Source organism: Cyprinodon tularosa, unplaced genomic scaffold (assembly GCF_016077235.1).
Source record: "Cyprinodon tularosa strain WSP-4 unplaced genomic scaffold, ASM1607723v1 ctg891, whole genome shotgun sequence".
Lineage (NCBI taxonomy): Eukaryota > Metazoa > Chordata > Actinopteri > Cyprinodontiformes > Cyprinodontidae > Cyprinodon > Cyprinodon tularosa.
In genome coordinates this window covers 8154-112150 of record NW_024039664.1, presented here as the reverse complement: position 1 = coordinate 112150, position 103997 = coordinate 8154, and the positions used below count along the sequence as shown (strand labels likewise).

The 103997-nt window shown below is 43.3% G+C and overlaps 2 protein-coding genes across 3 annotated transcripts; one reads left to right on the top strand and one right to left on the bottom strand.

Annotated features, from left to right (window-relative positions):
* Window positions 1-908: 908 nt before the first annotated feature.
* On the bottom strand, window positions 909-16451 carry LOC119775761. The gene is made up of 6 exons (XM_038273831.1): window positions 16351-16451; window positions 2429-2473; window positions 2100-2354; window positions 1661-1897; window positions 1371-1583; window positions 909-1298 (listed from the first exon to the last, which is right to left on the bottom strand). Exons 1-6 carry the CDS (start codon window positions 16379-16381, stop codon window positions 1222-1224), a joined length of 858 nt encoding a protein of 285 aa, XP_038129759.1. The 5' UTR covers window positions 16382-16451; the 3' UTR covers window positions 909-1221.
* Window positions 16452-24551: 8100 nt separating this feature from the next.
* LOC119775757 (muscle M-line assembly protein unc-89-like) lies at window positions 24552-98271 on the top strand. 2 transcript variants are annotated; one of them, XM_038273826.1, is made up of 9 exons: window positions 24552-24679; window positions 34062-34403; window positions 34490-34603; window positions 34959-35294; window positions 42404-42742; window positions 42815-43153; window positions 43236-43574; window positions 93529-93604; window positions 96519-98271. In XM_038273826.1, exons 1-9 carry the CDS (start codon window positions 24649-24651, stop codon window positions 96553-96555), a joined length of 1953 nt encoding a protein of 650 aa, XP_038129754.1. In that variant the 5' UTR covers window positions 24552-24648; the 3' UTR covers window positions 96556-98271. The 2 variants fall into 2 exon arrangements, with proteins under 2 accessions (XP_038129754.1, XP_038129753.1); XM_038273825.1 differs by lacking the exons at window positions 93529-93604; window positions 96519-98271 and adding exons at window positions 43695-43770; window positions 45257-47032.
* The last annotated feature ends 5726 nt before the right edge of the window (window positions 98272-103997 follow it).

Sequence of the window (103997 nt, the reverse complement as noted above, 5' to 3'; positions counted from 1 at the left end):
TCAGCGGGAGACGGGTCCAGGTCTTTACATGGACCCTCTGGTCTCAGAAGGAGACGGGTCCAGGTCTTTACATGGACCCTCTGGTCTCAGAAGGAGATGGGTCCAGGTCTTTACATGGACCCTCTGGTCTCAGCGGGAGTTGGGTCCAGGTCTTTACATGGACCCTCTGGTCTCAGCGGGAGACGGGTCCAGGTCTTTACATGGACCCTCTGGTCTCAGAAGGAGATGGGTCCAGGTCTTTACATGGACCCTCTGGTCTCAGCGAGAGACGGGTCCAGGTCTTCACATGGACCCTCTGGTCTCAGCGAGAGACGGGTCCAGGTCTTCACATGGACCCTCTGGTCTCAGAAGGAGATGGGTCCAGGTCTTCACATGGACCCTCTGGTCTCAGAAGGAGATGGGTCCAGGTCTTCACATGGACCCTCTGGTCTCAGCGGGTCCAGGTCTTCAGACAGAACGTTGGTCTATTTAATCTACTGGGAGGCTTTGCTTTCAGTGCAGCTGGTCTCGTTTCAGAACCATCTGACCCGGTTCTGCTGCAGCTGGATCCACCAAACCAGCATGAAACCCGATCAGTTTTTTACGGCGGTGGACGAGCTTCCATCAGGGAACCGGTTCAGACCGGATCAGAACTTTAAATCTGGAAACGGACCTCACAGAGATAGAAGGTTTGGGTCAGACTCAACTTTAGACCAAAGTTTGAACCTGAACTTTCCCTTAAATACAGGATTTAAAACATTTTGATGAGAAAAGCTTTATTCAGAGGTTTATAATAAAAATAGTAATACAATAAAAATAAAAATGATTTTATTTTTATTTAACTTTACATCAGTTTACCAAATTTAAATTACCTGTAGGAAAAAAACACAAAATAGAATGACATTAAAAACTCAGACGGTGGAATTATTGAAAAATCGTTTATTACAAAAAGAAATCTGCAGTATTAGAACTTTATCTGCTTTATAGCTCAGGTTAATTCCTGCCTTAATATCAAAGTTAATATTTAATTTTCAATAAATAATTCAGGGATTATCAAAGGAAATGTTCAGAGTGTGAAAGTGGATGAGTCCCATCAACATGATGATGGACCTCGCTGTAAAGGAGGGACCTTCAGAACCAATCTATCTTCATACATCTAACCCTGATGTGACCTTCTAAGCTTGACTGACTGGATCAGAACCATCCTGATCCAGAACCTCTGACTCTGGTTCTGGTCCTGCATCAGAGTTCCTGCTCCGTGGTGACGTCCTCCAGCTCTGCGGGCTGCCCGGTCTCCATGGAGACAGCAGGTTGGTGTCCTGTGGGCGGAGCCAGCAGAGGTCAGGGTTCAGTCTGTCAGTGAGTCATGAGAAGGTGGACTGGAGATCTACCTGAGTTCCTGCTGCAGCACATCATCAGCAGCAGGACGCTGCAGACGCAGTACGGACAGATGACCAGCAGGTGGCAGAGGAGATGCAGGACTGAAGCACAGGAGAGAGGAGGAGGAGGAGCAGAAGAAGAGGAAGGAGGAGGAGGAGAACCTGCTGGACCCGGTTTAACTGAGACCAGAGGAGGCGCTGTGATGATGCGAGGAAGAGGAGGATCTGAGGAGATGAAGGAGGCTGCGTCACTCTCCCAGCACTTTATCATAGTAAACAGGAAGTGATGTCACTGCGCTCACCTCTGACCCTCAGGAAGCTGTGAGGAGATCTTCCAAACCTGTCAGTAGAACACCAGTAGGAGCCTTCATCCGCCTGCTGGACCTCCCTGAGGACGTGTTCTGCTCCAGATCCCAGGCGACGGCTGTCAATGAAGAAGAATGCTGAGGTGATGTCACCGCTTCGCCGTCTGCAGCGCAGAGTGACATCACTTCCTGCTTTGACAGGAAGAGCAGGGATCTCCAGGATGAGACCTTTATCTGGGAGAAGAAGAGAATCAGAAATCAGTTTTCTGAGGGTAAAGTTTTAGCAGGTCTACAGTTCTGCAGAACCGGGTCCTTATGAAGCAGTTCCTCTGAAGGATCCCATCGTGGACCACAGAGAACTTCTCTGAGGTCTCCACGGCTCTGACAGAGAGCAGAGACACTGAGACATGCTGTCCCTCTGAGGACAGGTCCTCACCTAACACAATGATGCTGACATTATGGCTCCTGGTTCCAGAAGATGTTTCACACCAGAAAGATCCACCAGGATCCACAGAAAGGTCCAGAACACAGGAGGGACCAGAACCAGCATCTCCACAGACCTCAGTGGATCCTTCTGTGGTCCTCTTCACCGTCCATCCTTCAGCTGTCCGTCCATCTTCAGAACATCTCAGAGACACTGAAGAATCTCCAGAGAAGAACTGCTGAAGGTTTGGACTGATGTCCAGAGACACTGAGGACAGATGGACAGAGTTCATGTTTGGACTGGATCTCAGGGCTCTAGTGGTAGAACGTCCATGAACTCACCTGAAGAATCAGCAGACAGTCCAGACATCAGCAGCACAGAGACACCTGGAGACATCATGGAGACAGAGAAGAAGGAGCTGCTGAGACACACCGTCTGATAAATCCTAAAACGTCCCTCATGTCGGATGTTTTCCCTCGAGCTTTAAAAATCTTTTATGTTTGGATAAATGAATCCTGCTGAACTACAGGCCCATCTCTAATCTCCCCTTCATCAGTAAGATTATTGGAAAAGTTGTGATTTAACAGTTAAATGCCTTATTAAGCTACTATGGAGTTAGTTTGTTTATTGTTAATTATGATTTACAGATTGTATGTATTTCTTTATTTTAGTATCTAACATGAATAAAGAGGGTTTCATTTTATTATATAAACTTCTATAAACGTGAAATTTTCCAAATAACATAAAAGATGAATTAGTTTAACCAGTTTTACCAGAGAGATAAGTGCTGCTCTGTTGCTTTTCATAAAGGATGTGGTTACAGGACATGTGAGGAATAGCTGAGGGGTTATTTCAGGTTCAATATTGCAGAAGGAACGATTTGGATTTATTTCAAGATATTTAGCTATTTTATCATTTCTAGGATGGATGTTATAAATAATTTTGAAATTAATTTGAGGGATTTTATTGATATGGGGCAGTGATGAGGTAGTGACCATGATTCGCTCCAGTCTGTTCTAGTATAGTCCTCACTAGGGGGTGTCAGTAGCTTCTAATGGTTTAGTCATATTAGCTGTAGCTTCAACTTTCAATTGCAGTTGCATGAACCGACTATTTGGTGAACAAATCTTTTGAATATATGATCTAATTCTATTAAAGTAAATGTACTTTATTTGTGTTATTCTCATCATGTCATCTCAGGTCATTTTCCAGACAGTTTCATCAGATTTTCCAGTCATATACTTTACAGGATTCTCTCCTCCTGGATGAGTAAGTAGAGACAGTAGATATGGACTCTTCAGCAATCCCTCACACCAAGCATGCCTGAGCCTTAGTGTTTCTGAATACCTGATCCTGACCTGTTCTGCATCTCCACCACTGAGCTTGCCTTTTCCCGTCTGATCTGTTTGTCTGACCTGTCTTTGGACTCCTGCTGGATTCTTATGGATTATCACAAATCAAGTCATTAACTAGCAGACTTTTAGAGGAAAGAGATCTTATGTTAAATAAACCACATTTAATCTTTTTTTTTTTTTGTCCAGTTGGAGTTATTTTGATTTTAATTAGATTATCATGATTTACTCCTTTGGGAATCTTTGCTAATTTATTAGATTTTGGTCGTGGGAAAGTCACTGTCTGGATGGAGTAAAGAGTGGGTAACAGTAGAGAAGCTGCAGAGAGGTCTGTTAAAGTAGGACTCTGCTTCCTGGTCTGCACCCTGGGGGGTCAGGGTTTTGGAGGACTAATAAATGTGGCCAGATTCCTAGAAAGAAGAGCTGCACCATCCAAAGTGGGATGGATGCCGTCTCTCCCAATCAGACGAGGCCCCCCCCCCCTTCCTAAATAAACAGCCTAGTGTTTGAAGTCCCATCTAATCTGTAGTGTAACTGGGTCCCTCTGGGCTAAAAGGACGATGATGGACTCTGCTTGAATTGTTTATTCAGTCATTAGCAACATGCTACCATGGATCCAAACCCAGAACCGTACAACCAGAGCAGCAGAAACACAGCAGCGTCTCATCAGAGCTCAATGTTCACAGAGTAAACTAATCAATCTGGATCTACCTGGAAACAGTTTGGTTAAAGGAAGAGAAGATTTTAAAGTAAATAAACTTCAGCAGTCAGAATGGTTCTGGTTTCATTTCCTCTCTGAGGCTTTTCTTTCTCCCTCGGTGAGACGGAAAACCCCACATTTCCCCTCAGCGCCTGTTGACATTTGGTCCAGGTTCTGCTTTATGGACTCAGCGTGTTTCACTATTAGAACACAGAGGATCAGTTTGGGACTTTGGGTCTGCTGCTGGGCTAAACCGGGTCAGACTGACAGCAAGGATTCTGCAGGATTTAGAAACAGCTTGATGTTCTGCAGAACATCTGGTCCCCCTGTTGGTCAGAGTGGATCAGGTTGGTGCATCTATAAAGATCACTACAGCTTTTCACGTGTTCACAACCAGCTGAAACAGATTGTTTACCATGAATCCAACAGCTGGATACGAACAGAATCCAACCAGAATCCAACCAGAATCCAACAGCTGGATCCAACCAGAATCCAACAGCTGAATCCAACCAAAATCCAACCAGAATTCAACCAGAATCCAACCGCTGGATCCGACCAGAATCCAACCAGAATCCAACCAGAATCCAACAGCTGAATCCAACCAAAATCCAACCAGAATTCAACCAGAATCCAACCGCTGGATCCGACCAGAATCCAAACAGAATCCAACCAGAATCCAACCAGAACCTAACCAGAATCCAACAGCTGGATACGACCAGAATCCAAACAGAATCCAACCAGAATCCAACAGATGGATCCGACCAGAATCCAACCAGAATCCAACCAGAACCCAACCAGAATCCAACAGCTGGATTCAACCAGAATCCAAACAGAATCCAACCAGAATCCAACAGATGGATCCGACCAGAATCCAACCAGAATCCAACCAGAATCCAACCAGGATCCAACCAGAATCCAACCAGAACCCAACCAGAATCCAAACAGAATCCAACCAGAACCCAACCAGAATCCAAACAGAATCCAACCAGAATCCAACAGATGGATCCGACCAGAATCCAACCAGAATCCAACCAGAATCCAACCAGGATCCAACCAGAATCCAACAGCTGGATCCAACCAGAATCCAAACAGAATCCAACCAGAATCCAACCAGAACCCAACCAGAATCCAACAGCTGGATTCAACCAGAATCCAAACAGAATCCAACCAGAATCCAACAGATGGATCCGACCAGAATCCAACCAGAATCCAACCAGAATCCAACCAGGATCCAACCAGGATCCAACCAGAATCCAACCAGAATCCAACCAGAATCCAACAGCTGGATCCAACCAGAATCCAACCAGAATCCAACCAGAATCCAACAGCTGGATCCAACCAGAATCCAACCAGAATCCAACAGCTGGATCCAACCAGAATCCAACCAGAATCCAACCAGAATCCAACCAGGATCCAACCAGGATCCAACCAGAATCCAACCAGAATCCAACCAGAAACCAACAGCTGGATCCAACCTGAATCCAAACAGAATCCAACCAGAATCCAACCAGAATCCAACAGCTGGATCCAACCAGAATCCAACCAGAATCCAATAGATGGATCCGACCAGAATCCAACCAGAATCCAACCAGAATCCAACCAGGATCCAACCAGGATCCAACCAGAATCCAACCAGAATCCAACCAGAATCCAACAGCTGGATCCAACCAGAATCCAACCAGAATCCAACCAGAATCCAACCAGAATCCAACAGCTGGATCCAACCAGAATCCAACCAGAATCCAACAGCTGGATCCAACCAGAATCCAACCAGAATCCAACCAGGATCCAACCAGAATCCAACCAGAATCCAACAGCTGGATCCAACCTGAATCCAACCAGAATCCAACCAGAATCCAACAGCTGGATCCAACCAGAATCCAACCAGAATCCAACCAGAATCCAACCAGAATCCAACAGATGGATCCAACCAGAATCCAACCAGAATCCAACCAGAATCCAACACATGGATCCAACCAGAATCCAACCAGAATCCAACCAGAATCCAACAGATGGATCCAACCAGAATCCAACCAGAATCCAACAGATGGATCCAACCAGAATCCAACCAGAATCCAACCAGAATCCAACAGCTGGATCCAACCTGAATCCAACCAGAATCCAACCAGAATCCAACCTGAATTCAACCAGAATCCAACCAGAATCCAACCAGAATCCAACCAGAATCCAACCAGAATCCAACAGCTGGATCCAACCAGAATCCAACCAGGATCCAACAGATGGATCTAACCAGAATCCAACCAGGATCCAACAGCTGGATCCAACCAGAATCCAACCAGAATCCAACCAGGATCCAACCAGGATCCAACCAGAATCCAACCAGGATCCAACCAGAATCCAACCAGAATCCAACCAGGATCCAACCAGAATCCAACAGCTGGATCCAACCAGAATCCAAACAGAATCCAACCAGAATCCAACCAGAACCCAACCAGAATCCAACAGCTGGATTCAACCAGAATCCAAACAGAATCCAACCAGAATCCAACAGATGGATCCGACCAGAATCCAACCAGAATCCAACCAGAATCCAACCAGGATCCAACCAGGATCCAACCAGAATCCAACCAGAATCCAACCAGAATCCAACAGCTGGATCCAACCAGAATCCAACCAGAATCCAACCAGAATCCAACAGCTGGATCCAACCAGAATCCAACCAGAATCCAACAGCTGGATCCAACCAGAATCCAACCAGAATCCAACCAGAATCCAACCAGGATCCAACCAGGATCCAACCAGAATCCAACCAGAATCCAACCAGAAACCAACAGCTGGATCCAACCTGAATCCAAACAGAATCCAACCAGAATCCAACAGCTGGATCCAACCAGAATCCAACCAGAATCCAACAGATGGATCCGACCAGAATCCAACCAGAATCCAACCAGAATCCAACCAGGATCCAACCAGGATCCAACCAGAATCCAACCAGAATCCAACCAGAATCCAACAGCTGGATCCAACCAGAATCCAACCAGAATCCAACCAGAATCCAACGGCTGGATCCAACCAGAATCCAACCAGAATCCAACAGCTGGATCCAACCAGAATCCAACCAGAATCCAACCAGGATCCAACCAGAATCCAACCAGAATCCAACAGCTGGATCCAACCTGAATCCAACCAGAATCCAACCAGAATCCAACAGCTGGATCCAACCAGAATCCAACCAGAATCCAACCAGAATCCAACCAGAATCCAACAGATGGATCCAACCAGAATCCAACCAGAATCCAACCAGAATCCAACACATGGATCCAACCAGAATCCAACCAGAATCCAACCAGAATCCAACCAGAATCCAACAGATGGATCCAACCAGAATCCAACCAGAATCCAACAGATGGATCCAACCAGAATCCAACCAGAATCCAACCAGAATCCAACAGCTGGATCCAACCTGAATCCAACCAGAATCCAACCAGAATCCAACCTGAATTCAACCAGAATCCAACCAGAATCCAACCAGAATCCAACCAGAATCCAACCAGAATCCAACAGCTGGATCCAACCAGAATCCAACCAGGATCCAACAGATGGATCTAACCAGAATCCAACCAGGATCCAACAGCTGGATCCAACCAGAATCCAACCAGAATCCAACCAGGATCCAACCAGGATCCAACCAGAATCCAACCAGGATCCAACCAGAATCCAACCAGAATCCAACCAGAATCCAACCAGAATCCAGCAGATGGATCCAACCAGAATCCAACCAGGATCCAACAGATGGATCCGACCAGAATCCAACCAGAATCCAACAGATGGATCCAACCAGAATCCAACCAGAATCCAACCAGAATCCAGCAGATGGATCCAACCTGAATTAAACCAGAATCCAACCAGAATCCAACCAGAATCCAACAGCTGGATCCAACCAGAATCCAACCAGAATCCAACCAGGATCCAACAGCTGGATCCAACCAGAATCCAACCAGAATCCAACCAGGATCCAACCAGGATCCAACCAGAATCCAACCAGGATCCAACCAGAATCCAACCAGAATCCAACCAGAATCCAACCAGAATCCAGCAGATGGATCCAACCAGAATCCAACCAGGATCCAACAGATGGATCCGACCAGAATCCAACCAGAATCCAACAGATGGATCCAACCAGAATCCGACCAGAATCCAACCAGAATCCAACAGATGGATCCAACCAGAATCCAACCAGAATCCAACCAGAATCCAGCAGATGGATCCAACCAGAATCCAACCAGGATCCAACAGATGGATCCGACCAGAATCCAACCAGAATCCAACAGATGGATCCAACCAGAATCCGACCAGAATCCAACCAGAATCCAACAGATGGATCCAACCAGAATCCAACCAGAATCCAACCAGAATCCAACAGCTGGATCCAACCAGAATCCAACCAGAATCCAACCAGGATCCAACCAGAATCCAACCAGAATCCAACCAGGATCCAACCAGAATCCAACCAGGATCCAACCAGAATCTAACCAGGATCCAACCAGAATCCAACCAGAATCCAACCAGAATCCAACAGATAGATCCAACCAGAATCCAACCAGAATCCAAACTCTGGATCCAACCAGAATCCAACCAGAATCCAACCAGAATCCAACCAGAACCCAACCAGAATCCAACTGCTGGATTCAACCAGAATCCAAACAGAATCCAACCAGAATCCAACAGATGGATCCGACCAGAATCCAACCAGAATCCAACCAGAATCCAACCAGGATCCAACCAGAATCCAACCAGAATCCAACCAGAATCCAACCAGAATCCAACAGCTGGATCCAACCAGAATCCAACCAGAATCCAACCAGAATCCAACAGCTGGATCCAACCAGAATCCAACCAGAATCCAACAGCTGGATCCAACCAGAATCCAACCAGAATCCAACCAGGATCCAACCAGAATCCAACCAGAATCCAACAGCTGGATCCAACCTGAATCCAACCAGAATCCAACCAGAATCCAACAAGAATCCAACAGCTGGATCCAACCAGAATCCAACCAGAATTCAACAGCTGGATCCAACCAGAATCCAACCAGAATCCAACCAGGATCCAACCAGAATCCAACCAGAATCCAACAGCTGGATCCAACCAGAATCCAACCAGAATCCAACCAGAATCCAACCAGAATCCAACCAGAATCCAACAGATGGATCCAACCAGAATCCAACCAGAATCCAACCAGAATCCAACAGCTGGATCCAACCTGAATCCAACCAGAATCCAACCAGAATCCAACCTGAATTCAACCAGAATCCAACCAAAATCCAACCAGAATCCAACAGCTGGATCCAACCAGAATCCAACCAGAATCCAAACAGGATCCAACAGATGGATCTAACCAGAATCCAACCAGGATCCAACAGCTGGATCCAACCAGAATCCAACCAGAATCCAACCAGGATCCAACCAGGATCCAACCAGAATCCAACCAGGATCCAACCAGAATCCAACCAGAATCCAACCAGAATCCAACCAGAATCCAGCAGATGGATCCAACCAGGATCCAACAGATGGATCCAACCAGAATCCAACCAGAATCCAACAGATGGATCCAACCAGAATCCAACCAGAATCCAACCAGAATCCAACAGATGGATCCAACCTGAATTAAACCAGAATCCAACCAGAATCCAACAGCTGGATCCAACCAGAATCCAACCAGAATCCAACCAGAATCCAACAGCTGGATCCAACCAGAATCCAACCAGAATCCAACAGCTGGATCCAACCAGAATCCAACCAGAATCCAACCAGAATCCAACCAGGATCCAACCAGAATCCAACCAGAATCCAACCAGAAACCAACAGCTGGATCCAACCTGAATCCAAACAGAATCCAACCAGAATCCAACCAGAATCCAACAGCTGGATCCAACCAGAATCCAACCAGAATCCAACAGATGGATCCGACCAGAATCCAACCAGAATCCAACCAGAATCCAACCAGGATCCAACCAGGATCCAACCAGAATCCAACCAGAATCCAACCAGAATCCAACAGCTGGATCCAACCAGAATCCAACCAGAATCCAACCAGAATCCAACAGCTGGATCCAACCAGAATCCAACCAGAATCCAACAGCTGGATCCAACCAGAATCCAACCAGAATCCAACCAGGATCCAACCAGAATCCAACCAGAATCCAACAGCTGGATCCAACCTGAATCCAACCAGAATCCAACCAGAATCCAACAGCTGGATCCAACCAGAATCCAACCAGAATCCAACCAGAATCCAACCAGAATCCAACCAGAATCCAACAGATGGATCCAACCAGAATCCAACCAGAATCCAACCAGAATCCAACACATGGATCCAACCAGAATCCAACCAGAATCCAACCAGAATCCAACCAGAATCCAACAGATGGATCCAACCAGAATCCAACCAGAATCCAACAGATGGATCCAACCAGAATCCAACCAGAATCCAACCAGAATCCAACAGCTGGATCCAACCTGAATCCAACCAGAATCCAACCAGAATCCAACCTGAATTCAACCAGAATCCAACCAGAATCCAACCAGAATCCAACCAGAATCCAACCAGAATCCAACAGCTGGATCCAACCAGAATCCAACCAGGATCCAACAGATGGATCTAACCAGAATCCAACCAGGATCCAACAGCTGGATCCAACCAGAATCCAACCAGAATCCAACCAGGATCCAACCAGGATCCAACCAGAATCCAACCAGGATCCAACCAGAATCCAACCAGAATCCAACCAGAATCCAACCAGAATCCAGCAGATGGATCCAACCAGAATCCAACCAGGATCCAACAGATGGATCCGACCAGAATCCAACCAGAATCCAACAGATGGATCCAACCAGAATCCAACCAGAATCCAACCAGAATCCAGCAGATGGATCCAACCTGAATTAAACCAGAATCCAACCAGAATCCAACCAGAATCCAACAGCTGGATCCAACCAGAATCCAACAGCTGGATCCAACCAGAATCCAACCAGGATCCAACCAGGATCCAACCAGAATCCAACCAGGATCCAACCAGAATCCAACCAGAATCCAACCAGGATCCAACCAGGATCCAACCAGAATCCAACCAGGATCCAACCAGAATCCAACCAGAATCCAACCAGAATCCAACCAGAATCCAGCAGATGGATCCAACCAGAATCCAACCAGGATCCAACAGATGGATCCGACCAGAATCCAACCAGAATCCAACAGATGGATCCAACCAGAATCCGACCAGAATCCAACCAGAATCCAACAGATGGATCCAAACAGAATCCAACCAGAATCCAACCAGAATCCAGCAGATGGATCCAACCAGAATCCAACCAGGATCCAACAGATGGATCCGACCAGAATCCAACCAGAATCCAACAGATGGATCCAACCAGAATCCGACCAGAATCCAACCAGAATCCAACAGATGGATCCAACCAGAATCCAACCAGAATCCAACCAGAATCCAACAGCTGGATCCAACCAGAATCCAACCAGAATCCAACCAGGATCCAACCAGAATCCAACCAGAATCCAACCAGGATCCAACCAGAATCCAACCAGGATCCAACCAGAATCTAACCAGGATCCAACCAGAATCCAACCAGAATCCAACCAGAATCCAACAGATAGATCCAACCAGAATCCAACCAGAATCCAAACTCTGGATCCAACCAGAATCCAACCAGAATCCAACAGATGGATCCGACCAGAATCCAACCAGAATCCAACCAGAATCCAACCAGGATCCAACCAGAATCCAACCAGAATCCAACCAGAATCCAACCAGAATCCAACAGCTGGATCCAACCAGAATCCAACCAGAATCCAACCAGAATCCAACAGCTGGATCCAACCAGAATCCAACCAGAATCCAACAGCTGGATCCAACCAGAATCCAACCAGAATCCAACCAGGATCCAACCAGAATCCAACCAGAATCCAACAGCTGGATCCAACCTGAATCCAACCAGAATCCAACCAGAATCCAACCAGAATCCAACAAGAATCCAACAGCTGGATCCAACCAGAATCCAACCAGAATCCAACAGCTGGATCCAACCAGAATCCAACAAGAATCCAACCAGAATCCAACCAGAATCCAACAGATGGATCCAACCAGAATCCAACCAGGATCCAACCAGAATCCAACCAGGATCCAACCAGAATCCAACCAGAATCCAACAGCTGGATCCAACCAGAATCCAACCAGAATCCAACAGATGGATCCAACCAGAATCCAACCAGAATCCAACCAGAATCCAACAGCTGGATCCAACCAGAATCCAACCAGAATCCAACAGATGGATCCAACCAGAATCCAACAAGAATCCAACCAGAATCCAACCAGAATCCAACAGATGGATCCAACCAGAATCCAACCAGAATCCAACCAGAATCCAACAGCTGGATCCAACCTGAATCCAACCAGAATCCAACCAGAATCCAACCTGAATTCAACCAGAATCCAACCAGAATCCAACCAGAATCCAACAGCTGGATCCAACCAGAATCCAACCAGAATCCAACCAGGATCCAACAGATGGATCTAACCAGAATCCAACCAGGATCCAACAGCTGGATCCAACCAGAATCCAACCAGAATCCAACCAGGATCCAACCAGGATCCAACCAGAATCCAACCAGGATCCAACCAGAATCCAACCAGAATCCAACCAGAATCCAACCAGAATCCAGCAGATGGATCCAACCAGGATCCAACAGATGGATCCGACCAGAATCCAACCAGAATCCAACAGATGGATCCAACCAGAATCCAACCAGAATCCAACCAGAATCCAACAGATGGATCCAACCTGAATTAAACCAGAATCCAACCAGAATCCAACAGCTGGATCCAACCAGAATCCAACCAGAATCCAACCAGAATCCAACCAGAATCCAACCAGGATCCAACAGATGGATCTAACCAGAATCCAACAGCTGGATCCAACCTGAATCCAACCAGAATCCAACCAGAATCCAACAGCTGGATCCAACCTGAATCCAACCAGAATCCAACCAGAATCCAACCTGAATTCAACCAGAATCCAACCAGAATCCAACCAGAATCCAACCAGAATCCAACCAGAATCCAACAGCTGGATCCAACCAGAATCCAACCAGGATCCAACAGATGGATCTAACCAGAATCCAACCAGGATCCAACAGCTGGATCCAACCAGAATCCAACCAGAATCCAACCAGGATCCAACCAGGATCCAACCAGAATCCAACCAGGATCCAACCAGAATCCAACCAGAATCCAACAAGAATCCAACCAGAATCCAGCAGATGGATCCAACCAGAATCCAACCAGGATCCAACAGATGGATCCGACCAGAATCCAACCAGAATCCAACAGATGGATCCAACCAGAATCCAACCAGAATCCAACCAGAATCCAGCAGATGGATCCAACCTGAATTAAACCAGAATCCAACCAGAATCCAACCAGAATCCAACAGCTGGATCCAACCAGAATCCAACAGCTGGATCCAACCAGAATCCAACCAGGATCCAACCAGGATCCAACCAGAATCCAACCAGGATCCAACCAGAATCCAACCAGAATCCAACCAGGATCCAACCAGGATCCAACCAGAATCCAACCAGGATCCAACCAGAATCCAACCAGAATCCAACCAGAATCCAACCAGAATCCAGCAGATGGATCCAACCAGAATCCAACCAGGATCCAACAGATGGATCCGACCAGAATCCAACCAGAATCCAACAGATGGATCCAACCAGAATCCGACCAGAATCCAACCAGAATCCAACAGATGGATCCAAACAGAATCCAACCAGAATCCAACCAGAATCCAGCAGATGGATCCAACCAGAATCCAACCAGGATCCAACAGATGGATCCGACCAGAATCCAACCAGAATCCAACAGATGGATCCAACCAGAATCCGACCAGAATCCAACCAGAATCCAACAGATGGATCCAACCAGAATCCAACCAGAATCCAACAGCTGGATCCAACCAGAATCCAACCAGAATCCAACCAGGATCCAACCAGAATCCAACCAGAATCCAACCAGGATCCAACCAGAATCCAACCAGGATCCAACCAGAATCTAACCAGGATCCAACCAGAATCCAACCAGAATCCAACCAGAATCCAACAGATAGATCCAACCAGAATCCAACCAGAATCCAAACTCTGGATCCAACCAGAATCCAACCAGAATCCAACCAGAATCCAACCAGAACCCAACCAGAATCCAACAGCTGGATTCAACCAGAATCCAAACAGAATCCAACCAGAATCCAACAGATGGATCCGACCAGAATCCAACCAGAATCCAACCAGAATCCAACCAGGATCCAACCAGAATCCAACCAGAATCCAACCAGAATCCAACCAGAATCCAACAGCTGGATCCAACCAGAATCCAACCAGAATCCAACCAGAATCCAACAGCTGGATCCAACCAGAATCCAACCAGAATCCAACAGCTGGATCCAACCAGAATCCAACCAGAATCCAACCAGGATCCAACCAGAATCCAAACAGAATCCAACAGCTGGATCCAACCTGAATCCAACCAGAATCCAACCAGAATCCAACCAGAATCCAACAAGAATCCAACAGCTGGATCCAACCAGAATCCAACCAGAATCCAACAGCTGGATCCAACCAGAATCCAACCAGAATCCAACCAGGATCCAACCAGAATCCAACCAGAATCCAACAGCTGGATCCAACCAGAATCCAACCAGAATCCAACCAGAATCCAACCAGAATCCAACCAGAATCCAACAGATGGATCCAACCAGAATCCAACCAGAATCCAACCAGAATCCAACAGCTGGATCCAACCTGAATCCAACCAGAATCCAACCAGAATCCAACCTGAATTCAACCAGAATCCAACCAGAATCCAACCAGAATCCAACAGCTGGATCCAACCAGAATCCAACCAGAATCCAACCAGGATCCAACAGATGGATCTAACCAGAATCCAACCAGGATCCAACAGCTGGATCCAACCAGAATCCAACCAGAATCCAACCAGGATCCAACCAGGATCCAACCAGAATCCAACCAGGATCCAACCAGAATCCAACCAGAATCCAACCAGAATCCAACCAGAATCCAGCAGATGGATCCAACCAGGATCCAACAGATGGATCCGACCAGAATCCAACCAGAATCCAACAGATGGATCCAACCAGAATCCAACCAGAATCCAACCAGAATCCAACAGATGGATCCAACCTGAATTAAACCAGAATCCAACCAGAATCCAACAGCTGGATCCAACCAGAATCCAACCAGAATCCAACCAGAATCCAACCAGAATCCAACCAGGATCCAACAGATGGATCTAACCAGAATCCAACCAGGATCCAACAGCTGAATCCAACCAGAATCCAACCAGAATCCAACCAGGATCCAACCAGGATCCAACCAGAATCCAACCAGGATCCAACCAGAATCCAACCAGAATCCAACCAGAATCCAACCAGAATCCAACCAGGATCCAACCAGAATCTAACCAGGATCCAACCAGAATCCAACCAGAATCCAACCAGAATCCAACCAGAATCCAACCAGAATCCAACCAGGATCCAACCAGAATTCCTGCAGTTGGAAATTCTGCAGGAACCAGTGTGAAGTTCTGGTCCAGCCTGTTCGCTGCCGGGTCAGATTAAAGTTTCTGTGAGTTCTTAGTTTTTTGGGTAACAGAACTAATCTGAGGTTAAAGGTTCTGAGCGGTACCACTGCAGGCTGCCTCACCCAAACATCTGAAGTCTGGCTGCACCACTCTGACCTGACCCAGAACCAGAACCACCTGATGCTGCTCAGACTGTCCGGTTCTCCTGAACCAGGGTTCACCTCTGATTACCTCTGATAATCTGGGATTATTGCTTTGATCCAGAACCAGTAGAACCTCTCAGCTAAAGTTACCAGAATCTGATGAGTCAATCTCAGTGGCTCACTGGACCCAAACCAGCAGAGTCCAACTGGAAATGAAGGAGCTGTCCTCAGAGACAGAACCGTCCTCAGAGACAGACCTGTCTTCAGAGACAGACCTGTCCTCAGAGAAAGACCCGTCCTTAGAGACAGATCCGTTCTCAGAGACAGACCTGTCCTCCCATGTGTCTCTAACAGGACGTGTTCCTCAGGACGGGTCCTGTCAGGATGACCCAGCTGGAAGCAGACATGGATGGAGGAAGAAAGTTCTGGACTCACCGAGCAGCAGACCAGGAGCAGAAGACTTCATGTTGTCAGGACGAAGACAAAGTGTCCATCAGTGAGCGGAGAGTCTCACCACTTCCTGTCAGAAAGCCTGAACACACCTTAGAGCTGTGAAGATTCACTTCCTGTTGACTCTTTGCTCTTTACTTCAACCGTGGTGGTTTCTACCTTCATCAGCAGAAACACCTTCTGCTTTTTAAGCTCAGAGCTTTTAGTGTTATTAGAATGACTGTCTATGATTTAAACAGCTCTAATTAATTAGATCTAGATCATTACAGGTTATATAATCTAGTGGATTAACCTTCTCAGAGGGATCACTTCCTGTTTCTCCAAAATAACTGTTATATGAACAAGATAAATAAAATTTGGATGTTCGGTTTTGCTTTGCTCCTTGTTTTCTAGTTTTTTAATGGTTTAATTCTTATTTTGTTGTGTTCTTTGTTTTTTTTTCTCAGTTTACTGTCTCAGTCTTGGTTCTGTTATGTTTTCTTTTGCGTTTTCAGTTTTTCTTTACTCCTTGTTTTTATAGTCTTAGTGGTTTAATTCTTATTTTGTTGTGTTCTTTGTTTTTTTCTCAGTTTATTGTCTCAGTCTTGGTTCTGTTATGTTTTTCTTTTGGATGTCCAGTTTTGCTTTACTCCTTGTTTTTTAGTTTTAGTGGTTTAATTCTTAGTTACTATGTTCTTTGGTTTTTATTATCTTAATTATTGTCTCAGTCTTGGTTCTGTTATGTTTTCTTTTGAGTTTTCAGTTTTGCTTTACTCCTTGTTTTTATAGTCTTCGTGGTTTAATTCTTATTTTGTTGTGTTTTCTGGTCAAAATAAATACTCTCTGTTCTGTTCTTCTTTGCTCTCTGAGCCTTCCTCCCTGTGATTGTTTCTCCCTGATGTCTCCATGGTTTCTGGTTCATTTGACTTGTTTTCTTGTTTTGATTTTTGGATTTTTGGATTCCTGGTTTCCTGTTAGTTTGGACTTTGTTTTTCATATTAGGACTTTGGATTTCCTGCCTCTGAATTCAGTTTACCTTTTCATTAAATCACCTCTGCCTCCCTGTTTCTGCTTTTGGGGCTTTTCATGGCTGTCAGGCAACTGTAGAGCATCCATGAACACTAATGCAGTAAATTCCTTTTTATTTACAATTTCCACTTGTTTTAATGAAAATTATTCTAATTCTAAATTACAACTTAATTTAATGCAGCTTCATTATGTTTTACTGTAACTTTTATTCAACATGATGCCTTTATTGAAATAAGATGTTCCTTAAAATCTAGGAGAACACATCATTTTCTCCTGAGGTGTTTTTGGGGAACCTGCCTGTGGTGAAACAGTCATGAGCTTTATCCTCGTCACAAGGAGACCTGAAACCTTTGCTCTGTGGGCCGCCCTGTGGTTAAAAACCTCAGAAATAGATTGTCACAGAAGTTCCTGTTTGCATCACAGAGACCAGATACCTTTCAGCCACTTCAGCCCCTGAGGTTTTCATCATCTGTAGTTTCTGATAAATGCAGCTGCAGCCGAGAGGTGAAGCTGTCCTGCTCTGATCAAACAGGATGTGAGCATCATCACATCATAGAAGTATGTCAGTATCAGACTTTATGTGAACATAAAAAACCAATGCACTTTGGCCTGGTCGGCTTTAAACAACCGTTCAGACTGCTGGGCTTAAAACAGACGGCAGACTCAACATTAAGCTGAGTTATTCTAGAAATCTATAAAAAGCTTTAATCTGGGGGTCAGAAATGAGGAGAGTTAAAGGTCACACGGCTCAGGTGGGACTACAGTCTAACATCTAATAATCTACAGTCTAAAATCTATTAATCTACAGTCTAAAATCTAATAATCTACAGTCTAAAATCCAATAATCTACAGTCTAAAATAAAAAAATCTACAGTCTAAAATCTACAGTCTAAAATCTAATAATCTACAGTCTAAAATCTAAAAATCTACAGTCTAAAATCTAATAATCTACAGTCTAAAATCCAATAATCTACAGTCTAAAATCTATTAATCTACAGTCTAAAATCTATTAATCTACAGTCTAAAATCTAAAAATCTACAGTCTAAAATAAAAAAATCTACAGTCTAAAATCTACAGTCTAAAATCTAATAATCTACAGTCTAACATCCAATAATCTACAGTCTAATATCTACAGTCTAAAATCTATTAATCTACAGTCGAAAATCTATTAATCTACAGTCTAAAATCCAATAATCTACAGTCTAAAATCCAATAATCTACAGTCTAAAATCCAATAATCTACAATCTAAAATCCAATAATCTACAGTCTAAAATCCAATAATCTACAGTCTAATATCTACAGTCTAAAATCTATTAATCTACAGTCTAAAATCTATTAATCTACAGTCTAAAATCTAAAAATCTACAGTCTAAAATCCAATAATCTACAGTCTAATATCTACAGTCTAAAATCTATTAATCTACAGTCTAAAATCTATTAATCTACAGTCTAAAATCTATTAATCTACAGTCTAAAATCTAAAAATCTACAGTCTAAAATCCAATAATCTACAGTCTAATATCTACAGTCTAAAATCTATTAATCTACAGTCTAAAATCCAATAATCTACAGTCTAATATCTACAGTCTAAAATCTATTAATCTACAGTCTAAAATCTATTAATCTACAGTCTAAAATCTATTAATCTACAGTCTAAAATCTAAAAATCTACAGTCTAAAATAAAAAAATCTACAGTCTAAAATCTACAGTCTAAAATCTAATAATCTACAGTCTAACATCCAATAATCTACAGTCTAATATCTACAGTCTAAAATCTATTAATCTACAGTCGAAAATCTATTAATCTACAGTCTAAAATCCAATAATCTACAGTCTAAAATCCAATAATCTACAGTCTAAAATCCAATAATCTACAATCTAAAATCCAATAATCTACAGTCTAAAATCCAATAATCTACAATCTAAAATCCAATAATCTACAGTCTAAAATCCAATAATCTACAATCTAAAATTCAATAATCTACAGTCTAAAATCTAATAATCTACAGTCTAAAATCTAAAAATCTACAGTCTAACATCCAATAATCTACAGTCTAAAATCCAATAATCTACAATCTAAAATCCAATAATCTACAGTCTAACATCCAATAATCTACAGTCTAAAATCTAAAAATCTACAGTCTAAAATCTAATAATCTACAGTCTAAAATCTATTAATCTACAGTCTAAAATCTACAGCTAAGGATTCTCCTATGTTTACACATTGGAGACAGATGTGGAAGAAAATCCCAGTGGAAAAGGTTTAGGGTTAGGGTTAGGGTTAGGTGGAGGCAGGTAATGAGGTAGGTGTGGGTGTGGCCTGTGGAGGGAAGGCAGCTGCACCTGTTATGGGCAGTTTTCCTTAATAACTTAGAGCAGAGTCTCCATGTGTGAAACAGAGGGTCTCTGAGGAGCTGCAGAAATTCATGTGACCTCCATGAAGTGACAGAAGGTGATATTAGTCACACTGACTAACGAGCAGCAGGTCAGAAAATCAGAAACAGGCACACATTAGCTGAAACTATGCATTTAGAACATTTGAGATCTGCAGTTTCTATACTGAATCAATTCTATTTAGTATATTTCTATAGCTCCAATTAACATCATGTCATCTCAGGTCACTTTATAGAGACAATTCAACCAGATCATCCAGTCAGATTGATTCAAAGTTTTCTATCTAAGGAAAACCAGCTGATTGCATCGACTCATAATGAAAATATATTCTCCTCCTAGATGAGCTTGGAAAGACGATATCGGCTTGGATATTATGGTTGACTCTTCATCAATAACCTCAGATGTAATGAATCACCATAGAATATAATATGTAGATCCAGACTTAAACCCTCATTTGACTTAACCAGCAACACAGTTACATCTAAATTCATTACTGTTACATTTATATTTATTACTGTTACATTTATATTGTAAATATAAATATTATCTGACTGAGGCTGGAGTTAATGTGTCAACCTCTGGTGCAACAACAAAAGATATTTCTGGAGAGAAATATCAGCTGTGCTGCTGCCATCAACACCTTTGTTTCTAGATGTTGGAGCTTGGCCTGTTTTCCAGTGTAGTCCTGTTTCTCTGACTGTGACTAACTGGATGTGCTCTCTTCATCCTCTGACATGGGAGCTGGCTCGGAGCTCGTCTGCCTGGCTGTGTGTTTCCTGGACGGGGCCGCCTGTGGAGCTGGTTGACAGTTGCCTTTTGTATCTATGCTTCTTTTTCTATGTCTGCTTCTGTCTCCTTGAACCCCAGTGGGCCTCAGCAGATGGCCGCTCACACTGAGCCTGGTTCTGCTGGAGGTTTCTTCCTGTTCAAAGGGAGTTTTTCCTCTCCACTGTCGCTACAAGCATGCTTAGTGTGAGGGATTGCTGAAGAGTCAATGAGTCGATGCAATCAGCTGGTTTTCCTTAGATAGAAAACTTTGAATCAATCTGACTGGATGATCTGGTTGGTATGGATCTATAAAGTGACCTGAGATGACATGATGTGAATTGGAGCTATAGAAATAAACTGAATAGAACTGAATATCATTGCTGTTACAGCTGTTATTTATTGATTTTATATATAATTTCAGAACTATTTCAAATATTACTGTTTTCTAACCTTCCAATATTTAACATGAATTATAAGAACATACTTGGTAACCAGTGCAGAATGTGTTTATTAATCACTCACTAAAACTTTTTCTATTTATGAGGAAACATCCCATGTAGGAAAAGCAGCACATTTAGTGGCAGAGATGCTCAGTTGTTCCTGACTTATACTGGTTGAAATGGTTCAAACTCCAAACTGGGCTTTTGTCAGAGTGCAGGATAGATGGTGCTATAAACACACTGAGAGTGATTGACACGTTTACCTCCTGCCTCAGTCAGATAATAACCGGTTAACAGACTGGTTAACCTGAAGAAAGTCAACATGTGGAACATCTGGAAATAAAATTAAAACACCAACTTCAGTCCTCCTGGATGTAGATCTGCAGATGTCTGACCTTCCAGCTGCTTTCTGGTTCCAGATGTTTATTTAAAGGAACCGTTCCAGTAGAAGGTCTGAGATGTTTCTGCAGCAGCAGCAGCTGGTTCTGCTCAGTAAGGGACCTGCTCAGTCACTCAGTCCAGAATGAACCTACTGAAGCTCTGCTTACAGCATAACTGACCTCTGCTGCAACAACAGCTCTGATCAATAGAAATATGGAGAACTTAAAATAAAGGAAAGGTTAGAGAAATAGATCTTAAACCACATTAACTATGTGCAAAACTCTCTTTATGAAATAAATAATCTTTATCCATATCTGACTTCCTGTCTCTGTTCTTCTTCATTCCTCCACTCACTCCTTCAAACCTGCTCCTCCAGCTTTGGTTTTTCTAAAGCGGCGATGACATCACTGATAGAGATCTGACCGCTGACTTGATGACATGTTGTTGTTGTTGCTGATGGCTGCCAGCAGACTCCATTGTTCTTCTGCCAGGAAGGTCTCAGGTAGTCCTTCACTGACCTAAGCTCTGCAGTCACAGAGACAGCAGAGCTTCCTCAGAGCGACCAAAGGTCTGAAAGTAGAAAGTTAGTCATTTAATCAGGTCATCTGGGCTTTACTATGCTATCCGTAATGCCTGGGCAGATGGCACAATTATTCACCACTAACGAGTTCACGATAGGTTGGGCTATCCTGAACTCTTTTAATGTATCAAATAATAACTTGTCCTAAATTGCTCATATTTTTGCTTTTATTGAAACTAAAGATTTCCTTGAATTTCTGCGACTTTAATTTGGAGCTATTAAGATTTCTCTTTGGCTAAATGTGTTTTTTCTCCCATTATTTTATATAAAACACAATAAAAACTATAAGTAGAAATCATTTGGAGCTGAAATTAAATACATAATAACAAATAATCCCACTTTAATGATTAATTTGCTGACTAAAAAACTTATATCTACTTAACCAGATGTTGCAGGTGAATTAACAATGTTTTGTTTTTCCCAGATCTAAAGACATAAAACACAGTTTATAAACTGAACTATAGTCTATACACATATTTCTATAGAGACAACATATTCATTGTCCTCCTTATTGTCGACTGTTGCAGGTTTTAGTTCAGCTGGTTTTTGCTGAAAACATGCAGGAACACAGGATGCTTCCTGCCCCCTTCAGCTGCAGAGAAACATTTCTAGAACCGCCTCTGAATATGGCAGGACGTTTTGACATTTATTAGCTTGACTGAATGTGTATTTCAGATGTCTCTAATGGATTTCTTCTTTGTCAAAAAATCAAAATTAGAGATATTTATAAATCTTTACTTATTTCAAGTGGCCGTTTTAACATATATTTGTTTGTATTTCTGATATCTTTAAATATATTCCTTCTATCTGAAGTGAACTTTTCAGATATCTGAAATGACGTCACTTTTCCCCATTTGTGCCTATTGGGCATGAATACTTTCAGATATCTGCAGTGAAATTACTCCTATCTGAAATAAACATTCTGGATGTCTGAAAATAAATTTCAGATCTCCATAATCCGATTGTTACTAATCATAATTTTTACTTCAGATATCAAGAATGAAGAAAACATTGCAGTTATCTAAAATATAATTTCTGACATCTAAACTGTATTTATACTAGTAGAAATGTCTTTACAGATGTTGGCAGCTACATTTGTACCAGGAACCATTTAGTTGTGGATATCTATAGTTCCCGTTCTTCATATCTATATTAGAAATGACTGCTTTAACGTCACTGATTATTGATGCAACGTATCAGTGCACACCGCACCCAGGAAGTCATTATTCCTGCTTCATAACAACCTGGGAATATTTTCCCTCTGGAGTAAAACATGAGCAGAACTTTCTGGTGAAGTTTCTCCTGCAGACACTCTCTGTCTCCACTAGTCCCCACCTGAGGACGAGATCCTTTCATTTTCCATTCATCAGTTAGATTATTACTGCTGCCATTACTGCTTTCAGATCCACACAGAGAAGCTAGACTCATAAATGTTTTGAATTTAGGTCCGAAAACCTTAAACTACGTCAGATCTGCTGTTTTTAGTGACTGATTCTTGATATGTGAAATAAAAATTCTGACCAGTAGCAATCAGTTTATGGAGATCTGAAATTTATTTTTAGACATCCAGAATGTTTATTTTAGATAGGAGGAATACTATTAAAGATATCTGAAATACAAGCAAATATATGTTAAAACAGCCACTTAAAATAAGTAAAGATTTGTAAATATCTGAAATGTAGATCTTACTAGTCAAAATTTGATTCCAGAGAACTTAAAATCTAATTTCTACAGATAGAAATGTAATTAGCGATATCTAAAGTTTAATTCTGAGTCAGCCTGCTTATTTTATTTTAAAAAGGAGCCTAAATTTTTTTTTATATTAGTCAAAATATGTTTTTAAGGTTCTAACACTACATTTTGGATAGGCATTATTAAAATGTAGATATCTGAACTTCCAATGTAACTATTTATATATCAATAGTTGATATCTGTAATTATATTTCTACCAGTACAAACATATGTTTGATGTCAAGAATTTAATTTCTAGATATTTAGAATGTTATATTCATTTTTTATATCTGTTATAGTAATCATGACTAGCAGTAACTACTATTACTATTAATATAACTATTATAGAGATATGAAATTAGAGTTGATCCTTGTCAGAATTCATTTTAAATAGGAAGTATGGTATAGTCGATATGTGGAAATAAAAGCCCAACACACATGAATGGGAAAATGACGTCATTAGTAGTAGGAATTACATTTCAGATATTTGAAATGTTTCTTTTGACCAGGAATAAATGATCGGAGACATCTGGATTACATATTCAGTCAAGCAAATAAAGGTCTAAAGGCCACTTTGGAAAGATTTCTAGGTATTTGACATTTTATTCTTACTAGTACAATTCTATTTTAGGCATCCTAAAATTTTATTTTTGATGACAAAAATGTATTTTAGGATATCTATATGTACAGTTCTGAGTAGTAGGAATGTATTTTAGACCAGGAAGAATCTTATTTTAGAGATCAACAAATGGAACAATAGAGAGGACAGCGCTACATTAAATTTCATAACAGCCTGCCATACAGCTGGGATCTACAGATCGGTCAGTTTATGGCAGACCCATCCTGCTTCTCCAGGCTCCGCCTCCGGGGGGCAGGCAGGTGACGTCCCGTCAGAAACCGAAAGTTTGGAAAGGTCCGGGTTCTGGTCCTGGTCTGCTGGATTCTGCCTCCTAATGTGGATCTAAAGGAAGCTCTGAGATGGGTCTGGTTCTGGTTCTGGTTCTGGTCGGTAAGTGAAGCCGGGCTACAGTCACAGCAGCGCGGTTCGTTAGAAATTCAGGAGTCTTTAATCTGCCAATCCAGATTTAATCTACACAGACCTTTCAAAATAAAAGCACTGCGTCTTTTCTCAAACATCTGGTAGAAACTGAAAGCAGGAGAATATGACGTCATAAACGCTGAATTAATGCGGATATGATCATAATGTCCCTGATTATCCCAGTAAGTTTTTATTATAGTAATATATTTGAGGTTCTTAATTGAAGAGAAATGTAACCAGAAAGGCTATTAAACATATTTATTAACAGCAGAGGCGTCATCATCAGTGGGTTAAACTTTCTGCTGGGTGTCAGAATAAAATGACCGAATAGGTTCAGATATAAAATTAACATTCATGATTAAATGTTTATTTTCCCTGCAGCTCAAACTGGAGAAAATGACACCATGTGACTAATCTTTAACTCCTATTACAGTTTTAATCTATCATGATTTCTGGAATCGATGGAATTATAGAAACACTATAAAGAAATCCCATTTTTGGTGTTATTTTTATTTTGAGGATTTAAAAACATGTAATGTGAGTAATAGGACTGCTGAAACTTCAAAGCTCCACGTGGAAATAAAAAGCAGTCGTCTTCAAAGCACAGTGAGAATGAATCCCATCCTGCAGCAGCAGCTCAGGTAAGCAGGCCATGGAAACAGAATCATCTAATGACAGTGAACCAACAGCTGCCTGAAACGGATCCCAGGCTGACACAGAAATGTTTACATTTATTGTTGAAATTTATTTAGCAAACAGATGCTTACAGTTATCAAAAACAAAAAGTTTGTTCTCGACATGATATTAAAAGAAAGAAAGAAACAAACAGAAATCCATCTTTTTCCAGTTTGTTTGCTTTGAAAAAGCTCCAGTGAGCCGCAGGGGGCGCTAAAGAGCTGCAGGTTGCAGAACCCTGGTTTAGACCAATGATTAGGTTTAAGCATGGCGTACACTGTGCCATTTATTCAATCATTGCACGCATATATATATATATATATATATATATATATATATATATATATATATATATATATATATACATATATATGTATATATACATATATATGTATATATATATATATATATATATATACCGTATTTTCACGACCATAAGGCGCACCGTACTAAAAGGCGCACTCTCAGTTATGTGCCCCATTTCTGTATTTAACACACACATAAGGCGCACCGGACTATAGGGCGCGTTTTTTATATACAGGTACAAGTCCTCTACTACCTTTAAATAGCTCTACTGCGTATTTAAAAATACAGCGGGGGCAAAACTGAGTATGACTGTGCTTTATTCATGTATTTATTACAAAGTATTAATCAAACCTGGCAGCTGGCCGTGAGACAGACACATCGCAGATGACACAGCGCTGTGATCACTCCTAAATTAACTTAAAATCCTGAAACCTGCTGACGGAATATGTTCGCTTTTATTGCCGGTATCCTGGTGCCTGCAGCTAAAATTATTTAGATGAAAAACACCTGCCAGCTGCCACGGTGAACCCCAGGCTGCCCAGCCTACAGGCTGCTGATGAAGAGATTTCTGCTGTCAGCGCACCGCTGGTATGTGGGGGTCTGAGCGCCTCCGACAGAAATAGATAATCTGGATGAACTGACTGCAATTATTAAGTTTTCAGGTGGCCTTTCTCACTTAAAAACATATTTATACTTATTTATTCCCACTGATCACAGCAAATATAGCTGCAAGATTTAGATTATTTAGATGAAAAAACACCTGCCAGCCACCGCGGTGAAGAGGAGGAGACGCGCTCAGAGGCTGCCATTGAATTAAGCTTTCAGGGAGAAAAATAGAGCGGGAGCAAACCTGAGTATGATTGTGCTTTATTCATGTATTTATTACAAAGTATTAATCAAACCCATCAAAGTCATCATCCTCTGTTATCCTCAGCATTCCTCTGAATAAAACAGCTGCGCTAAATCAGACATGCCAGTTTCCCCTTCTTCGCTGTCAGTCACTTTCCGTGCAGCGCAGCTCCTCAGAAATAATGCCGGCTTTTGCGAAAGCTTGAACAACAGAGCCAGCAGACACGTAGTAGTCCAAGCATCTACAATCCATCCTCAAACGGTGGCGTAACTTGCCCGGCGCTGCCTTCCACTTATCCTGAAACTTTGGTCTCAGTCTGTCATCCATCGCTCCCACGCCGCTCGCAGCCTTACTGTGAACGGCCGCTTCAAACCGATGTCGAGCGGTTGAAGTTCCTTTGTCAGACCCCCGGGATAACGGCGAGCACAGCGTTCACCCAGCCTTTTCATTTGCGTTAATATCATATGTCATCAGAGCGCTGTCTGTCTCGCTGCCAGCTCCCAGATCAGCTTCTCTGATTGGTTGATGCGGCGCGTCCAGCAGCAAAACTTCAATTTTTCCATCTGAGCAGCAGCAGCGCGTTGGCGGTGCGATGCTTAAACGCTCCCGACGTGCTGCACCAAAACGCGCTGCGGGACCTTTTGCTGCGCCTATATGCGCGTCAACCATTGACTTTGCATGTAAACTCGCTGCTTCTGCTGCACCTGCTGGGTCCGGTTCACACCAATGTCGAGCGGTTGAACAGCGAGCACAGCGTTAATTTGTTTCCCCATGTTTTTCACATCAGCTGTGAGATGGGCACGCATGGAGTTACAGATTAATGGTGATGAGTGGAAAAAAAACACCTGGTCTCCTTACATTCAGCCACTCTTTCATCATCTCCTCAATGAGGTGGTCTCAAAAGTCGCAGTTACAACACACATAGGGCGCACCGCACCATAGGGCGCACCGCACATTTTGAGGGAAAAAAAAGACGTTTAAGTGCGCCTTATAGTCGTGAAAATACGGTATATATATATATATATATATATATATATATACGTATATATATATATACGTACAGTGGGGCAAAAAAGTATTTAGTCAGCCACCAATAGTGCAAGTTCTCCCACTTAAAAAGATGAGAGAGGCCGGTAATTTTCATCATAGATATTCCTCAACTATGAGAGACAAAATGAGAAAAAAAAATCCAGAAAATCACATTGTCTGATTTTTAAAGAATTTATTTGCAAAATATGGTGGAAAATAAGTATCTGGTCAATAACAAAAGTTCATCTCAATACTTTGTTATATACCCTTTGTTGGCAATGACAGAGATCAAACGTTTTCTGTAAGTCTTCACAAGGTTTTCACACACTGTTGCTGGTATTTTGGCCCATTCCTCCATGCAGGTCTCCTCTAGAGCAGTGATGTTCTGGGGCTGTCGCTGGGCAACACGGACTTTCAACTCCCTCCAAAGATTTTCTATGGGGTTGAGATCTGGAGACTGGCTAGGCCACTCCAGGACCTTGAAATGCTTCTTACGAAGCCACTCCTTCGTTACCCGGGCGGTGTGTTTGGGATCATTGTCATGCTGAAAGACCCAGCCACGTTTCATCTTCGATGCCCTTGCTGATGGAAGGAGGTTTTCACTCAAAATGTGACGATACATGGCCCCATTCATTCTTTCCTTCACACGGATCAGTTGTCCTGGTCCCTCAGCAGAAAAACAGCCCCAAAGCATGATGTTTCCACCCCCATGCTTCACTGTAGGTATGGTGTTCTTTGGATGCAACTCAGCATTCTCTCTCCTCCAAACACGACGAGTAGAGTTTTTACCAAAAAGTTCTATTTTGGTTTCATCTGACCATATGATATTCTCCCAGTCATGGTCTGGATCATCCAAATGCTCTCTAGCAAACTTGAGACGGGCCTTGACATGTCCTGGCTTAAGCAGGGGGACACGTCTGGCACTGCAGGATTTGAGTCCCTGGCGGCGTAGTGTGTTACTGATGGTAGCCTTTGTTACTTTGGTCCCAGCTCTCTGCAGGTCATTCACTAGGTCCCCCCGTGTGGTTCTGGGATTGTTACTCACCGTTCTTGTGATCATTTTGACCCCACGGGGTGAGATCTTGCGTGGAGCCCCAGATGGAGGAAGATTATCAGTGGTCTTGTATGTTTTCCATTTTCTAATAATTGATCCCACAGTTGATTTCTTCACACCAAGCTGTTTACCTATTGCAGATTCAGACTTCCCAGCCTGGTGCAGGTCTATCATTTTGTTTCGGGTGTCCTTTGACAGCTCTCTAGTTTTGGCCATGGTGGAGTTTAGAGTGTGACTGTTTGAGGTTGTGGACAGGTGTCTTTTATACTGATAACGGGTTCAAACAGGTGTTATTAATGAAGGTAACGAGTGGAGGACAGAGGAGCCTCTTACAGAAGAAGTTACAGGTCTGTGAGAGCCAGAAATCTTGCTTGTTTGTAACTGACCAAATACTTATTTTCCACCATATTTTGCAAATAAATTCTTTAAAAATCAGACAATGTGATTTTCTGGATTTTTTTTTCTCATTTTGTCTCTCATAGTTGAGGTATATCTATGATGAAAATTACCGGCCTCTCTCATCTTTTTGAGTGGGAGAACTTGCACTATTGGTGGCTGACTAAATACTTTTTTGCCCCACTGTATATATATATATATATATATATATATATATATATATATATATATATATATATATATATATATATATATATATATATATATATATATCAGTCACCTCCTCTACATGGATGACATCAAGCTGTATGCCAGGCGCGAGCGAGACATCGACTCACTGATCCACACTACCAGGATCTACAGCAACAACATTGGGATGTCATTCGGGCTGGACAAGTGCGGTCGCATGGTCTCAAAGATAGCAAGAAAGACTGCCACAGCTAAATACCTATAAAGAGTAAGGCAGGTCCTGAAAAGTCAGCTGAATGGGAAAAACAAGATCCAAGCCATCAACACATATGCCCTACCAGTCATCAGATACCCGGCTGGTACAATAAACTGGCCAAAGGAGGAGATAGAGGCTACTGACATCAAGACAAGAAAGCTCCTCACAATGCATGGAGGGTTCCACCCCAATCCAGCACCCTGAGACTGTACACCAAGCGTAGCGAGGGAGGCCGAGGGCTAGTGAGTGTCAAGACCACTGTCCAGGATGAAACAACTAAGATCCAGGAGTACATCAGAAAGATGGCCCCCAAAGACAAATGGCTTGGTGAGTACCTCAGGCAGGAGAAAACTGAAAGTGAGGACAAGAAAGAGGAAGAAGAACCATCATGGAGGGACAAGCCGCTGCACGGCATATACCACAGACAAATAGAAGAAGTGGCTGATATCAAAAAATCCTACCAGTGGCTGGAAAAGGCTGGACTGAAGGACAGCACAGAGGCACTAATCATGGCAGCACAAGAACAGGCACTCAGTACAAGATCAATAGAGGCCAGGGTCTAACACACCAGGCAGGACCCCCGATGCAGACTGTGCAAAGATGCCTCTGAAACAATACAGCACATAACAGCGGGGTGTAAAATGCAGGCAGGAAGTGCATCCATGGAACGCCACAACCAGGTAGCTGTCATAGTGTACAGGAACATCTGCCATGAGTATGGGCTGGAAGTCCCAAGGTCAAAATGGAAGACACCTCCTAAGGTAGTTGAGAATGACCGAGCTAAGATCCTATGGGACTTCAAGATCCAGACCGACAAACAGGTGATGGCTAACCAACCAGACATCGTGTTGATGGACAAACAGCAGAAGAAGGCAGTAGTGATAGATGTGGCAATCCCAAGCGACAGCAACATCAAGAAGAAAGAACACGAGAAGCTTGAGAAATACCAAGGACTGAAGGAGGAGCTAGAAAAGATGTGGAAAGTAAGAGCAGCAGTGGTGCCAGTGGTAATTGGAGCACTGGGGGCTGTGACCCCCAAACTGGGAGAGTGGCTACAGCAGATTCCAGGTAAAACATCAGAGGTCTCTGTCCAGAAGAGCGCAGTCCTAGGAACAGCTAAGATACTGCGCAGAACCCTCAAACTCCCAGGCCTCTGGTAGAGGACCCCAGCTTGAGGATGACACATACCACCCCACCAGGGGGGAGAAAACAGTTAGTATATATATATATATATATATATATTCAGTTCTGGGCAGTTTCCCACGTAGTTCTAATAACTGAGAGAAAAATGCTGAGGGGCCAGCAACTTCAAAGTAATAACTCAGGTTAAAGCAGGAAACTAAGCTGAACCATAACGAGGTGCCAGCAGCACCTCTAGAAGAATGGGGGTTAGAAAAAATACCCCATAGAAATGCTATGCTAAAGGGTGAGTTGGTTTGGGTTTTTGTTCTTGTTGAGTTTGTTCTCGTTTACATGGTAGCCTAGTCCTACAATCTTTTAATTACCACAAGCTGGTGGTGTACTATTCCCACCCAAATAGGGTTTTCTATTTATTTATTTGTTATATTTATTTTGGTCAATTTTCTGGTCACTTTAGTTTATTCTATGTCAGTATTTAATAACATAACTCAGGTCTCTAAGTTATTTTTCTTTAAAACAATTCTGTTATGGTTCAAAAAGTTGGTTAAATAAAGATTTAGTTGGAAGTCTGTGTTTGTGTTCTTTATTAAAATTAAATCATTTAGCAATATCATAAAATGTCCAGGCAGAGCTGCACATAAAATATGGTTTCAAATCTTTTCAATAATTATCTATATCGATCAATATGCATTTTTTTTTATCGATAAGCTTTCTTTCTATATCGTCCAGCCCTACTTCGAAGTCAGTGAAAATAAGGAGACCGGAAGAGTTTCTTGTTGAATAATTATAACTATAATCTGCGTACTCACCAGGATTCTTGGCCTCTCATATCCCAGGTGGGTTTCTGGACCGGCTGCTTAAAATCCAGTTATTTTCACCAATTTAGTAAATTAGGCTATGGCTATAAATTCAGTTCTTTTTTTTTTTTTTTATATACTCTAATAATCCCAGAGGGAAATTACTTCTCTGCATTTAACCCATCCCCTTGGGGAGCAGTGGGCTGCCATCGTGAGGCGCCCGGGGAGCAGTCTGTGGGAGTGGGGGGATCGAACTCACAACCTCAGGATTCAAAGCCCAATGCCCTAACCACTAGGCCGCCACTCCCCCCAATAGGCCGCCACTCCCCTATTCAGTTTATTTCTATAGCCACATTTCTATACACACCTCATCTCAGGTCACTTTAGAGTTCACCAGATCAGATTGATTCAAAGTTTTCTATCTAAGGTAAACCAGCTGATTGCATCGACTCATTGACTCTTCAGCAATCCCTCACACTAAGCATGCTGGTAGCGACAGTGGAGAGGAAAAACTCCCTTTGAACAGGAAGAAACCTCCAGCAGAACCAGGCTCAGTGTGAGCGGCCATCTGCTGAGGCCCACTGGGGTTCAAGGAGACAGAAGCAGACATAGAAAAAGAAGCATAGATACAAAAGGCAACTGTCAACCAGCTCCACAGGCGGCCCCGTCCAGGAAACACACAGCCAGGCAGACGAGCTCCGAGCCAGCTCCCATGTAAGAGGATGAAGAGAGCACATCCAGTTAGTCACAGTCAGAGAAACAGGACTACACTGGAAAACAGGCCAAGCTCCAACATCTAGAAACAAAGGTGTTGATGGCAGCAGCACAGCTGATATTTCTCTCCAGGATGGAGTCACAGCCAAACAGGAACAGACCAGATGAAGCTACTATGAGAAAAAGCAGAGAGAGCAGAACGTTAGAGATTGAACTAACAGATTCTGCAGAGTGGGAGAATAGAGATAGAATGAAGCAGAATGATGAAAAAGGGGTCCCTATGTCCTACAGCAGAAAGATTGTTGCTACTCCTCCTCCTCGCCCAGAACTTCTGGGGATGTGAAAATTTAAATAGCTTGAAGGAGTTGCCTAATTTATGCTCACATAATCCTCTTGCTGCAGCCAGGTTTCTGTAAGGCAACACAAGTCAATGTGATCATCACAAATCAAGTCATTAACTAGTAGACTTTTAGAGGAAAGCCATCTTATGTTAAACAGACCGCATTTAATTGTTTTAACTTCTTCCCCAATTGGAGTTATTTTGATTTTAATTAGATTATCATGATTTACTCCTTTGGGAATCTTTGCTAATTTATTAGATGTTGGTCGTGGGCAAGACACTGTCTGGATGGAGTAAAGAGTGGGTAACAGTAGAGAAGCTGCAGAGAGGTCTGTTAAACTACAACTCTGCTTCCTGGTCTGCACCCTGGGTGGTCAGGGTTTTGGAGGACTAATAAATGTGGCCAGATTCCTAGAAAGAAGAGCTGCACCATCCAGAGTGGGATGGATGCCGTCTCTCCGAATCAGACCAGGCTTTCCCCAAAAGGATTGCCAATTATTAATGTAGCCCACGTTGTTTTCAGGACACCACCTAGACAACCAGCGGTTGAATGATGACATGCGGCTAAACATGTCATCACTGGTCAGATCAGGGAGGGGACTAGAGAAAATTACAGAGTCCTTCATTGTTTTGAAGCATCACTAATTTTAGTGACCTCCGATCGGCGTAACCGGGTGTCATTACCACCAGCGTGAATAACAATCTTACTGTATTTAACCTTATCCTTAGCCAGTAGTTTCAGGTAGGATTTGATGTCGCCCGTTCTGGCCCCCGGCAAACATTTGACTATGGTCCCTGGTGTCTCTAATGCCACGTTTCTGACTATGGAGCTGCCAAACACCAGAGTGGGCTTCTCAGTGGGTGTGTCACTGAGTGGGGAAAACCGGTTAGAAACGTGAACGGGTTGGTGGTGACCAGTGGGCAGAGATCCACGACTACGCTTTCTGCGTACAGTTACCCAATCGCCTGGCTGCTCAGGCACTTTTGGAGGACAGCTACATGGGGGGCCTACTTTAACTCCTGGATGTTCAACAGCCTGAAGCCTGGATTCTAACTCTGACACCCTCGCCTCCAAAGCTACAAAAATACTACACTTATTACACATCCCATTATCACTAAAGGAGGCAGAGGAATAACTGAACATCATTCAAGTCAAAGGTGGACCCTAATCAGACCCTGGGGTCCGAGGTCCCGAGATGCACCCCCCTCGCAAGTTGGGGACCCCACAATGCCAGCAGACCCAGGCCCGGGTTAGACCCAAGTAGACAGAAAAAAACATAATTCAAACATTCATCCAGTCACATTTACACAATCCTACCCTTAGACACATATGGACATAAACAAGCACTCAACAGAGACGTATAAAAGCAGACACTGAACTCTGATCAGAACCAAGAACCATCAAAACTTGTGGTTGGTCCTAGTCCAAACCCCAGGGAACAGGTCTAAATTGTTAGAGAGGAACCAGTCAAATGGTCTTTGTATGTTTAACTGTCAAGTCAAACTGTCAAACTAAAAACTGCATTTAAAGGAGAAGGGCAGAGAACCAGAGAACCTTGGTTCTGTCAGAACTTCTCTACAGACAGCTTCTTGTCTCTGTCCTCAGTTTCCCAGCATGCCTTGGGGCTCCAGGTGTTTGAGGGGGAGGAGTCTGTCCTGCTGCCCTGTGAGGTCAAACCTTCTGTGTCCAGTGGTTCTACAACAGTTTGGGACAGAGACGACTTCCGGATCCCCACGGTCCATGTTCGTGAGCCGGCTGGGGATTATCTGAAGGACCAGAACCAGCGTTATGAAGGTCGGACCTCAATGATGGAGGACGCTCTGCAGACCGGAGACCTCAGTCTGACTCTGAGGAAACCGACCTTCACCGACAGCGGGACCTTCACCTGCACCGTCCGCAGGATGGGAGTAGATCTGCACCAAGAAACTGTGGAGCTGCAGGTCAAAGGTCAGAGAGGAAGCTTCTCTGGATGATCTAATGGTATTTAGACATCATTGGAAACATTAGCTTCTCTCTGTTTGTATCTTCTCCAGATCTTCCCCCTCCTGTCTGGCCCTGGGTTCTGTTTGGGGTTCTGATCCCTGTAGTTCTGCTGGTCGTTGGAACTGCTGTTTGGTACTACAGATGGAAAAAGAAGCACACAGCAGGTATGTTGGTCACTGGATGGAGGATGAACCAGCCCAGATTTGATGAAGGCTGCAGATCTAAAATTATTTACACCCTTGTATCCTGACCCAGTCCAGCCTTTTAGCTTTGAACCATTTTCTAAATAATTCAGCTGAAAGGCCAGATTATTCCATCAGAACCTTGGGAGAAACTCTGACTTGTGATTTATTTCACAGTGTTCTCCTTTTTTCTGATATTCTGACTCTACATTTTGTGGAACTGTGACGTTCTACTTTCCTCTAGCTTCTATTTGCTCTTAACTATCTGGAACGGTTCTGTTTTCTTCTGAGGTTCTCTGGCCTTTGTGAGAACTGTGATGTTCTGCTTTCTTCCCAGTGCTTCAGTCTGAGAAAGTGGAGATCAGAGAGGGGGTGAAGTCTGTCCTGCTGTCCCTAAAAGCCAACAGAGCCTTTCCCCAGGATGTCAGAGTGGAGTGGACCCGTTCTGACCAGAACATCAGAGTCCATGTGTTTGAGAACGGCCAGACCCAGCCTCAGGAACAGGAGAAGATCTATGAAGGAAGAACAAAGATGAGAGCAGAACCTCTGACTACAGGAGACCTGAGTCTGACTCTGAAGAGACCCCAGCTGGAGGATGATGGGGACTATGAATGTATCGTCTACAGAGGAGGAGACCTGCTGCTGAAGAAAACAGTGACCCTGAAGGTCAAAGGTCAGTCTGACTCCACATTTATAAGCTGGTCCAGGTGACCTTGCTCTGGCTTTATGTACTTACCAATACACATTCACACCCTTAAAATCCTATATGTCTAATCTATATAATACATAATTATATATTTAAAGGTAAAATAGAGACATTTTCATATAATGAAACTCCACTCGACTTTTATTTCCAAGTTTGAAGACGTTTCCAGAGTCAGCATCCGGAACTTCTGGAGGGAGATTGAACTGTTGAATGACAATGCAGAAACAGATGGAGATGTCTCTAATGTTGAATTCTTGCTCACTAACCTTTTCGATATCTAAAAATTGTTGCCATGTGACGTCACTGGTGAACTTCATGGATTCCAGATTCCAGGATTCCAGAATCTGTCTTCGCTGATTTCTTGGAATCTTTCTTTGACTGTTACTCGTTGGTCCAAGGGAATGCACAGGACCAGTTCTGTGTGAGCAGAGACAGGCAGAATGATCAAGGGGAAAAACCGGAGTTCAAGGTCTGAGAACATGTCCAGAGGCAGAGAGGGTTTTGCTTGATTGCACTGAATATATGCTGCCACATACTGCTTGACGTCAGGAATCAGGGTGCGCCACCAAAACTGAGACTGATAGTTTTGGTCATATCAGGATTTAAGAATAGTTGAGAGGTATGATAGGAATCAGGAACCCGTTCCAATAAGGTGACCAGGAACAAACATACGTTCTTTGGGGCAAGCCTCAGGGATATTATGGAAGCTCATTGGTAGAATTCCCTTATGACAGAAAGAAGGCCACGATTCACACCATTTTATCATCCGGAGGGGGGGCACATTTCATTACAAAACTGAATTCATACAGCTGTCTTAAACACTTTATACATCCAGCAACGCATCGTCAGAAATTCTGTTATCCCCCAACCTTCAGTCGATTCAGGCTGCATTTATAGTTTCCACATCGCACTGTGTGGATGCACGTGCACGACTGGACGCTCTTCCTGGAAATCTCTTAGCTCATGACCTGATTGCGTGAGAGTCAGCCAGTAAGAACCCTGTTTTTGCCAAGATTCGTACGTGACTCCCAGTATGTAGACTCTCTGTTTACATGTTGCATTCTCTGTGTTGCTAAGTGAGCATAAGGTCAGAAACAGGACGACATAATGCAGTACAACTGCTTCCATATTTGGCAAGCCAGCCAGATATTTATATTCTACAATATCTTGATATTTGTGAGTAGCGTCTATTACTTCCAAATTCTCCAAACCCTCACACCACTATTGATTTGGTGGTGAGTTCAATTTTTTTGGCTAGATTATAGTTTAATCTCTAGAGTCGGCAATATGAACATCTGGAAGGAGATTGGACAGTTGAGTGACCAGACAGAAGTAAGGGGCAATTATTCATATTCAATTACGTAGAATTCTGGTTCTCTAACCATTACAGAGTTTGGGGACAAACGAACCTGGTTGGCATGTGACGTCACTGGTGAACCTAAGAGGATTCCTGAATCTGTCCAGGTAGCTCTGGAGGAATCCTTCTTTGACAGTTAATCGCTGGTCCAAGGGAATGCATAGGTTCAGATTTTATGAGAGCAGTGAGAGGCAGAATGATCAAGGAGACAAACCAGAGTATGCAATCCAAGAGCCGGTCTGAGATCGGAGACCTCAAGATCTGCAAGGTCAGGGCATAGAAAACAGGTCAGAGATCCAAAAACTCACTATGACAGGTCCAACAGGGTTTGGCAGGCTCAGAGAATCAGGAGCCACAATAAGTTCAAGAGTCTCGGATGAATGTTTAAATTTTAAGGCATAATGCATTTAAGGTGTCCTTCAAAGTAGCAGTACATAAATGTGAATAACCCTGATATTAAATGCAGTCAAAACAGTAAAGTTTCATTCAGTTTTACAGGGAAAAATAAACAATGAAACCAGGAATGCAGTACACTGTAATAACGGGGATAGAGAATCGGTTAGCTTAGCTGGTCCCTGGAGGTTCCGGCTTAGGTGGGTCCAGCTGAAACAAAGGAAAGGTTAGAGGTCACAATGTGACCTCTACGATATGGCTGGACATAAAGTAGCTGGAGCTAACAATGCTAGCCAGTCCTCTGTAGTAGTTTGGATGGACACCGATGGTAACACCAAGTTGTTTGTTCGTCAGCTCAGTGAGCCTAAGCATTTAGTCCTAGACTCTTAAAAATATTAAAAGTTCAGAACTCAGCAGTTTAATCAGAAAGCTTCTTTCAGATAAATCAGGAACATAACTGTCCATTCTGTGTAGTTCAACCAAGCAGAGCACTTAGTAAGCACAGGATGGAAAGATGTTTGGCTCGTTGGAATCTGTACATCCAACAGGTTTTTTTTCAAAGTCTGCTTCAAATATCTATGAATATTTGACATGTCCGTTGAGCTGTCGGTGGGAGATCTCATTCCGCCACAGACAGAAAGCTGTTTTGGGCGGCTGCACACATTGGACATTTCAGAAACCACCATTGATAATGGTATCATTGGAAAGGAAAATGTTGTATAATGGGGCTGGATGTGGACCCAAGATTCACCACAACAGGTCAGTGACGATTTGAAAAGTTTATTGAGAACACAGGTGAGAGACACTGACTCTGGGACGCTCAGCTTCTGTGTGCAGACTGGTATGTGCTGTCTTCGCATGGAGTTCGGACTCTGAGGGTCAACCAGGGAAAGGTAGTGTGTCCAGATATTGATTCGGATATCAGCAGATGAGCAGAGGGGATATCCAGCAGGTTGGTCCAGTTTCAGATCCAGGTTCGATCTCCAAGTATCTCAGAACATTAAGGGGGCAGGCAGGCTCAGTAACTTACAGGCAGAAACGGGTCAAAGCACAGGTTATCAATCCAGAATCCAGAGACTGACAGAGCTGGTCTCAGGCAGGCAGACAAATCCAAGAAGGGGTCAGGCAGGCTCATAAATCAGGGGACAGGACAGGATCTGTAACAGGCAGGTAGGCAGGCGGGCGGGCAGGCAGGCAAACAGACAGGTTTTCAGGAATCAGGCTGGAAGGTTCTCACCGGGTTGGCTTGAAACGATCTGGCACTGGAGGCTCATCAGGATGGAGCTTATATGCAGGTAGTGACAGGTTAAACCAGTAGAGATGATTGCAGAGGGGGTAGAGACTGAGTGAACCAGAGTGATAATAGGAGACTGGGTCAGCTCCAGTGCCAGGATCATCACAGGTTGAAGTAAATTTGTCACTTTAACACATGCTAAATCTTGAACCTGGAGTTTTACATCGAACAGAATTTTATAAGGCTGTTCCTATAATTGGAAAAATACACATGGAGCAGAAATGATAAGCATGTTGCATAAAACACAGAAGGATTTGGTTGGCACACCATTACATGTATTATCTATACCGCCTTCATTCCCCCCCAGCGTGGGGAAAATTGCAATGCCTAATTTTCCATCAAGTCTCACTTCAACAGATTAATGGTGTGAGTTGGTGATATTACTACAAAAACATGCAACCTTGCAACCTTTTTCTTGTCTAGGATGTTTGATTATTTGCTGATTTTACAAAAATTAGCCTTTTAGATGGTTTTAGCATTTATACAAGTATTACAGGCTCCTGAATCGCATATAAGTCTAACTGCCTGTCCATTAATTGCTAGAATCAATAATGTTTTTGGGAATGAGCCTAAATGTATCACATGTGTGTCAGCTGCTTTTCTGGAGTAACTTCCCCCTACAGCATGTACATCTCTTCACCACAACCCATCTGTCTGTAGGCACCAGCACTAATTGCAATTTCCTTAACAAATCTCTGCCTAATAAATTAACTGGACAATCTGGGCTCAACACAAAATCAGCTTCCACCGTGAATCCCTCTTCATCAGTGACCAATTGTTTTTCAGAAATGCGCTGAACCACCATTCTCCCATCAGCAGAGAATACAGTGATCCATTTTGATCCCGGTTTAATCTGAGGTATTGTATTTTTCACAACAGATTTATCGGCCCCGATGTCACACAGGAATTTTACTTTTACTCCTTGAATGTTTAAATGCCAGTATGGTTTTTCTGATGTGTTTAAAAAAGACAGGAAAATTTGCTGTAGGTCCAGGACCTCCACTGGGTCCATAATTAACTGCAATTTCTGCTGGCGTCAGCGCTGGTCACAACACTGGTGACAGGGAGGGTCACTCTGTGGGGGTCTGGACATTCTCCAGCAAAGTGGCCCTCCTTATCACAATTGTAGCACCTATTGTGCTTTCTACGTGACCCCTTGTTTTTACCCTGTGACCACCGGCCCCTCCCTTGAGCCCGATTATGGTCCAAACTATGCTTCATAGCTTTTTCTATGTTTTAGCTTGCACAATCCACCTATTTAATCCCTCTATTTTTTTTTATTCCCTGTATGTAGCTTGCATGATTAAATTAATTTTCTGGTGGGTTATTAATTTTTTATTTTTTGGTTCCAAACGTAATAATTTTGGAGACCCTGCAGGCGCATTAGGAAGGCTGTCAACTGGATCAATGCTGGAGTCATTGATCCATTGATCCTTGTGCAGATTCAAGCTGTCTCCCTCTAAACTGTGTTTCATTATCTTTTGGACACACAAACAACATAAAAGACCCACAAACATAACTTTAAAGACAGAAACACATAACATTAAAAGACGAACAAATACAACATCAGATCTATTTATTTAAATATTTAATAATAACATATCTACTTTGCGCATGTATTATATCAACAACTCACCATTTGGAGCTCATTTATTTATTTATAAATACTTATTTATTTATTTATCTATGTATTTATTTATATATATTTATTTATTCTCGCACTAGTGCTTGTTTTTAGTCAGCACATAACATTTCTCCATTGATCTACTTCCACACACCATCTATTTCATACTCTAACTTCCACTCCTACAAGTATTTTAAATTACTTGGATCAATCTGACACAAACTTTACATCCCCTTTATGATCTTCTCTATACTCTTCTCTGAACCCATCCTTTTTAATTCTTTTACCTCCCTGGCTCACTTTAGCTCTATTATTTTATCATTTAGTTCTTAATATTTTATCTTGGAATAGAGGCGTCCCCCCAAACCATTTTTTTTCAAACTATATATTCAAGTGTTTATTTTTTTGTTGGATCCTGCACTTCTACAAACTTCTAATCGTAGATTCTAAATAACCCCTACATTTATTTTGACCTTTTCCCATTTTAAAGAATTTAGTCCAGTACAAACACCTAGGGTATTCTACACACTGGATGTTTATTCAGCAGGAAGGCACCCAAACACTGTTGTGGTAATTTCTGCTTCTACCTTTTCAGGTGAGAAATTCTTGCCTCTGCATCCACAAGAGTTGTACTGTATTAACCCCTGCTGTTTTAGCATGAAACAACAGAACCCAACGGTTCAATTGTTTCCTCACACACTCTCAAACAGTCACACCTATTCTAAGGCCTAATATATTTTTTTATTTTAACCAACATAGACAAAAAACACCTATTGTGTACACTTTAAAACACCTATCGTGTACACTTTGGAGTCTCCAACTCCAGGCCCTCGCACGCACCGGATACCCAGATGCCGTATTCGCTATACCTGCTGTGGCAGCTGCAAACCTTACTATCCCGAGAACAACACAGAGTCTCATACTCTAACGCACAGAATATCCAGATGCCATATCCGTCAACAAGACTTGGTCTCATCAAATATTCTTGCGATTACAGCTGTAACTTAAATGGTCCTAGACCAACTTTTGATCAATAGGTTTAGGCCTACCATTTGTGGTGTAGAATCAGTTCCTCTGGAGCCGTCACCAAGATGCCCATGGCAGGGTTGGACCAAACTGGCCCCGTCCGGTGAAGGGAGGACGGCTGTCGACAGATTCTTGGCCTTGGTCCCACACGGTCCTGGACAATTGGATCTTGACTCCCGGGTTTTGGCACCAAAATGTCGGGTTCATAAATAGGTTTTTTCTTAAGAAGAACTGAAATACAGACTTATCGATACAATTCTTGCAGGAAGGAGAGACAGTTGAACCCCAGACTCAAACATACTGTCTCCCACTGGACCTCCTCTGCAGAGCGTTTATTAACAGAACATGACGCATGGTTACAAACAGAGTATTGTTCTGACAGAACAATTAATCAGTTCATGAAGACAGAATGCTCCATGAGAATGACGAGGCAGGATGGTCTCCTGACTAAATCATGAGACAGGAGTGGAGCATCCCCTTGCAAAAATGTTTCACATTAATTTTATAATCATCATGGAATAATCCTAACACATGCTTTCCAAGACTAAAGTTAAAGGTAAATTGGACTCTTACTTTTCTAGTGTCCTCTCCAAATGTCACGTAAAGCTAGAGGTATGAACTTCCCTGCAAAGTCAAATTTGAGTCTGATACTGCTTCTTGTTCACTGTGAACAAGTCTCAAGTTTCACAAAAAAAAACAAAAAACAAAAAAAAAAACAAAGTGGGGAAGGAAATATAGAGTTAAACATTGAACTGCAGACTACCGCAAACATTCCAAGTAATGAAAATGATTTACCATTTTGTTTACTTTGGATCCTAACTAGAGTGTGCCTATATTGTGATGTACAAATATGAAGGAAATACAACTACTTCATCTTAAAACAGTCATCCATTTGTATGTACCTGTTTATTTGGTGTTTTATTCCCATGTAATGCTAATCTCTGTACGCTGACCCAGTGTTCATCAGAGGGAAGCCAAATGTAGAGCATGTTGGGTACCTAACAACTGCAGGATTAGAACGAGGACCACATTCAGAACGTTAGGGAGTTTGCAGCATGCAGTCACCTAACAGCATGTTTTAGATGATTGGAGGAAGCTGGAGTAGTTCAACAGAACCCATGGTTTTACAGGGAAAACCTGCTCACTGCAACCAGGACCTTCTTGGTGCTTCGTTAACAGAGCTAGAATCTGCTCCTCCATGCAGTCCCAGTGTTTCTGATGGGGGAGTGGATTTTAATGGGTTTATACCTGTGGCTTATTCTATAGATCTACTTCTATGCCTGGTGTAGAATCAATAGAGCCGGGTTGGGTCATAACAAGGATTCTGTATCATTAGGGATGTTTGATGGTTTTAAATGCATCTCTGGTTCTATTCTTAACAGAGAGCCTGATGGAGGAGGTGGAGGTCACAGAAGGAGAAGATGTTGTCCATCTGCCTTTTAAAACATTAGCTAACCTGCCTCATGATGCTAAAGTGGTTTGGAGCCACACGGATAAACCTGACAAAGTACACCAGTACCAGAATGGTCAGAACCAGTTAGAGAGACAGAACTGTGAGTACCAGGACCGGACATCCATGAATCCTGATGCTCTGCAGACTGGAGACCTGACCCTTACTCTGAAGGATCCCAGACTGGGAGACAGCGGCATCTATATCTGTATCGTCTACGACAATGATGGAAAAATACTGAGACGGAAAGTAGTGACGCTCACTGTGAGAGGTTAGTAATGATAACTCATTGCTGAGGTCTGTGACCTCAGGTAATCTGACCAATGTTCCTCTCTGCTCTCAGTCTACAAGGTGGAAAAGGTTTCTGTTGACGAAGGAAAGAGGTCTGTCGTTCTTCCCTTTCATGCAACACCCTCCCTCCTCTCTGGGAGCATCACTGTGGAGTGGAAAATCTCAGACGTAGAAGACACGATGCTCTGCAAATATCAGAGAGGCTGTCACATACCAGCAGAGGACCAGGTTTATGGAGGCCACACAGAGATGAATAAAGATCCATTAACCACTGGAGACCTCAGTCTGACCATCAGGGACCTCCGTCTGACTGACGGTGTTTATACCTGCACCATCTATGATGAGAATGGAGAGAGGCTGCAGCAGAAGGTGGTGGTCCTCATAGTCAGAGGTGAGTGAAAGCAGCTGCTCTATCCTCAGTAGGAACAACCTTTGGTTTCTCTGGACTCCTGATGTTCTGCTCTGATCCTCAGATTTACAAATGGAGATTGTGGAGGTACCAAAGGGAGAAGCATCTGTGACACTTCCCTTTAAAATCCAACCTCCTGAAGAAGAAGACCTAAAGATCAGGTGGATACATGCTGGCTCCAAACAATCTGAGGTCCTCACCTTTGAGAATGGAAAACTTCAAGTTTCCAAATATAGCAAGCTTTATCGCCGTCACATTAAGATGGATAAAGACCTGCTGAGTTCTGGAGACCTCAGTCTGATCCTGAAGCGTCCTGGTTATAACGACAGTGGCCTCTACAAATGTACCGTCTACAGTGGCCAGAAGATCCAGCAGGAGAAAATGGTGACGCTCAGTGTTAAAGGTGAAGACGGGTTCATCAGGTCCAAGTCTTTATCCCAGCATTAGCTTTAGGTGTAGTTTCATGACACGATGGATGGATGAAGTTCTTCAGTCTGAGATGTTCTCTCTGGTTTATCTGCAGATCCTCTGGACAGCAGCTTCTTAGAAAGAGTTCAGTCCTACAAGGGGAGCAGGAGACCAGCCGCTTCATCTCAGGAGTAATTTTCCTTCTGTTCTTCCATCTTAGTAATAAATGTGTGATCCAGCTGGGCTGAGCAGGGAACCAGGTCTCAGTGCAGAAGCTTCACCTGGAGCTGCTCTAAAGCACTCAGTGGGATCCATTAAAGGTGACCAGTGTAGATCTTTACTGACCACCATGGAGTGGTGAACACCTTCTGGAGATACCAGACTCACTGTATCACTGATAGGGTGGCTGGGATCTCAGTTGGATGTCAGAAGGTCTTCTGTCTGCTGACTAAGCTGAATGGAGAAAAGAATCCAGACGATGAAGCTGCCATCATGGTGGCTGATCCAGAAAGGTCACCACATGGTTCCTGTCAGGATGGACCTGCTTCAGAAGAACCAGGCCACCTCAGCAGGACACCAACAGCCACCCAGACCAGAGCAGTTGGTGAATCTGACCAGTTCCTGCTGTATCTAAGAATTCCCTGAGATCATTTCCAGTCCTTGTCTGGACATCTATAAAAGCTGTGGGTGTCCATCTTCTCCACCTTCACCCACCAGGGTTATGTTGGGGCTGGTGTCTATCTCCAGCAGTTTATGGGGGAAAGGCAGGTTGCACCATGAACAAGCCAACATGGAACCATGCACACACACACATATACCTAGAAGTAATTTAGAGATGCCAATCAACCTAACATGTCATGTCTTTGGGCTTTGGTAGGAAGCCGGAGTACCCAGAGAGAACCCATTCATGCACGGGGAGAACATGCAAACTCCATGAGAAAGACCCCTGTGGGAAATCTAACACAGGAACTTCATGCTTAGCCACCATGCAGCCCCTAGATCAGCAGTGCCCAAACTGGGCCCTCTATGTCATAGTGGTATTTCTATGTCCCGCAGGATTTAGAGGTTTCTTTGCTTCAGCTGAAACAGCGACCCTCAATGACTGACTTTGGGCATGGCTTCCATAGATCAGCACCTTCTTAACCAATCTAGTCCCATTAAGTTGTAGATTTTCTACTTTCTAACAGAAGTTCAGCTCCTGGACCAGTTCCATCAAACCAACCTAGAATTGGTGAAGAGAACTTAGGTCTCCCTCACCCTGACAGAACATCTGGACCTGAAGGAACCACACAGAACCACAGACCCAACGGTCTGAGCTGAGTCTGGGTTGGCAGATAGAACTTTGGAGCTTGGTTAGAAGGAAGATGAAGCTCTATGAGGTCTAAACAGACCAACAGAACCATTCATCAGTCAGTCTGGTCAATTTCATCTAATGGTCATCATCAGAACATGGTTCTGAAGGGTTTCTGATCGGGTTCTACAGCTTCTGTCTCCGTTTGATGGATTCCAGGAGGAAAATACCTTAATTCTGTTAAAGTTCTTCAACATGAGGAACTTTAAAGTGTTTAGTATTGTGATGTTCTTCCTCAGGTGGTCTTCATCATTCTCTGGTTCTGTACAGAAACCAGAGTCCAGTTTGGGTCCATCCTCTTTAACTGAACATCTCCTCTGTTTCAGGAACGTCCCACTGGACCCATCTGTTAATCCAGTCTGATCTCTGGATTAACCCTCTGGAACCTGGATTATAATCTGTTAGGAGACTGTTTCAGAAGACGTTTGGTACCAGAAACACTGAGGCCTAACCAGCTTCACTAACCTGGTCTGTTAGCTTCTACCAGAACCTGAGGTGCCAGAAGTTTGTCTGCTGCTTCCTGGATTATCTTCACAGTCAATGAGATGTCTTTAAACGTTGACTCCTCTGCAGAGTTCAAAGAACCTTTATTCTAAATGTTTAGAGAGGAACTACCTCCTTCTCCAATAGTCCCATGCTAACCCTCTGGAGTCAAACCAAGTAATTGTTCATGCATTCTCCTTTGGTGGTCTACTGGGCAGTGGGGGTTGTAGAAAAAAAATCATCTGGGTGATAAAGGAGGGACCTGTTTACACTGAGACATGGGTGTCGGTTTGCATAGCGACCATAGGAACATGTCTCCATCTAAGGTTTGGACCAACCTACTGGTTGATACCAGTAACACGATGAGATCTGCCAATGACATGTTCATAATCCAGGATACTGTGTTCTTCCTGCAGCCGCTTCTGTTCCTCTCACAGCTCCACTTGAACCAGATCTGCTGGGGGCCCCGCCCTCCTAATGCTGTTACAGTATGGCAACACCACTCACACAAAATGTATTGCATCGGTTTCATAAGAGCCACATCTCTACTGTGGTCTCAGCTTATGACCTAGATTAGCTTTTATTTTACATTTCCTTTAATGATCTAAAGTTGATCTAAAGAGGAAAACAATGATTGTTTGTACTGAAGCCAGAGCTGCGATCTTAGACTGAACTCACCAATTTAACAAGATAACAAAAACATCCAGTACTTATTTTATTAAGATCTAATGCCAGGAAGGACAAATGGAACATCTTAAAAAAGGACTTTTGTGGAAGTTTTAGAGTCATTAAAACAACAGTTATTCTACTTTAGCTACTCTGATAAACTCAGACTGTGGAGGAACCGCAGTTCTGCTATTATTGGACCTCAGAGCAGCGTTTGATTCTGTTGATCACTGGATTTTATTAGAGCGTCTGGAAAACTGGGTCGGTCTTTCTGGTTCAGCACTGGACTGGTTTAAATCCTCCCTGAAGGACTGGGACTTCTACCAGTCAGTGGGGAACTTTAAATCAGAGACCAGAGGGTTCCTCAAGGCTGAAAGTAACGGTTCTTATAACAACTTAGACTGTTTCTCCGGGTTTATTTCACTCTATGTGTTTGTCTGGATAATGCAGAGACCATCACAACCTTCTGCAGGATTTTAATTAGTGAATTAAAAACTCTGTCATGATCAGACCAGGGTAGGACATCATGCGACGGTGCTATCATGATTGCCTGCTTCTCTTTTTACTTTGCAAAGTTAAATATTATTAGTATTGTTAGGATAATTATCAGTGATGATGTGTGCTTTTATTACACCTTAATATTAGCTGCCTGTCAGAACTGATATTTTCCACAATAGTTTATCTAATTAGGCCAGTTTCTCTGTCTGGATATACAGTTATAATCATTCTACAGGTGGCAAAGATCTGGGAATGAGAGCGGCGTCCTTCAGCTGAGAACAAAGTGGAATATTTTGATAATCTGGAGCCATGGATGCCTAATCACCTGCTAACGTGTGTAATGTAATGATGTAATGATGTAATGATGTGATGATGTAATGATGTGATGATGTAATGATGTGATGATGTAATGATGTTGCAGAGTGTAGATGTATAAAATGCCTTTTTAACTGTTAATCAGAGCCACTTCCTGAGAGGTGAGCAGCTGCCTTCTGTAACTCTATAAGATATTTTCTATCAGAATCTGTCGTCACGTCTCCTGGTTATTTAATACATAGAAGTTATGAAGTCGTATTAAAAGAGTTTGTGTGAGTGATCTCTTTTCAGGAAAAAGAACCGTAGAGATAGAGCTTCAAGGTGCAGACACAGAGCCTATCTTTAACAGTATCATTAGTTTAAGGTTGTCGCAGGACTGTTTGATTTACTTTACTGCCTGTTTTTATCTTTATTTGCTTTTATTCTGCTTTATTTTTCTCATAGTTTAATTAATGTAAAGCACTGAATTGTCTTTGCACTGTATATGCATGCATCTCAACCTTTACAGTCTGAAGACCATTTGGCGTTGTCGGCAGGATGTCCTGCACTGGTTTTTCTGGGAGCAGTTATGGTAGAAGTGTCTGATCAACCTGGGATTCATTTTAGGCCTCAACTCTAATAGATGGAGGACTTCTGAGTTAATGTTTCCAGTGGTCAGCAGGAGAGATTACCAACTGATGTTTTTGAGATGGTGAGAAATCTTCAGTCGGCATAACTCAAATAGTTTTAGATTAAAATTTAATTTAGAGGTAACAGTTTCTACTGCAGAAGAAGGTAGATTTATTTAGTTTTCTTTTACTTCAGTTCAGTTTATTTCTATAGCTCCAATTCACATCATGTCATCTCAGGTCACTTTCCAGTTCACCAGATCATCCAGTCAGATTGATTCAAAGTTTTCTATCTAAGGAAAACCAGCTGATTGCATCGACTCATTGACTCTTCAGCAATCCCTCACACTAAGCATGCTTGTAGCGACAGTGGAGAGGAAAAACTCCCTTTGAACAGGAAGAAACCTCCAGCAGAACCAGGCTCAGTGTGAGCGGCCATCTGCTGAGGCCCACTGGGGTTCAAGGAGACAGAAGCAGACATAGAAAAAGAAGCATAGATACAAAAGGCAACTGTCAACCAGCTCCACAGGCGGCCCCGTCCAGGAAACACACAGCCAGGCAGACGAGCTCCGAGCCAGCTCCCATGTCAGAGGATGAAGAGAGCACATCCAGTTAGTCACAGTCAGAGAAACAGGACTACACTGGAAAACAGGCCAAGCTCCAACATCTAGAAACAAAGGTGTTGATGGCAGCAGCACAGCTGATATTTCTCTCCAGGATGGAGTCACAGCCAAACAGGAACAGACCAGATGAAGCTACTATGAGAAAAAGCAGAGAGAGCAGAACGTTAGAGATTGAACTAACAGATTCTGCAGAGTGGGAGAATAGAGATAGAATGAAGCAGAATGATGAAAAAGGGGTCCCTATGTCCTCCAGCAGTCTAAGCCTATAGCAGCAGAACTATAGAGATAGATCAGGATAACCTGAGCCACTCTAACTAGAAGCTTTATCAAAAAGGAAAGTTTTAAGCCTAGCCTTAAAAGTAGACAGGGTGTCTGCCTCACGGACTAAAACTGGTAGTTGGTTCCACAGGAGGGGAGCCTGATAACCAATGCCAACTACTATTGAGTGTTACCTTCCCAGCTCTATGGCTCCTCTCCGTGGTTCGGATCTGCCGGTTAATAAAGCTAAGAAGCATCTGAACTTAGCTTGGCTCGTTGCGGCTGGTAATCAGGTTTATTGCACGCACACACAGAGGAGCAGAGGCGGAGTCGTAGAATCCACGGACCGGCTTTATTCAGCACTCTTCTTCCTTACAAACAGCAGTTCTTTTATGGCTGTGGAACCAAACTTATTCTCACCAACTGCCTTGCTTCTAACAGCTGAAAAACAGGATTATTCCACACACGCAGAGAAAAACAAAACATACATCTACGTGCTGGCTACGTCACCTGCTTCTAGGGCTATCAGAACGATGGCTGCACCTTGATGGAACCGGAATCAAGGAGCAGGCACCAGGTAGCGGGCCATCATCTGTTGCACCTGAAGGCGACATGCAGGCATCCCCTGTAGACTCGGGCGGAGCCCTCCACATCAGACGCGGAGTCCCACAGGTCAAGGGGGTATTAGAGGCACTTCCGTCCACAGCAGCAGGTGCCGTCCCTTCTGGCGCTGACATGATGCTTCGGTAGACCCAGCTGTTGTCCAGTGGGGTTCTGGAATGGTATGCCTTGAGTTTGTCATGGTGGACCACTCTAGCCTTCGATCTTGGGCCTTTTAGGATGCGGTAAACTAAGTCGTCTAGTTGACCAACAAATAAGGGTCCCTCATACGCAGGCAGGAATTTCCGTACTTTGTTTTTCACTCTCCTGGTACTTTTAATCAGATGCCAGACTGGGGCACCAAGTTGGTACTGGACTTGGCAGACATTTTTATTGTACTGTCTTTTGGCACGCTCTGCCGCTTTCCCCAGAGCCTCTCGTGCCAGCTGGAGGGAGAGCTCCAACCGATCTCTCAGCTGGAATACATACTCTGGAGGGGTGTTGGGGCTTCCCTCATCAGGTGGCAGACCGGCTACGAGATCAATAGCCTCAGTCGTCTCACGGCCGAAGAGCATCATGTTTGGTGTGAGGCCCTTGGAGCTATGTTTCGTTCTGCAGTGGTAGCCAGAATTTTCTGCAGAGTAGTATTAAAACGTTCCACTTGGCCGTCTGACTGTGGGTGAAAAGGGGTAATCCGTGTTCTCTCAATCCCTAGCATTTTACACATCCCCTGGAATACAGCCGGATCAAAGTGCCCGCCCACTGGACCATCGTGCATCTGCGCTACCACAGGGTTGCGCAATGAATGAGGCAGTAAGATCTGTGAATACCAGAGGCGTGCACAGACATTTTGGGGGGCAGGTGCTCAGGAGGGGGGGGAGGGCACTTTTTAGAGCACGTGTAACACTTAATTATAAAAAAAAAAATACACGCATGTTGAATGAAATTTGACTTTTATTTGTAACATTCTCTAAACGTGAGTTTTCAATGGAAAAAAGTCACACCACCAACAGAACAGACTAAAGCGTACTTCTTTCATCTGGCTCATCTCCCTGTTCTCCCTCACCCATCTGTTCTCCCTCACCCATCTGTTCTCCCTCACCCATCTGTTCTCCCTCACCCATCTGTTCTCCCTCACCCATCTGTTCTCCCTCATCCATCTGTTCTCCCTCACCCATCTGTTCTCCCTCACCCATCTGTTCTCCCTCACCCATCTGTTCTCCCTCACCCATCTGTTCTCCCTCACCCATCTGTTCTCCCTCACCCATCTGTTCTCCCTCATCCATCTGTTCTCCCTCATCCATCTGTTCTCCCTCACCCATCTGTTCTCCCTCACCCATCTGTTCTCCCTCACCCATCTGTTCTCCCTCACCCATCTGTTCTCCCTCACCCATCTGTTCTCCCTCACCCATCTGTTCTCCCTCATCCATCTGTTCTCCCTCACCCATCTGTTCTCCCTCATCCATCTGTTCTCCCTCACCCATCTGTTCTCCCTCACCCATCTGTTCTCCCTCACCCATCTGTTCTCCCTCACCCATCTGTTCTCCCTCACCCATCTGTTCTCCCTCACCCATCTGTTCTCCCTCATCCATCTGTTCTCCCTCATCCATCTGTTCTCCCTCACCCATCTGTTCTCCCTCATCCATCTGTTCTCCCTCATCCATCTGTTCTCCCTCACCCATCTGTTCTCCCTCACCCATCTGTTCTCCCTCACCCATCTGTTCTCCCTCACCCATCTGTTCTCCCTCATCCATCTGTTCTCCCTCACCCATCTGCTCTCCCTCACCCATCTGCTCTCCCTCACCCATCTGCTCTCCCTCACCCATCTGCTCTCCCTCACCCATCTGTTCTCCCTCACCCATCTGTTCTCCCTCATCCATCTGTTCTCCCTCACCCATCTGCTCTCCCTCACCCATCTGCTCTCCCTCACCCATCTGCTCTCCCTCACCCATCTGCTCTCCCTCACCCATCTGTTTTCCCTCATCTCCCTGCTCTCCCTCACCCATCTGTTCTCCCTCACCCATCTGTTCTCCCTCACCCATCTGTTCTCCCTCACCCATCTGTTCTCCCTCATCCATCTGTTCTCCCTCACCCATCTGTTCTCCCTCACCCATCTGTTCTCCCTCACCCATCTGTTCTCCCTCATCCATCTGTTCTCCCTCACCCATCTGTTCTCCCTCACCCATCTGTTCTCCCTCACCCATCTGTTCTCCCTCATCCATCTGTTCTCCCTCACCCATCTGTTCTCCCTCACCCATCTGCTCTCCCTCACCCATCTGCTCTCCCTCATCCTGGTCTTTTTCTGTCTCTGTGTCTTCCCTGAACTCTTCCTCATCTCCTGTCCTGATAGATGTTGATGGTATAGAGCTTCCCTGCTGTGACTGGCTACAATATATTAATAATAACCATCATGACAATAATAATAATAATAATGATAATAATAAAAATAATAATAATAGCTTTAACAAATATGCCACATTAGTTTAAATAATGGGCTATTAGGGCAACATGACTGGAAGTCTTGTCACGTGGATGTGACTTATGGTAGCCTACAAAATAATAGCTATTTTAATACCTGCTGCACAAACCACTTAAAAATAAAATGTGAACAGCTTTTAAGATTTTTCAATACGATTAACCCTCCTTTCTTGGCATTGTGCTGCCATTACTAAATCAATATACAATTAAGACAGTAAAGAGACCAAAATGTGTTAATTTATGTTGCCTAACAAAACCTATACAACAGAAAACGTTTGTCTTAACACATAGATTTGTACAGAAGAGGATTAGGGCCACTGAAAAAAAAAAGTTAACTGATTTTTAAATTTTATTTCAGTTTAACATGGGAAAAAAGTCAGAATTCTGACTTTTTTATTGTCAGAATTCTGAGATTAAAGTCAGAATACTGAGCAAAAAGTCAGAATTCTCAGCAAAAAGTCAGAATTATGAGAAAAAAGTTAGAATTATGAGATTAAAGTCAGCATTCTGAATTTTTTATTGTCAGAATTTTGAGATTAAATTCAGAATACTGAGCAAAAAGTCAGAATTCTCAGCAAAAAGTCAGAATTATGAGAAAAAAGTTAGAATTATGAGATTAAAGTCAGCATTCTGACTTTATTCCCATACTAAACTGAAATAAAATTTAAAAATCAGTTAACTTATTTTTTTTTTTTCAGTGGCCCTAATCCTCTTCCGTATTTGCAATTGCAAACTCTACCAAAATTATTTGTAGCCTATGTGGTCGTCCTCACGTTATCTGTCATTGACTTGGGCTACAGTGTAAAACTTTCAGAATCAGAATCAGGTTTATTGCCATTGTTAGTGAAGGAGTTCACAAACTAGGAATTTTTATGGTACAATCGTGCAACATGAAACATATAATATGGAATAGGTAAATAAAATTATAAAAATATCTAAAAACTGTGGGTATACGTCATGCAATAAAATAGACTAATATATACACTTAAGATAAAAAATATGGATACAAAATATAAAAAGTAAAATAGCATCTTACAAGGAGATAACTAGTTTATCTGGTGACCAGTCGGCAAAATGCGTGTTTGGTGCTGCTGAATGAGACATTTTAATGCACAACAAAATGATTCTGCTTGATCTGTATATTACCTGGCTAATGGGGCACGGGAGAAGCAGCCTGTCAGCGACCGTTCCTGCTATCTGAAAACTGCTATGATGCTGCGCATCTGGCATGCCCTGCGGGCGACCGAGCGAGTTCACGTGACAAAGGAAGAGAGAGAGGCTGGTCGGGTGTGCGCAAGTAGGTCGGTCATTTCGGGGCATTGTTTCAGTCGTTTTTAATGGCTCAGGTTTTCAAAAGATCATTTCAAAACCGACCTCAGTAAAATCTTAATAATATTAATAATAATAATTAAAAAAAAACGAGTTTCAAAAGGGCATTTTCTTTGATAGAGGGCAAACTTCCTAGTGCTTTAGCACCACCTAGTGTCTATGTGTGCACGCCCCTGGTGAATACTGTACCCTGCCTTCAGTGCTGTAGAACTTCCTCATCAGGATTCCCTTTTTCATATAAAGTCTTTTCCACTGCGCCCAGTAGGCTTTGGTAGGGGGACTGCAGGCTGTTATGTTAGCCCAAGGCGGCCTACTACTCCCTTTTTCCATCCATCTTTCGGGGGTCAGTGGCCACACCTTCAGCGGAGACAATATTTCCCAGGTAGGCCACCTGCTCCCGAAACAAACAGCACTTGGAGGGCTTCAGCTTTAAATTGGCTCCCCTAACCTGGTGAACACTTGCTCCAGCCGCACCATCATCTGAGTGCTGTCCCGCCCTAGGACAACTATATAGTCGAGGTAGACAAGGCACGTTTTCCATTGTAGTCTGACCAGGACTCGGTCCATGAGCCTCTGGAACTTGGCGGGTGCATTGCACAGTAAGAAGGGCTTGCAGTGGCCTTGTGGGCTCTGGGTGTCATTGCCACTTGCCCGTACGCCGACGTCAGGTCAGGGGTGCTGAAGTACCTGGCCGTGGATAGCGTTTCCAGCGTGTCTTGTATGTGAGGCAGGGGGTAGGCGTCTTTGATCTTCCGATCGTTTAGGGGCCTGTTGTCCAAGCAGAGTCTGTGGGTTTGGTCTTTCTTTGTCATCATCACATCACATCGGTGTGGCCCAGCTGCTGTTGCAGGGTTGAGCTAGGCTGGCCTCCAGACTCTGTTGCACCTGCTGATCTGCTGCCGCCTGCTTATCCACGGCCATCCTGCATGGGGGCTGCTTCACAGGTGGCCCAGGGGTGGTCATGATGTCATGCTGCACGACGTTGGTTCGGCCAAGGTCAGTGGGGCTGGCAGAGAAGACGTCCCCATAGGACTGCAGCAGAGAGGCCAGCTTATGGTCCACTTGTGACAGGCTAGAGCAGCTCTCAGCGTATAGAGCCTGCAGGTGAGGGGGTACAGAGGCAGAGGTGTGATTACTGGGTTCGAACATTGGAGCCTCCAACACCTGGGCAGATTGGAGGACTCCTGGCACAGCTCCTCTCTTTAAGGTGACAGGTAATGCGCCTGGGTTGAAGACCCTGATGGGGATGCTGGCCGGTGGTTGTGGCTGCACCAAAACACGGGCCACTAAAACATGGTGCCTTTCAACAAAACTTTTGCTGGGGCTTAACATCATGTCTCTCTTAGCAGTATGGCGAAGGCGGGAAGCGCCAGGGACAACATACTCACGCCCCGGCTCCAACACGGTTGTACGTGCCACCCTGACGAGATGAGTCTCAGCCGGATGGCTAGGGCTGAAGCGGGGAACCCTCTCCCCGAAAAGGGTTATCTCCTGGCAGCCATAGTCCAGGCAGGCCTGCGCCTGTTGCAGGAAAGGATGGCCCAAAATAACCTCAGTGCTCTCTGTTGTGTCAGCCATGATAAAGTTTACCTGAGTGGTTCTGCTCCCAATCTGCACAGGTAGGATGACTTCTCCAAGGACAGCCAGGCCATCCGGCCCGATGCCCTGCAGGACCTGTGCAATAGAAGGCTGAATTGGGGGCTTAGAGTCTGTGGGGATGGAGTTAAAATAGTGGAGGGTCAACACATTCCTCCGTGCTCCAGAATCCAGTAGAACACGGATTTCCAGTCCATAAATCTATATTCCGATGCACATTTTGCCCTCTTCACCTTTGGTGTGGACGACCACTGTGCTTGCATCAGGGGCGGGGTTTAGGCTCACGTTTGTGACGTGCCGAGGTGGTTGGCGAGGGGAAGGACAGTTTTTCTGTAGGTGTCCCACGCCAGAGCAGTTGTGGCAGATAATTTCTCCCTTAGACACTCTTTTATAGCTGTTTTTGTTGGGCGCCCCCTGCTGGCGGGGTTTTGGCATCCTCTGTGGCGGCTGACTGGGGATTCTGGGTGCTCCTTCAGCCTGTTCACTTACTGGAAGACAAACAGGTTTATTTAAGGTGGCTGCTGAGCCCCCCAGGCCACCTCCTTAAAGGGGAATGCTCAGGCCGGTAACATGAGCATTTTACCTTTGGATAAACGTTACATGCACAAGTGCACTCTCACAAACAACTACAGGTGCTTGGTTCCCAGAGGTGTCAAGTAACAAAGTACAAATACTTCATTACTGTACTTTAGTACATTGTTTAGGTATCTATACTTTACTCCATTACTTATGTTTCTTCCTACTTCTGACTTCTACTCATTACATTTTCACACAAGTATCTGTACTTTCTAATCCTTACATTTTTAAAACAAACGTTACTCATTACTCTTGGTTTCAGTTTAATGCAGAGGTCACGGATTAGCGGACCGTGGTCCGGTGTTATGCCGAAAAGTGCATCCCTGCCGAGATACGCATCCCCAGTCACGGGAACACGCCTCGCTCTGTACAACTGCATATAGACGAGGAAAACAGATTAAAATATGACCAATGGAGATACTTGTTGATATTATAATGATATAAAAACGTTTAAATATTCCTCTCGTGGGACAAAAATGTGGTTATTTGGCATCTTCTTTTACAAAAGCATGGATGTTATGAACAACATTAAATCCAGAGATTGTGTTCGAGGTTCGGCTGATTTATTTGTTCTAGTCTCTTGTTTTTCACACACAACAATAAACAGTGATATATTTATTTTCAGCTAAAAATCAAACGTGTATCGACTCAGCACAGCGTTAACAGACCAGTGTGATGCATTCACGAGCGTCAGATAGCTATGGTGCATTCAGGAGCATGGGACATTTCTGTTGGATTAATTGTACAAGTTATTCTACTTTTAATCATATTACTTTAATCATATTATTATGCTTACACACTGAGATCATATTATTATGCTCACACATTTTGTTATCCTTATTTCACTTATATCATAAAGAGTGTTGAAGTATTTACTTGTTTGTTCTGTACTAATGTTTTAAGTCTGTGCAGAAGCTGTGCAGAAGGAGTGAGAACTGGCTGCTCAAGGTCAGCAGCCAGGGGAACTGCACGTACACCAGAGAAAGGAGTGAAAGTTCTTATCTCATGAAAATGTATGATGTTTTGCAGACTTCTGGTTCCGACTGGTTTATTTCACCCCTCCCTTTCAGCAGTCGGAACCAACATTGTTACTAGGGAAATCCTTAATAAATGCATGGTGGGGGCAGAGCTGTTTCAGAGTGGTTTTGAGAATTGTAACTGAACAGTCTCTGATCACTCTCCTTGCAAGTGAATCATACTAAAATTCTCTGTGTCATTCTTTGTACAGGTTACTGCATAAAATGTTTGGTGTTTAAACCTAACATTAATTGGTCCTTCGAGCCGGATTGCAAGATACCCGACGACCCCCAGCAGGTATGTGAGACCCAGATAAAGCCTGCGGCCGCAGCAAAGAGACCCTTTACGGGACTGGTCTCTCCCTTATAAGCTGGGGTCCGACGGTTGAAGCATTTCGAGGACGCAGAGAATTGTGAGTAGTTTTTCTTTTAATAAGGAGTGAGTGAGTTATTGGAAGAAAAATATATAAAAATATAAAAAATTTATAAAAATATAATAATATAAAAAAAAAAAAAGATAGAAGTGAAGGACGTGGGGTCACGAGATTCCCCTTTTTGAAGTCCTCTCAGCATGGGGTCACGAGATTCCCCTTTTGTACTAAAACCCTGACAATTCTAGACTCTATCAGGTAAAACAGAAATTTTAAAACAGTTAAAGTCCGCGGGAGGGCAGGCTCCCCTAGTTTGTAAGGGCAGGTTCCCCGAGTTGTAAACTAGTTAAATTCTGCATAGGATAGCGGCGTCCTCTGTGTTTAAAATAAAGTAAAAGTTAACTGCGCATAGTGTGTGTGTGTGTGAGTGTGTGTGTGTGAAAGGAAATATAGATATCACTAGATATCTGTATTTCATACCAAAAAGACAAGGGTTAAATGGTGAGCTTTTGTGGATGTTTGTAGACAAGAAAACTCCACCTGTAAAGGTTGAAGTGAGTTTTACCACAAAAAGTAGTTGATCACCATCTTGTCTGAAGCCCCAGTGTTTAGAACACGACAGGTGTTAAAAACCCACTGGGCCCAAATTTAGTTCAAAATGGGAAAAGGGCAAAGTAAAGAAAAACAGAAGTTATTAGAGAAACTCCAGTGCAAAGATTGGAAAGCAGTCGAAATTGATGACCCATTGGCATTAGAGCCATTGTGTCACTGGATAAAAAACTACGGTTTTAATGGCAAATTGAGCACCACAAACATAAAAGATTTGCAACAAAAAATAAAAACAAAGAGCAAAAATAAAGACACTTTGATGGCAAAAGAAGGTTACATGCAAACCATGGTCTGGATGAAATTGGCAGGACAGAGAGAAGAAGGAGAGCGCAGAGCTAAGACAGAGAGGGGGGAGAGACAAAGAAAAGAGAAAGAAGAGGAAGAAAGGGAAAGTGAAGAAAGAAAAAAGGAAAGATCAGTTATGTTTCATAGAAAGGAGGATGATGAGTATGCAGGGCCCTATTCTAATCTGATACATCAAATACATAATCTCCCACTAATGGGAGGTGCTGCCGCTGCAGCCGATCCCTCAGCTCTCTCACCCACGGGGGATCCTCCACGATACACTCCCCCACAACATGTAGAAGCACCATTGAAAATAGCCCCTCCACAAGCTGATACCTCCCAGGGATATATTAGTAGGTCCAAAGGTTCTGTAGGGGATTGGTCAAAAACTTTAGCGACAACATTTAATGACATTCTGTCTCCACGGGCACCCCGAGTGATGCCTGTGAACCTGGAAGGTGAAGGAGCAGTCCTCACGCTTCCTTTAATACAATTACCAAACCCCTTAGCAGGCCAGGTTGAGGGGAATGCCCAACAACCAGCCACAGTAATAGTATACAGAACCTGGACACAGGAAGATGTTAGAAAAGCAGTAGAAGGAATTCCCTCTCCAAAGAAGGATGTGGAAGAATGTATAATTCACCACATAGAGATGAGTGGTGCAACACTCCAAAAGTATATAAATCACGCCCTGCATGCAGAGAAAGTCATAAAAGGTAAAAAGAATAAAAATAAAGAATCCACTGTGTTTTATCAGGAGGAAGAGGACACTGTGTTTTATCAGCAGTCCAGAGGTAGGGGCCGAGGCCGTGTAAGGGGAAGAGATTTTGGATCACGCTCAACTGATAATTCCAGAGCGTGTTGGTTATGTGGAAAAAAAGGCCACATAGCTAGACACTGTCAAAGTAAACCACAAAAGCAGGAAGCTCAGCATGACTAGATGAGCAACCATTTTCTATTAGCACATACCCATCGTAAAGATGATTTACCTGTAGGTCCATATTCAGCATTATTACAGCAAGCACAAGTAGCTTTACAGCAAGACCCAAATGAACTTGGTGCTGCTGCTGCTTCTGCTTCAGCCCCAGTCTTGCCAGCTCCTAAAGTTGAGAATCTACCGGCTTATTCTCCTATGCCCAGCACCTCCACAAGGGTTACCCGTTCTGGTGGACCTGTGGGGGCTTGGTCAAAAGATATGGGGGGAGGCTTAATCTCCCAACAGCCAGCCCCTGAACCCAAACCTGAAATTGAGTGCTTCCTTTAATTGAGCTGCCAAATCCTTTGGCGGGTCAGGGGCCAGCTGAAAATCCATTTTTTCCTGACATGATGGTCTATAGGCAGGGGCGGATTTAGGAAATTTGGGGCCCTGGGCATGGATGGGCAGGGGGCCCCCCCCCCTGACAAGAAAACCTATAAAACAGTCCCATTCTACAGATAGAGAAATGTTAATAGAATAGACATCCATTATTTGTTCTAGGTTCTGTCCCTCTGTTCTTGTCCCTTTTTCCTCTCTATTTATCAGCCTTCTGATGGCATTTTAGCCAAAGCATTTTTATCAAAAACATAATTAATATGCACAAATAAGGATTAGTTGTATTAACTATACATGTGAATAGCACCCCAACAGTTTTCCTGTGTGACAGTGGTGCATGCAGAACAACTGTTAAACAACAAATTCCAAGGACCTGAGACTGTCATAGTCCGATCAGCTCAAGGTCATTTAAAGGCTGTGCAGGAGATCCAGCTTGTGTGGTTGAGAGACCCTGAAGGACTCTCCTGCCGGCTGTCTGTACTGACTTTACCTGAATGTCCAGTTAACCTCTTAGGCAGGGATGCTCTATGCTTTGTTTAGATAGAGGCTGGGCATCCCACATTACCATTATACTCTGGACTTTCCCAACAAACCTCCTTTAAACATCGGAGAAGCGCTGCTTCAGGAGGGAAGACAGTCTGTTCAAATTGTACAGCAGTCCATGGACCCGACTGACCTACATATTACCATGTGGCACAAAGACTCTCCAGGTCCTGATAAAGACTATAAAAAACTTAATTGGATAAATAATAAATAAAAAAAAGAAAAAAAAAGGGGCGCTGAAATGAAGGATGGCACCCGAGAGCGTAGGTTTGATTTGAACTTTGGTAGGGACACTATTGGTCTGGTGTCATTAGTACTATGCATTATGCATGCCTTTCTTTTTTTATGCTTGATATGAGCATCAGTACTGATGAGAGGAATTCATTGTTTAAAGAGAAAAGGAGCATTTTGTTACATTAATAAACATTTTTAAGCACTACACTAACTAGATGCTGTTTATCAATGTTGGAGTATCACCGGCTCTGATGAATGTGGAATTAGGACTGTTTTCCACTTTGTAAATGATTTTATTTGAACAACTGAGACAGACGGTAAATACAGTACTTTCTTCTGAATATATAGAATCGTGCAGAGTTAAACCCCACTCTTATATTTTTACCTACTATGCTTCATTAAAAATAATAACTTCACTATGAAAGTTGAACATCTGGGCTGTAGTTACTCTGTGTTGCCCATCTCATGTATTTTATCTGTGGCTGAAAACATGAATCATATTCATTGTTTATTTGCATATTCGTAAAAAATTTTTAGTGATTCATCATTAAATGGAGTATAGAGACTCTAACACATAATATACATGTCAAATCTGGCTTTCCCCGACAGAGTAACCCACTTGGATCAGTAATCATACCAAAACTGTAAAATAAATTTATAAACATTTTGCAAATACGATTATATAATGTTTTTGTCTGTCAATACTTTCCGTCCGGAGCTCTTCAGGAGGAGATGTTTTGGTTTCACCTGGTTTAATGTCATTAGTAATCTTCTTTACAGAACTTTTGGCTAACCAATTAATCGAAAGAATTAACGATACACTGATCGATTTACGAAATAATTGTTAGTTGCTGTCCTAATTTCATCGTAACATTGTATTAAACATAACATTTCTTATTAAAAACATGTGAAGTGGGGATGACATTCAACGAAACAAACATGTTAATCAGCCAAACTATCTTAAAATCCATGATGGCACCTATATGTGACCAGAACATAAACCAATCCTTCCAAATAAAAAAAAAAATTCTTTGAATGAGCTGTTATATTGAGTCATGATTTTACTCATGTCTCAAACGGGGGGATTGTAGGATTGATTGAGCATTGCATCATTATACAGCATATGGATTTATATTTTATGCAAAAAACTTTTGTAAAGCATGTCTAATATGTGCTAAACATAATCTTCAAGGAAATTTAAGACCTAAAAAAGGTGCTTTCCCTAAACCTATTTATCCTTTCAATTCTGTTTGGTTATAATAAATTTGTTTTCTAAACGGATTGCAAGAAAGTGATAGTTAGATCAGATGAGTAATAAGTAAAATCACTTTCTTAATTATTCTCTGGAACCTGACCGTACTGCTTAGCACTCTAGTAATTCTACTGTGGTACCTGTTATAGAATACACATTTGGTCTCCTTCACCGACCTCCAGAGGAAGTCCATCGTTGTTATGTGCTTCGGGCACATTATGATTTTTGTCTATTTCTTTTCTTTGTTTTCTTATAGACTTTAGTTGAAGGATCTTTTGTTAGTATATTTTGGGATTCTTTTGGCGAGTTAATTATGTTAATTTGTGGTGCTGTCGTCCGCCTATAAATAGGCTGGCTTTCAGCACGTTAAGGCGTTCCTTTTTCCTACCTCGTTTGGGACGCCGCTTTCCACCTGTTCCTTTTGGTTCCAGCGTGCGCGGTGCGCACTTGTCTTTCTGCTGCGGCCTGCAGCGGACGATCCAGCTTGCCATGCGGTATTTTTGTTAACCGTTTTTTCTTACTTTTTTCTTGAGTTTTGGCCTGGCGGGACCGGTAGTCCTGTTTTCGATTTTTCTTTTCTTAGGATATTTTTTGGGTCTTTAGTCCGGTACCAGTAGGGGCTTCGACGGCCCTGTATAGGGTTGGCCCCCTGCTGTACCGTTTTGTTCTGTTTGGCCGGCCTGCCAGGTCCAATTTTCTGTTGTTATTTTGGGTTCTCTTTTTTTTACTTATTCATATTAGTTTTGTTTTTAGCTCTCGCTCAGAGCAAGGATTCTTGTTGCCCTCAAGATCCAGCTATTTGTAAAAGGGACGTCTATCTCTGCTATAACTCTACTAGAGTAATCAGTTTGGTGACTATTCCTTTTTCAAACATTCTCGCAAAGATTTAAACATGACCCCGGAAATTGGCACGGTTATGATTTCTACCTATTTCCTCGCGTAGTTCAAAGAACTCATAATGGTTGGGGAGACGTATTTAGAACCACTGGACAGTGGAAAAAGGGATCATATGGATGGACACCTTTAGCTAAGAAATGGATGAGTAGAATATCAGGGTTCACTGTTAACCATGCTTCCAAAGTTTTCACTATGACAATAAACTCCACAGCAGAACCCCTTGAGAAGGAAGGCTGTTCTTCCTCATTTCTATGTGCACGGTCTAGTGGAACCGATCCATGTTGGACTTTGTATTTGTGCCCCGTAAATATTACACAAAAAGGAGATGAGATACAAGGGATTCTTACTTCTGCCCAAGGTGAACAGATAAAAATTCAAAATATTAATGGTCCGCTTAAAACAGATGAATTGTTTCAAGTCATCACTGGAATCTCTGGGCAAACAAACAACTGGCTTTTACTGGCAGATCAAGCAGCTAAAACAGTGTCTAATGATTGTCTTGTGTGTATGGGAGCCAGACCACTGTTACGTGTGGTTCCTGCTACCATAACTCCTCAATGTCTTCTAAATATAATGAATTATACGGTCCCATCTGATAATTGCACCTATTGGGATAACATCTATCCCCTGACCACAGCTGAGAAAAAGAAACCAATCTTTTTAAAAAAAAAAGTAGCTGTGGCAAATTTCACCTGTGTAAACAGGACCGGAGTGGGCCCGAAACTAGGCACACTAAATGAAACACAATGTGCAAGTATTTTATTGGTATCCACCTTTTTTAAACCTCAATCCCGCAGCGACATCTGGTGGTGGTGTGGAGATGACAAATTGTTTGACAAACTTCCAGATAACACCACTGGATTATGTGCTGCTATCACTTTGATTTTACCTGTTTCTGTTACATCACTCACAACTGATGAATTGTTGACAACTGCAAACAGCATTTTACCTCACACAGAACACAGAAAATGCATGGAGTGGAGATGACCCTACTTATATTGATAGCATTGGTGTACCCAGAGGTGTTCCTGATGAGTATAAACTAGCCAATCAAGTTTCTGCAGGATTTGAATCTTTCTTATGCTGGTGGTGTACTCTAAATAAAAATGTAGACCGAATCAACTACATCCATTATAACGTCCAGAGATTGGGAAATAAAACAGAACAAGGCTTCTCCGCCGTCCATGAACAATTGTCAGCTTCCTCTCTGATGGCTTTCCAGAACCGTATTGCTGTTGACATGTTGTTAGCTGAAAAAGGTGGTGTGTGCTCTATTTTTGGAGATCAGTGTTGCACCTTTATTCCCAACAACACCGCTGCAGATGGCAGCCTCACAAAGGCCCTTGAAGGCCTTCGCTCTCTTAACAGCAAAATGAAAGACCATTCTGGAGTTGACACACAAATGTGGGATGGATTTGGAGACATTTTTGGTAAATACAAACAATTGGTGCTTTCTATTTTAATGTCTATAGCTGTATTTGCCGCCATCTTGACCTTATGTGGATGTTGTTGCATTCCATGTATTAGAGCACTATTAAATAGACTAATTACCACAGCAATACAACCCATGAAAGCAGAAATGTATGCCCTCATGCCCACTGAAAAATGCCCATCTGATGATGAAGACAGCGCAGAGGATGAAATCTCTTTGCATTTTCTGACTAATTCTAATGACATTAACAGTAACCCACCAGCTTAAAGTACCTCTGAGTGTACCCTTTACAGCTAAAACGTGATTTCATAGTTGAAAATCTGAAAAGAAGTGACTACTGAATGATAAAATAAATAGCTTAAAGTGAATAAACAGGGGGGAAATGTTGGATTAATTGTACAAGTTATTCTACTTTTAATCATATTACTTTAATCATATTATTATGCTTACACACTGAGATCATATTATTATGCTCACACATTTTGTTATCCTTATTTCACTTATATCATAAAGAGTGTTGAAGTATTTACTTGTTTGTTCTGTACTAATGTTTTAAGTCTGTGCAGAAGCTGTGCAGAAGGAGTGAGAACTGGCTGCTCAAGGTCAGCAGCCAGGGGAACTGCACGTACACCAGAGAAAGGAGTGAAAGTTCTTATCTCATGAAAATGTATGATGTTTTGCAGACTTCTGGTTCCGACTGGTTTATTTCACCCCTCCCTTTCAGCAGTCGGAACCAACATTGTTACTAGGGAAATCCTTAATAAATGCATGGTGGGGGCAGAGCTGTTTCAGAGTGGTTTTGAGAATTGTAACTGAACAGTCTCTGATCACTCTCCTTGCAAGTGAATCATACTAAAATTCTCTGTGTCATTCTTTGTACAGGTTACTGCATAAAATGTTTGGTGTTTAAACCTAACAATTTCACACTTGCAAGGAAAGAGACATAAACGGAACAGAACGTAACTCATACAGTAATGTATGTATTCAGAAACATTGTGGGCTTTCTTACAATAGTGAATGCTCTATAATTGTATTTCTGTTTTGTTTTGTTTTTTTAATTATGCACATCTGCTAGCTTTTTATTCTAAAAAATCTATAATATTGAAGCAGCAAATTATCAAAGTTTTTCCAAAGCCTGTTTAAAAGCTCCAACTGAGGCTTCAGATCATAAAGCAACGATTACGCTGTCAATGTTTTACAGGCAGAAGGAGCATTTGCTGACCCTTGACCTTTAACTGCTGATGGATATAAAGGAATACAGTCATAGGGTCAACTCCTCTGAGATAACATGGGATGCAATTTATGGCAATTAATTTTATTTTTTTATTTAAAAATTCTATGTATATCATGAATGCTAAATACCTCGTTTTATTTCAGTGTTCAATTCTGTTTAAAGATAACAGATCATAAAAAATGTCCCAAGACCTTTACTGGTTGATGATTTTCTTTATTTGGAACCAATGATTTTTAATTGGTTCCCCTGGTTTAATGTTTCTAAATCTTTATTTCCTGTCATGTGCTCCATCCAATGCAGATCATTGGCTCCACCCACATCTAGTGAAAACTAGTGTGATTGGATGAGTCATAGAAGGCAAACACTCATTGGTTAGCTAAAGGAAACCATCAGAAGCCAGCAGGTGTTCTTCAAACTGCTAACGTGAATTGTCTATGCCATGCTACAATGTGGGATTCAGAAAAAGATGTTGAAATGTCTGAAAGGTCGGACACAGGCGAGAGCGTATCGGGAGACGGAGACCAACCAGACCTCCCTCATCCTTGGCCCTATCTCAGAGAATTATAGAAATAGTCCAAAAATTGAGCTTTCAGTTCATAAAGCGGCATCTGGCTGTTTTTATAAAGGTTACTTTATACTTTTATACTTTAAGTAGTTTTTGGAGCACATACTTTTTCACTTTTACTTGAGTAAAGAGGTCAAGTTGATCCTTCAACTTTTACCAGAGTGTTTTTAAACTGCAGGATCTATACTTCTACTGAAGGAACAAACGTATGAACTTTTGACACCAATGTTGGTTCCAGGTACTCAGAGATTCCCTTCCATACAGAAAGCCTGTATTCTTATCTTCAGGTAACACAGAGTACATGTCAGATCAAATAATACTACTTATACTTCAGCGATAGTATCAAGGTGTTGCTTTATTGTATGTCTCCTTCCATGTCTGTTGGTTGTTCTGTTCTTTTTCCATCTCTCTGCAGGTGATGAAGCAGACTGAAAATGTTTTATCATTATCTCCCTTTATCTCCTCTTTCTTTCATCTTTTCTTCTGTTTTTCCTTTCCTGTTCTACCTACATTTCAGTGTCCATATAATCTGTAAAACTCCCTGCATAATTATAATAAAGCTATTTATATGTATAAACCAAGTGGAGCAATATGGCAATTGCCATACCGCTACACTTGTGAAAGTAAAATCTGTTGGGCTCTTTTTTGGCATCAAGACAATTAATCTCATTGCCACATGGTCAGACAGGACACTGTTAAAAAAATGAAACTACATTAAGCGGAAAATGTAAACAAGTGCAGGACTAAAGGACTAATAACTCTAATAAAAGTCATGTAGTTTAATATCTGCTGTCATGAATCCTGCTCCTTGTAGCGTCTGGTTGTTTATCATTTACTGGGTTAGGGTTAGTCACACTCTGTAGTGATGTCATATCTGCAGGGTTAGCTGTTCTGTGTTCTTCACACTTAAAGCAACAGTTTTTATTTTATTTTTAATGCTTGCAAAGACAATCAGCCTGGTTCTAAACTTCCATAAAACATTTTCCTTTCATTCTTTCATCCACTGCAGTAATGGAGAATAATAATCCTTCCTCAGTGGTTTAGCAGCTGATGCAGCACCTTTAAAGTTGATCAAGCTGCTGCATGAGGCAGGAAGAATCTCAGGCAGCAGCTGCATCACTTTAACATAGAAACGCTTCTAAACTTTGGATGTCTCTCCTGCTGTCTGTGCAGGGGGGCCCAGCCTGGCAGCGCTCTGATGGCCCTCAGCAGCTTCTGTCCAGGAGGCAGTGGTTATCAGAGAATGAGGGACAAACCAACAGCTATCAGTTAGAGCAGTGGGGGGGAGGGGGCAGGACTTTCTCTGGAGGGGCTACAGGTTTATATATATGTTAAATGACCTTATATAAAAGCATCAGGCTAGATTAGTCTGCAGACTATAACGTTTTAGTTCAAATATTCAGGTGTTTTTAGGATTTATCTCCAGCATTAGGTTTAAAATAACGACATTCTACTAAAACTCTTTATTTCCTTCTTACTCTGGTGTTTCTCTGTTATTTATATTAAAACAGTGTTTGGTAATTAGGAAAATATTAATCTGAAGGGAACTGAGTAATAGTTTTAAAGAGCAAAATGAGCAAAGCTGAAGTGAGGAGCAGCGCAGCAGCCAGTAAGAGTCTGACTGGCTGCTGCAGCTTTCTATGGGCAGCCTGACCAGCTCACTGCTGCAGGTAAAGGTGAACATTTGTCCCTGGAACAACACTGCTTTCACACCCAACAGCGCGCACGCGCTCTTAACGTTTTTGCGCGCACCTGTCCGCGCGGGTCTGTGGAGCACCTTGGACTCTGGAACCTGAGGAATGCGGAGAGTCCAAGTTTGACCTGGAACCGAATTCAACCAACTGGAACTGTCCGGGTTCTGGTCCTGATCTGCTGGACCTGCTGCCAGATTCTGGATCCGGAGGAACCTTGAGAAGCTCCGAGATGGTTCTGGTTCTGGTTCTGGTTCTGGTTCTGGTCGGTAAGTGAGAGCCGGTCTTTTCTGTTCCCCCTGTCGTGAGTGCGCACTGCAGCCAGAGAGGCGGATCTGACCATTTCAAGGCGCTCCTGATCATTTCTCGGTGAAAACAGCTCATATAATCATGTCAACTTTGTAACATACAGTTTAATCGGTTGCTCTTTTTACAAATTTGTAAAATAAATACATTAACGAGGTCTTCTGACGCTGTTAGGAGTTGTTTTTTAAACGCCAAGAGAATCTGTATTTCTCCAACTTTTGTCCCTTCAGCCTGACAGAAATAAACGTCAGTCACCAAACACAGATTTCCAACACAGTATTTTTAATTTTTCTTTGCTGATATAAGAGAATGGAAACTGGCTGATAGCAGGACGCACACATTAAGACGTCCTGCGAAGATGAGAGGGTAGAATATCTGGTTAATCCCCTTCTAATGTAAAACATTACAGATTACTGGATTAAGGACATTTCTAGTTTAACATATCACACATAACAATTTTAGAGAAATTGGAAACAGTTGCTCCTTATTTCCCAAAGATATGGGAGGAGGAGAGGAGAGAATGGATCTGCCCCAATCCCAGGACGCTAGGCAAACTGCAGTGAACCCAATGAAGTCCTCCCCAGGGGGCGTAGATTCTATTCAGTTTATTTCTATAGCTCCAATTCCCATCATGTCATCTCAGGTCACTTTCCAGTTCACCAGATCATCCAGTCAGATTGATTCAAAGTTTTCTATCTAAGGAAAACCAGCTGATTGCATCGACTCATTGACTCTTCAGCAATCCCTCACACTAAGCATGCTTGTAGCGACAGTGGAGAGGAAAAACTCCCTTTGAACAGGAAGAAACCTCCAGCAGAACCAGGCTCAGTGTGAGCGGCCATCTGCTGAGGCCCACTGGGGTTCAAGGAGACAGAAGCAGACATAGAAAAAGAAGCATAGATACAAAAGGCAACTGTCAACCAGCTCCACAGGCGGCCCCGTCCAGGAAACACACAGCCAGGCAGACGAGCTCCGAGCCAGCTCCCATGTCAGAGGATGAAGAGAGCACATCCAGTTAGTCACAGTCAGAGAAACAGGACTACACTGGAAAACAGGCCAAGCTCCAACATCTAGAAACAAAGGTGTTGATGGCAGCAGCACAGCTGATATTTCTCTCCAGGATGGAGTCACAGCCAAACAGGAACAGACCAGATGAAGCTACTATGAGAAAAAGCAGAGAGAGCAGAACGTTAGAGATTGAACTAACAGATTCTGCAGAGTGGGATGTTCAACATGTTAGGAGCTGAAGACGGATGGCTACCGGGTTCCATACTTTAGAGATTGGGATTGGACTCATAAAGCGGGGTACCAGTTTTGTGCTGTCCACTCGAAGGGGCAAATCCCGGATAGAGAACCAGATCTTCTGACCAACTTGGTATAGCGGTCCCGGTAGACGACGGCAATTGGCGGCTTCTGACGGAACTGCAACTCTTCCGTTTTTTCTGGCTGTCCTTCAAACTCGCTGGCACCTCATTGCAGTCATGTGGGCTGATGGAACTTTTGCTTCTCTTTCCTGGATGGTAAACACCAGAGGCTGAAATCCATAGACCACATGAAAATGGGAGAGACTGGTGGTGCTGGATGGCAGGGATCTTTTTGCTGAAAAAACAAGGCTACTGTATAAAGCAACTCCATGCTAATCCAGACATTTTTAATTGAAAAAGCTTCCTGGATGGGAAGCAAAATGTCTTCTCCCCTTGGAATTAAAGTCCAGAGGATTGTTTTTTTTTTTTACTAAGGTGGAATACCTGAGTGAAGTTGGCCCCCCCACTTTATTCAAATGAGACAAAATTAGTGTCAAACGCTTGTGCTACGTTTGTGCAGGAAAGATTGTCGTTTGTGCCGCTATCATTTTAAAGATATGAAGAAATATTTCTAGAGGTCATCAAAGGTCAACCAGCCCCCCCCACCTTCTTCAAATCAGACAAAATTGGTGTCAATTAAGTCGACTCCATTTGCGCTGGTTTGTGCAGCAAATTTTTTCATTTGTACTGCTATAATTTTTTACAGTTTAAAATGATATAATCATAGGTTAGCAACTTATAATTTATATGTAATTCAGAGTTTCAGAATGAAAAAATGTTCACTGACCTTTGATGGCTTCTACAAACAATTATTATTATAATGATTATATTATATTATATTATTATAATGAATATTATATTAAAATGTATATATTTTAAAATATGCATTTTTAAATTTTAAATATAGTTATTTTAAATATTTATATTGAAATATATATTAATTAGAAGATTTAAGTGTTAATGTTATTACAGTCTGTTTTTTCTACTGTTTGTGATCTTTGCCACTGAAGGTTCAGTATTTCATTAACAGGAGTTGGGAATAAAACGTAGGACTGAGAGGTAGACCGCTCTAGTCTTCACTGAAACGCTCATCCATTCCTCTGGTTTAGCACCTTTACCTCACTGACTGGCTCAGAGGTTAAAGGTCAGAGTTACAGAGAGTTGAGAGCTGAGTCCAGCTGCTGAGATGGACTGTCTCTGTCTGTGCGTCCTCACAGTGTCCCTGAAGGTCTCAGCGGTAGAGAAATCAGAGGGGGAGTCCGTTCTGCTGCTCTGTGAGTCTCCTACAGATGAACTGGACCAACCCACAGTGTTCTGGAGCCGCTCCGACCTCAGTCCTTCTGTGGTCCACCGGCGTTCAGCGATCGAAGATCAATTGGAGGTGGATCAACTGCAGGATCAGAACCAGCTCTTCAGAGGCAGAACCTCCATGAAGCCTGATGCTTTAAAAACTGGAGATCTGAGCCTGAATCTGACCAACCTGCAGGTTTCTGACGCTGGAACCTACACCTGCTCCATCACAACCTCCAGAGAAGAATGGACTGTGACAGAAGGAGAACTGCTGGTTAATGGTCAGTAGCAGAAACACCTGCTGTAGATACATCTGTTCTAAAGATATCTAAGCATATTGGAAACATCAGCTTCTCTCTGTTTGTATCTTCTCCAGATCCTCCTCCTCCTGTCTGGCCCTGGGTTCTGCTTGGGGTGCTGATGGCCGTAGTTCTGCTGGTTGGTCCAGCTGCTGTTTGGTACTACAGATGGAAAAAGAAGCACACAGCAGGTATGTTGGTCACTAGATGGAGGATGAACCAGATTAGATCTGATGAAGGCTGCAGATCCCTCTAGATTTATTTTGTACCTTTACCCCATTCTGATCTGTTCCAACCCGGTTCTGTATTGTCGTCCGTGTTATTTCTAGTTAAATAACTCCTTGTAAAATAAATATAATAATACATTTTATTATTTTAAAGGTGCCTTTCTGGACACTTAAGGTCACCTTACAAAGTATAAAAACACAACGGGAGAAACAAAGTCAAAACACAAAATAAAACCATTTAAAATACAAAGGCTGGGAAATTATATTAAAGAGAAGAGGCTATTTTAAACAGATGAGTTCTGAGTTGTGAATTGACATGGAGAAGTCTGTGTTTTTAAGTAGAGAGAGGTGGGGGGGGCAGAGCGGCTGAATGCTCTGCTCCCCATGGTGGAGAGACGGACAGAAGGGACAGACAGGTGTAAAGCCGATGAGGATCTGAGAGCTGGGGGGGGGGGGTGCATGCAGGAGGCCTGACAGATATGGAATATAGATATGGGGCAAGGTGGTGAAGGGCCTTGAATGTCACCATGATAATTTTATAGTAAATGCAGAACTGTACGGGGATCAGGTTAAGCTGTCAGAGAACCCGAGTGATGTGGTGGATAGAGGGAGTTCTTGTTATGATGCGGGCAGCTGAGTTCTGGACCAGTTGTAGTTTGTGGAGTGATTTCTGAGGAAAGCCAAAGAGGAGGGAGTTACAATAGTCCAGTCAGGACGTGACGAGGCTCTGGACCAATATGGCAGCGGTGTGTGGAGTAAGGGAGGGAGAGAGGCGGTTGATGCCTCTTAAAGGAATAGTACACCCAAAACATGATTAGCCTTCATTTTCTACTCACCCCCATGCTGAACAACACACTGGAGTACTTTTTTGATATCTCAAATGCATCTGGAGATCTGGGAGGCTTCTTGCTGTCTGCTGACATTCAAATAATGGAGGTCTATGGCGCCCGAGGCAGAAAGGTCCATAAAAGTCCACAAAAAACGTGTCAATATTCCTCCATACTGCTCGTCCAATGTATTCCAAGTGTCCTGAGTGGGTAGCATCCAGAATTTACTCGAAACGAAGTCATTTAGAATGTTTTTAGAGCATAAACAGTAGTGTATAGGATTTCCTGAAAGCGCGTTCACGAGTCTACGGAAACCACGGCAGACCAAACCAGATGAAAGTGCGCATTCAGCTCGGCAAAGAACTCATGCTCTTCCTCAACACTGAAGTCCTCAGACATTTTTCTTTCGTTGTTTCTTTCTTTGCACAGGTAAACAGCACATTTCTTCTTCTACGCTTGCATTATCGGCAGAGCAGACGCTGAATGCGCACTTTCATCTGGACTTTTATGGACCTTTCTGCCTCGGGCGCCATAGACCTCCATTATTTGAATGTCAGCAGACAGCAAGAAGCCTCCCAGATCTCCAGATGCATTTGAGAAATCAAAAAAGTACTCCAGAGTGTTGTTCAGCATGGGGGTCAGGGCCGGCGATTGCTACAGGCGAGCTAGGCAATTGCCTAGGGCGACAAATGTGTTGGGGGCGCCCTCTAGCGTCGCCCTTAGGCTTACTTCCCATTAATCATAGAATTAGAAAAAAAAGCGAATTAAACCGGTTATGAAGCGTCCGTCAGTTTGACTTAACCTTACGTATATATAAATAGCAAAATATGAACAAATAAATATACCACCGTTTTTTTATTTCTTTTTTCACATTTAAGAGAAAATCGGAAAAGATTCTGATCTCTTTTCAAGCGCCCTCCAACCCGGAAGTCGTGACGTCAATCACTGCAGCATGTACACCAATATTTTGGAATGAAATTGTAAGCAAACAGATATTAAAAGTAAAACAAGTGAAGTCTGGCACTTAACTTTGCTCGCGACTCGAGGATGGCTGATCGGAAAAGACTCCTCCTCCTGCCGCCGCAGTCGGGCCCGTCTTAATCATCCACTCAGAGTACCACTGGTAAGCGCACACAGACTTTGTAGCTTGTCCGGTCAGTTAAAAATATTAATTGTGAAATCCGTGTTGTAATCGGAAGCATACAAGCTAGTTAGCTTGAAAAGTAAATATAGTTTCAGACGTGCTGCGTGATGATGTGTTCAGATTGGCTCAGTAAAACGACAATTAGGTTATCATGATGCGTTCAAGTGTAAAGTAAAGAAAACGGGAAATTTTGTTTTTGGCGAGAAACATGAGTAATACAGTTGTATATTGCTCTATATATAATTAAACTACTGATGCCAACATTTATTAAAAATTACATTTAATTTAAAATACAATTATTTATTTGTTAAATATTTTCCTAATCACTAAAAACATGATGAAAAGTGACAGTAGACAATACATTAACCAACAATTGTGAAAATATATTCTAGTTAGTTTTATGTCATTTCGAAGTGGCCTATTACATTAACCATGTTTATTGAAGGCTAGAAACCTTTTTGTTATGCTCACTTGTTAAGCAATAGAAGCAATACCAGTTCTGTTAATAAAATTTTGTTGCATCGTCTTTCCACCAAATAACAGAAAAGTATCGATAGTGGTATCGATAAAGACTCGGATCAATAAGGAGTAACGATAAAGGTATCGATATCATTAAATATTAACGATCCCCATCCCTAATGTTGACATCATTGTTTTCTCAGTATATATGCAGCAGAATTATGTGCTATATTATTAGCTTGAGAATGGGTAGAAGATACTAATATAAATAAAATATTTTGTAGTGATTATCTGCATTGAGTATTCAAAAGGGATGTACAAATAATCATCAAAATATATGAAGTTATGGCTGTTCATCATAAAATATGTGAACCAGGGCCGGTTCTAGCCCTTTGGTTGCCCTAGGCGAGATTGAGTCCCCCCCCCCCTCACTTTTGCCGTGCGTAATACCAGTACTGTTTTCAGCATCTGTTTAGTGCTTCATTGAGTTGTGTTTACAGTTCCACAAAGAGTGCTGTGCGGTGAATTGTGCCTACAGTTGTGCAAAGTGTGTGTTACAAAATTGCAAATTGAGTGCAAAGCAGTGATTGTTCTTTTAGTTTTGTGAACTCAGTGAGTGGATTTGCTATAAGTATTAATAGTTTTAGAAATTGTGCTATAAGAATCAAGGTTGTGTTTAAGCATTCAGAAAAAACTGTAACTTAGCATGGAGTGATGCATAGACAAATACCAGAATAGGTTTCAGTACCTTTTCTTTTTTATTATTTTAAATAATTTATTACACACTCAAAGTTAGGACTGTGCAAAAACACTTTTAACCATCTGTAAGGACACTTCTGGATTGCAACAACTGGATTGCATCATTGAATGAATTTATTTCAGACAATTAACAAATTTAACACACATTAAACAAATATTAAATAAATCAATTTCAGAAATTACCAAATAACAATAAAAAATAATAAATTTAAGAAATTCTTCAACCAAGGACTACATAAAAAAGTAATTGATAAACATTAAATTAAATTTTCTGTTCCAGTTCAATTAAATCATTTGAACATAAATAGAAATGAGATAAACAAAAATTTCCTCTAAATAAAATATATCAGCTATATTTACCCTGATTTCTGACATTGATTAGTGATTAAAGAAAGGATTAACCCTCTACAAACAAAAGTGCTTTTATGAATACCATTACAAAATTAAAAGTTTGAAGTTCTTGTAGTTCTATCTATCAGTTGTTTCAGGTATTTCTATTCACCTTCAAAATTGATGCAGCATTAAAATTTGACTCGTCTGGACTTCCTAATGGCAAATTCGTTACTGGTATCATCAAATGAGATTTTATTTGAGACCTCTTGGTTGATGCTCATCAGTGCAAGCCCATTTTGATGATTATTTGTACATCCCTTTTGAATACTCAATGCAGATAATCACTACAAAATATTTTATTTATATTAGTATCTTCTACCCATTCTCAAGCTAATAATATAGCACATAATTCTGCTGCATATATACTGAGAAAAAAATGATGTCAACATACAAAAAAAAATGTTTGAACTGTTAAAAGAAAAAACTTGTCCTACCATTCATCTAATCTCCAGGTGTTATGCGCAAACGCGCATCTACACAGCACAGCGTTCACAGACCAGTGAGATGCATAAACAAACAAAAAAAAATACAATACAGTTCAGTAAAATACAGTTCTGTTTTATGCCTCATTCTTGTAAGTTTAAAATGTTCCAATGCTCCTGAATGCACCATAGCTTTCTGACGCGCAGCGAACGCATCTCACTGGCCTGTGAACGCTGTGCTGTGTAGATGCGCGGTTGATTTTCCACTTTAGAGAAAGCTTTGCAAACTCCAAACTCACGTCGGCTATCACGGTTTAGTGTTGTGTGTAAATAACAAGAGACCACAACAAATAAATCAGCCGTACCATGGTCAAAATCTTTGGATTTAATGTTGTTCAAAAAATCCGTAATTTTATAAATTAATCTGCCAAATAACCACAACTTTTTTCCCACGAGAGGTATTTTTAAACGTTTTTATATCATTTATATAAGAACCTAAGCTCCATTGAACATATTTTAATCCGTTTTCCTCGTCGATATGCAGTTCAACAGAGCGAGGCGCGCTCCCGCGACTGGGGATGCATATTTCGGCAGCCATGCACTTTTGGGCATAACACCTGTTGACGTCCAATCTCCACTCATTGTCCGACTCGCTGTTGTTCGTCCGCTGCCTTCTCTTCATCTGAAACATCTGGGTCGAACATGTGAGGCTCCAGACACGAATATTCTTCCTCCGATACATCAGAATGGTCTCCTGGTAGGAATCGCTCGGTTGAAGTCGAAATTTTGCTTTCAGATTTCTCGTTTTGGCTATCGCATTTAGTGCAGCAGATCGCCATGAACGCTCCCGTTCTGACGTCACGACTTCCGGGTTGGAGGGCGCTTGAAAAGTGATCAGAATCTTTTCCGATTTTCTCTTAAATGTGAAAAAATAAATAAAAAAAAACGGTGGTATATTTATTTGTTCATATTTTGCTATTTATATATACGTAAGGTTAAGTCAAACTGACGGACGCTTCATAACCGGTTTAATTCGCTTTTTTTTCTAATTCTATGATTAATGGGAAGTAAGCCTAAGGGCGACGCTAGAGGGCGCCCCCAACACATTTGTCGCCCTAGGCAATTGCCTGTCTCGCCTATAGCAATCGCCGGCCCTGATGTGAACAAAAAAAACACAACTTCAAACTTTTAATTTTGTAATGGTATTCATAAAAGCACTTTTGTTTGTAGAGGGTTAATCCTTTCTTTAATCACTAATCAATGTCAGAAATCAGGGTAAATATAGCTGATATATTTCATTTAGAGGAAAATTTTGTTTATCTCATTTCTATTTATGTTCAAATGATTTAAGTGAACTGGAACAGAAAATTTAATTTAATGTTTATCAATTACTTTTTTATGTAGTCCTTGGTTGAAGAATTTCTTAAATTTATTATTTTTTATTGTTATTTGGTAATTTCTGAAATTGATTTATTTAATATTTGTTTAATGTGTGTTAAATTTGTTAATTGTCTGAAATAAATTCATTCATTGATTCAATCCAGTTTTTTAGTTATACTTTACCTAAGTGTCCTTACAGATGGTTAAAAGTGTTTTGGCAATGTCCAGATGAAGGTGGAGTGCCTTGGGCGCAGACCCAAGGGAGTGACAGCGGAGCCGGGGCAGGTTAGCAGCTGAATACAGTAGCAAACCTTTCACTTGCAGGTTTGTCAATGCACACCACCAAGTTGCAGTGACAGTGAACAAAAAGCCTCAGTTATCTTTTCGCCCAAGTCTGTTTGTGCTCCCAGTTTTCTGGAACTTCAGCTCTTCTGAACTTTTTTAGCTTCTAGCGGTAATGGAACTGTGACGTTCTACTTTCCTCTAGCTTCTCTTTGCTCTTAACTATCTGGAACTGTTTTCTTCTGAGGTTCTCTGGCCTTTGTGAGAACTGTGATGTTCTGCTTTCTTCTCAGTGCTTCAGTCTGAGATAGTGGAGATCAGAGAGGGGGTGAAGTCCGTCCTGCTGCCCCTAAAAGCCAACAGAACCTTTCCCCGGGATGCCAGAGTGGAGTGGACCCGTTATGACCAGAACATCAGAGTCCATGTGTTTGAGAACGGCCAGACCCAGCCTGAGGAACAGGAGAAGATCTATGAAGGCAGAACAAAGATGAGAGCAGAACCTCTGACTACAGGAGACCTCAGTCTGACTCTGAAGAGACCCCAGCTGGAGGACGACGGGGTCTATGAATGTGTCGTCTACAGAGGAGGAGACCTACTGCTGAAGAAAACAGTGACCCTGAAGGTCAAAGGTCAGTCTGACTACACAGTTCTAAGCTGGTCCAGGTGACCTTGCTCTGGCTATATATATATCTACACATTCACAGATGGTGCATCATATATGTCTGACCTTTATAAAACATAAATCTGTATTTAAACATCCACCTTATTTTAAGTAATCATCACCTTTTTGCAAAGCCAAATGGAAAAGCAAATAACTGAGGAACTGTAAGCCCAGATTACACGTGATACATCGTTTGAAATATAAAAATGATAAATATAGTTGTTTTTTTCTTGAAAATAATAGATCGTTTTGAATAGCAGTAACAAAGACATGCTTGAGAATAGGCACGTCTATTACATGTATTGTTCATTATGTCAAGAGAAAATTTCAGACCTCTAGGACCTCTCAGCCAGGACTCCCTTGAAAAAAAGAGGTTTTTAATATCAATGGGATTTTTTCCTGGTTAAATAAAAAGAGGTTCTAGAGATATGGGATTTTTTAATTTATGTAGTCATCAGCTTCTCCAAACCTCACCAATTGATCCAGATTATTTCAAATTGTGCTATTTTTCACACTGGAACATTTCAATGGAAAAAAAAGCATTTTTGAAGCAAATTTGTTTCTATTTTTCTAACAGTGTACAATGTTCCAGTCACTAATGTGTCTCTGTGCCACTTTTGCCCAGCAATATATCCAGGCTGCAGTATTCAAACTAGCCATGTTTACGCTTATTTGAAACCTTATTTCATTTGCTACAAAGCCAAATAGGGCACGTGGTCTTAACCAATGACAGCAGGACTCTATAATGCATAAAATAGCACTGTCATGATTTTATCAAGAGCTCGGACCCACATGCAGAAAAACCAGTCCAGAGAGACAAGGGAAAAAGTTTAACAGGTTTATTGAGAAGTTTTGTGGAGATTCCAGTGTTGCTCTGAACACTGCTCAACCGGAACTGAAAGGTGTAGGGAAGACACTGCGGTTAGTTCAGGTTCAGTGGGAGAATTGTTTTTCGAACTTGTAGAGGAGAAAAGGTTGGCAGACTCACGTTTCCAGAGATTAGGTTGACTTTAGCAGGTCGACAAATGTGTTCCGGTGTTTGTCTCATACGAAGGAAAGCAGACAGGGTTACCCAGAATGCGGTTGCTTGTAGGTGAACGGAGAAAGACTGACTGCCACTCAGATTTCCTGTGGTACTTGAACCGACTGTTGTGCAGATAATTCCCTTGCTCAGTGTGAAGTTCAAACGTTTCCTTTGGGAAAAATGGATCCAAAGCTCCGGTTTGTATCCTCAGCTCAGTTGATCTGTCCAGGGAGAGAAGGTCCGAAAAATCCAGTTTGCAGGATGACTTGCTGCCGAGAGGCAAAGACAAAAAAAAAAAAATGTTAAGACTCATGTTGACAAAAATTCAGTTTGACTCAGCAAATCTCAGCTTGGCTAGAGTACCCAAAGCTGGCAAACACTTTGGCGTCGGGGTAGTGGCAGTCAGCAGGTTAGGAACACTCCGTTAACGAGGAAACCCCTTGCAGGAGAATCAGAACCAGGCGCCACCTGGTGGTGGAAGGAAGACAAACACACAGAAACACAGACCACACAGACTGGAGTCCTAACAAGCACTACTCGATGTGTCATTGGCTGACAGACAAGGAGCGCTTGTGATACTTCAAGCGCTGTCCCTGAGTCAAGTCTAATCATACAAAGGTGCTGACACTTTTGTTTTGTAGGCAGGAAAATGATGGAAACAAACGCACCAAACATTGAAGGCAAATATTTCAGGAAGTATTATTAGCGAGATGCTAAGCATTAGCTATGACCAGCTAACTTTTGTGATGTCATAAAACGGATGTTATGTGGTTATTTTTTCATCATGGAATGTTTTTATCATGAATATGCTGGATTACTTATAATCTGTGGACGCTTATGGACAAATGGAGTAGAAACAATTGGAGATTGGTTATATAAAACAGCTTTTGGACGCCTTCAAAGGGATGTTGTCACAGCTGCTTTTTCCTATTTACTCTTTACCATGCTGCTCTATCTGTGTTAATTGTGCTTTGGTGCTGGTGGGATGAAATATAGAAATATTTACTAAATTATTACCTCAAACAGCTCAAAAAACAGAAGCATTAAAATGGTGATCAAGATCAAATCAAGATCAACCATCAGCCTATCTGCCAACTCTCTCAGTTTCTGCGGGAGACTCCTGGTTATTACTGGTTGTCTCCCACTGAGCTCCCGATCATCTATTAGTCCCACTAATCTCCAGATTTTTCAGTAAAGGAAAAAATTAAATGTGCAGTGGATATATGCATGCATGTAATGAATGCAGGTCTTGCGGGGGACATGTCCCCCACACTTTGCCTATCTGTCCCCTGCAATTTTTTCAGCCATTACAAAAAGTTAAACCTGTCACGAGTGTGCTGTAACTTTTTTTTCTAGGCTATCTTTGAATGCATCATGATCACAAACAGGCAAACACACAAGTTTGACATATGAGTCATGATGCTGAGCAGAGCTGAATTTGGGCATCGGGATGTTTAGCAAATGAGCAGCAAGGAGCAAAAAACTTTGTAGATGTACCAAAAATCAGTGTAAGCTGTGTAACACTGTTTGCAAATTAGACTTAGTTAAATGATTATGGGTAAAACGTGCCAATATATAAATATATTAAGCCGGTTAACAATTATTTCAAACGTTGCTGCTTCTGTGACATTAGCTTGGTAGTTTATTCCAATCCTCTTTGACTTCTGGGCAGACTTTATGCTCACAGTTGCTCTACGGATATTTAAAATAAGTCACAATAGAGAGAGGGGAGTCAGTCAGATGGGGCACCGCCCATCACTGAAAAATCTGGTTTGACAAAAACACAGGTTAGCAACCATGATAATCCGACAGAGAATGATAATCCATGAGTCACTAACCTGGTTTATCAGTTCAGTCCATCTCCAGAGAATGAGGTACGATCCAGCCGGTGGAGGGCTGCCAAGTAGATGTGGAGGGCGCTGCTCAGAGTGAAGCAGCTGTGCAGCCCTGGAGAACATGCAGGAGTCTGAGCCAGGTCAGGCAAACAGATAAGAACAGGAAGGCTCAGAGGGCCAGGAGTCCGAAGCCCTGTCAGGGAAACCGATGAGAACAAGAACAGGCTGGTAAAGGGTTCCAGGAGTCCAACAGGCAGAGGGTTCAGATGGGAACAGGCAGGTTCAGTGGTTGAGAGGCAGATCAGCTCAGGAAACACCATGGAACGATAAAAACCCTCTTTCCATTCACTCTTCTGGTTCTCATTTCAACAATTAAAATGGCTTTTTTTCTTAAAAACCATTAACTCAATTGCATAGAAACCGCATTTTCAGAATAAGGTTCTTCATCAGGTTTGAAATACAAGGCAGGAAATGACAAAATAACTACCTCATTGTTAGGTTTCTGTTTCTGTTATGTTTTTCTTTTGCTCCTTGATTTCTAGTGTTTAGTTTTCTTTTCACCATGTTTCTTTATCCTAGTTATTTGATTATTATTTTGTTGTTGTTTTCTTATTAGTTCCTGTCTTCCTGGTTCTCCATTTGTTGTCCTCTGCTGCCCTCTTGTGTCCTCTTTCTCTTGCTCTGTTTTCTGTTCAGCCCTCACCTGTTTCCAATCCCCTCATTAGCCCTCTCTTTGTCTCTGTCCCCTTTAAAAGCCCTCCCTCTTCAGTTCCTGTTTGCTGGATCCTCGTCTAACCTCTCGTCATCGTCTGTCTGCCTTCCTCGTCTCTCCCTGGTTCCTAGATTCTGGTTTTCCCCTGATTCACCTTGGCTCTGGTTCGTTAGTTATTTTGTTAGATTTTTGATTCCTGCCTCAGTGCCTGAATTGTAATACACCTAGTGGTGCAACCTGGACACATCTTCAGTGACTCTCCCGAGATCACTGGGTGTTTCAGGTCTTAGTCATACACCCTCACTCGGGCGACCAAGCCAGGGGTGATCAGTTCCCCGACTTATGTCTAGGTAGCGCACTACGCCACACCTCCCCCCTCCTCAACCAGAGCCACCGTGAAGCCTTTTCAGCTGCTTCCAAGATGTTCTTGGTTGCTCTTCGTCTCTGCAGACCGCAAATCCCTAGGAGTCCAAGGACACGGTGTAGAGATCTGCCTGCGAAGCCCCTGCAGCCCACTTCAATAGGCCCGCAGCCGGCCTTCCAGCCATTCCTCCAGCACTAAGCCACAAGTTCTGTGTGTTTAGCCCTCTTCCTCTCCTGGGCTTCCTCTATTCTGTCCTCCCAAGGAACAGTTAGTTCAAGCAGCACAACCTGCCTGGTGGAAGTTCATGACAGCACCATGTCCGGACGGAGTGTCGTGGTTGCAATGTAATCCGGGAATCTCAACTGCCTCCCCAGATCGACCAAGAGTTGCCAGTCCCTTGCTGTCGTGAGCAGGCCCCCTTGGGTCTTCTTGGAGGGTTGCAGTTTCTCCCCTGCTCGAACAAAGGCAATCATGCTCCTGAGAACCTTATTAAACCACTTAAATTGACCTCTGCCAACTCGTCTCTGTATTTGGGTCCTCCTCAACAAACACCATTTCCTGACACTCATGGGACGATAAGCCAATACAAAAATTAACCACTATTCACAACTCAGTTGGCAACAAAATCTCTCACTGCAGAAAAAAAAAAACAGCTATAAGTTACTCTGGCATTTGTTGTAGTTCCTTCTCATAATTTCTCCTTATTCAGATAAGGTAAGATAGATTTTGTTGATCTCACAGTAAAGAAATTCATTTGTCACATCGGCTCAATACTTATAAGAAGGTGCCAAAAGTTGAAAAGGTTAATTATGTATATACAGTGTGTCCACCTATATATAGTGGATCAAAAAAAACAAACAACAAAAAACAAAAAAATAGGGCTGTTGGTTCAGCAGAGAGCTCAGCAGCAGCATCGTCTAGCTTCTGACTTTCCAGTGACAGACCTTGGTTTAACTGATCAGCTCTTTCCCTGAGAGCAGCAGATGGATTCCAGAGTGAGATCTTCAGGTTTGGCTCTCTAGGGCAGGCAGGCAGGTAACAGGCTAAGCTCATCCAGAGCTTCAGACAAGAGACAGGTTTCCAAACTTGGTCAACGCTGCAGCGTTGAAGGAAGGTCTGGCAGCTGCTTAAGTAGAGCAGGTCTCCTGATGGGCTGACGAGATCCAGGTGTGCAGGAGGGCTCCAGCCCAGGAGACCCACAGCGCACTCTGCTGGAGAAAGGTGGTACTTCTCCAGATCCGAACAGTACCCCCCTCTCAACGACCACCTCTTGGCGGTCCCGAGGAAGTGGACGGGAGGGAACTCTCATACTCCTCGATCAAGGACGGATCGAGGATGTATGAGCCAGGAACCCAGGTGCGGTCCTTCAGACCGTAGCCCTCCCAGTCGACGAGGTACTGCCATCCACGACCTCACCGACGGGAGTCCACGATCCGGCGAACAGTGTAGGCCGGATGGCCGTTGATGTCCAGGGCGGGCGGAGGGGAGTTGGAAGGCGGGCACAAAGGACTTGTGAATACAGGTTTTATCTGGGAGACATGGAATGTGGGATGGATGCGCAGAGAGGGTGGCAGGTGCAGGCGGACAGCAGAGGGGTTTGTTATCCGATCAATTTTGTATGTACCAATGAACCGGGGTGAAAGTTTTCTGGACATGGCTTTAAGGGGAATGTCTCGAGTAGATAACCAAACCTCTTGGCCTGGGGCGTAGTCAGGGGCCGGACGCCTCTTGGAGTCGGCGAACCTCTTAGTTAAGGCAGATGATGGTCTCTTTCCAGATGCGTTGGCAACGATGGATGTGATGATGAACTGATCTGACAGTGATCTCTCTCTCGTCTGCGGGGAAGAGTGGAGGCTGATAACCTATGGATACTTGAAAGGGGGATAAACCGGTAGAAGCAGATTTCAGGGATTATGCGCATACTCAATCCAAGTCAGGAACTGACTCCAGTCAGTAGGATTGTTAGAAGTCAGGCAGTGGAGAGTGGACTCGAGTTGCTGGTTCATCCTCTCCGTCTGCCCATTTGACTGAGGATGGTAACCAGAGGTGAGAGAGGATTTACAGTTTAGTGCAGAACAGAAAGCTTTCCAAACCTGTGAGATGAACTGGGGACCACGATCTGAGAGGATTTCCTGAGGGATACCATGGAGGCGAAAGACATGCTTCACAAGGAGCTGAGCCGTCTGGAATGCAGTGGGGAGCTTTCTGAGGGGAATCAGATGACAGGCCTTGGAAAATCGATCAATGATGGTTAGTATAGTAGTCATACCTCGAGAAATCGGGAGGCCGGTGACAAAATCAACAGTGATATGAGACCAAGGACGGGTTGGGACAGGTAGAGGATGCAGCAGGCCAGAAGGTGGTTGGTGAGAGGTCTTGTTTCTGGCGCAGATGGGACAAGCCAGAACGTACTCTTTCACGTCATTATGCAGAGACGGCCACCAGAATCGTCTGCTTATGAGGGCGATGGTTCTGCTCACTCCAGGATGGGCCGAGAATTTTGCTGCGTGCATCCACTGGATGAGGCGGGATCTGACGGAAGACGGGACATACATTTTATTTGGAGGACCATTACCTGGGTTGGGTTCTGAGGCCCGGGCAGAGTTGATCAGATCAGTGATCTCCCAGGAAACGGCTCCAACTGTACATGAGGCAGGGAGAACAGGTTCGGGTGTCTCAGGTTGATCGGTGGAAAACAGACGAGAGAGAGAGTCGGGCTTGACGTTCTTGGAACCAGGTCTGTAGGAAATGATGAGATTAAAACGAGAAAAAAAACACCTTGAATGCCGTGGGTTGAATCTCTTTGCCGATTGAATATAGGCCAGGTTCTTGTGGTCAGTCCAAACCAGTACTGGATGCTCAGCCCCCTCGAGCCAGTGTCTCCATTCCTATAGGGCGAGCTTAATGGCCAGAAGTTCTCGGTCTCCAACATCATAATTTTGCTCGGCTGGAGAGAGTCTGCGTGAAAAAAAAATGCACATGGGTGAGTTTTCTGGTCAGAGTCTGACTGCTGAGATAACACAGCCCCTACGCCGGAATCAGTTGCATCAACCTCAAGGATGAACTGCTTCGTAGGATCAGGCTGGACCAAGATGGGGGCACTGGAAAAGAGTTTTTTTTATTTATTAAAGGCATCCTCGGCTTCAGAGGTCCATTGGAAAGTCTTCTTAACAGAAGTAAGAGCTGTGAGAGGTAGAGCTGTCTGACTGTAGTTCCTTATGAACCTCCTGTAAAAATTTGCAAACCCAAGAAATCTCTGAAGTTGTGGTTGCGGTTTTCAGGTGTAGGCCACTCCAGAACTGCCTTTATCTTATCTTCTGATGGCTTCACCTGCCCGCCCTCGAGCACAAACCCTAGAAAAGTTACAGATTGCTGATGAAATTCACACTTTTCAGCCTTCACAAAGAGTTTATTCTCCAATAGCCTCTGAAGGACTAAACGAACATGTTTCCTGTGGTCTGAGAGATTCTTGGAATAGATCAAAATATCATCGATGTAGACAAAAACAAAAACATTCAAAAAATCTCTGAGGACGTCATTGACAAGAGCTTGGAAACAGGCAGGAGCGTTCGTAAGACCAAAGGGCATGACCAGGTACTCAAACTGTCCTAAGGGGGTCTTAAAGGCTGTTTTCCATTCATCCCCTTCTCTTATTCTAAGGAGGTGGTAGGTGTTTCTTAGATCGAGCTTGGTGAACACTGTAGCACCTTGTACAGGTTCAAGCGCAGAAGCCAGTAATGGTAGGGGATATTTATTTTTGACTGTAATCTGATTTAAACCTCTGTAGTCTATACAGGGGCATAGGGAACCATCTTTTTTAACAACGAAGAAAAAACCAGCACCAAGAGGAGATGAAGATGGGCAAATTATTCCAGCAGCTAGAGATTCGTTGATGTATTTCTCCATGGTTTCACGTTCTGGTTTGGAAATATTATACAATCTACTGCTGGGAAGAGGAGCTCCTGGTAATAATTCTATGGCGCAGTCATATGGTCTGTGAGGTGGAAGAGACGTCGCACTGATCTTACTGAAGACTGGTGCCAGATCATGATACTCGGGAGGAACAGAAGTAAGGTCAGGAGAGTCCATCTCCCCCCTACCTCTAGGGGACTGAATAGTAGGAGCTGCAGAACGAACACAGGATTCGTGACAGGAGGTGGACCAGGATTCAATGTGGCGTTCAGCCCAGTTGATATGGGGGTTATGACGTTATGACGCACCAGGGGAGAGCAAGCTGAAGGAAACACAAAAAATGTTAGCGTTTCCCGGTGGTTTCCATAGATAAGCAGTTCTAGCGGTTGTGTCTGATGAGTGACTTGATGAAGCTTCTTTCCATCAATAGCGGATACTCTGAGAGGCTTAGTTAAAGGAACAGTCTCAATCTTTAACTGCTGGACCAGGTCTGAATCAATCAGGTTTCTTTCACAGCCAGAGTCGGTGAATGCAGATAAGGTGAGATTCTGGTTAGAAAAGAACAGAGTAGCTGGCAACAACAAATGAGGAGCTTTCTCAGATTTTAGGTGGCCCGTCAGACTCCTCACATCCTCTGACGGGCCCTGGCTTTTGATTTAGCCGGGCATGAAGCAATGAAATTGCCAGTCTCACCACAATACAGACACAGTTTAGCCTTAAATCTCTGTTGCCTCTCTTTAGGGGATAGCCTAGTGTGTCCAATTTACATGGGTTCGGCCTCCGTTCCTTCTGAGGAAGAGAAATGAGAGATTTGTACAGGCGCAGGAATAGTCTGATTCTTAGACCTTGGCTTGGTACTGGGTTCTGAGGATCCAGAAAAAAACAGAAGCATTATTAAATGCAGGAGATGAAACAGAAAAATTCAGGTCTCTTTGCCTTGAGTGATTTCTAGTCCGAAGTCTATTATCCAACCTGATGGTCAAACGGATTCAATCCTCCAAACTAGCAGGCTCGTCTATAGTGGCGAGTTCATCTTTAATGTTGTCATTCAGGGCCTTAAAGTAAGCACTCTTAAGTGCACACTCGTTCCATCCAGAGGCTGCGGCTTTAACCCGGAAGTCAATGGAGAACTCAGCTACTGTTGAATTTCCCTGTTTCAAATTTAGCAGGGCTCGGGAATCAATAGTTTTATCAGAGTCATGGTTGAAAACTTGAGAAAACTCAGATATGAATTCTGAAAAAGTACATGAAAAGCTGGATTCAGAAGAGAACCTTGCCTCCGCCCATTCAAGGGCTCGTCCAGTAAGCTGAGAGAGAATGAAGGAAATCTTTTTCCTGTCATTCAGAAAACTGCTGGGGGAGTGCTCAAAAAGTAAACGACACTGAAACAAAAATCCTTTACACTCGGACGGAACTCAGGAAATGACGTCACAGACGGTGACCTTAGAGGCGGAAGTGGTTCCGGAACAGGATGGACTGCAGGCGTAGCGTTAGCATTTGCCATGTAGCCAGCGTAATTCAGCAACACTTGGTTCTGATATTCAAGTTGACGGTTTAACTCACGGAGGGAGTGCGCTTGTCTAAGGATTTGGGCATCCTGCTCCTCAAGCCTCCTCCGGAGGTGATCTGCTGGGCTTTGTGTCTGGCCGCAGTGTTCTGTTATGATCGGGTTAGAGATAAACCCACATGCAGAACACCACTGGAGACTGATAAAAAGTTCAACAGAGTTTATTGATGTCATGATGGGTACTCTAAGAGTGACCCAATTATGCAGAACACCACTGACGGACACAGGAATAAAAGTTCAACAAGTTTATTTGAACACAAGCACACTGATAATACTGGATCTGGTTCGGGCCTGGATACTGGTTCACCGGAGTCTGCGTGAGAGACAGTTCAGTTAGCGTTGCACGTTGGAGCTTGCTTTCTTGATCATTACTGATTGTACCTTGAGGGTTCCTGTGGTTAGCTTTGGGAGGGTCACTGTTGGATCTGGAGAGGAGTTGATCAGCAGAGTCCGCTTGCTGCTTCAGCGTCTTACATCTAGTACTGAGCAGACCTTGGCTTTGGGTTTTCCAGCTCTTAGTCCAGAGCTGCATGAAAGTTCGCTGTGGTTCTTCAGGTTTGGCTCTGAGGGTCGGCTCGGCAGGTAAGCTCTTCCAGAGCTTTCACAGAGGAGAAACTGGTTTCCTGGAAGATAGAGACAACGGTTAGAATCCAGGCTGGATTCAAAGTCACAAAGATTTCACTGAGAGTCTAGGCTTAGGCACTGACCAACTGGATCAACACTGCGGTGTTGAGGCAAGGTCTGAAGACAGCTTATATAGTGGATCCTCTGATGATCTGAAGCTGTGCAGGAGGCTCCCTCAGAAGGATCCACGGCGGACTCTGCTGGAGGAAGGTGGAACTTCTCCAGCTCCCAACAGTACCCCCCCCTCAACGACCGCCCCTTGGCGGTCCGGAAGAGGTCGAAGGGCAGGAACGCTCGTACTCCTCGATTAGGGCAGGGTCGAGGATGTACGAGCCCGGAACCCACTGGCGATCCTCCGGTCCGTAGCCCTCCCAGTCGACGAGGTACTGCCAGCCGCGACCTCGTCGACGGGAGTCCACGATGCGTCGAACCGTGAAGGCTGGATGACCATCGACCTCCAGGGCGGGTGGTGGGGAGTCGGAAGGTGGGCACAGAGAACTCGAGATGACAGGTTTAACTTGGGATACATGGAAGGTGGGGTGAATCCGGAGGGACTGAGGCAGTTGGAGACGGACGGCAGATGGATTGATGACTCGAGAGATCTTGTAGGGACCTATAAATTTGGGCGAGAGTTTTCGAGACATCCCCTTGAGGGGAATGTCTCGAGTGGACAGCCATACCTCTTGACCTTCAGAGTACTCGGGGCCGGGGACGTCTCCTAGAGTCAGCGAAGCGTTTGTTGGTCTCCGAAGATTGGTTGAGGGTTGCGATGGTTTCTCTCCAGATCTTCTGACAGCGTCTGATGTGATGATTGACTGACTGGACCGAAATCTCTCTCTCGTCTGCGGGAAAAAGTGGAGGCTGATAACCGAGACTGACCTGAAAGGGAGATTGTCCAGTGGAAGCAGATTTGAGGGAGTTGTGTGCATATTCGATCCATGTAAGATATTGGCTCCAGTCGACGGGATTGTTGGACGTGAGGCAACGAAGGGTTGATTCCAGCTGCTGGTTCATCCTCTCTGTTTGTCCGTTAGATTGAGGATGGTAACCTGATGTCAGAGAGGGTTTACAGCCGAGTGCAGAACAGAATGCCTTCCAAACCTGGGATATGAACTGAGGCCCCCGGTTCGAGAGGATCTCCTGGGGGATGCCATGTAAGCGGAAGACGTGCTTAACTAGGAGCTGGGCTGTCTGAAAGGCCGTGGGAAGTTTCCTAAGGGGGATGAGATGGCAGGACTTCGAAAAACGGTCAACAATGGTGAGAATAGTGGACATACCTCGAGAAACTGGGAGGCCGGTGACAAAGTCAATTGCTATATGGGACCAAGGACGCGAGGGAACAGGAAGTGGCTGTAGCAGGCCTGAAGGAGGTTGATGTGAGGCTTTATTTCGGGCACATGTGGAGCAAGCCAACACATACTCCTTGACATCTTTATGGAGGGTTGGCCACCAGAAGCGTCTTGAGATCAAGGCGATGGTTCTACTGACCCCCGGATGGGCGGAAAACTTGGCTGCATGCATCCATTGGATGAGACGGGACCTGACAGAAGATGGCACATAGGTTCGGTTAGAGGGACCGTGACCTGGATCGGGTTCTGTAGCCAGGGCGGAGTTGATAAGGTCAGTGATCTCCCAGTAAACCACTCCAACAGTGCAGGACGCCGGGAGGACTGGTTCAGGTGTCTCAGGATGATCGACGGAGTAAAGACGAGAGAGAGAATCGGGTTTGACATTCTTGGATCCGGGTCTGTAGGAAATGATGAGATTAAACCGTGAGAAAAAGATGGACCACCTGGATTGACAGGGATTGGCTTGTTTGGTTGACTGGATGTAAGCCAGGTTCTTGTGGTCAGTCCATACAAGAACCGGGTGCTCAGCTCCCTCCAGCCAATGTCTCCATTCCTCCAGCGCCAATTTGATGGCCAACAGCTCACGGTCTCCCACATCGTAGTTCTGCTCGGTGGATGAAAGTCTACGGGAGAAGAAGGCGCATGGATGGATCTTTTGATCCGTGTCAAGTCTCTGGGATAGGACCGCTCCAACACCAGAATCTGAAGCGTCCACCCTGAGGATAATTTGTTTAGCAGGGTCAGGCTGCATTAACACTGGTGCTCTGGAAAATAAAGATTTCAAATTATCAAATGTAGATTGTGCCTCAGGAGTCCACTGAAAAGTGCGTTTGACAGAGGTCAGAGAAGTTAATGGAAGGGCGGTCTGGCTATAGTTCCTGATGAACCGACGATAAAAGTTTGCAAAGCCCAGGAATCTCTGTAGCTGTTTGTGGTTCTCTGGAACTGGCCATTCTAACACGGCTTTTATCTTGTCCTCAGATGGTTTTACCTGGCCGCCCTCGAGCACAAACCGCAAAAAGGTGACTGAAGACTGATGAAATTCGCACTTCTCTGCTTTAACGAACAGCTTGTTCTCCAGTAGTCTCTGTAAAAGTTTTAGAACTGTTTCTGGCACGGATTCTATTATCCAATCTGATCGTCAAACGAACTAAATCTTCGAGGGTAGCTGGTTCGTCAAGAGTTGCGAGCTCATCCTTAATGTGCTCATTTAATGCCATAAAATAGGCTCCCTTCAGAGCGCTTTGGTTCCATCCGGAAGCTGCCGCTTTAACCTGGAAGTTGATGGAAAATTCTGCCACAGAAGAATTTACCTGCTTTAAATTGAAAAGAGCTCGAGAGTCAATAGTTTGATCAGTTTCTTGATTGAAAACTTGAGTAAATTCGGAGATGAAATCAGAGTAATAGGAATTAAGGCTATCATCGGAGGCAAATCTTGCCTGAGCCCACTCCAAGGCTCTTCCTGTTAACTGAGAAAGGATGAAGGTTATCTTCTTGTAATCCGTGGAAAAGCTGCCTGGAGAGTTCTGGAAAATCAAACGACACTGAAATAAAAATCCTTTGCAATCTTTCATGTTACCAGAAAATCTCTCTGGTAGACTTGGGCGGAACTCGGATGACGTCACTGCTGGTGACCTCGGAGGAGGAACTGGACCCGGAAATGGTTGTGGGGCCAGTGCAGCATTAGCGCCGTTCATGTAGTTAGCATAGCTTTGGATAGCTTGATTTTGCCTTTCAATGTGGGTGTTTAACTCACTTAGCGCCAAGCCATGTCCATGGATTTGGGCCGCCTGTTCCTCCAATCGACGGATGTAGTGTTCTGCTGGGCCTTGAGTTTGGCCGCAGTGTTCTGTCATGATGGGTACTCTAAGAGTGACCCAATTATGCAGAACACCACTGACGGACACAGGAATAAAAGTTCAACAAGTTTATTTGAACACAAGCACACTGATAATACTGGTTCTGGTTCGTGCCTGGATACTGGTTCACCGGAGTCTGCGTGAGAGACAGTTCATTTAGCGTAGCACGTTGGAGCTTGCTTTCTTGATTGTTACTGATTGCACCTTGAGGGTTCTTGTAGATAACTTTGAGAGGGTCACTGTTGGATCTGGAGAGGAGTTGATCAGCAGAGTCCGCTTGCTGCTTCAGCGTCTTACATCTAGTACTGAGCAGACCTTGGCTTTGGGTTTTCCAGCTCTTAGTCCTGAGCTGCATGGAAGTTCGCTGTGGTTCTTCGGGTTTGGCTCTGAGGGTCGGCTTGACAGGTAAGCTCTTCCAGAGCTTTCACAGAGGAGAAACTGGTTTCCTGGAAGATAGAGACAACGGTTAGAATCCAGGCTGGATTCAAAATCACAAAGATTCACTGAGAGTCTAGGCTTAGGCGCTGACCAACTGGATCAACACTGCGGCGTTGAGGCAAGGTCTGAAGACAGCTTATATAGTGGATCCTCTGATGACCTGATGGGCTGCAGCTGTGCAGGAGGCTTACTCAGAAGGATCCACGGCGGACTCTGCTGGAGGAAGGTGGAACTTCTCCAGCTCCCAACAATTGAAAATTTTCTCAAATAATAATATGGACTGGATTCAGGAAACTGGTCCGGGGAGGATTCTCTGGCGTCTGCAGAGACGGTGAATTTTTGAGTTTCAGAAGTTTCTGGAAATACCTTGAAGAGGTTCAGGCTTTCTCCTTTGAGAGAGGGAACCGGTTGGGTCCAGAGACTGTTGGTTCAGCAGAGAGCTCAGCAGCAGCAGCGTCTAGCTTCTGACTTTCCAGTGACAGACCTTGGTGTAACTGATCAGCTCTTTCCCTGAGAGCAGCAGATGGATTCCAGAGTGAGATCTTCAGGTTTGGCTCTCTAGGGCAGGCAGGCAGGTAACAGGCTAAGCTCATCCAGAGCTTCAGACAAGAGACAAGTTTCCAAACTTGGTCAACACTGCAGCGTTGAAGGAAGGTCTGGCAGCTGCTTAAGTAGAGCAGGTCTCCTGATGGGCTGACGAGATCCAGGTGTGCAGGAGGGCTCTAACCAGGAGACCCACTGCGCACTCTGCCGGAGAAAGGTGGTACTTCTCCAGATCCCAACAGATTTGGCATTGCAAATTAAAGTATTACCAGGTAAAGAGCAACAGTGAGATAGTGAGTTAACTACATCAGCTGAAGTCTCTTATTTAACATGATTATTGAACAGGTTATTGCACAGGGTATTAAATAGTAATTATTCTCCATTGCAGCAGTTATTGTGGTTGTAGCGTCTCATTGTAGAGTCTGGTTGCAGCAGAATGAATGACCTGCAGTAGCGCTCCTTTTTCCAAACAGGCTGTAAAAGTCTCTGACTAAAGGAGCTGCTCAGCTCCTGTCCAGTCTGCTGCAGAGGGTGGAAGGTGGCGTCCATGATGGATGGAAGCTTGGACAGCTCCCTCCTCTCAGTCCAGTTTATTATTGATGTGAACACACAGGGATTCTAAACTCCACAGTTTCTATGTCCTGCCCCTGGATGTTCACGGGGAGTGAGGTGGGGGTCTTCTCCTGAAGTCCATCACCATCTCCTTGGTTCTGGTGTCCAGACACAGTTGGTTCTTCTCACAACAGTCCACAAAGTTCATGATGACCATCGATCCTCCAGCTCCTTCCCCTCAGAAACACAGCCCACAATGGCCGAGTCACCAGAGACCTTCTGGAGGTGGCAGCTGTCCCTGTTGGAGGTGAAGTCTGAGGTGTAGAGGGTGAAGAGGAGCAGAGACACAACGGTGCCATGGGGGTCCTGGTACTGCATACCTCTGGCGGACAGTTGTGCAGCTGCACCTACTGAAGACGTTCAGTAGGTGCAGCTGAAGGCGTACCTCCAGCTTCCCCCTCAGCAGCGCTGGTCTGATGGTGTTGAAAGCGCTGGAGAAGTTCAAGAACATGACTCCCACTGCACTTGCGGTGGTCTCCAGGTGGGTGAGCACCAACTGCCGGAGGTAGATGATGGCATCCTCCACTCTGATGTCAGGTTGGTAAGCAGCGGGTCCAGGGTGTGGCTCACCACGGTGCAGAGGTGTGCAAGCATGAGGTGCTCCATGTTCTTCATCAAGTGGGAGGTCAGGGTGATCGGTCTAAAGTGGGCTGGTTTCTTGGTGTGTGGCGTTTTGGGAACCAGTGCCACACAGGAGGTCTTCCAGAGAGTGGTTCGTTTAGCATAAGTATGAAGAAAGAAAAGATCCAAACACAATGAATAAAATTTGATATCTGACCCAAATTTAGTCAGTTATTAAAACCAGTTAAGTGAATAAAGGCATCACATGCTTGCCCAGACTGTACACTCATTGTTTATGTTTATGCATTTAGCAGAAGCTTTTATCCAAAGCGACTTACAAAATAGACATAATGTTAAAGTCACAGAGCAGGTGGAGGTTTGACAGGACCCAGGTTTGTTTAGCTTCCTGAAAACCTGCTCACTCCATGCAGATTTCCCAGTCTAGGTTCAGAACCAGGACCTTCTTGGTGCTTCGTTAACAGAGCTAGAATCTGCTCCTCCATGCAGTCCCAGTGTTTCTGATGGGGGAGTGGATTTTAATGGGTTTATAGCTCTGGTTTGTTCTATAGATCTACTTCTATGCCTGGTGTAGAATATACAGCAGGGTTGGGTCATAACAAGGATTCTGTATCATTAGGAATGTTTGATGGTTTTAAATGCATCTCTGGTTTTATTCCTGACAGAGAGCCTGATGGAGGAGGTGGAGGTCACAGAAGGAGAAGATGTTGTCCATCTGCCTTTTAAAACATTAGCTAACCTGCCTCAAGATGCTAAAGTGGTTTGGAGCCACACGGATAAAGCTGACAAAGTACACCAGTACCAGAATGGTCAGAACCAGTTAGAGAGACAGAACCCTGAGTACCAGGACCGGACATCCATGAATCCTGATGCTCTGCAGACTGGAGACCTGACCCTTACTCTGAAGGATCCCAGACTGGGAGACAGCGGCATCTATATCTGTATCGTCTATGACAATGATGGAAAAATACTGAGACGGAAAGTAGTGACGCTCACTGTGAGAGGTTAGTAATGATAACTCATTGCTGAGGTCTGTGACCTCAGGTAATCTGACCAATGTTCCTCTCTGCTCTCAGTCTACAAGGTGGAAAAGGTTTCTGTGGATGAGGGAAAGAGGTCCGTCATTCTTCCCTTTCATGCAACACCCTCCCTCCTCTCTGGGAGCATCACTGTGGAGTGGAAAATCTCAGACGTAGAAGACACGATGCTCTACAAATATCAGAGAGGCTGTCACATACCAGCAGAGGACCAGGTTTATGGAGGCCACACAGAGATGAATAAAGATCCATTAACCACTGGAGACCTCAGTCTGACCATCAGGGACCTCCGTCTGACTGACGGTGTTTATACCTGCACCATCTATGATGAGAATGGAGAGAGGCTGCAGCAGAAGGTGGTGGTCCTCATAGTCAGAGGTGAGTGAAAGCAGCTGCTCTATCCTCAGTAGGAGCAATTTTTGGTTTCTCTGGACTCCTGATGTTCTGCTCTGATCCTCAGATTTACAAATGGAGATTGTGGAGGTACCAAAGGGAGAAGCATATGTGACACTTCCCTTTAAAATCCAACCTCCTGAAGAAGAAGACCTAAAGATCAGGTGGATACATGCTGGCTCCAAACAATCTGAGGTCATCACCTTTGAGAATGGAAAACTTCAAGTTTCCCAATATAGCAAGCTTTATCGCCGTCACATTAAGATGGATAAAGACCTGCTGAGTTCTGGAGACCTCAGTCTGATCCTGAAGAATCCTGGTGTTAAAGACAATGGCCTCTACATATGTACCATCTACAGTGGCCAGAAGATCCAGCACCAGAAAATGGTGACGCTCAGTGTTAAAGGTGAAGACGGGTTCATCAGGTCCAAGTCTTTATCCCAACATTAGCTTTAGGTGTAGTTTCAGGACACGATGGATGGATGAAGTTCTTCTGTCTGAGATGTTCTCTCTGGTTTATCTGCAGATCCTCTGGACAGCAGCTTCTTGGAACGACTTCAGTCCCACAGGAGGAGCAGGAGACCAGCCGCTTCATCTCAGGAGTGATTGTCCTTCTGTTCTTCCATCTTAGTAATAAATGTGTGATCCAGCTGGGCTGAGCAGGGAACCAGGTCTCAGTGCAGAAGCTTCACCTGGACCTGCTCTAAAGCACTCAGTGGGATCCATTAAAGGTGACCAGTGTAGACCTTTACTGACCACCATGGAGTGGTGAACACCTTCTGAAGATCCCAGACTCACTGTATCACTGATACGGTGGCTGGGATCTCAGTGGGATGTTAGAAGGTCTTCTGTCTGCTGACCAAGCTGAATGGAGAAGAGACTCCAGACGATGAAGCTGCCATCATGGCGGCTGATCCAGAAAGGTCACCACTTGGTTCCTGTCAGGATGGACCTGCTTCAGAAGAACTAGGCCACCTCAGCAGGACACTAACAGCCACTGACATCTGATCAGTTCCTGCTGTATCTAAGAATTCCCTGAGATCATTTCCAGTCCTTGTCTGGACATCTATAAAAGCTGTGGGTGTCCATCTTCTCCACCTTCACCCACCAGGGTTATGTTGGGGCTGGTGTCTATCTCCAGCAGTTTATGGGGGAAAGGGGGGTTGCACCATGAACAGGCCAACATGGAACCATGCACACACACACATATACCTAAAACAATTTAGAGATGTGTCAGGATTTGTTTATGGGTTTAGGACCCAAAAGCAGAGGCAGGCGGGCAGAGGTGAATTTATGGTTAATTTAATGAAGAGTAACTGAAAAAAAACAAAGTCCAAACAAACAGGCAACCAATAATCCAAAAAATAAAACAAAGTCCAAAAAACAAACAAGAAACCAGGAGTCCAAAATTAAAAATATGAAGAAATTTGTAGAAAAACCAACCAGAAAACCATGGAGACATCAGGGAATCAGGACGCAGCAAAGAGGACGTGAACAGGGAGAGCTTTCAAAGGAGACAGAGACAAAGAGAGGGCTGATGAGCAGATAGGAAACAGGTGAGCACAGAGCAGAAACAAAGCAGGAGCTAAGGAAAAAGGAGAACACAAGGGGGCAGCAGAGTAGCCTGGTGAGACCATCCTGATCTCGCGAGCTTTCAAGATTTCACTTGCAGATCAGTCTGGAGACTCTCCGTTGAAGAAAATTTGGAGCCGTTCACCAAACGAACGTCCAATCAGCGTTGGCTTTGAGGCGGGTTGAGGTGTGACGCAACGAGAAGCGCGACAGTTCAGTCTAAAGAACATGGCGGCTTCAGCCGATGAAACTAGCGTTAGCGTGGCTATCGAGCAAGTTTTATGGGAATTACAGAGTATTTCTTCACTGAAAGAAGAGCAAAACACTGCTCTGGAGGCTTTTCTCAGAGGAAAAGATGTTTTTGCTCTTCTCCCAACTGGTTTCAGCAAGAGTTTGATCTATCAATTGGCTCCTCTTCGTCGTCGCTCTGTTAGTACGTCATATGATTCGTTGATCTGATTGGTTTATTTGGCCCGTCTATCACCAACATAGGCCAATCAGCTAACCAGTATTTTCACCCCTTCCCAAAATTACTACAACGGAAGGTTTCCAGATGGATATGCGGAGCAAATCCATCTGGTGGAGTCAGGTTAGCAGCAGAGGGCAACAAATGAAAAACCTGGAAGATTGGAAATAACTAGAAAATACAACAAAATAATAATTAAACCACTAAGACTATAAAACATGGTTTCTCCATGTTTTAAACATAAAAATGTAAAAATAAACACTCAAAAGAAAAAAATAACAGAACCAAGACTGAAACAGTAACTAGGAATAAACTGGAGAACACAGCAAAATAAAAAATAAAAACAGCTAACACTAGAAAACAAGGAGCAAAGCAAAACTGAACACTAAAAGGAAAATAAAACAGAACCAAGACTCGAACAGTAACAGAGAAAAAAACGAAGAACACAATAAACTAAGATTTAAACTATAAAAACGAAGAAACAAGGAGAAAAGCAAAACTGGATACTCAAAAGGAAAACAGCAAAGAAAACAGAAACCTAACAAGAGGCCAATACACCTAACATGTCATGTCTTTGGGCTGTGGTAGGAAGCCGGAGTACCCAGAGAGAACCTGTCCATGCACAGGGAGACCATGCAAACTCCACAAGAAAGACCCCTGTGGGAAAACTAACACAGGACCTTCATGCTTAGCCACCATGCAGCCCCTAGATCAGCCGTGCCCAAACTGGGCCCTCTATGTCATAGTGGTATTTCTATGTCCTGCAGGATTTAGAGGTTTCTTTGCTTCAGCTGATTTCCATTGCTAGTTGATTAGCAGGCCTTTGCTGATCCACAATCACCAGAATCAGCTGTGCTGAAGCCGCAAAGCATTGGAAACCTGCAGGACAGCGACCCTCAATGACTGACTTTGGTCATGGCTTCCATAGATCAGCACCTTCTTAACCAATCTAGTCCCACTAAGTTGTAGATTTTCTACCTTCTAACAGAAGTTCAGCTCCTGGACCAGTTCCATCAAACCAACCTAGAATTGGTGAAGAGAACTTAGGTCTCCCTCACCCTGACAGAACATCTGGACGTGAAGGAACCACACAGAACCACAGACCCAACGGTCTGAGCTGAGTCTGGGTTGGCAGATAGAACTTTGGAGCTTGGTTAGAAGGAAGATGAAGCTCTATGAGGTCTAAAAAGACCAACAGGACCATCCATCAGTCAGTCTGGTCAATTTCATCCAAAGGTCATCATCAGAACATGGTTCTGAAAGGTTTCTGATTGGGTTCTACAGCTTCTGTCTCCATTTGATGGATTCCAGGAGGAAAATACCTTAATTCTGTTTTTGTTCCTCAACATGAGGAACTTTAAAGTGTTTAGTATTGTGATGTTCTTCATCAGATGGTCTTCATCATTCTCTGGTTCTGTACAGAAACCAGAGTCCAGTTTGGTTCCATCCTCTTTAACTGAACATCTCCTCTGTTTCAGGAACGTCCCACTGGACCCATCTGTTAATCCAGTCTGATCTCTGGATTAACCCTCTGGAACCTGGATTATAATCTGTTAGGAGACTGTTTCAGAAGACCCTTGGTACCAGAAACACTGAGGCCTAACCAGCTTCACTAACCTGGTCTGTTAGCTTCTACCAGAACCTGAGGTGTCAGAAGTTTGTCTGCTGCTTCCTGGATTATCTTCACAGTCAATGAGATGTCTTTAAATGTTGATTCCTCTGCAAAGTTCAAAGAACCTTCATGCTAGATGTTTAGAGAGGAACTACCTCCTTCTCCAAGAGTCCCATGCTAACCCTCTGGAGTCAAACCAAGTAACTGTTCATGCATTCTCCTTTGGTGGTCTACTGGGCAGTGGGGGTTGTAGAGAAAAAATCATCTGGGTGATAAAGGAGGGACCCGTTTACACTGAGACATGGGTGCAGGTTTGCATAGCGACCATAGGAACATGTCCCCATCTAAGGTTTGGACCAACCTACTGGTTGATACCAGTAACACGATGAGATCTGCCAATGACATGTTCATAATCCAGGATACTGTGTTCTTCCTGCAGCCGCTTCTGTTCCTCTCACAGCTCCACTTGAACCAGATCTGCTGGGGGCCCCGCCCTCCTAATGCTGTTACAGTATGGCAACACCACTCACACAAAATGTATTGCATCGGTTTCATACGAGCCACATCTCTACTGTGGTCTCAGCTTATGACCTAGATTAGCTTTTATTTTACATTTCCTTTAATGATCTAAAGAGGAAAACAATGATTGTTTGTACTGAAGCCAGAGCTGTGATCTTAGACTGAATCACCAATTTAACAAGATAACAAAAACATCCAGTACTTCTTTTATTAAGATCTAATGCCAGGAAGGACAAATGGAACATCTTAAAAAAAGGACTTTTGTGGAAGTTGTAGAGTCAATAAAACAACAGTTATTCTACTTTAGCTACACTAATAAACTCAGACTGTGGAGGAACCGCAGTTCTGCTATTATTGGACCTCAGAGCAGCGTTTGATTCTGTTGATCACTGGAGTTTATTAGAGCGTCTGGAAAACTGGTTTGGTCTTTCTGGTTCAGCACTGGACTGGTTTAAATCCTCCCTGAAGGACTGGGACTTCTACCAGTCAGTGGGGAACTTTAAATCAGACCAGAGGGTTCCTCAAGGCTGAAAGTAACGGTTCTTATAACAACTTAGAATGTTTTTCAGGGTTTATTTCACTCTATGTGTTTGTCTGGATAATGCAGAGACCATCACTGCCTTTCTGCAGGATTTTAATTAGTGAGATAAAAACTCTGTCATGATCAGACCAGGGTAGGACATCATGCGACGGTGCTATCATGATTGCCTGCTTCTCTTTTTACTTTGCAAAGTTAAATATTATTAGTATTGTTAGGATAATTATCAGTGATGATGTGTGAGTTTATTACACCTTAATATTAGCTGCCTGTCAGAACTGATATTTTCCACAATAGTTTATCTTATTAGGCCAGTTTCTCTGTCTGGATATACGGTTATAATCTTCATTCTACAGGTGGCAAAGATCTGGGAATGAGAGCGGCGTCCTTCAGCTAAGAACAAAGTGGAATATTTTGATAAGGCTGGAGCCATGGATGCCTAATCACCTGCTAACGTGTGTAATGTAATGATGTAATGATGTAATGATGTGATGATGTGATGATGTAATGATGTGATGATGTTGCAGAGTGTAGATGTATGAAATGCCTTTGTAACTGTTAATCAGAGCCACTTCCTTCTGTAACTCTATAATATAAGATTATATTTTCTATCAGAATCTGTCGTCACGTCTCCTGGTTATTTATTACATAGAAGTTAAGAAGTGTTATTTAAAGAGTTTTGTGTGAGTGATCTCTTTTCAGGAAAAAGAACCGTAGAGATAGAGCTTCAAGGTGCAGACACAGAGCCTATCTTTAACAGTATCATTAGTTTAAGGTTGTCGCAGGACTGTTTGATTTACTTTACTGCCTGTTTTTAATCTTTATTTGCTTTTATTCTGCTTTATTTTTCTCATAGTTTAATTAATGTAAAGCACTGAATTGTCTTTGCACTGTGTATGCATGCATCTCAACCTTTAAAGTCTGAAGACCATTTGGCGTTGTCGGCAGGATGTCCTGCACTGGTTTTTCTGGGAGCAGTTATGGCAGATGTGTCTGATCAACCTGGGATTCATTTTAGGCCTCAACTCTAATAGATGGAGGATGGAGAACTTGTGAGTTAATGTTTCCAGTGGTCAGCAGGAGAGATTACCAACTGATGTTTTTGAGATGGTGAGAAATCTTCAGTCGGCATAACTCAAATAGTTTTAGATTTAATTTACAGGTAACAGTTTCTACTGCAGAAAAGGGTAGATTTTTTACTTCAGTTCAGTTTATTTCTATAGCTCCAATTTACATCATGTCATCTCAGGTCACTTTCCAGTTCACCAGATCATCCAGTCAGATTGATTCAAAGTTTTCTATCTAAGGAAAACCAGCTGATTGCATCGACTCATTGACTCTTCAGCAATCCCTTACTGACCCTCACACAGGAGTAGTACGCAGAGCGCTCTCAAGTTCTACGAGGATGTTTGTAAATATTGGCAGGAAGATATTTGATTTTGCTGAGATGTCAGTTATCTAATGAATGTTTTTACCTTTTTTTCTGGTTGCCTAAAGGTGTGATGATTGATTATGGTCAAACTACTGATAGATAAAGACTTTCAGTTCTGAAACCATGTGAAGAACCTGTTTAACTCATCCAGACTTGGTGTCATTGTCTGCAGCCCTGCTGGTCCTCTACCCAAAGCTGGAGATGTTCCAGAGACCTCTCCACACACCTGTGGGGAGGTCTCTATAATGGTCCCTCACAGGATTGAGCAGCAAACTGGTTTAAAAAAATAACTGAGATGCGCCAGAAGGAGTGCACAGCACATAGGCAATTGAGTGTCATTTCAGTTAACCAACTTCTTTATGCTTAAATAAAATGCATCAAGCTTTAATTTGTAACGGCATTGACCGTTTGGCAAATTTGAAGTCCTCACACAACTTTACAGGGAGTGACGCCACCTAGTGAGTCAGTGAACTGTACGGAGAAAGAGAGCAATTCAGATTATACACTCACCAGCCACTTTATTAGGTACCCCATGCTAGTAACGGGTTGGACCCCCTTTTGCCTTCAGAACTGCCTCAATTCTTGGTGGCATAGATTCAACAAGGTGCTGGAAGCATTCCTCAGGGAGTTTGGTCCATATTGACATGATGGCATCACACAGTTGCCGCAGATTTGTCGGCTGCACATCCATGATGCGAATCTCCCGTTCCACCACATCCCAAAGATGCTCTATTGGATTGAGATCTGGTGACTGTGGAGGCCATTTGAGTACAGTGAACTCATTGTCATGTTCAAGAAACCAGTCTGAGATGATTCCAGCTTTATGACATGGCGCATTATCCTGCTGAAAGTAGCCATCAGAAGTTGGGTACATTGTGGTCATAAAGGGATGGACATGGTCAGCAACAATACTCAGGTAGGCTGTGGCGTTGCAACGATGCTCAATTGGTACCAAGGGGCCCAAAGAGTGCCAAGAAAATATTCCCCACACCATGACACCACCACCACCAGCCTGAACCGTTGATACAAGGCAGGATGGATCCATGCTTTCATGTTGTAGACGCCAAATTCTGACCCTACCATCCGAATGTCGCAGCAGAAATCCAGACTCATCAGACCAGGCAACGTTTTTCCAATCTTCTATTGTCCAATTTCCATGAGCTTGTGCAAATTGTAGCCTCAGTTTCCTGTTCTTAGCTGAAAGGAGTGGCACCCGGTGTGGTCTTCTGCTGCTGTAGCCCATCTGCCTCAAAGTTCCACGTACTGTGCGTTCAGAGATGCTCTTCTGCCCACCTTGGTTGTAAAGGGTGGTTATTTGAGTCACTGTTGCCCTTCTATCAGCTCCAACCAGTCTGGCCATTCTCCTCTGACCTCTGGCATCAACAAGGCATTTCCGCCCACAGAACTGCCGCTCGCTGGATGTTTTTTCTTTTTCGGACCATTCTCTGTAAACCCTAGAGATGGTTGTGCGTGAAAATCCCAGTAGATCAGCAGTTTCTGAAATACTCAGACCAGCCCTTCTGGCACCAACAATCATGCCACGTTCAAAGTCACTCAAATCACCTTTCTTCCCCATACTGATGCTCGCTTTGAACTGCAGGAGATTGTCTTGACCATGTCTACATGCCTAAATGCACTGAGTTGCCGCCATGTGATTGGCTGCTTAGAAATTAAGTGTTAACGAGCAGTTGGACAGGTGTACCTAATAAAGTGGCCGGTGAGTGTATATATTACTAAAAGTGAAATCCTTCAAACTTCAACATCTGTCAAACGTGATTTTAGAGCAAGGTAAGATAATAAATAACGGGAGATGCATGGTTGAATGCCATACATATAGGGCTAGCAGCCACATGGCAGTAAATGTTAGCAACAAATAAGGTTTTAGTAACAAACGTGACACGATCAACAGCAACTACGTTATTTTTAGCTAAGTTGGCCAGGGTATCCGATATTTAAGTTAATACAAAGCAAACAGATTTCTGTAAATCCAAAATTCAATTACATTTTAAGTCCAGATTTTTTAAGTTCATTAAAACATAAAGTTATCTATGATTAGGCACATCTGTAGACTCCACAGGGCTAAGGCACATTTTTAAAGTTGAACTGATACTTTAAATGAAAGTTAACAAGTCATAAAAATGCTAATTAAGCATTAAAGGCATATTGATTTAGGGAAGAACAGTAATTTAAACTGAAGTCTTTAGTTGTAGCAGAATTCTATATGTTAATGTATTAATGTTAATCGAATTCTTCTTATCCTTCAACTAGATGCCTCGACAGCCATCAGTAGACAGGGATTCCCTTTTTGCAGATAGCCACTCCTGCTGCTGCTATTTGGACTGAATTAAGTCAGCAGCTGGAAAACAAGATGTCTCCAAAAGCTGTGTACACTTTCGTAAAGTTAAACAGACATAACATCTGGTCATGTTTGGAGATCAATGAGGCGGAAAGTGATCCTGAGAGCAGAGTGGACATGGAATTTGACTCTGGCTCTATTTCTTCAGGAGTAGACAGCTGCTCAGGTTTTCAGATTGAAGTCCCTATTGAGGAATGGATAAAATTTATTCCAGAGAAAGTACAATATAATGACAAATTTTCATCATCTGGCAAAAGGGAATATATGATTTTGAAGCCAGGCATTTGGAGTCATGTAATTAACCATCTGATATGGGAAAAAGTTCAAAGTACATGTACATTTGTGTTCCAGAGAGCAAAGATTTATCCAACTGTCACAAACTATTATATTGATATCAAGGGCTTCTGTAAAGAGTGTCAGGGCCACCTTAAAATGACATGTGCCAGAGAACCAATAGTCAACAGCCCAATGATTCTGGAATGTTCCATCGAAGACACTGATATCTCCCTGCACACTGGTCGTTCCAAGAGGTTCATGTCTGGAAAGCTTCGTGCACAGATTTCAAAAGAGCTGTGTGAGGGCAGGATGGAGCCGGCTGTATAGAGGTCAGCGAAGGCATCGGAATTGATGGATACTGGAGATCCTGAACCAAGTCACCTCCCAAATTTGGCGACCCTACGAAAAGCAAAGCAGGAGAAAAGAGATATCAAATTAGATGACAAAGATTGGTCTAGATAAGTTCTTCTGGCACTATTGGAGTCCAACTCAGCTCCATGTGTATAAAGCATTGTCCAAAAAATGCCTCTGAATTGTTTAACTGGATGCAACATGATCAGTCGTGAGAAGACTGGTGAGATCAAATGGTACATCTGGCCACATCTTTCTATATCAAGGGGTTCTGACAGGGGAGAATTGTTCAGTCCCGGTTGTGCAAATGCTGTCAGAGAGACACAACATTAATGCTATTGCAACCTGGCTGACAGAATGGCTTCGGACAGGTGCTTCATCCTTGGACAAAGCTGCTTCAGTCACAGTGCTTAGACCATGCAAAACGGCTAATACATGCCATCACTGTTGTGGCCCTTAGTGAAGCAGAGGGAGATGACAGTTCTGGAGTCCCTCTGGAATCAGAGAGGTGTAAAAAATACCTGAAAGCACAGATCACAGAAGACTCCATCATCATTCCAGCTGAAGACACAGAGGAAATGCATCATGTGGATCCTTTTGATGAGATCCAGACTGACCTACGAGACTGGGTATCAAACATATGTGAGGAGAGCAGGTCACTCGCTGCAGCCAATGGGGATAGGGATAACATCCATTTCCTACCTGAGATTGTTCCACACATAATAAGACTTGCAAGTTACTTACCACTTTGGACAGGAGTTATGGTCCCCCTCTTCAAAAGCACCAGCCTCACAGCAAGCTCAGCCACTGTTGAAGCAGAGTTCAAAAATATAAAACATGGAATTTTTAAACACGACAACTTGCCTATTCGAGTTGATCGCTTCATTTCCCGTCATCTTTCCTTCATAGAAGGAAATATGAGGTTTTGTTCTGCAAAAGCAAAACATGACGAGGAAACGACTGGATTAACAAAAGTAACAGATAAAAAATCTGCATCCACGACTAACCACAGTGCTGAAGCCAAGAGAAGATCTGACTCTTACCCCTGAGGAATCCGACAAAACCACAGACATTCCTCCAGCAGCTGTGACAGCACAGGATTTCAGAATGTTGTCAGGAATGACGGTGACAACCCCATCTTGCAGCTGGTTAAAGACATTGTTACAGAGGGTATTCGGAGAGAGCACAGCTACTTTGTACAATGTTTGAAAAAGTCCAGTTGAGGTCTGGCGCCTACCAAATTGATGCAACATCTGTACGATAATTGGAAAAACAATGAGGAATGTTTCAAGTGTTTACCTCTCAAAGCACTGCTCTTCACCGTACTGCCAGCTAAATAAAGGAATCACAAGGGAAGTCCCATTTCTTTCTCCTGAATTCTCTGTACTGGCGGACTCTGGCATTTCTCACCTTGACATTGCAGTAGAAAACGGGCTCTCTTTACCAGAGTCTCCCTGCCTACGCCCACTGCAGGATGAATCAGAGTGTCCAGCTGAATTCAAAACAGAAGCCAGTCCTTCAGGAAAAATGCTCTGTGCTGGAAGAGTTACTCACAGCTACAGCGTTGGAGAAATAGCATGGATTGATACTGACCTTGCAAACACAACTGAATTTCCTTTGTGTGAATTTCCCTGTGTTGTGGCTCTCCAAGGAAAGAAACTGACCTTAAGAGGAGTGATCGCTTTCAAGGCCAGCTCAACCAAACACGGTCTTGGACATTACACTGCCTACTGCCGAAGAGCTCCATGTATGTGGGAACTTTATGATGATCTGGCAAAGGTAGTGAAGACAGTGCCTGAAAATACCAAAATACAACCACATGCTGTGTTATACACAGCAGATTGAATGCTGTGAAGAAATATACTTAGGTGGT

Bases quoted from the DNA above. Each gene is read 5' to 3' on its own strand.
- LOC119775761 (XM_038273831.1), bottom strand. From the start codon at position 16,381: ATGAAGTCTTCTGCTCCTGGTCTGCTGCTCG. The intron at 2,355-2,428 runs GTGAGTTCATGG...ATCTGTCCTCAG, and splicing joins ACTGTCTGCTGATTCTTCAG to TGTCTCTGGACATCAGTCCA. The intron at 1,898-2,099 runs GTGAGGACCTGT...TTCTTCTCCCAG, and splicing joins TGTCAGCATCATTGTGTTAG to ATAAAGGTCTCATCCTGGAG.
- LOC119775757 (XM_038273826.1), top strand. From the start codon at position 24,649: ATGGGTCTGGTTCTGGTTCTGGTTCTGGTCG. The intron at 24,680-34,061 runs GTAAGTGAAGCC...CTCTGTCCTCAG, and splicing joins TCTGGTTCTGGTTCTGGTCG to TTTCCCAGCATGCCTTGGGG. The intron at 43,575-93,528 runs GTGAAGACGGGT...GTTTATCTGCAG, and splicing joins GGTGACGCTCAGTGTTAAAG to ATCCTCTGGACAGCAGCTTC.